Source organism: Athene noctua, chromosome 1 (genome assembly GCF_965140245.1).
Source record: "Athene noctua chromosome 1, bAthNoc1.hap1.1, whole genome shotgun sequence".
NCBI lineage: Eukaryota > Metazoa > Chordata > Aves > Strigiformes > Strigidae > Athene > Athene noctua.
Window position 1 is genome coordinate 217256571 of NC_134037.1, and position 144179 is coordinate 217400749.

General features: G+C 42.0%; 1 protein-coding gene across 1 annotated transcript; it reads right to left on the reverse strand.

The window, feature by feature from the left end:
- Positions 1-27158: 27158 nt before the first annotated feature.
- Positions 27159-74101, reverse strand: NDFIP2 (Nedd4 family interacting protein 2). Its single transcript, XM_074911660.1, has 8 exons — positions 73969-74101; positions 55345-55501; positions 53694-53821; positions 46488-46575; positions 37581-37705; positions 34398-34464; positions 30801-30906; positions 27159-28968 (listed from the first exon to the last, which is right to left on the reverse strand). Exons 1-7 carry the CDS (start codon positions 74002-74004, stop codon positions 30803-30805), a joined length of 705 nt encoding a protein of 234 aa, XP_074767761.1. The 5' UTR covers positions 74005-74101; the 3' UTR covers positions 27159-28968; positions 30801-30802.
- Between the last annotated feature and the right edge of the window lie 70078 nt (positions 74102-144179).

Genomic DNA, 144179 nt, shown 5'->3' on the forward strand with positions numbered 1-144179 from the left:
AAATAATCATACAATGTATTACCAAGGATCAACAGCCAAGTATAACCACTGTCTAATTGGACAGCGCAGGGACAGCACAAGGCAGTCTGTGAATGAAGAAAAGGCAAAGGAGAAGAGCCCAGAAAACATCTGAATACCACCATGCTAAATCTTACACCTTGGTGTACTTTGACAGTATTGACTAATAAGAAATAAGTTGTAAAAAGAGAACCTTGAGATCTTCTGTTAAATTCAAATACACCTGCTAGATTTTATCAGAGATCATATTTTCCACATGGAGAGAATTTGTCAGTGGGTTTGCAGATGACATACTCTCTTCTCCATTAAGAAAACACATTTCTTAGAAGAGATGTTCACACCACACAGTTCAAAAGTAAAGTTGTCTTCACTTTTAAACAGAACAAATGGTTTGCTCCATGTGCTAAGCTGTTGCTTATACCACCGGTTCCCAAGCAGGAAAGCATGCCTCATTGATGTGACTCAAGCATGCGAGGGTTGCAGTTCAGTTAAGCAAATGAACTGAAACTGGGAAAGTTTAATGTGGGGCCAGCTCGAACATTTCTGCATCAAAATCTGTAGCATGGGACAGAGTGGTTCAGAGACGTTCACAAGGGAGTGGGAATGGGCAAAAAGCAGCAGTAAAGACACTGGGAAGGGGGAAAGCAGTTTTAAGAAAAAGAAATCTGGGGGGGGTCAGAATTTGGGTTGGGTGTCACTAGGAGGTGCATCAAGTTAGGCCACTCTCATATAGGCTCTAGAAAGGCTGGGGAAAATCAACAACTGGTCATATTCCTGTTTCATGTCATCTGCGTTGCCTACAAAAGAGGAACTGCCTCTCTCAGGTGCAGCAATTGTGATCCAGCATCTTCTGCTCTCAGACCTTGGTTATCAGATGCATCACAAGACTGATCAGACTGATCAGACATCAGACCACAATCAGACTGATTCAAGACTGAATCTCACCATGGCCACAATCTTGTATCACACATCTAGGGGAGGATATAAGAGATCATGGGAGTGACACTTTGATTGTCAAGGACATGGTTTAATTTTGAGGCTTCTAGGTTATTAAATCCTCTCTTGAACCTTTTCAGTTCTACATACCAGTGGGACCTTACAATCTTAGGCCATGCCCAAACTTCAGTAGTGTGGTACTAATGCAGTTCATCCCTGCAAGAGGAACATTGTACAGAACATATCTCTTTATACAAGTATGGCTACACAGTCATTAGGGCTGAAATTGTCACACAAATTCTATCCTGAACTGCTCGTCATCACTACACCTTTCAGCAGGTGACAAGGAAAACCATGTATTTGCAGAAGATATGTAAGAGGAGGGTTACTCTTCCTAAATACTGGATAAGATGGAAATAAGGAGGGGAAGGATCATACAAGGAAAGGAGTACTTAGTGTGGTGGAGCCAAGTTACTCAACAAGAAAAATGATGGAATTTGGAGGGGAAGGGGTTATTTAAAATAGAAATTGTGGCAAAACTAACAGGTGCTGGGGAGCATTCAGGTCAGATAAAGACATCTACTAGAGATGTCAAAAGCACAAAGGTAACTCTGTGTCTGGGAGTAGAAGTTAGGATAAAAATAACAACTGAACAGGAAATGTGAAAGACTGGGACTGTAGAGGTATATCCAAGCAAAGAAATAGGGTGTCAGTTGATGGAGTAAAATATAAACAGACACAAAAAAACTGTGAATACAGGCACTTGTAAGGAGCCTGGTGGGGGGAGCAAAAAGAAACAGGTGCACTAGAATGGCTGTCACAGAGGGACAATGATAGCATTTCTGAAACGTGACTGAGTGGTAAATACTAAGGCAGAAATGTCCTGCCATTAGGCTTTATAAATGAATGAGATGTCTTTTGAGAGACCCTCTAGCTCCTATACACACTATAGACTTGACTCAAAAGTGCTAGTTGGCTTATGGACTGCATTAAGGAGGAGTGATAGGATGTTCATCATGATCCTCTGACTAAAATATAGAAATGAACCAGTATAAAATACAACAGATGGACAGATCGTATTTCACAGATGAAGCAATTTATATCAGCAGTTCTGTGAGATTTTAAGTCATTGAAACCTGATCTTTTTCCTTTAACAAATGTGTGACTACATTTCGTCAGTTTATGGCAAAGCATATTGCAACATACGCATTCATTCATTTAAAGGAGTGAAAAAGGAGTTAAAAAAATAAACTGCCAGTGCCTTTATGCAATATACTATTGTTTAATACAAAGAACACAGAACCCTTTCAGTTAATTGCATGTTTGATCATCAATATCCTGTCTTTTGCAAGTAAATACTCCCACACAAGAAATTCAAATAAGATACTTCTGAGTATAGAAGCTCTCAACTACTTTCAGTTTATTTATCTAGGTTATTCCACATGTTGGTGTTCATCTTTCTCATAACAGGACTTAAAAACAATTTGCTTGATGAACTTCAATAAAAGGCAATAAACAGAGCTAACAATGTAAATTGAAAGTAAACACATAGGACCAGTAGCATCATATAACACAACAGGATTTATGAAACAACTCTCTCAGCAAAAATACTCAACTATACTTTTGTTCCAAAAACATCTATACCTAAAACACGTGCAAATTCACACTCTGTCTCCAAATTAATTGATTTTATAAAAGGTGAACACTGCGTTGCTCCTAGCTTCTCTACGGAGAAATGTTTGTGAGAAAAGGGTGATTCATTTCGACCAAGTCCATGGCAAAAGTCCTATTTGTGGTAGTAATACAGGACGAGGTCCCCACACAAACTCTACTGATGTATCCCAGACATGTCAGCCCAGATGCAGGGGTACCTCGTTTCTGCAGATGATTCTCATTCTTTCCATTGCCCACACGGGCAAAGCAACTGTGCTCTTAAACCTAAATGCTTCTTGTGATTTCAGGTGCACTTAGCTTCCAACTTTTGAGTCTCTAAGGTTTTGAGGTTTGGGGGCTAAAAACAAGGACTAGAAAAGCTGCAGGGCCTAGCCCCTGTACAATTAGAACTAGCACTACAGGATAGGTAGAAATGTTCATAACTCAGCTAGCAAAACACAATGAAGTGAGTCACTTCCCCCAGGCTGGCATAGGCTCACCTGGTGGGACCTGTTATTTGGGAACTGGAAGTCTTCTAGCCCCCACAGGCTGTAATTCATAGCAGGTAGCACAAGTAAACTCTGTTAAGATTTAAAAGGTGACTCTGGGCTAAGCTCCATGTGGACATACAGAGCAGCAACCAGGACATAGCCCTTGTAGAATTGTCTCACTTCTATGTCTCTAAGGCTAAATTGGGATTTTCAAATTCTCTGTTTAGGTGCCACATCACCTTGGAGCTACCAAACTAATAGTTTCTATAGTAAACTTTTTCTGGTACCTAAATATCTTTCTCCTGAGCACACCCACAATAACCTAAGTTTTGATGCTGTCAAGGAAGCTGGCACTTAATTCACATCTAAGGACAGACAATTCACAGACTACATACTCCTCTGACAACAAAGGCCAGTCTGGGAGCTGGTTTTATGCCATACCTTTCTATATCTCTATAAACAAACTAGGCACTGAAATCTGAACTGCAGGGACCTCTATCCCTCCATGTGGAATTCATGACCAAGAACCCTCTCTTGGACACTAGCTATTAAACCAGACATTTCTCACAAGTGGCAGTCAAAAGAGGAAAGAAAGGCCTTGTATTTCTGACATTGCCAGAGAATACTTTAACTCTGTCTCCATTTTCTGCTGGTCTTTATGAGAACAGATGCACTAAGGTAACCAGTTCCAGGAGCTGTTTCATAGCTGTGACCCCTAATTAGCAGTAGGCATTTCTTTGCAAGGTCAACATAGGTGTTTCAGTAGTGCTTAAACCACACTATCTTATAAATATTTCCTAATAGGCAGCTTAAGTTTTTCCACTCTGTACCAACTTCTGGCACTTTCTCTTCTCGTGGTTTGATTTCACTACTAGCAAAGACACATATTCCTCTATTCTAATGTCAGCAGTCTGAAAGATGAGTGTGTAATCTAAACCAGCCCTCTAGGCTCCCTCTACAGTAAGTGGAGAGGAACTGGTGTTCCCAGACAGTGTCACATCCCTTACCACAACAGCCACATCTAAACTGCCAGGTTGAATCCACTTTTACAATGAACTTCTAAAAGAAACAAGGTGAAATGAAATTGTGAAATATGGTACCAGTTAGAAAAGTTTCCTAGTTTATATTTGACAACACTCAGAGGTTTTTGAAGGCTTTACCTAAATCCTCAACACCAAGTAGGTGTAAATCAGTCAGTCAGTTCCTGTGACTGTAGAAGATGAATACATTATCTTCCAACTCAAGGCTATATAAGGCTTTCCAGTTCCAAACAACGACTGTTAGAAAAGGCAAAAGTCTGTGCAACTTAGAGCCAAGCACTGACAATGTTTGAAGTCAGGCTAAAAATACAGCCCCTGTCCAGATCCCAAACAAGGCAGGCAACAACTGCAGATGGTTAAGGGGATACAGTGGCAGGGAATCACAAACATGTGCACAGTAAGACACAACATTAGACCATCACTGCTTTCTCATGCTGCTTGCTACCTCTGTTCAGTGTGTCTCCTGGAAATTCTTATAAACATTTAGTTATTTTACATTAATTCTGAAAGATGTTTTACCAAGTTGGTAAATTCATGTCGGACAGGACTTGACTGCCTGGTTTCCAGGTTCATGTCATGTAACTCATTAACTCAAATAACTTTTCAGCAGTCCTTGTTGAGTAATGCAGTGCCCGTTCAGACTGCTGTTATAACCCTCGTATTCACACACTCTTAGCATGATATGAAATTTTGTGCCAGATCCAGAGTCATTAGTTCAGCCATTCCCCAATGTTGTGTAAGAGAGACTCCGACTTTGAATTCCTGCTTGATGCAGGAGCAGTAGGAAGGAGACCTCAGTGCCCAGAGGTCAGTGTTGGGAAATCCCCTCTGGAACTTTGCAGCAGGTCCATCTTTCTTCAGCTGATCTTGTTTCTTTATACAAACTAAACCAAAGTTTGTTTAACCTCTTATTGACAAACCTCTAGTGGTAGATTTCCATGGTCTCCTGCTCTAGTTTAGCATTTAGTCACCCTTTATTTCAGACAGGCTTTTTGCCAAAATCTCCTCCACCTCAGTTTAATTAAATAATTTCTTATCCCTATGGAACTGAAAAAGCAGATGATTCTCTTCCTTTTGGAGGTTAAATTTAAATGCTATCATCACTCTCCCCGCTTCCTTTACATCTTCTTATGTTATGTGGGAATCAATAAAAAGCTTTGGTAAGTACAAATTGTCACATGTATTAAAGGTAGAAGCAGTGTGCAGATTTTAAAGTCTCATGTGTGGCTTTATGCTGTGGGATATTTTGAGGAACTGTTACAAGTATCTCTGTATTGTATTAACCTGATTCTTTCTGGGTACCTTGACTTTCAGCTGGGAACTACCTTTGTTTGCTTATGGTAGGATTTAACTTGTCTAAATGTAAGTATCTAACATGTAGTCAGCTAACCTAAGCATACTGATAAGGTTACTCCTGAAAGAAGGGAGAGAATCCTTGGGGAGAGAAGAATCCTTATTTCAGACCATTCCTCTTGAGGGAAATTAATTCATCACCCCTGACCACAGAGGGACTTTAAAGGATGAGTTTAACTTGGAGCTACAGAGACCTTAACCCTAGCAACCAACTCTGGGCTCAAAAACTGCTTTTTTACATGTCTGCTTCACCAAAAAAAAATTGTGGTTTTCAAGTGCAGACTTTTCAGAAGACGATAAAAAGGCTTTTACCACTTTTCAATGTCCTATGTGGTGTTTAGGACAGCAGCAATACAGCCCAATCCTACCCAAAGTGAACCCAACCTTGTTAAGGAATGTTTTTGCACAACTTTGTAAGCAGTACCCAAGTTCTGTAGCACTGGTGGGAATTCATGGGACCTGCATGGAAACAAGGAGTCCGTCGCACAGAGTTACATGAAAAACTTAGACAAAGACTCAGGCTTGAAAAGCCAGAAGACAAACCTATTAATGGGGTGTGGCCTTGTGGAGACCATAAGGTTAAAGAATGTCTGGCATACTGGTGCATGACTTGCTTTTCATAATCTCAAAAAGAAAAAAAAAAAAAAATAGTAACAGAGCTCCTTCAAAGTCCAGGAGGATGGTGGTGAGCAGCATGTTTTTCCTGCTGATGTTCAGATACACTTCCTGGCGCTGCACCCTGCAATTTAATGTACTGTGAAAATGTGCCTTAAAGTGTCAGTCTATCCCTGAATAAAGATTAGGGGATATGGTTTTGTAGAAGCACCAAGTTTCTTTATTTTTTTTTTCTTTCTTTTTTCTCCTTAGTATTGAATGCAGAGGAAAAGGCAGGCAGATGCATGTCATAAATAAACCCAAAGCGAACAAAGAACAGATCTCCTGAGGAACTTGCTGTCTCAGTACTTGGAGCACAAAGAAATGAAGTAAGCACAGCCCTTCATAGAGGAAGTCCTTCACTTCCTCAAGAAGTTCGAACATGCCAAGAAAGCAAAACAATTTCACCAGGCCAAAGTATATGGGTTTCTAATCCCATGAAAGTTACATATGACCTGTTGAAAATTCAGAGTCAACAGAACTTTCCTTTAACACAGGCACAGCACAGTTAAACCAGGGTCTGATACCAATAAGGTTGTTATCACTTAAGAATTCTTTTAGAAAGTGTCAGGTTTTTCTTTGCAGGATTGAAGCAGAGATTAGAAAAAAAAAAAATAAATCTTAGTCTCTCCTTTTCTTCTCCCTTAGCTAATTCAATGGATTATAACATAGATGGATTTTAACATGTTTCAGACCTGTGGGGCAACAACAGCATAAGCACAGGGAAAACTCATAAGTATTTTAAAGCACTGGCCTCCTTTAAAAACTCTGACCCATTCATGTACTCTAAAACCCTGTAAAGCAGCAGGAAAAAATATGCAGAACTCACCATACACTGCAAAGAAAGGTTGGTAGGATCTGCTCTATTTACTCTGCATTAAGCACAATTGTTTTATTCCCCTTTCAGCAAATCCCCTACAAAGAGAGCTGCAGGCGAGCGCAGCATTAGGGCCGTGGAGCGGAGCCAGCCGTCCCCTGCTCCCCAGGCTGCTGCCGCTCCGCACAAGGGCTGCACACCGGCAACGGCGGGCAACAAGGAGCCCACAGCTGGGGCCGGACAGACTTGGAGGGAGGTACCGCTCCAAGCAGCACAGCCCTGGCCACAAATATTTACTGATAAGCGCTGCTGGAGCAATGACAGTCTAGCAGCATAAGCAAGGAAGAATCTGGAAGGAGATGTCACATCTTTTATTAGTCCTAACCAATATCACTGGGGAAAAAATAAAGACAGGATTTCATGACCTAAAGCTGAGCTGCTATATCTGGAAGTTGTCTATTTTTCCAGCGGTATCAGTGTGTCTAATAAAAGACATTGCCTCTCCCCACAGCTCTTGGTTCACATGTATTTCCAGATCAGCATTTTTAGCTATTACATTTCTAATCCAGGCTTTCAGAAACCTGATGGGAAAATAAAAATTAAGAAGGCACTCATCACAAGCCAGAAAGAGATATAAATAAATAAATAAATAGACTAGAAAGCCTTTATAACCCTAAGAATCACATGGTCCTTGCCAGTTGCAGTTTTTGGACTCAGGCTTATACCTGTTTTGACAGCTCTTAGTATTGGCATGTGCTGAGGAAGAGAAAAGGGAGGGAGGCAGTAGATGGAGTTCCCAGCTTACCCATGGCACTGTCACAGCAGTTCGTGACAGACTGAGACCCAGACAGAGCTGGATTCCACTTCCAGCCGTGGTGGAAGATGGCCAGGAAGGACAATAAGGATATAGGATGTTCAGTCCACAGCATAGCCATGACTTCTTGAGGTGTGGGTCTAGCTCCAGAACTGCAGGCAGCATCAACCTTTGGAGGGGCTCTGTTCTTATTTTCACTAGAATCACACTCAGGCTTGTCACCACCTCCCACTTTCAGTCTTTTCCTTCTCTCGCCTTCCCTTTGCATCCCTTTCTGTTCTCCTCTGCACTTCCCTGCCCTGCTGCACTGCCCACAGCCTTTCCCCCTGCTCTGCTCTTGCCCCTTGTCTCCCTCTGTGCACATCCTGCCCAGAGGCTTGTTAGCTCCTGCTCCACATAGCCAAGACAAGAGCTGCTGGACCCATCCAGAGCTTCTTCCCACCAGCATAGCAGCAAACTGTCCCTAAGGCACTGTTGCTGTGGCCAGGGGCTGGGAAAGGATGGCTTCTAATCTGCAGGGCATGGCTTCTCTGAACCCCAGCCCCAGCTCCTGCTCACCCCACAACATCCCTCTGCATAGTGAGTAGTGAGAGGCTGCAACCAGCAAAGGCAGACTTATTGGCTGAAAACAGATTAGACCATGGACACCTACTTCCAACAGGATGTTTCTCCCTGCACAACTCAAATACGCTCACAGACGAAGAGTCTCACCGTGATTGGGGAGCAGTGTGCTGCAGCAGGGAGCAGAAGCAGGGTACCGCAGAGAGCAATTCATCCCTCCGAGCACAAGAGCAACAGAGGAGGCAGAAACATGCCCCAGTTTTGTAATGTGCCCAAGAGAAACTCAGGAATCGTAGCTTTCTGAAAAATAACACCTATAACTACGTGACCTTTTTTTCTTTTATTTGAGCTCCTGTATCATCATTTTCCCCATACACACGTATGTCATCTTATGTATTGTCCCAGCTGAAATGACAGTATTTGCCCTACAAATGCCACAGAGAAAAGCTACAAATACTATTTATTCTTAGAGCATGTTTTTATTTCTTCCAGTAGAATTTTTCTGCAATTAGCTTCCAAAGGGTTAATTTAAGATTATTTGTTAAAAAATAAAATAAAAGCTTACAGCTCCTGAGATAGTATCAGCCCATTAAACATAGGTAAGAATATAAGAGGGAAAGAGAAGGGAACAGATATTATATATGTAAGGAAAATTAAAACTCAGGATGTTGGGCGTGGGGGGAATGTGCTTTGAAGTACAAAAGATCCATTGTTAATGTGGGACAAAACCTCCCCAGTATGGGACAGAGATAAAAAGGAGGGAGTTTCTAACAGATCAAGGTCAACCAAGATATATGAATAACATAAATGCTATTAATCTCTTACAGCATGAATCAGAGAATTGCAGGAGGGTATAGCTGTGTGGCGGAGTTCATGGCATGAGTGTTTTATGCCACTTTGTATTAGATAATGAGCGTATTCATCACAGACTCCTACACATCATCCAAACTGGCAGAGAAGGAGCTTTAAGGAGCTTGAGAGAACAAATCAAAGAGCTGGATCTAAAGCTCAGAAAGGTAATAGGGATGTTCAAATACTGCCCCAAGTTTAGATATTTGCAGGCATCCGTACAATCTGACTCTGCAGGAAATAGCGTGAGAAAGAAGCTCTTAGTTGGACAGCTTGCTGCTTATTATTTACGATGCTGCCTCTGTCATAACAGCCGATTTTACCAATTAGAAAAGATGTAGAGCAATACAGGAAAAGACTACACCAGAAAAAGTCTCTTTCTTGCCCCTTTTTTTTTTTTTTTTTAATTCTCATGGCTGCAGATTCAGAGACACAAAGAGAATCAATTTTCATCTTGGAGGGCTTAATCTAAACATTGTTGGGAAGCAAGAGACTGAGCCATACTGGAGTGAAAAAGTACATAACCAGATGTAATTCTGATTTCACATGTTGCATTTCCACACATTTCAATCTCCTGAAATTCCAGAGACACATGTGTTCCACAGGAGAAGCTTAAGGGATAATTTATCTTGGGAAGGAAGGAAATGAAAATGTATACATGTGTGTATATAATTTTGACAACAATCTGCAACCAGATTGTTTGCAGTGGTTTGCACTTCCATTTATTTATTCCAAACAAAAATTTTAGCTCAATGACATGGATCTATGTAGCGTGGTTTTCCTGATTGTTATGCTTTTCAGATTTTTGAAAGAAAGCTAAAATACAGTTGGGACCAAATTAAAATTCCAAAACCGACTAATTCCTTCCCCCTGAAGTTAGCAGGGTTTTCTCAGCATGAACCTAGACTTGCATTCAATTCTACATTTTGGTGCCATGTAATCAATGGAAAAGGGCAAGCCCCATGATGGGGCCAGCTCTCCACAATGAGCACATCCAAACTTAAAGAAAAAGAGGTTTTGAATGAGGGGCTGGTTGTTTGTAAAGCAGTAGCATCTAGAGGCTACACTGCATCTGGAGCTACTCTGCAGTACTCTTTATATGCATATACATACATATATAAATACATACTCTGTGTGTATGTATACACTACACATGCATGCATATGTCTATTGTACATATATATACATGCAATATATACTATAAACTGCTTCTCTACCTGATTAGGAGATACACTGAGCTTAGTGAAGGGCAGTTGGAGCAGGGGACAGGGGAATAAAAAGAGAAGGAAGGGCTGGAATGGTTCAAGGTAAAGTACCCCTCAGCAAACATCCAAGGACTGTTCAAAGGCAGTGCCAGTACTATGAGCATGAAAAACACTGTTATTCCTCCAGCTAACTTACAAAATGGGCTTGAACAGGATAGGAGGAGCAATGGAAGACTAAAGGAAAAGCAGCAGAATTGTCTAAAAACTATCAGCACAATCATCAGTTTGTGTAGGGAAAATCAGGCAAAAGCACAGAGCAAGATTCAGACTACCAAATTCTCCTTGTGGTTACCTACATCCAAGTAGCCAAAGGTATCTGAAATGCCAGCAGCACCTAAACCTGAGGACCCTACAGTCCCCCAGCACCTCCCTGTTGAGCCTGGGAGTTTACAGAGGCCCTTGTCTTGAGCACACTCCTCTCTGGGAAGAGGCACCAATCTTCCACGCAGGCTCAGCAACCTCCTATTTCACGTCCTGCAGACCTTATCTGTGCTACTGAATATGACAGGCCTGGGATGGCTAAAGACTCTTATTCTTAAAATAGGTGCTTGCTACATTCAAGGTCCCTTCTGGGAATTGTTCTGGTGTCCTATGTAGATGATGCCTCTGGAGAAGGCATTTCAAGCTTCACCTACAAGTCTACCTAGACAGCCCACAGTGCTGAGAAGTAACTCGCCAACAGACTGCCTTGCCACCTCACCTGATAGGGACAGGCCATCGAGAGTGTGAATCAGAGGAGGAGTCACTGAGGGCAGAAGAAATCCAATCCTACAGGCTCACTGCCAGGACATTAAGCTGAGGAGAAACAGAAATATCATACCGAGTTTCCACAATTTTCTAGCTAATGCATGTCTTATCTAAGACACATCCCCAGTCTCCTGCTCACTGAAAATTGCTACATCAAACAGGTACCCTCAAGCAGCCATTGCTCATACAGAGCTGGGCTGTCCTAGTGAGGGGAAACTGAGGCAGCCACTATTTCTGTAGAAGGGGAGAAACCATCATGAGAGGAGGCACAAGAAATGGTACACTCCCATGAAAAACCGAAGGGGGTCAGAGCATCTTCTTTCCAGCTACAGAGAATTAAAATATGAATGCTTCCCTTGTGACAGCAGCTCTACAAAGCTAGGAAGGCAGCAGGAGACACTTCAAGCTTTGGTCCTGCTCCACATACAGATGCCCAGCCAGGGCATAAGAACAAACAAAAAAAAGTGGCAATGTTCATAGTCACATAGTTACAGAATTGTGAATGTAACATTTGGGGTTTTTTTCAATGTAATTACTACATTCCATTTATTTTGATGTACAAGACCAAAAAAACCCACCTCTCTCAGAGGCTTTTACCTCATAGTTAAATATAGCGGTGAAGCAGTTAACATAGTTATGTATCACCGCATTGGCATGGGGTTTTTATCTTTTATTGGCACCATTTTATCCCCGGAGACAATAGGAGATTGTTCTCACTGTGTGTAAAAAGATCTTGTTCTGGCAAGTAGGGTTTTCCCAGTAAACAAGTTTAAAATCCTCTGTAAGGGAGACGTTCGCCGTGTTGGGACCGGCCTTCTAAGCATCTCCTTGCGGCAGCAATCGCTTCACCATTAACTACTCCTAGGGCTGCTGCAGCACAGAGCCCATGCCTGCTGTCAAACGAGGGGGAGGCAGCAAACCCACAACCCTCTCCTATACTGTTACTACAAAGACAGGGGAAAAAAGCTGACTGATTTTCTCTAGACATAACCTATATCATAACTGTTAGAAACTATGTGGTAAGAAGAAAATACATGTGTTTAGAAGCCATTTTATTTGCTAAAAACCACAAAATCCATAGGAAAACAAAGTCTCTCAATCCCTGCTTTGGGTGCCTTTGTGTACCCTAATATAAAAGATGTACAGGACTTCCTTTTTAATTCGTATCTTCCTGGCTGTATAAATAGTGCAATACATAATTACAGCAGTAAGAGGCATTAGGGATAAGAAGGTATTTACATCAGAGATGTACATACAAGATTATGTGTGCATAGCAAATTTTTATCTCCATCTTTAAATAAATATTATGCTTCATCCACACCCAAAGTCTTGAAAGAAAGCTGTTTTAATGTAAACAATTAACTTCCTGGCCAATTGTTGAATTATTTGATGACTTGTTGCTGAGAAATTCAGATTCTATACTGTCGAATACACCTTACAAATTTTGATTAGACAGATAATCCACCTTAGATTCATCCAGAAAGTGTAGTTTACTTGTAGTCATACCATGGGGTTTGACTGGCCTTGTATTTCACTTGTTCTCAGTTGCAGAGGCTATAAAGTGATTTGGTTGCTACCAGGTTTATCAGCAATTAGAAATACAGGCATGAGCAACCGCAGCCTCTGCTGTATATTTCATGAGTGCCCGCAGTTCAACCCTTGTGCAAAACATGCTTCAATCTCAGATTACACTGAAAAACAAAGTCTCTAGCAGTTGGAGCTGCAGTCAGCTTTCAAAAGGTTTACCAAACGTAAGGCAGTGCAACAGTCATTACAAACCCAACCAAACCCCAAAGATCCACAGCAATATGAACTGCCCAGAAGGTTGTAGCTGAACTGCAAATCTATAGCCACGACTATTTTCCAGATGAAATGAAATTCATCATCTTGCAACAGATGGAAAATGAAAAGCTATCTCCTTGCCCTGCGGGGATCAACCTGCAGCTGCATTTCCCTCTGTCTTTTCTCTGCAAGGCTCAGCTAGCTATACATGTGTCAATAAATTCTTTGGTTGTTCTCATTTTACTTAAGCCTTGGAAGTAAACCACTGAAAAAATTAAAAGGCATTTTTTTTCCAAAGCAAAATGGGACTTGAAGAGAGGTGTCCTCACTGACATTAAACCAAACCAAACCAATCTGTTTCAGGGCAAACAAAATGTTCAAACAGCTGCACTTTGGCATATTTGCAAAATGAAGGCAGTAGTGCTTTTATTCAACAGCCCACATGCAGGATTTGGGAGATACTGGTTCAACCCCTGTCTTTCCCTACTGGGATGTGAAATCCTCAGCAGCCATCCCTCAGGAGAGGATCCTATCCACCCCGACAAAGCTGCCCTGCTCTGCCAAGCTCTCCTCCTGGAGCCGTTCCACCCCTTTGTATAAAGTAATTACTTAAATATACATTGAACAAAGACAGAGGGAAAAGACTTTAAGGCCTATCAGTTAGGGCACTCTACTGGGAGGTAAAGCAAACCAGTGTATAATTCATTAATGGACTAGTTATTTCAGTGACCCAATAAATTCTTATTGGGGAAGAAAAAGTTATCATCAGGGATTGTGAAAATAGCCCCCAGATACTATGTTACCTGGGGGCACTGTTTTGGGTAGTCATGGTTCAAATGGGTATGAATTAAAAAATCCCCTGCAGGTGAAATGAGAATTGAAGCCTCTTCTGGCAGGTGCTCTAGTGACAACATTTTTGGACAAAGAGGGATGTTTGTTTGTTTGTAGCCTATAAAAGGCTCACATCTTAAAAGAAAATACTGGCAACTAAGGCTTTTAATGAACTCAAGCCAGCCCACATCTTTAATAAATTAATTAAACATAGGGCCAAACTGTAGAGTTCCTGAGCTAATTGTTTTAAAAGCATCCTTCCTTCTTTATTTGGAGGCTCTGGACACTTGTGGCAGGGTAACTCTGGGTCCTGACAACATCTGGTATGGCTCCTTTGCTTGCTAACACCGCAGCCCAGGAAGACCTGGAGGTGCCATCTGGGCAGATAGACCACCTGAAAACAACTTAGATGCCACAAATATCAATAAAAAACTCCCACATTTCCTGATATATAAGAAAGGAAGAACACCAAGATGCTTAATAGTACTCCATTACAGGTCTCAAGTCCTGCCAAAAAAGGAACCGGAAAATGCAGCTTAATGAACCAAGTGTCATCAGGAGTAGTGACCATGTCTGTCAAGGAACTTTATGCCCATAATATTTTGAGCTTCAAACCATAGTAAAGCAAGGTGAAGGTGGCTGGCTACAAAAGGTAACTTAGTGTGACAAAATGCATGTTGCTGGAGGATTCAGACCTTCCTGCTGTAGAAAGAGGTGACACAGCACCCTGCGGAGAGCTCCTTGTGCCATCTCCTCCTGGTCACGGAGAAGTCTTCCTCTGCTTTCCAGAGCCTGAAAACTTTACCATCTGTTCTCACTTGAGGAAAATTCTCATTTTATCTTTTCCATTTGTTTTAAGATGTTTTTAAACAGAAGAGGCTCAAAATACAGGCTGTGCAATAGCATATGATACAGTTAATTTCTCTCGCCATCTAATGTTAACAACATATGGAGACTGGCCTGAGCTGCCAAGGACATAAATCTATCCTTGCCTCCTGGTTTGTTCATTGAATCTCCATTTTTTATTACTGCACATTCCTCCACAAGACTTCACCAAAACACCTGGTGGGGACCTTCCAGAGGAATGAATCTCGCTGCACAGAAGAGACTCCTCTTCCTCTCACCCCCCAAAAAAACCCATCTCCCATCAATCTCCCCCAAATCAGGATTCTCATTTCCATTGCTAAAGCATATTCCATTAATAAAATTGATTCGTGTTTACAGTGTTATACAAATGTCTACAATGCACCAGGTGTTTTCTTTAACATTGTTTGATTTGTGGGTGACTTCAGAGTTAGAGCCAAACCGACGACAGGCAGGTATTGTGCAAGCTTCCTCACCATTTCGCCAGCTGACCTCACTCATGACCTGCCAGTTCACTGCTATTTGCTTCCCATGCCAAACTATGCAGTGGTTTTGAGATGCACACAAATAAACTATCAGGGTCTTTCCAACACATTGAATTAACCAATGTTTGAATTCAAGTTTCAAGATGAAGATTTTTACACAAACCTTGAACAGCTCTGCAACCAAAATTTGCCATTTCAAGGCCACTTGTTTAAATGGATATCACTCTTGTACATTTTGTTAATTACAGTAGAGAAACAGCACGTGTGATCTTGGGAAGCAAACTGTAATGACAATTTTTTACAGAATTGCAAATGGACCTACAGGGCATCTCACTGGAAAATCACTGGAACAGGGAGCAACACCGCAGACTTGAAATATACTTTTTTTGTTCACTTTGTGAGTACAACTTAAAGACAAATGTGGATGTTTGTGTCATTCCTGCATACAACATTGAACTATGCATTTTTAGGTACTGCAGACATGAAAGATGGACTCTGTTTGCAAAAACACATGCATCTGGTCTCTCATAAAGCCTGTATGTGGACACTAAAGTGGAACAAAGTCTGAGATGTGAAACCCACATCTGTCTCAGGTGACACCATATATTAATTGATGTTTTTTAATTCTCCTCTCTACGTATCCTATCTCTTTACAGAATGTAATTTACACATTCATCTTCACTGTAGCAGTACAAATATCTTTCAAGTCTGTCAGAGATGGAGGACTAAAATGTCATCCATACCCCTATGAACTCCTTTCTGTTAAAGCACAAGTTCAGTAATTAAAGGTTACTGGTGACATTTTATTTAAAAATAAAAAAAAAAATAATCTGTTTTTCACTATTTACTGGAATATCATACGATGAACTGGATTATTCATTGGAAACTTCTTCTGCCATATTGTTTTAAACAGTATGAAGTTGTCTGAGTTTCAAAGGACATGCAATGTTAAATCTTTATCTTTTTCAATCACTTTTGTTAATTATTTTGATCCAGGTTTCTGGTTCCCCCCCCCAGTTCTGGTTCCGAATCCCCTTTTCAGGAATACATTAAGTCTAAGAAATATCAACATGCAATAAATTTTATTTCAAGAAAATATATTTTCTATGTATGGAGAAATTAATCCAGAGTTTCCTATGTTTGGAGAAAAACCCTAACCCTCCAAGTGGCAGGTGGAGGAGGAGAAAGGAGGATTGAATGGTCTTATACCCTGTCCAGATAGATGCTGGATGTATTGCCTTGTAAAGCATGACACACCAGGTCCAAACCCATTGCTTTTTTGGTTTTTGGATACACCACACCTGTCAAAAGCAGTGAAAGAAATGACGTTATATGCTGTAAATGCTATTTTATCGCTATGTCAACAATAGTGTGGGCCTCGACATTTATCAAGAGCTGTTTAGTTTAGGCCTGAGAAATCTCTCAGTTGGGGCGGATGGTACATGCACCAGTTTTACCACAATATACATACTTTTTTTTTGGTGTTGATATAGCAAGGTGCAGAAATGCTGTGTCCGGTTTGTATTTCACAGCTGTTGAGCTCAGGTCAAGCTCTCCCTACCTCGGTTGCGTCCCATCGAGAGAAGACGGGGAGGAGAGTGCAGCCACAGCTCGGAGAGCACGAGGAGCTCCATCCCATCCACATTATTTGCCAATGTGGAAAGAAGTCTCACAAATAGGTCACTCATTAAGTTTATACAGCTGAATTCAGGAAGCCTCCTCTCAGTAGAACAATGGTAAAGGGAAAAAAAAAAAAAAAAAAGTTTTTTATTGAGCCTTCTGGGTGGGCACAACCACCAGGCCTGAACACAAAGCCCAGGTGGAGCATTACCTTCCAGATACCCATCCAGCCTCTCAGAGCAACTGGTTATCATTTACCCTTGTGTCAACATCTCTGCAATCCTTTCTGTACCTCTTTACAGAAACCCAAAGGAAAAAGTTTGACTACAATATTAAATGAGTCACATCTGTTGTGTTTTCTTTTTAACAAAAAAAATTCACTGAGATTTTTTTTAAAAAAAATCAAGACTAAAACCCAGTTCTACAAAGAGGCCTCTCTTTTTAACTCCCCCTCTCTTCAAAAGCAAGGGGACCACTTACAAACACAAAGCGAAGATTATGTGTTAATGTTGGCAGGATTTGAGGCCTTAGAGCTTGCGAAACTATCCGAAACATGGTGTCTCTGGCTGGGCAGGGTGAGTGTATTCAGTAACACACCTTCTTTTCATAGTTGTTCGGACCCAGGGATATTTTCAGAACTTGCTCCAACTCCCTTCCTTTGTATGGAAACCAGCCTGCCAGAAGATGGGATGCAGAGCAGAGTCAGGGTTGGGGAAGCACCCCTACGTCACACAGGATGAAAATTAAATATTAACATGCACCTTCTGCTACCTGCCTGGAAGTCACGCAGTCACAGCTTTTTAGCTTGTATAGTGGTGGCGAGAGCAGGTTTGAGCTTTCAAGTGGTGGCAGACCCTCCTGTTCCCCAGTGGTCACAATTAAATACTCCTTGAGTCATTCATCTCACTGCATTATGTTTTGGATCACTCCTCATTTTATGTAACAGACTAAAGCGTTAAGGCTTAACCAAGTCACAAGACTTGCTTTCTTTGTAGCAACTGAATCTGTTTCCCAGCACTAAGACAGGGAATCTACATGATTTCTTGAACAGTATAGAGGCTTCATCCAGGATTTTATCTGAATGAGCTTGCAGCTAAGTAAATTTCTGTCATCACAAAAATAGGTTTTAAGGTTCATTATGACCATGTTGCTCAATGAAGGAGTCAGGGATTGAACACAAGCACTGGAGCCCTGATCTTCTGCACTGTTTAGCTGTTAGGTCATTCTCTAGCACTGTTTTGGTCTGCTTTAGCTAAGCTCTCTCCACCTAACTGAACTTGGATGCAGTTCTGGCAAGAAATTATTCCAGAGAAGGCCTCTGACAGATAGCATGGCTCAGACTGCACCAGGTTTGACTTTCTCCCCTCTGCTACTGTCTCAGTCCTCCAAACACTATCTCAGCAGCCTTGGAACCATTGAGCACTCCAAAATATTGCACTGTCTGCTTCATGATAGAAAAGCACCAGTCTGAAAAGCTGCAACGTAGGCCATGTTTCAGGTGCTTTGAACTAAAACACAAATGCCAAATAATACTCTGTCTTAGGATCCAACAGCAACCAAGGCCACAGTGTGGATGCAGCGAGCCTGCTGCAGGTCTGCTGGATCACAGTAACATGCATGAAAGCCACTCTGCACCCTTGGCCTGGGAGCTAAGGATCCCTTTCTGAAGCTGAGATATTTAGCTGTGTACTAAGAGTCCAAGGCTGTCTCTGAAAATTGATTCAATTCATGACAGTGCAAGTCCCTAAGCCCTATCTAGAAAGTATTGTCTAGTTGCTGAGCAGCACTCCTGCAGCAGGTTTGTTATTCTTCATGCCAAGCTGCTAAGTAAGACTCAGAACCATCAGAGCTCTTGCTTTCACAGGGGGAAGATTCAAGAATCAAATGGGGCTGTAGTTATTGGAACACTTGGGTGACCTCTCAAAACCACTAAAGTAGCAATTAATCCCAAATACCAGCTACAAATACTGTTCATAAACTAAGTAAACGAGCTGGGAACACGACAAATTTTGACTAGCAGCTCGCTGCATGACACTCCTAACTTGCCAGCTCTATCCTGAAGACATACTGCCCCCACAAGCCATACCAAAAAGAAGCCTTGCCATGGAAATTGGTTTCTCTGGTTTTTGTAATGAACTTAGCCACTCTAATCACAACAAATACCAAAACACTGGGGAAAGGAGTCCCACAGCTCAATGGCACATTTTGTGAAAAAAATTCAACATCTGCATACTTGCTTTGTTATGTTCCCTCAGTTCTTGGATCAGAAGGGAGCAAACAGCTGATCCTTATTTGCTTGTGAAACAAAGTCTGTAGGAAAACAGGATTTCACAAAGCTCAAGCCATTCAGTTTGAAACACTACAGACTGAAGTCTATTGCCAAATACAAGGCAGGATCCTGGGCGAACCCAGGTGACAGGCAACTCTGGAAATTGTGATATCCTCAGCCACAAGACAGATGTCCCTGAAAGGCAGGAACACTGGAAGCTGGGGCAAATTGCTCAAATGAATTTCAAAGAAAAGAAATTTTCCTGTAAATGAGGAACTCTTCAGCAAGCTTCAGTGTGACCAAAAGCTATTGTTTTCTTAAGAACCTGCAGGGCACATTTTTTAAAAGGTAATGAAAGGTGCAGTATGCTGTCCAAATACTTTTCAACACTGAATCAGTTGACTCCATCTTGGACACACAGTTTTGGGTGGAAAAAAGCATCATTTACAGTTGTATCTCTTGATCTGACTACAGAGTAATCCGTGGTAACTAGCTTAGACTAATGACTGCACTTTTATGCAAATACTATTAGACTATGTGAGTCCTGCTGCAAGTGGTCCAGATACTTAAACCTATAGTTAGTCTGAAATAGGAATCACAGAAGAATACCAAGGAACCATGTATGAAGGAAGAGTCCTCATGGAACTGACAATTTTCAGGCCAATTAAGAAAATTCACGGCATCCAGTACTCTAAGTGCTAAGATGTTTAAACAAGCTAGCAGGAAATAGTGGAAGACCCACCATCCTTATTCAGTGTTGGATATGTGGCCAACTTATTAGATATTGGATACTCTTTCTCTCCTTCATCACTTGACAGCTGAGGAGTTTGTAGGGCTGCTCAGAGACCTAGGCTGATCCAGAGACCTGGGTTACATCCCTCCTCATGATGGGATTCACCTGCCAAAAGAGAGCTGGGAGCTCCAGGGTGCTCTGAAAGGACCCACTGAGCATATCCCTCATGGAAACTCAGTCAGCGATGATGATGATGAACGAGGATAATAAAGCACTGGGGCAAGTCACTCAGGAAGCATGGAGAATCACTGTGCTCTGGGGTTTTCAAGACCCAGCTGACAAAGTCTGAAGCAGTATGTTCTGAATTCAGCACTGGCCCTGCTTTGAACAGGAGCTTGCACCAGATTACCTCCTGTGGTCCCCTCTGACCCAAAGGACTGTTTCTGCAGTGAGTTTGGAAACTACTGGTCCAAAGGAAAAAAGGCAAGAGGCTACCCAGCCCTTTAACCCATGACTCACATGGGAGTTGGAATACTCAAGAGATTTTCATTTCTGCTAAACATAGAAATAATTTTGAGAGCAGGAATTCAGCTTCAACCTGTTGTATAGCCAAGCAATACACCTAAAACTGGGTTCCTAAAAGAACTTAAGTGTTGTATACATCAGCCTGATACTCATTTCTCACTGTCATGAAAAAAGATCTAGTTAGTATGGATACTCCAGATGTGCTGAAGAACATGATGCTGTTGCCCAGACTGGTCCAAAAGGCATATGCTTGAGCCTGACCAAATTTGTGTCATGTGAGTTACAACCAGCCATGTCAGACCCAAGGTGACTCCAAATCAAAAAATGTGCATGATATTTCCCAGTAGTGCAGATACTGGAGACACAGCCGAGGAAACCAAGGACACCTCTATGTGCAACCAGCTCAGTTGCAAGAGACTTGCCAGCCCAGGATCGGCATAGGATGGCAGGATCGGGATAGGGTGGCTGTGATAACTTTTTCAAACTCAAGCCTAAATCAAGGCTCATAGCAGTAGAGTTGCCATGACTCAACTGCTGAGCGCAGAGCTGGCAGCCAAGCAAGACCAGTGCCAGGTGTCAGCCCATGGCATTCACTGATTCATCACACAGATAAGCTGCTTCTGGGTAGCTGAGAGTTAACCGTATGGTATTTTTCAGTTTAAGGGCAAAACAATTCTGTACTAATTAGGAGCGCAAATACTACTGGATTGCATTTTATGCATTTCACAAGCCCCAAATCTGGATTAAATCACACACACTAGCTGTTTAATCACTTTTGTAGCACAGATGCTGTATAATTAGAAGCTCTAAAAATGATGGGGAGTGGCACTGTGCTAAACACTGCACAAGCGTTAACAAAGGCCTCAAAAACCAGAACAGAAAAACCCAAAGGAAATAAAGATGCAAAAATCACCGTTGTCACATCAATTTAAAGTTTAGGGCTGAGATGCAGAAGTAATAAATGTTCTGCTGAAACTTCCAAAGCAAACCAAAAGCAAACCTCCCTAGATTTTTATTAAAACAAAACAAAACAAAACCCAAAAACAAACCCACACACCATCTTTTCTCTTGATACCATCACAGAAATGTATACTGCGTGCACATAAAATATGGTTGGTCACTTTACAGGCATGGACCACAGAGATCAAATTCTATATATAGTACTTATATACCCTAAATATCATCATGAGACTTTACAAAAACCACAGGAAAATGAAAATAAACATATTAAAAAATGCTTTGTGATAACATTCACTGGCAGAACGTGTAGGAAGTACTAAATTCTTAAAATTATAGAATGGTTTGGGTTGGAAGGGATGTTTAAAGGTCATCTAGTCCAACACCCTTGCAACGAACAGGGACAGCTTCAAGTAGATCAGGTTGCTCAGTGCCCCATCCAACCTGACCTTGAATGTTTCCAGGGATGGGACATCTACCTCTCTGGGCAAACTGTTCCAGTGTTTTACCACCTTCATCATAAAAAACATTTTCTTTATATCTAGTCTGAATCTACTCTCTTTTAATTTTAAACCATCACTGCTGGTTCTGTTGCAACAAGCTCTACTACCTCCTTCTCTTGATGCAGCCCAGGGTACAGTTGGCTTTCTGGGCAATGAGCACACATTGCTGACTCATGTCCAGCTTGTCATCTACCAGTATCCCCAAGCCCTCCTCCACAGAGCTGCTCTCAAACCCTTCATCGCCCAGCCTGTATTGATATCGGGGCTTGCCCCAACCCAGGTGCAGGACAAATCTTGCACAGTTATTTGATTTTTGAAAACAAAAAAAGATACAGTGTATCTTCCCATATTCTCAAATTATTAATTTATATACTACAGAATCAACAAAGCTGAAGGATCTTCTTGCATTATGCAATTTCAACAGAACTGAGGTAGGCAAGAATTATGCATCCTGCACCGCACATACTTGTCAGAGTTAACATATGAAGCCAGTCTTAAGAACTGTACTCACTTCACAACATCCCACTGAAGTCTGATCATTGAGGTAAATAGAAAACCCAAACACCTTACCAAAGAAGTTTCTCAAAAAATGGCAAGTGCACAAAACTTCATTACTTATTATCATAGGACAGATACCGTTCCTGCCCTACAAAATAATGAACTTTCTTTGGAGGCAATTTTTGTATCATAGATTGTATGTATGCTAACTGTGGGAAGACTCTAAATACAAATTCAATTTTAAGAGCATAACTGGAAGGACAGTTTCTTCTGTTCAGTTTTTCTTAATGCTGATGATTTGCAAGGCAAGACTTTGCAGAACTAAAGTTACTTTTGCACAGCTGGCCATGATGACAGTTGAAAAGCCAAAAGACATAATTTTTTTTTTAGAAGTCAGGGGCATGCTTTTGCTTTGTTTTATTTCTTGAGTATGCCTTCTTGATCAATTTGATTCTTAAATTCTTTATAATTCAATGCTCTTAAAACCTCCTTAAGTAATTTTCACATTCACAGTTCAGAGAAGAACAATCCTCTAAGAACAAACAAGTGACTCAGTCTTTGAGAACTGCAACATTCACCCTTTAGCTGCCTACATATGCCAGGGGAAAAAAAACCCAACACCTCCATACAAATTAAATGTAAAAATTAAAGTTAGAAGTAAAAAACCACTCCAACATGAAAAATTTAATACAGTACTTGAAATTTTTCATTCACCAAAATATATATTATATTAGACACTATTAGTAAGAACTATTAACTGTTCTGGGCTATGTTCCTTCTACAGCTGTTGCTGTTACTGGGTAAATAACATTTCTAATAAGCAGCAGTTTCTCTTAAAAAGTGCAAATTTTATGAGTAAAATGCTAATTCCTAAGAAGCCAGTCACAAATCTTAGTGACCCCTTTGTACTGGGTAGAGAGGTCCACCCAAGATCAGGAGCAAGTGTTCATTAACGCATGGCATCCATCAAAGAGATTTTAAAAAATATGCTTGGAAGGAACATAACCTTTTTCCACCCTAAACTGAATCTCATGTAGCTACCACACTAAGTGAAACGGTAAGAAAGGTGCCCAGCATCACGAGATTTGTGACAAAATATAAAGTTGACAACAGTGATTTCATTACTGTAAACCTCATTGTCACAAGAATTGGGGAGGCTGCATATGCCATACAGATTGTATATTCAAAGACAGGGCTGCAGATCGCATTCCTGCTGACAAGGCAGGGAAACACCCAGAGGCATTTCTCATGGGGCCAGCTAGGCTAACAACTGCTGGCCAAACACCTTTGAGGACAGGTAGCTAGGACCTGCTAAAGTGGAGGAGAGCTTGCTATTCAGTTGTCTCCAGGAAGAAAAACGTATGGGCCCCTTTTCACAGAATATGTATGTACACAAAGTGGCTGGTCAACCAGGGAGGAAGGGGATAAGGACTGCACTCAGATGTGCTCCCATCATCTCACCAGAAACACCTGCTACATCAGCTGCTGAAAACCCAGAGTTAAAGGTCCAAGCACCCCTCATCCCTTCTCTTGCTCCCTTCACAGAAAATCTCTGCTTAATATGCAGCGATCTCAGCTTGAAGCTGTGACATATCCAGATCACGCCATGTAGCAGCAATCACCATCCTTATGAAGGAGGAATCGAGAGGAGACCTGAGCCAAGACATATGTAACCTGCCAAGTCCAACATGTCACATCAGCTTTCAGTCAGAATTCAGCAACATTAAGTTTCCTGAATTCATACACTTAAACTTTTTTAACCACAGGATTACGCTGTCAGTGTTTCTTGAATTTAACACATGTCTATGTTATGATGTACACCAGCAGAACTGGAATAAGTGTTGCGAATTTCCTACAAAATAGCAAAACTTTTTGATTCCTCAGGGAAAAAAACAGCAGCACTTGAGAATCCAAAGTGGAGTAACACTACAACTGACTAGTGATAATTATTTATAATAGAAATTCCTGGGTTTGCTTAACCACAGTGTCAGACTATTCCTAAAGTAAGAGCTTTTAGTGGGATCTGATTCACATTTCAGGTAGTAGTAGTAGTAGTCATCAATTTTGTCTGTAGGAATGGATTTCCACTGTTCTGTGTATACGGAGGAGCGAACTGGTGGGTTCCTTGTTGTGACAGGTACAGAAGTAAACTTGATGCATCAAAAACAACCTGTCATCCTCTAAGACAAAAATCTGTATGAAGACTTTCCATGAAAGTTGCAAGAGACATTGTCAAATTAATTCATTCGTTAGAAGTCAGAGACTGGAGGAAGAGCTAAGCAATGGTCCCACAGGTGCAAATGTTACCAGTTATACAACCATTGGCACTGGCTTTATACCAGTAACAATTCCACCAGTAAGATCTACAGACTTCACTCAAACACCCACCTCTCTACTAATGGAATAATACACCTGAGACTTCAGAGTCCAGGAGAGAGCTCTTACCGACTACATACAGCAACAGTAGCAGTGGACTGACAAGCAATGCTATGGCAATCATATTAAACAACAAGACTCAATTAATGAACACATGCAAGTGAAGCTTGATTTATAGTTATTTTACTAATAAACACAGCATCAGCAGTCTGATGCCCATGTGAAACTGGGCATTTCAAAGTCATGGGACTATAACATCCTAGAAAATTAAGGATGGGCACCTGTGGAGCCATATATAGTGAAGAATCAATGAACAACATCTCATATTACATTAATGACACTCCCACAAACAGTGTTTGACCACAAGAAAAATTAAGAGTGAAGACTACAAGAACAGATGTAAAAACGTGGGGATAACTGTAAGCATCCCTCAGTATGAGAGTCAAAACATTTTAAACTTTTTTGAATATATACCTTTCTGTTTTACACACAACAAAAAGAACAATAGCAGGAGAACTAATGCTGTTTGCAATACCTTTAAGCCTCACTGCATGCAAGTTTCTTCAAGTAGAAAATATACCACAGGCAAAAACCCAGGAAAGCTGACTTCTTTCATTTCGGAAGGGAGGGTTGGTGGGTGGGGGAAAGCAATTATGTATCAGAGAAATCTTTCAAGTTGATCATGCAGACACTTCAGGAGATAAAGGAACATATACCTAAACCAAATTCTGCTACTGTTTCAATACCACTTGCACAAACAATGCTTATAACAGGTGGATGACAGTCACATATTTTAAGCATTTTCAGTTGTTTGAAAGTCACTGATTTTAAGGAATTGGCTTACCTGTAAAATATGGACATATGAAAATACAAGCCACCACTGCAGAAGAAAAAAAAAACAAAACCCAAAAAAATTTCCAGAATTGCTAGGTGCTATTTATTAACTACAACCAACATGCATTAAGGCAGCAAGTGTACAGAGAAAGGAGAAGGAGCATGGAAGTGAAAAGGATATGTTAACTAGAGGAGGCACAGATGGTAAAATTATCCTCAGAATTATAAAGAAAAAAGGTAAAGATCTTAGGATGGTGGAAAAGAACAACATACATAGGACAAACAATACACTGGACTCTACTGTTTCTGCATAGCTATGCACACACGGTAATCACATTTTAGCATGATTAAAATATTTTTTCCCCCTATTGAGAGCTATTTATTTCCATACCAGAAGTTATTCACCTTCTCTTTAAAAGTCCAGGAAGCAACAGCAATTTCACAAGATGAACTTTTTGTTCAAGTGAACAAAAGCAAGCCACCACACAGAAGGGACTAATGAGAGTATTACAAGAAACCATTCTCAAAAGTGGAAAAGAAATTAAAATATTTCTGATGTTATGACAGCACATTAATAAAACCACTTTTCCTCACCTGTTATCATCATTCAAAGGGAGTGAGGCAGACCCAGAAAGAGTAGGGTGTTGAAACCAGGTTAAAAGGTATTGCAGGATAAGGATGGTGTCCACACTCTAGGTGAGTCAGCAAATTGAATGCTTGGAGACAACCTCCATTCCATGAGAGGAATGGAACTCTGAGTGATGGGTCGTTTCTGAAATGCATTATTGTCACAGGCTACCTGAATCACATTCAAGATGTCCATCTTCCTGTGGTGTCCACAGCAGTAAAAGTAGATGACAAAACTAAACAAATTACATTCATGCCAGTTGCTCAAATAAAATGGAATTTTCTCTCCTCACCTTCCCTCCACCAGCTGTTTTTGACCCAAACTTCAAAGCTTTATCTGCATTCATACAAAATCTGTTTACAGTCAACTTCACTGCAATACTGGAGCTTCCCCTCCCCCTTCCCCTCATGACTAAGACACAAAGCAAAGCTGGCCAGGTGTCTCTAAACCACAGAGCCAGCTGCTCCTAACCAAGCTCACAGGAAATAGCAAGGAAAATATGCAGCATTTGACACATCTGGAATAGATTGCAGAGTCTTTGAAAACAGTGTCCCAATTCCCTTCCTCCTGCTGATGAGATTTCAGGCTACCAAACTGCTGCATCAACTATAGAGGATTAGATAACGTGTACGTTTTTAACCCTACATATTTTTTCTGTCCAAATGAGGATTTTTCCAAGCTAATCCAGAATAAAACCACAATAAAATCCACAACAAAACCAACTACCTGGATGAAACTTTCTGTAAAATGCAGTGGAGCAAACAGAAATAATTAAATCAGAAGACTGCTACTTAATTTGAGAAAATTGATTTGGTATAAATAGTACTAGTTGATATTGGTAAACAGAGAAAATGAATCAATATGGTATGCTTTGTACAGTTGTATTAACCCATTAAAAGAAATGTCCTTACAGTTTGTTGCCATAAAACATTGAGATGAAGAGAGGATTGATTTGTACCTATTTTGCCCAGTAATTTGTCTAGAATTCCATGCTGACACAAATATTGCAGTGTGCATTTTTCAAAGTGAAATACAAAAAAAAAAAAGTGCAAGTCTTCATTAGCAAAACAAAGCAATGTTTTATTATCCACTTCTTTTTCATATGGACAATGAATGCAAAAGAACACAAACAAACAAGTAAATTTAGAAGGAAATCCCAATCAGATATTGAACATAACTTTATTCTTACCATAAAAAGCTGGGAAGTGGAGGTGTCCCTAAAGTTTTAGTTACTTTCAGTATCTCTGAAAGATTAAGAAAATGAATAATGTGACCAGTTTACATATGTATATTTTAAACTTTCATTATAGATACAAAACTGAATACAGCACTAGCTTAGAACAACATAAACCTCACTGGTTTTAATGTTAGTAATAAAAAGGCAAAATTCTAATATAAAAACAAAAACTGGAGGAAAGTTTTTTTGTTTTGTTTTGTTTTGTTTTTTCCTCAAAGATGCAACCAACAACCAAAGTATTTTTGCAACTGAGATTCCAGTTGTACAAAGGACTGAGAGATGTATTCTCCTACCGAAGGAGAATCATAAATTTCACAAACTTTAAAGGAAACCACACATGCATGAACAGTAGACAGTACCCCTTAAATAGATGATATTTATAAGAAAGTAATGGTATACCTTACATGAATACTTCAAGAGGTACAACACACATTTTCTACTTTCAGAGCTTTAAAAGTAAGATTTTGTTTTCCTTCATAGATTATTTCCAAAATTACCTTACATTTGAATTAGTTTATTCCTAGGAAATGGCTAAGTATTTATTCTAAACAAGCACTGTAAGATAGCTATATGAAATTTTTTTTAGAAGCCCTCAGGGTGGATGTTGTATTTACACTGAACTCAAGACTTCTTAAACAGAGCCAGTGTTATAAATCCAGGGAATACAGATGCAGTACTCTGTTTCAGGAACAAAGGTGCACCTACGAGGATCCAACTGTATAACCAAGGACTAAAGATGTAAGGCTGTCCATCCCTGCTAACATGAACAAACTCTATCTTTTAAAGGGCTCATGCATATGAATAATGATTTTCAGGCTCAAGCCCAAACCAGTTAATAATAATTCATGTGAGGAAAATTAGAATGAGACAATTCAATGCCTTTACCTCAAAAATTACATCTAGTAGTAACTACACCCTTAATAGCCAATTAACAAAAAATATGTATGTAGCTCTAAGATTAAACAAAATTTAGAGAATATGCTGTTACAAAATATATTTGGACATATTTCCTAAGAAGCAATTCAAACAGTCATTTTTGCAGAATTATTTACAGGGGACTCAAAGTGGAGTATCAATTTAAGGTTTGAATTTGATAAAATATTGGCAAATACAAGTTTGTGACAAGGAACGTTGGAGTTTAGTAAACTTAAAAATGTTCTACACAATCATTAGATGAATCTAAGTTATATAAAAAGCTGTCTGAACTGGTTAATCTGAGTCATTTAATGCATTTCTCTGTACTCAAAGTTCAGATCAACAAGTCAGTGGTACATACATGCTGTGAAACAAGTGTCCATTTAAATCTTTCAGATACAACAAGCACAGATTAACCTAATCTGACTGTGCCTAATCTATACTAACAGATGGTTTGTTCTTACTTCAATACTATCTTTTTAATAAGCACATATACAAATGTGCTAAAACAAAAAGGCAGCAATTATAAATATTTACTAGAATGACCAGAACTGGTATTTGAGCATAAACCATCCTGTCATTTATATCTGAAGTTGTATCTTCACTAATTTGTCTTCTGGTTTTAGTAGTCTTCTATCCTATTAACTTGGAGAGTTACAGATCAGCTGGAAGTTTCACACTGGTATAGGAAAGGAATGTCTGTTCAATGCAGTCTGGAGATTAAAAAAAGAAAAGAGTTGTACCTCAGTTCATTGCAGTGATTCACTAGAAGTATCATTGCTAACTGATGTTAAACCTAGAAGCAATAAAGCAGCAGTACTTCCCCCCCCCTCAGGATGGGGGGAAAAAAGTGAAAAAACTTACTGTAATTTTGTTATCGTTTCCAAAGAACAGCTAAGAATATTTTGCAACTGTAGAGGTAATATTTTTTTTTAATTAAAACTAATAGTCACTGTAGATAAAGTTACCTGTTCATTCAAGAACAAGGACATTTAAGTGTGATAGCAATTAATTTGAACTTCTTGTTTCAATAGTTAAGATGCTTCAGAAAAAATAGTATTTTCCTGCTCTAAGCACTCCACAGACCTTATCAGCCCATACATCTCAGTGATGCTTACAGGTAAAGGAAAAATAGAAAGCCACTAAACTCACACAGGACAGAACTCACTAACTTCAGTTAATGGTGAATTAAAGTCGTGTTTTGTCCCAGAGCAGAATTTTAACTGCAGGAGAGCAAAGAATCACAGACCACAGTATCTTACACTCTCATCCTCTTCAAGCTACAGTTTTATAATACCAATTAGTCCATTAGTCCAATTAGTCCATTAGACCATTTTTTAAGTAGTACTTTTAATCTTTATTGTACAGAAAGTTAATATATTTTCAGTCTCACCTCTATAAATTTTGGTATTCTGAAGAGGTTGCAACATTACTAAGAAAAGTAGCAATATGTAAGTATTGTAAAAATGAAATGCTGTCAGGTAGATGTTAATTTAGGTTGGTTACTAAAAGGCAATATACACTACAGTTATTTAACTTACTGCATGATTTTGACAAAATGGCACATTAAAAAGAAATATTATGTTACAGTTGTGTTAACAGATTTCTTCCATGACCAAGAACTATGTAGTATAGCATAGATATTTATCATTAGTGTTTTTAAATGTGTCTTATATAAACATAACTTTTTTTTTTTTCTAGGCAAATACTGGTTTTTTTCAGGCTTCAGTAATGTGTTGCTGGTTACTTCATATTGATCCTGTCTTAGAGAAAAGTTAAGAAAACCTGCTTTATTACAGCAAACGTAGCTTCTCAGTTAAGCCAAAATACAGTATTTAAGCATTTTAAGTGAACTGCAGAGTAATGAAAATGCTATAGTACTTATTTCTAGGCTTAAATTTATCTCATCATGTGACTGAAGTAAAAGAAGTTGGTTTAAGTTACATAGTGAAGTCCAATAGATACACCTAACAAACAAAAAGTTTAAAAAAAGAAAAAGAGTGGGTATGTGCCAGACTGATTAGTCAGCTACCTGAAGGATATATGAAGCACATTGTGGCATATACAATAATCATACTTGTACAGGATTGGATTAAGACAATCATATAAAGAGAGACAACACTCATCTATTGTTTACATGTTCAGACCCAGGTCAATCAGATTTAATATGCAAGCAGATTAGTGCTTCCTAACTTGCTGACAACAGGTTGACTACTAAAGCCAGTTTTGCAACACAAACAGTGTTCTGACAGGCACCAAACACTGTTTCTTGCTTACGAAAACAACAGGGTCCTCTTCATTTTTGTTACAGAACGTTAGTTCCAGGGAGGACTGGACAAGGATGCATAATTTACTTTCAAATTTCATGTCTTTAAGAGATTTGAGATACTTCCAAGTCCATGTAGAATATATACAACGTTTATGACAGATGTTCAAAACCCATGTGACTGTTTTGTGACAGAAGCTTGATTATTTAATACTGAGAAGTATTTAATTCTTCTCAGTTTTCCTGTGAGAGATAATCATATCACTAAAAATTGCTTACCTTCAGTACAAGAAAAAAAATCTTGTTCTGTGAGCAGCTGCCATGCTTTCAGACATATTTCTGACTTTAAGATAATTAACAAAACCTCGAAAGAAGAGGAGGAGTCCTGAAAGTGAAGAAAATGAACAAAATGAAGTCTATCAACTTAAGTATGTGGTATTCCATATTATACTTACAATTTTAAAAACCTAGATTACACTAAGTAAAGCAAGGTCTTTATACACGATTCACAAATTCAACAAGCAAGTCTTCTGCTTTCATCTTGTGATATGAGGACACAGCCTTATGCATGGCTTTTCAGAAGTGTTACACTCATTCTTGGTTCAATCATCATCTGCTTAAAGGTCTGCATAAAAGAACTTAGAGACAGTACAGATTGCTCTAGCAACAAGCCAATAATAAATTATAGTAGATTATGGCTTGAGATTTCACCATCCAGGAAAATGCACCTGTCCAAGAGGAGAAAGAACAACAGTTGATTCAAAGAAAATTACTCAACATGTGTTATGATTACATTTTCTTTTGTCAAATCCACATTTCAAATTATTTAAAAATATTTAAATTTAGCTGCATCTGAAAGAATAGTTCAGCTCTGATAAGGAGGAACAAGAGATACAGAACAGTCACACGGAAGTTACAGCTGCAACAATGGAAATTACTAACATGATGTTGCCAACATCATTTTTATCAATCCAGAGATTCACTGGACATCTGAACAAACCAACCCAGAAAAACACATTGTTGCATAGTGGACACAGTTCTTTGGTCCATATTCCTCTGCTAAGTAAACTTCAACAGAGTAATACATTTATCAGTTGGATCAGGGAGAATCCAACAGAGATAAAACAATCTGTCCTAAGAGCTGGGAGGGTTGAAATCTGAGTTCCTCATCCAGTGGAGAGAAACATGACCCTAGAGAGCAATTCTTCTCATTTAATGAACACACAGGTACCTTGAAGATACATGCTTATGTGCATGTACACATGTATACATTAAGATTCCAAAGGTTCAAATTAAAATCTAAACTGAAGCTTAACAAGTTCAGTAAAGAATTTATAGTCCTTTTCAACATCTTAAATCTTAATAAATAATCTCTATGGTTACATTGGTATTTTGCTATGTGATGCACTTTTTCTTCCTGCTCTCAGGATTGAGACTGATTTTTTTTTTCCAGTGCTCATTTCTTCTATAAATGCTTTTTATTTGTAAATTTTTATTTTATTTTATTTCTTTTTGCCTTTTTAAAACCACAAAAAAAAAAAACAAATACACAGAATACTCTGCTAACCACTGGAACTTTGACCTAAGCTAGACGCATTTCTGTGATTAAGGTGAACTCTGCACAGAGAAGAAAGCACTAAGATCTGGATCAGAAGTCACCTACAAAAGCTGCCACTCAAACATTACCAGAGATAGTCCCACATTCAACTGAAAGGCAGCTGAAACAGCAAAAGGTGGTCAGGCAGCTCTTAAGGTCCTGGAAAGCATACCTTCTGCATTACACACATTGGAAAACCAGTCCAAGTTCAACCCATATTTTATATTTCTCTGTTTAAGGAAGAAAAATAAACAAAACACCACACAACACTTTCCATTGTGTTCCTCAAAAAGAAACATAGGCTAACATTTAAATTTAAAAATTAGAATTGTCTCTCTCCAATTTGTTCACTGTACATGAAGCTCCTTGGAAGTAGAGCATTTCACTTTTCCGTGAAGCACAAGCATGTTTTTCCAGATGTTGAAAGAAGGGAGCAGAAACAGATAGATGAACACCAGAAGAGAGAAGAAGATGGCAATAGGTGGGCTCAAGTATGTCAAAGGACTATGCAAAAGAAAAAGTTCAACTAGCTCATTCACTTCAGAAGAGATGCAGGACGTGCTACTTCATATGCTCTAATGGGAAAGTTAGCCGACACGATGAAATACAGATCTGGTTGACAGAGCTCCCGTGACTTGATAATATTCCTCCATGTCTGGCTAAGGAGCTCTGCTGGGTTAAATCCTTCTATGGTTCTCTAGCAATCTTAGTATATCCACTTTATCAGTTTAAAAACACTGCTGGTCTATTTCATGCAAAACATTCATAAAACAAGAGAACTTGACCACTGGATGCATACTATATGCCTCCTCGTGTCTTTCATACAAGGCATATTATAAACTTTGTGAGTTAAAGGAAAAAAAATAATCTTCAAACAGTTAAGGCTGAAGATAAGGCTTTCCTAAATCTAAGTGAGCTTATTTCTGAAGAAGTGCTGTAAAACACTAGGAACAAGAGGAACTACAAATGCACAGCTTTTTCCATTAGACATGGCAGGGGAAACTGTTAGGGGAAGAACACAGTATTTTCATCCAGTGTCAAACCCCAATTTCAGGCACCACAAGGGTTTGTTTTAATTAAAGATTTATCTGGAGATGTTTGTACTTGTAAAGAGACATTTCACTTGCTACTTAAATGCAATCACCTCAAACAGAATATGAAAACATTAAAGGGACTGGTGCTGTGATGCATTAAATATATGCAGTTTCTATACAACTCGAGCAACTCAGTGAACAGTAGAGCAACCCAAGACTTAAGAAGTCTGATGAATGCCCTTGAACTTTATTAGAAGACAGAGAAAGTTTTAGGTAACATCGTTTAAGATTACTGGAATTTTTCGTGAGATACATAGCAAATCACAAACAGTCAGGATCTCAATGTTTTTTGGTTTTGTGGGCTTTTTTGGTTTTTATTTTAATTTACTCATCATTTCATTCTGACATTTGCTGTTAGCCATTTGAGTCAATTGATTTAAAGGGAAGAGTGCCACCTACTGAACCAGCAACCTTGCTTGGAAAGCTAGGAAATAAAATGGATAGCAGCATTCACTTTTGTAAAAGAAAAGCATTCCAGATTCCATATTCAAATTACAATAGCCACAGTAGGAAAAAAAGGTACAGTCGTTGGGGTTTGGTATATCCTAATTAAAAACAAACAGAAAAGCAGAATTTGATGTGTATAAGACTTAGAACACAGGCAGACAGCCCTCTTAAGAGAAAGCTGACATCATGGGAGCACTGTGATCAGACAGCATGAAGCCATTCTCTTGTCCGACTGAGAAACTACTGATGCAGTATGCATTTCAAAGGACTAGAAAAGGGCATTTCATGACCTATGTACAACACAGCAGACCCCACCTTCCTAGCATCAGTCATATTTCTTAAAATGTAATACTTGACATACATCTAAGTACTAGATATCACTTCTCAATATGTTCCGTCCATGAAGCTGAAGTTTCATTACACAGTTCTGCACCCCTAAATCTGTAGAAGTAGCATAAAAAGCACAAATTGCAAGTCTAAGATATCTATATAATTACATATGTAGAACAAAATTTTTTGAGCTGAAGGTTATTTGAGCAATCCACAGTTCACACACCACCACCACTATGGTAACCAATAACCTCATGAATACTATGGAAATAAAAACAACACAAAAACCTATCAGCAGCTAAAGAAAAACACATAGCTAAGCGCATTAAAGAACTCTTACTTACAATGACATGATTCATCTTTAAGTACTTCCACATCAAAACAGAAATGTTTTCAATTGCCACTTACCAAGTACAAGAAATATCCACCAAAGCCAGTACTGCCCGTTGAAATATCCAGTAAAGTAATCTGAAAACTGAAATTCATATACAAGGCTCAGCTGCAGTAAGACAGATGACTACAACACACTTAATGCACTATGCAAATACAGAAAGCACAGAGCAAAAAGCAAATTTAGATAAAAGTTAATATATTCAACAGAAATGCAAAACTAGTATTTGTGCAGCAGTTTAACATACAAATAACACTTTCAGTGACAGTTGGTCTGTGGCAAAGTTATTTTAAAACCTCTAAAGAGAAATGTGTGTGTGTAAAAAAAAAAAACCAACCAACAACCACCTTGTATTATTTGCCAGAATCATCTGACATTTTGTATTATAATGAATCACCACTTGCCGATTGTCCTTTTTTCCCCCCCAATGCCTGCCATCCCAAACACATTATAGCAGCCTGCTGCTTTAGATATTAACACCAAAAGCCACATTAGTTTAATCTTATCAGACAGGGATGTTCTGCTGACCCCTCAAAAAGAAGAGCTTTTGACCTTCTGTATACCCCCTACTGTTAATCGCTGCCAAGAATACCAGCCCCATAAAGACCCCCAACTCATTAAAGTCTTTTCATTTTCAAACCAGCATTCAGTTCCCAGCAGTGAGCTGAACGCAACTAAATGAACCTTGAAGTGGCATTTCAACTGTTCCTGTTAGTGACCATGGCAGACAGTTTTGTCCTCTCTGTGATGTGGAAGGCAGCTGGAGGGCAGGGTGTGATGGTATTGGAGACAGGTATCTGTGCCTTTACCAGACTCCAGACTGCATGCTTCACTGATAAAAGGGCTAATCAAATGTCTCCAAAACTCACATAAGAAGCAGGAATGGGGAGATGTGTGAAAACTTACCAGAAGGAGTAAAATAACCTATTTAGTAGCTCTGCACACTTTTCATACACTTCTCATCCTACTATCATTCAGTATGTTTACTGCATCCTGCTACAGTGCTTCCCATTTGCCAGTTCTAGGACATTTCAGTAGTATCAACCAAGAAATCATGTAATTCAATTTACTTGAAAAAAAAAAAAAAAAAGAAAAAAAAGAGAGGATACTAGGCCACATATGCAACCAGATAAAAATCCATGACATTTAAAGAACTTCAGATATAGTTGTTGGGTTTTTTTTCTTTAAGTAACTGTGCACTGAGATCCACGTTTTCTCCAGAATAGAGCTAGATCATGTGAATTCTTTAAAGGTTTAGTCCTGTACTGTATTCATATCTATGGGCAACCCAGGAAAAAAAAATAATCAAGAAACAGAATTGCTAAATTGAACTAAAGGATTGGTACTTACAACATCCCTATATAAATACTAGCATTTCTGCAATTCGGCAGAGTAAGCATTTCATATTTTTTGACGCTTCATTAAAGTATCAAATGAATACTCAACTCCAGGAAGTTGACAACATTATTAATCCCATCTCACTTAGTAGTCAGTATTTTCAATTCTCTAAACATATATAGCACCACACTTTTTTTTAAAGTTACAATTTCATTTAACTGAAAAGAAGAAAAAAAACCAGCAATCAAATAATGGCCTATGTGCATTACACTCACTCTTTAGGCAGAAGCAGCAATGGCTGCAGAGTTTTCCCAACAGCAAAATCACTTTCTTCTTTCACCCACTCCCAGTAAAAACTGACACAGAGAGAGCATAAGTGAACTCAGACTGTTTAGACACTGAAGTTTTGTACTACTGACCCTGAGTGAGAAAGGACAACACAAGCCTTCGGAGGAGCTTGAAACAAAGGAACAGAACAATTCTGTGCACACATGTGTGCTTGTGTGTCACCATCAAAACAGAATTGTTGGCATACACTTTATGAGCTTTCTGCTACTGTCTCTAGAAGGGGAGACAAAACAGCAAGATGATAATTTTCACTATGAAAAAACCCACCCTTGAGGTCCTGGAATTGGTCAGCTCTAGTATTTTAGAATTAGCAACAGATTACATACAAGAATTTAAATATAGTCTAGAACACAGTAATTCAAGCAAGTTTAACATATAATAATTTTTGTGTTTGTTATAAGCACATTTTTAAGCAGACAGGAATAATAAAACTGACATAATGAGCAAGTTCTGCCCTCTATTTAGTATGCCTCAAGGGAAACTAAAAATATCCCCAAATGAATGCATAGTTGAAAAATTCATGTCTTCTTGCTCCCTTAAGATAAATTCCATCCCAAACCCTGAATTCCAAATAAATACACCAGAATCACATCTGGTCCTGTAGCATTCCACTGCCCTGGGGAAAAGAAAACAAAACAAAACACCCCACCAAAATCACCCTCAGCTCTAAGATAGATGCAGGACATGTCCAAGAAGGACTGTGCAATCTCTTTACAATCCATGTACTATCATGCAAAGACTAAATCAAGTTAAGCTACTAGCACACACACAGAAAAAAACAGAAAAAATAAATTCAGAGTTGGCAGGGCATAAAAGACAAGTAAATTATCCAAGACCTTTCTCCATTAGACAGTATGAGATTTTAAAGGTTGTGTCTCACAGACATGCAGAATTCAAGTTCAGAAAGAATCTTCGTTTCCTCTAGCACACAGTCAGCTAAGTAACTTCCATTTGGCTAACATACTTTCTGAAAAGTATCTAGTCTTGAAGTGAAAATATCAGGAATTTGAGCATCTGAGATGGTAAAAACGTGACTAACTACATACTGAATTTTGACTTGACTCAGTATGTATATTACAAGGAATAAAAGAATCTGATACAAGGAATAAATGCTTTCTGATTTCTTCCCTCTCTGCCCCGATAGGCTGAGGCATTTATAAATCTTTCATATAGGACACTGTAATACCAGTGACATTTTAGGTACTTCCTCCACTTCTTCTGAATGCTTTTAAACGTCTGTGCAAAGAATAAATCATTTATTTTAGTGGAAAGATGAATATAAAATGCTATGTCAGATAAAAATAGTTTAAGCTTCATCATTAGTAAGCACATATGAATATATAGCACGTAAATTCTCTAACTAAAGTGGAAATTAGAGAGAGAAGTCTGGGCACTCTGTTAAGCATTGGAATTTAATATACTGATTTTTAATTCAATTATTATATATCCTTGAAAAAATTGTTACGGTTTGGTTCTACAAACAGAGTCTGTACAGTGTGAATCAAGAAACATACCCGTACAATGAGAATCCACTTGATCAGGGACAGACCAAATCCACAGATTGCACCATACCTTCCAGCTATGGTATTTGTTATACAGAAGGATAAACAAAATCCAATCCAGTTGAAAATAAAAGCCACTATAAAATAAAAGAAACAGTAGCGTCTGTTAATCTGTACAGCTAAGCAAACAGATTGAACATTAATTTAACTTTTAAACTAATAAGGGCATGCTTACACAGTCACTAATTCCCTTCCGGTAATTCAGGCTTTCAGAGATTGACTTTGAACCCAGACATTCCCCATGGTATAGTCACTTAATAACAAAGCAAATGGTAAACAGGCTGGAACCTACTACTTTAAACAAGAGAAAATTCCAACATAAAAGAAAGTATTATATTGCTACAGAAATCTAACCAGACGACACTAGACATGAAGAGTAAATGCAAACAAAGGACTATAACATACAAGACTTGGATTAAAACAACAAAAAAAACCCTCCTACATTTTTATATACCTAAAAATATAGTTATATGCACACATACGTGCATGTATCAAGGCTGCATATTCAGCTTTATCCAGTTTGGATCGAACAGAATAAAAGTATCGTCTCTTGTTCTGTAAACATAGTATAGAAACGAAGGTAAGTTGAGAAGCTGATGTTTCATTGGTTACTGTCTTCTCTTTTAGATCTATATTCAAGTATAAGATACAAGAATTTTTACACAGAAGCTTAAGAAATGAAGAAACACAAAGGACAGTGAGCATAACTACCACTGTTACTTCAATTAACACTTCTACCCAACTCCCAGTAGTTTTACAATTTAAAGTTCCATATCTACTTAGGTACTTAACAATCAACATCACCATCTGCACTGACTTCCGTTTGCATGCAAAGTGTCGGAATTCCCAGTTAGGTGATGTCCCAGCTTTGGAGAAAGTTACCACAACTAACAAGAAAACCATCAAACAGAAAAGCTGGGGGAGCTGGCAGAAGACAACCATTTAGGAGTTCTGGAGAGGACAAGACGGTAAAAGTTTGAACACTTAAAACATTAGGAACAGAAAACTGGTCAATAGTTTTCTTAAGTAAAAGTCAATCTGGTAGGATTATCTATAAACAGCCACCATTATTAGAATTTAAAACTTTGTCACAACTCCTCCAAGAATCCACATGAAGATGCAATGATTTGTCCACAAATGCAAAATTAGTCTGTAAAACTGCAGTGGGATTCCATGAACTGTAAAGAAATTGAAGTTCCAAGACAAGTTTTGGAAAACGTCAGCACAGACACTTCGTACAAGTGAGAAAACACCTTGTCCCAGACAGAGTCACAGGTAATAGATGAGAGTAATCTGAAATCTTACTATTTTATGCTAATTAGTAATATGTAAAAAAACACAAACAAAACAACACAAAACCCAAGAAAAAAAACCAACCCAACCAAACCAAACCAAACACCCAAAACACACAACAACTTTGAGTAAATGTTGATCCAAATTTGTATACACAGGAAAGAAAAAAAAAAAGAAAAAAAGAGGGCATTTCTATTACATAAGAACACTGTGACCCTAACATTTACCTGTCTTTCCAAAACACAAGAAAAGCATTTACATTTGACAAAGCCTGAATACATTAAGCAAGCTTTCCAAATCCACCATACTTTTAAGAGTAACAGAATTCAGAGCCTAGTTCTTCAACACGTCTCTGTCCCTGTCTCAGCATAACAGCTTACTGCTGTTTCTCTTCCTCCTCACTACGCATGCAAAGTAGTGAAAAGGGCGACTTCAACTGTGGCTCCAAAGATAGACATGCAAAAAAGGACAGAAGATAGACATGTTTCTAATGAACTATGCAGACTACAGGAATTCCCCAAATACTTACAATTTTAATAGATATACATTTTAAAAAATAAGGATTATTTTAACATCTCAACTAATTTGTGCACGCATTATAAAAATTAGAGACTTCCCAATCATAAATATAGGAGGGGGAAAAAACTAGTTCTTATAATCAAAGCTGAACACAGTGACAGTTTTACCCTTCTTTCAATTTGATCTAAAGGAATATTCAAAATAGAATCCACAGTCACTGGATAGCAGGTAGATATTTAACACTAAGTTGTTTGCCCAGCTCCTGAAAGCAAAGGTATCACCATGTTTGAACGTTGTTCACAGTAGCTCTTTTCCTTTAACCAGTGGGCTGTTCCATCTATTTATTTAAGCAGACAGTGCAAGTGGGAAAGAAAAGGCATAAACCATACAAAAGTTGTAAACTATGCAAGTTCAAATACCCCAGTAAAACTGGATACATACAGAAGAAAAAATCTCACTAACTTTCTATCTGTAACCATCCACTAGAATAAATCTGCAGTGAAGACCTAATCAAAACTCCCTGTCTTCAACAGCAATAGGAATGTGTACTTCCACCTCTGTATTACCTAGGCAACATATCAGGGAGATCTTCCCCACATTGCCTTGGTGTTGCATCACTTTAGCAAACTTAAGATGGGCAAAAATAATGTCTACATGTTTTCAATCTTTCCCATTTCTTCTCTCTCACCTCCTCTGTGTCCTTTGCTACTCCAAAAATCATCTTTACTCTCATTCTGGTTGCAAAAATCCATTTTTTCCTTTCAGAAACACATCTCCAGCTTCTGAGCAAACTGCAACAAGTAAAATTTTTATCTATTTTTCAACTGTTTTTCTTCACATCAAGATTAGCCTCATCCATCTTTCTATATCTTTTTCCACAATGATTTCCATGTATATCCTCTGTCAGTCATGCAAGTTGTCTGAGCTTTGCAGCCTACACTGCATCTGCTTAAGAGTTACGAACATTATTTTCTGTGTAATTCCTGTATCACCTAATTATTGCAATAAAAGTTGTCCATAATTTTCATTCCTATAGTGACATACAAAAGTCATAGCACAAGTCTGTCCACCAAGCTGAGAAAGAAAATACAATAGCGAGGGGACAGACTGATAAAAAGAAGCATCTACTATTCTTTCTAGATGCATCTACTGCCTTCTCTATCTACTAGGTAATGACTAGAGTCATTATGCAAGCTTCTTGATGCAACATATGCAATCCTAGATTTGTCTGCATTCACTTGGCGAAATGTAAATGGCACTGCTCAGCAGGTTAAAGAGACCTTGTCCTTCATACTACTTCAGCTTCCCATGCCATTCTCATCTAATGTTCCTGGTCTGATACTAATAGATGCTACCATAAAGAAAGCCATTCCTAAAACTGAGACAGTCTAACAAGTTGCTAAATCATCCTGGTTTTAACTAAAAGAGCATTCTATCTTCTAGATAACCACCGCAAGACTACCCACTCTGCTGCAATAATTGTTTCCTATTCCAGAGATCACTAGCATCTGGATTCACACTTGAGCCCAACTTTCAACTATTGTCCTCTTTCTTTTAATGAATTTCAGACATTTAGGTGAAACTCACACTGACTGCACTGGCATCATGACTTCAGTCCTTCTTTGCTACTCTAACTCCATATAGACAAGCAGAACTGATAAAAGTAAGATTTTTGAGTTTTGTTTTATACATTCTTGAAGTGCCAACAAGAAGAGAACGTAAGACTATACTAATGTAATTCACATACAAAGAATATAACCATTAGATTTATCTCCTCATGGCAGCAAAACTCATCATAAAAACAGGCAAGAAGTTTCTTTTTGGGTGGAGGAGGAGGGTTGGACTAAAGGTCGTCTTTAATAAAAAGTCTTCGTGATATCCAGTGTAGCACCCACAACAATTATGCTATATGTGTATTTCTCTTCATGTTGTGCAGTAACATAATCTCCATCAAGATACAAAGCACAGGATGTTCTATGTGTTGCAGAAGTTCTTGAATCCGACATGTAAAATAAGGCTATTTCCACACTGAAAGCCTTCTTCTGAGGGGCAGTGGTCAGCATAGTATTTTTCATACCAATAATTAAAGTTAGAAATCAAAATCTTTTATCTATTGGCAATTCCAAAGAAGCTGGAGTAAAATAATTCTACTTGGTTTTGACAAACAAGCTTGTATTCATTGCCATTCTTCATCTCCAATAACTACAGGGGCAAGGCAACGATGATGTGTGAAGCTGTACTGTGTCATTAATAACTTATTAATCCATGTTTATTTTTGTCAGTGCTCATTAAATTGCAAAGCAGTATTGACACATCCTTTCATTGTGTTTCCACAATTTACAGTAAATAAAGAAAACTTAGTTTTCTGAGTTAAACAATCTTGTGTAAAAGATTTTGAGTTGTACATGTTGCAATACATCAGAAGATACAATGATGACAAGCACACTAGAAAAAAAGTCTGCTTTTTCCTGAATTGTTCTTACACGTCACTTGATCTTTTTTACTTAACTTTCCACAGCTACACATTAATCACTTAAGTTTATATTCAGTATCACGAAAAGAAGCCAACAAAACTGGTCTGAATGCCTGTGTTGGTTCCAAATTTTAACCATGGCTCAAGCCTGTGATAAGACTATAAGAGCAACTATATATCTACAAAAAGCAATCATGCTCAGTTACACCCTCAGTTCCCGATGTGTCCTCTGACTTCTTATTTTAATATACAGCAGACAAAGCTTAATGTTTCATACCTAGCCTAGGTTTACTAAGCATCTGCAATAAATATTCTTTCCAGATCTCTATGCAACACTAGAAATTATTCTTCCCATTCCTGCATAGAATTTATTCCATTCTTGAACTGGGACACATTTTTGCTCCTTTCTGAAGGGCACACCTGAAGTCTGAAGATCGCTAGAAGCATCTGCTATCAGCTTCCACAGATAATGTTGGGGTTTTTTTTCTACTCAGTGACGAATGTTCAAAAAACCTCCCTAGGCAATTTATTTCTTTCTACTGCTTCATTACCCTTGTGGAGAAATTTTTCTTAATGCCCAATTAGAAGCGTCCTCGTTCCAAATATTTTGTATTATATCCAAAGCATATGGAGAAACCATTCAAGTCAAATTCTTTCTACATTAAGAAAGAAGTTAGGTGATTGTACATGAATGTGAGCCAGGCTCTCTGGATAACCACAAAGAAATAAGCACTCCCAAACCAGCTCCTTTATTTCCTTCCAACACTTGCAATTTCAGTCAAATGATTTCCCCTAAGCTTCTCTTGTATGACTAAGGGAAACCTGCATAACATTCATAATGTGGACATGCAGGAGTCAGGTTTCCTGAATCCACACAGAAGAATCCTCCCGCTGGAAATTTAGACCATGCTTACCACTCCTCGGGAAGCACCCAACAGGGTGCTGTGCTCACCCTGAGCTTCTGCCACAACGCTGCCTTTGCAGCCTGTGCGCGCTTGAAACCCCCTAGGTAGATATCCTAGCTTGTATGCAGTTTATTCACTGAAGCATCTAATAGCTTTGAAAACTGTATAAACATTAGTTTACACAATTTTGGTATCATTATAGCATCTGAGACAATATGCACATTTACATTTCTCCGTATCATGAGATTTAATTGGTGGAGTTGTACAGACTGTTTAAATTGCCCAGATGCTGTTCAAAGAGAACAAATCAGTTCTCTCTATGTGAACCTAAATTTTGGCTGACTGAACACTTTTCTACATTTCTTCCTCCTTATTAACCCACCCATGAGGTTCAAATTCATACTGATTTTTCCTAGGTTGCAGGAACAACCCAAAACTCCCTTCCATGGTTTCAAAGAATCCAGATGAGCTCCACAATTCCTTCTGGGGCCTGCAGGTGAAAAGGCTGGTTAATATTTCTAAAGTAAATAATCTTTTTATATATAAAGAGAAAACTGTATAAACCTTTTATTACTGCCCAAAACAACCTCTTTCACATAATGAACCAGGATGAGACAATCAGACATAAAGCAAAAGACTTTCACTATGGGCGGATTAAGCATGGAAACCAAACTCTTTGGGTTGTGAGAGTTACTTGCTCTATCACCATTCCAACTGTGTTCAAAATGGCAAGAAACAGCTCAAAAATTCCTCCTTTTCGTGGTGCATATAAAAAAAAAAAAAAATCTATAAAATCACAGGGACACTCACCAATGAACAACTTCCTCTGGAATTCTGAGAAGCTTATACTTAAGTCAGGCACAGCTGACAAAAATACATAATAGAAAAAATACATTAAGTGGTCTGATAGCTAAATTTGCTGTATTTCACATTCATAGCAAAATCAGAAACTGACAAACACCAGACCATTAGAGAGCAGGTTCTTCACTCACCAACACACAGACTTCAGGAGCAACACCCATTTCTTAAAACACATGATTTTACTACATATTAGAAATAAAATAGGCTGTTTCCCAAATTTTTCCTCTAAGTTTCTGAATCAAGCGCTAAAACAAAAAATCCACCTGTTGGCACAAAACACTTCTTTAGCGTATATTGTCCCATTCTATTTAGTGATGCTAAAGAGAACAGTGCTTCACAACTTAGATGGGAAACAGGTTTGTAACTCGTACGGACCAAGCTCCTAAACCAAACAGAAAACCCAAACAAACAGATCTGGCCACTAGATGGACTCGAGACAGAAGCTTTATGCAACCTGGACAGCTACCACTAGATGGCAGCTATATATCACTACTTGATTGCAATACGCACGCAAGCTCAATTAAACTTTTATTTGATTTTACTTCGGTTGAATAAAATGAAATTTAAAAAGCTAACTTCATTGTTTTATATTTAAAATAAATTTAGCTCACCCCTGCCCTCCTCAAGATCTTTCTACCAACACTGTATATAACAGTCATGGGAGGAGGTGGGAGAGCACATCTGGAACAAGCTGTTCTTTCTATGCTCCTCTCACTAGAGCTCAGCTCCTGACACTGTTCTGCATTTTAACTGACAGAACTGATTCTAGGCTCTCTGTGATCTGCCACCTATACTTGCACCGTTGAAACATATTCAATGCTAAAAAAAAAAAAAAAAAAGTCATATTGTAAATTTCATTTTCATTCCCACTCTCTTAAATCTACATACTTCAACTTTATGGAGACTTTTATCTCATTATTAGAAAGGCAGAAATACACCATGGACTATTTACAGTCTAACCTTATCAAGTTAAGCTCATTTTTCATTTAGCTCTCCAATTTCCCTATAGAAAAACTACTGAAAATTAATATTACAGGTCTAAAAAAGCTTTAAGTTTTTGTGAACTCCTCATTCCATGAAAACAATAGGCAAACTTTATCAATTTTCATAGATAACAGCATTCACAACAGCCAATAGAGATTCCAATTAAGCATACACTTGCATAAATATCTTGCATGTGTAAGCACTCATTTTATGCATTTCATTCATAGGTGAGCAAAGTTGGTAGTAACATAGTCTCAGAATAATCAAGAAAAAATATGATCTACAGAGTTTTTTTGTCAAATCTGTAGAAGCAGCTCTCTGTGCAGTCTCAGCTAAACAGTTATTTGAAGAGAAAGTTGCCAGTTTATCCAACTAAACATCTGCATTCTTGAAGGTGTACACAAGGTTCTGGGCATGCAGTTTTGGCCAACTGTATGTGAGTATCACTGGAGCCTTTCTGGAGCCTTTGATTCCAGTTCAGCTTCTACATAGCAGGATTTTTAGTATTACTGTGCTCCTAGCTGCAAGTTAACAAGTCTGTTTCCAGCTGTGATTTTAAGGACTTAAAACATACTAGAGCCAACAATCCACTTGACCTTCAAGTGCAGTGCTAACGAAGGCCTGAACCAGGATTTAAAAGCAAGAACAAGTTCACACAATGCAAAACCTGAACAGGTCAAACACAAAAACTTACAGCACATAGGGAAAAGGAAAAAAAGAGAGAAAGGAAAAAGAAGCCATACTCCTCTTTGCACCCAAGAATATATACCCTTTCTATGGTCCAATTACAGAAAGAGGTCAGACTGTAAAACTCACTTTGTTATCCTACATATGTATTTATATATTTGCTATGTGAGGTAGACACATATATTTTTATCCCAAGATACAAACACCATCATATGCCAATGTGAAAAAAAATTCCGTGATAGTTCTGTAACCTTCATCTGTAACTGTTAAATAAAGAGACTGTGAAAGACATTTAAAAAAAAAAAAAAAAAAGAGCTAAGATGAGCTCTAGGCTGAAAGACATAAAGGAGATTTCAGTGGATAATCAATCAGCCTTCATCCATAAAAACAACAGCTACATCCCCAACACCAGGTTGCCAAACACATTTATTTCAGAAAGTAAAAATTCTCAGAAATTAGAAAGAAATATGCAGCTGGCAAAGCAGAAGCACCTTCTGTCTAGAAGTAATTTATAGTGGCTAAATCTATCTTTGTTTAATGCAGTATATAAATTACAAGGTAAGACATGCACAGTGCACACACACAGTACCTGAAGAAATGCTATAGTAGTGCTAGTTGCAATTGCACGTTACCTAAAGACAGTACATTTTACATGCTCGTGGTTAGTTCAACCTGAAAATAAGCACTGTTGGATTTGTTCCAAAAAACACCCACAGCTATTTAATCCACTATGCTATCCACATCAGCAACTGTTATATGGAATATCAGCCCTCTCAAATTTTTTCTACTTAAAAATCGATTGCCAGAGTTCTGTGATGCAGCCTTTAATTCAAGTTGGTACTCCAACTAGACGATGACAGAATTTCCCAATTCATAGGTAACAGTGCAGCCTTGCCATATCTCAAAGCATTTACAATGATTTTGCTTTGTCCCCTTATCTGTCACAGATGCCACAGAACAGAAGGGCAACATATTTGCTACATCTGAAACAGGAAGTGTTTATATCTGTGTACAGGTAAAAAAAATCCAGTTGTTACAGTACATTAATGCAGTTTATCACAGCTATCTTTTATATTCCATACAAAAAAGGTACAATTAAGATATACCTCAGTAGGTCTGGGATACAAGATAACTTACTGAAAAATGCCAACATGAAGATGCCATCATTGCCCACTCTAAGCTGATCTGCATCACTGAAATCATCCCGTGGTGGATACTCTTCTTCCTGGATTTATAGGTTAGTGATAATTTAGTGAAAAGGCTTACTTTAGAATAATTATTTGTAGGATTAAAGTATTAATTATGTTTCTAAAGCTAGAAGAACACTGACATTTCTGTTACACGTCCACATCAAGGAAGTTTTTTTTTAAAAAAAATCATAGCTATAAAACAAGTGTCATTTGTTGTTTATATTGACAGAGCCCAAATTTAACTGAAAAGCTTCTGTAGAAGATATGTACATACTGCCTATTCACCTTAAATGAAGCTAGAAATTATTTCAGATGAGTACTTTGATAACCAAAACCAGAAGAAATCTCTTTTCTTACTGTAACTATCTTGATATGCAGCCAAGCTATTAAATATTTTTTTGAAAAAACATTACATAGTATGTTCTAAATTTTTCCTGCCAGAAAAGTTTTTAATACTTCCAAAAATATAAAATAAAGTTTAAGAATAAGGTTAGAATCTTAAAATAAATTGCTGGTGCAACAGCACTGCACTAATCAATTTGACTATCCTATAACCTGCAGAAAAACATATGCAAAGTAAAGAAAACCTCTAAGGACACTAGAGGGCGCGAGCACATTAAAAGTCTTCTATACACAAAACGCAAAGTACTTAGATCAAACAAAAGAAAACAGAGATTATCAGTCAAAACAAGCCAAAGATTTCTCCCATCGTCTCAAAATACTAGATCTTAAGATAGTGAAAGTATGAGTTTGTTTTGTTTCTCAGTACTTGATTTCCAACAGAACTTGGCAGATCTTAAGTATACAGTTCCGTGCACAAGTAAAACATTGCTGCAGCTGTAGACTTGGAAACTAGAAGTTTTCATGATGACAAGCACTTATTAAAGAGAGCCTGATGAAAACTGTAAACCCAGTTAAACACACCATTTTTATACTTGACAAAGATGAACATGTCAATCATAAGAAAGAGCTTTAGATCACTGTGATTGTTTAATGCACTTTTAGTTATGAACTTACTTACAAAAGAACAATTGGTACAGCAACTGAAAAGTATGTTAAAATTAGAAGCAGTAAGTAGTAAAATTTCAATAGTTTGCTGTGAGTGAAGCAACTAAATCTCACTTGAACTAATCTCCTTGATGCTACTTTTTTTAAATAGGTCATTTCTTATCTCATTTCTAATACATTCTCATTTCTAATAATTGGAGAAAAGGATAGGAAGAAACGTTAATCATGCCTTTTGTCCAGACCATATTACTGCTGCTACTGGCTGCATTATTTAACTTGTATCATCCTGCATTGTTTTGATGTTATTGATTTGACATGTTCATCTTTGTCAACACAGCAAAATAATTTACCAGGGTATAGTGATTATGGTTAAAAATGTAGTAGAACAAACTACACCAACTCAAGGCAGCCAGCATTACTCTTCGTAACAAGGCCATTAAATTCCAGCTGCACTAGTTCATTTCAGATTAATTAACCAGGCATATTACTTTAAAAACACTGCTATTCACACAGACAATACTAAGGAGAGCTCAAAAAACTAGCTCAGCAACAATCTTAAGGGACAATTACAATTCAACTCCACATAATTTCAGGTGTCCCTAAATGGTCATCTTGAATGACTACGAAAGCATTCATTTATTTAGCTCAACTTCGCTGCAACTACAAGACTGATGTGGGGAAGGGAAGGAAGGGCTGAAAATGCATTTAACAAAGAGCTACATTTGAATGTGCTTATCTCTGAAAAGTATGCCACAAAAGTTCAAGTTCTTAAGTCAGGACAACGAAAAAATATTTTCAATTTTTTTTTTCAGAAGGTCTATAAAAGCCCATATAAAATAATGTTTGGACTTTTTAAACTGTCTGCTAACTACTGTACTTCATACTAGCACTTCCAAGACAATTAGTGAATTACACTCTATGCAAAACATTGCTTCAGAAAAATAAAGTTTTGCTCAACTAAAATAACAAGCTTAGCAGGTTTCTCTATATGCACAGGCTTACACATGTGAGAAACACAGGTCAGTATGTAACCCAGGGACACGAGAGCAGACATTTGTAAGTAGGCACTGTTGCAGTAAGTGTGAACATGTTGTAATTTATCACACTCCATGTCAAAAGGGAATGATGTTAAACGAAGTTCTATTTACAGTCTCCAAAAACTGGCATATGAAAATTATCAGAATGTTTAAGAAATAACAGTTCACTGCACTTATATCATGTTCAGCCTGTAACTACATTATTTAATATTGTTTTATAATCAGTCCTGCAGATGAAAGACACTAACTGGCTACTGCTCAAGCCCCACTAATATTGTCTGTCATTCACAGCACTCTCATTTGATCTAGTTGGTGTCAATTGCCCCAGTCCTTCTTCAAAATGTAATTGTTTGCCACCATTCATTGAGAAATGAAAAAGGACAATGAAGAATGATTGTTCTCTCTGATGTCTAGAACTAAACATAATTTCACAGAAATACTTCTATTAGATACTGACATTTTTATCAATAAGTATAATAACCTTTTATTTACATATATTTTTTTCTTTTTAATGAGAAGAATGTCATATAACACCACACAAATCCATAAAATATATAATACTGTTTCAGTATCTCATACTGATTTTTGACAAATTTAGCCATGTTAAGGATCATGGACAATACTTCTTGTTTGCTAAAAATGCAGAGATCTGTATAAACAGAAAACTACTGTTCCTACGACCAGAGAAATATCTAAACAGCAAAATATATTATCAGCATAAGTGGCATATCACACAGAGTAATTACTTTAAGCAAAAGAACATCAGATGGTACACAGCATCTACTGAAGTTGAATCTATTAAATCCTCTGAAACTACAGTGTTCTGTAGTATTCTGTAAAAAGAGGACTATTTTTTTCCACCCCCAATGCTTTTTAACTTCTTTCAGATTGAAGCCTAGCATTGAGTACAGTGAGACAACCACCTTTAATCAAATAACCAGCTTTCAGGAACCTCCTGGATAACTACACTCATACAACTCTTCACAATGCAGTGAATTTACAGATAAAAACTTCTGAGGAAAGGGTCAAATTACTTAATAAACCCCATAAATAATACCCTCAGCATACAAAACAATATGGAGAAGTTAATGGTGGGGGGGAAAAAGGCACAATGAACCCCAGAAGCTTTTGTTTACCAGCAGGAAAATTCATAGTTGAGGTCTAAACTAGAGAGAACTATACCATGCCTCTGGACAACTGAAGATACTTCACCAAACAGACTCCAAGACTCCCTAAACTGGGCATGCTAAGTATGTAAAAACAGAAAAACCTAAGACAAATGCAACTGAAAAGCATTAAGTAAAAGCCATTCATTGCAACATACAAACAAGACATTTAACTGTTAGCAATATTTTTGCCCATTTAAATTAACCTTTCAAAACTGACCTTCAGAATTTGAAAAGGAAAACATCAAAAGACAGGGTAACTAATGCTATCACTCCTGATGACATAGGGTTGCTACAATTTATTTGAAATATTGAGCTATCTGGGAGCATTTGAAAGAAGTAAACGTTTATGAACAATGTATTCTTGTAAACCAAACTACACAAAGGACCACAACTACTGAAAGTTTCAGTAAATGTTTAGTTTAGATTGTTCCTACAATCTGTGAATGTCAGGTCAATGATGAAGTCTTTAACATGATCACACTAATTTTTTTTTTTGTAAGATCCTTGTATGATTCAGGGGGAAAAAAAAAAAGTGAAAGCTCTTTATTAAGTGTGTTGCCTTTTTATATTATTTTCTTCTCTTTTGCTCAGTCAGTCAGTTTGTAGTCTTCTTTACTGCACACTTTGTACTATATCATGAAATGATTATCTGCTTCATGTGTCACTCAAGATAACAAGGACATTTAACTATTCATGTTATTGTAGTGAAGAGGCAATATAACCTCATTTTACAAGGAAGAAACTAGCGGCACAGATCATAGCAGGCTTCACATTTATAAGAGCATTAATTTCATAAGGCTGAAGATAAAAACTGAAAAAAACAGAAGTTGTATCATTTGTGTATGTTTTGCAAAATGTGTAGTACACAAGTCAGATACTGTCTGCAGCTGTCACTGCCTGTGATCTCCAAAACAGTGAAAGTGAGAAAACAATTAACTACATACCAGTAGTGCTAAGTTTACATGACTTAGCTGTTCTTTCATGTGTATTCAGAGCTAAGGATCAAAATTCTTCCCCTCAAGATGGCAAACCACCACTCTAACCATAACATAACCTTTTTTTCCTTATTCCAGTCATCTGCCAGATTAAGACAGTCTTATTACACAGTCTTAGTCCACCCCCAGTGTAAATCCATCAGAAGTATTAAACAAGACAGAGATTTTGTGACAGTATCACATGGTAAAGTAATTAAAATGGCATTAATTAAAACTGTGCTGGCACATAATTTTAGTAACATTTACAAAACTGGAACTCAACTTCAGCATTTCTAACTTTTTTCCCAGATCTCAACTTTGCAACCTTAGTACTGTTTCTTTAATACAGCCTCTGTGTGTGCATGCATGTGATTTAAAAAAAAACAAAACCCCCAAAAAACTCACCAAAAACACAGAAGCAAACTGAGCAGAAATTCTATCAAACTTGAGATCTTTAGCAGTCAGCAAGACTGTGGCTTCTAAGTACACCGAGTAGACTTCTGATACTAACTTAGTACTGCTGTTAAGTCTACAACATTTTAACCAATTTCTGCTCTGGGGGAATGAGTGTGTGTTCCTACTGATTTTTCATAACTGAAATTCTGTGGTGTCAGCACCTTGTTCTTGAATGTCAAGTTCTACTGTTTGTTTTGGAAAAGCAAACTATGTAAAACTTTATTTCTCACTTTGTCACCATATCCTACTCTCCCACCTCTTAATTCAGATTCCTTCTCCCTCCCTACTTCTCTTCTCACACACCAGATTCAGCTCCTTTCCCAGTACCACATTATGTCCTCATTTGGGTTCCATTCTCCACTAATCCGTTTATCCTTCTCTCTCCTGTTTCTCATCTAAATCTGTATTCCCTCTATACTGCTGCTCTCCATTCACCCCTGCCCTTTCTTATTTTGACTTAGACCCATCCTCTCTGAGCCCTGCCTGTGTTCACCTTGAGCCAGTTATCTCCTTGCCCAACTGAAACCAGACATCTCTTCCCACAACACGTAAACTTCAGAGGCCCAGGGTTGTTGTCCTTCTTCCCTCTGCCTACCATCGAGGCCCCTGAAATTCAATCAAATGGCTTTCCCCTTCTAACCAAAGGCCAAGAATAATAAAACTACTTCAAGGCACACCAGAAATTCCTATTTCTCAGTTTCAGTGTTTTCACAAAAAGCAGTCAAGAGCAGTCATAAACTGTATCTACTTTTAGTCCCATAGTCCTATTCTGATACAGAACATTTGAAAATGTTCTCTGAGGACATTCTGCATCTGCAGTCCCATCCCCTTCAGAGCTATAAGCAGTCTAAATCTATTCATGCAAGACAATCTCCACACACTTACTAAATTTGAAGCTCTACGTATCAACTGTGGAAACTAATTTTTCAAAAACTTGTAATTTGACCAAAAGCAGGCAGATTTTCTGAGGAAGGGCAAAAGATGTTTCTGACACAGTGACCTGAACATGTGAGAGAGTTCTCCAAATAAAAAAAGCTTCAAATGACAAGGTAAACCCCACTGTTTTTTGCCTTTGTTTGGGTTTTTTTTTTGCTTAGTTTTATTCTTGAAATTGCCTAAACCCCAGCCTGAGTTTTCCCCTGTGAAATTCAGGTCAAAGAAGATTGTTTATATGTCTGAATCTTTCACCTCATAGGTTTCTAGACATACAAAGTTAAAAGCAAGAAGAATCTTGCAAGACAGTTGCACATGTCCTGCCTGAAGTATCACAGGATGTATAATGTCCCTAAAAGTTAAGGCTTGGGTTTCTAATGTTCCAAGTAAGTGTAAAGTTTTATATTTTCAGACTGAAGGTTTCATTAGACCAGGATTTCAGCAAAAGTTTTACTTATATGACAACAGTAAAGACAGACTACATAGAATCCATGCTCCCATTAAAGCAGTTTAAAGGTTACAACTGCAGATCATCACTTCATAGCAGAAACTTGGCAAATAACTATTCAAATGTCCCTGGTTCACTACTGCCTTTAGTAAAACAGATTTGTGTAACATCTTCACTGGTGCTGATACACAAATTCACTTTAACTTTAGCTGTGCATACCTTAAAGTGAGTGTTGTACACTGTGATTACTGCACAGCAGCCAAGGAAGGAACAGACTCCCACCGGGTGAGCATTTTTTTTCCAGTCACAAGCACACTGCAGTCAGTAAAATTGTAAATGCATCTCAAATGCAATCACATTTGATCTCAAAGTGGAAATTTTTAGTAAAAGCACTGGAAGTCTAATCTGGGTATAGTATAATATGTCCAATATTACCAAACAGCAGAATTTCCACATTCCAAAACTTTGGAGAAAAAAAAAAAGGAAGAACTTTGCTTACAAAACTAACTTTTAACATTAAGTATAGATATCAATTTTCAATTTTGAAGACTATTCTTTACAATGTTAATTCTTATAAAAAATTCTTGCTGTGGGTATTTTGTCTGTTTTAAGTACTTGGAACATTTCTTTGAACTTTGGTATTAAAATTTTCATAGAACAAAAAACAGGGACCTTTCCTTTTAAGAAAGATGTACATTATTTGGGGTTTTACCCTTTACAGACTGTTAGAATTCTTCTTCCTCTCTAAAGGTCTACTTTGTTCACTATATTTTTTTACCACCTGAAACACTAAGTATCAGTAGTAAGTCCACAAAGTAACATTAGTAGAAGATACCTAATTAAAAGATGACAAAATACTGGATAAAGTATTAAATCAGGGCAAAATCTGGGTTTTAAAGCTGTTTAGACAGCAGCTATGTGTCAGAAAAGAGGTACTACGATATACTTGCCATAGTACTTTACAACTAACTTACACTATATACAAAACCTAAGCATTGAAAACATTTAAAATACCAGCTCACCATTATTTTAATAAACAGGCCATAATATGGGCCCAATCATTATAAATAATTAGATTAGCCTAACAAGTTTCACAAAATTGAAATAAAGCAGAACCGTATCACTTACTCGTTGGGCAACTTCTGCTGCAGCAGCTGCCATTGCTGCAGCTTTGGCCTTCTCTGCTTCATCGTAAGTAGGAAGAGAGGTAGCTACACTGTATGGAGGTGGTACAGGATAAAATTCATTGTGTGTTTCTGTTCAAAATAAAGAGGTTATGCATTTTTAAGCCAGAAATTTGTCAGGAACATTAATTTTTACATGCACGTAACTATCGAGCTTTAAAGCATATTTTTTTTTCCAACAGAGGCTGAAATTGATGATATTTGTATTTTAAGTTCTTACCAGTTTTTTAAAAAAACTTTATTTTTACAAAATAAAATAGTGAACAGCTTGATGGTGCTTTAGTTGCTACTCAAGGCAGAAACCTTAACCTAGATGCTGCAAGGAGCCAACAAATTTATGAACAAAAAATAATCTTCTGACTTACATACCAGGGCATTTCAGCCAAAAACTTTTTATCATGTCATACAAAAGACATGCACAGAAATATCTTTTAAAAAAATTATTTATCAACTCCGATTAGTTACTTAAGTCCAGTAATAATCACGTTTTATTTTCATTAGCATGGCCTTGTTGCTAACTCCAGTTGTTCCGTGAAAATCAGTTTCAATTTCATCACATTCTTATAAAATATTCCTTCTATCAAAATGGACCTGACTCCATTCTTATACATCAGAATAGTAAAACATCATCATATAGAATTATTAACAAAATGAATAAAAAGTATTTAAAATACACCTTGAGCTTCCTCCTACAGCCAGCAGCAGTGTGTAACAAGATTGCTTACATGGTAAAGATTTGTCATCACAGGTCACATGGTAAAAAGTTTGTCAGCATACCAACACAAAGATGTTATATATAGGGATAATTCTGCATAGCTATGTATTATACTTGCAAACACTGTGTCAAAGAACAGGGACAGGAAATTGCTCCTTTAATCAACATCAAAAAAAATTAGGTTGGAGGTTACGTCTAAAATACTTATTTGGCACATGGGAGACTCAAATCCAAGAAACTTTGCTTAAACAAGGACTTTGAAGTTGCCTGCTGTTAAGTCTCCCATACCCCAAGGAAAAGTCACAACCTCATGAGAAAGTGAGTAGTGAAGAAATAGACAAAGAGATCCATGTTACTAATTTTCCACAAGAAGTTTTATCAATAGACTTTAAAGCAAAATGAATCTTTTCATGGCAATATTTTCACCAAACAGTGTCATACACTTAAAAAGCTTGAGTTTTGACAAATCAGTGCTTTGTTTCTTGTGGTGGTTTTGGTTTGGTTTTTTTTTTTGGGGGGGGGGGGGGGGAGGGGGGGGTTAATCAAGAGGCAATGAAAATTGCTAGCGACATCTAATAATGGAGCACTACTCAAAGATGCAGATTAGACATGGAACTAAACTACATGCGGACTTAAATAAAACCTATTAAACTAATTAATGAGCTTTTATTTAGTCTAATAATTTGGAACAATCAGCATAATTTAGAAGCGTGCTTCTTCTGAACAAACCAGACAAAGGGCTGTGGACAAAAGCATAGCTTTTTACTGCAATTGTGCATGTAGAAAAAAAATCAACATACCACATCATCATCACACTTTGAACCAAGTGCTGATTCACACACACACTCCTCCCTGACAAGCTGCTATGTAAGAAAAATACCTGAGGTTGCAGCTGCTTCTACAGCTATGCTACAGTAAGGTGGAGGGGAAGTATCTGCTTCAGATAAAGCAGCTGTCTGAGGAGCCTGCGTAGTCTCTGTAGACGTGGAAGGCTGCTCAGCTGATGAAGGCTCTGGAGGGTCATCCTCATTGTGAAGCTTAGAAGAAAAACACACAAAATTCAGACACATTCAAGGAATACTTTCCATGACAACCTAGCACTTGCAGAACCATCTTCAAAAAGAGAGAATATTACTCTTCAGCAAAACAAAAATTATCTACAAAACAGCATGTGACCAAGTAGTCCAGTTAAATCCGTTTAAACAAACAGTTAAAGACAATCTTAACTGCCTTTTCTTTTTCCCCCAGAAATGGATTTCTTCTCATTAGTTATGTTCACAGACTCTTATAAAATCTGGGGTTTCTAGTGTTTACTACATGGGAAAATGCTGACTACAAAATACTTTCCATTTTAACATTATCACTTTTTTTTCTTAAATATATTCATAAAATCTATTAACACATTTAAAAATATAACAGATGAGCAACACTGTTTTATTGTATTAATCTAAAAGAATTTAAAAAATAAGACATTTCTACTCAGTAACTGTGGTTTTTATATTCTTGCATCTTGTCAGAGAGCTTCTCCATGCAAATTCTACGACTTTTCAAAACATTCTGTTTTTCTTTACAGTCTGGAAAGATTCTTTACCCTATAAAACTTATAGTTGCTAGTTAGCTTGGTTGTTTGTTTTTTTAAAATGCTGTTTTAAAATGACATGTCCAGTTAAGCATATACAGAAATAGAAACTGGATAAGCAAGAATGTCAACTAGAAGTGTGGAATTAGGATCCACCAACTAGGATCTTTTCTTAGAGAGGGTATTTTTGACTATTTTAGCTAAAGAGGGAAAACCAGAGGGAAAACCAGAGGGAAAACCAGAGGGAAAACCAGAGGGAAAACCAGAGGGAAAACCAGAGGGAAAACCACACACCATCCCCCCACAAAAAAAGTATTTCCTGATGTTCAGAGGGAAGCTCCTGTGTTTCAGTTTGTGCCCAGTGCCTCTGGTCCTGTCACTGGGCCCCCCTGGAAAGAGCCTGGTGCCCTCCTCTTTGCACCCTCCCTCCAGGTATTTACAGACACTGCTGAGATTCCCCCTGAGCCTTCTATGCTCCAGGCTGAACAGTCCCAGGTCTCCCAGCCTGTCCTCACAAGAGATGCTTCAGGTCCTTCATCATCTTCGTGGCCTTTCGTTGGAGTCTCTTCAGTATATCCATGTCTCTCCCACACTAAGGAGCCCAGACCTGGGGACAGCACGGAGGCCTCACCAGTGCTGAGCAGAAGGGAAGGGTCACCTCCCTCAACCTAATGGCAATGCCTTGCCTGGTGCAGACAGAGATACCACTAGCCTTCTTTGTGGAAAGGGCACACTGCTGTCTCATGTTCAAGTTCTGCAGGTTAATGAAAAACTAAGGATAACACCAGGAATTACAAGCATGGAAGACATTTCAACAGTAGGCAGGTAAATTGGAAAGACAGTTCAACGGAAAACAGAAAATTCTTCCACAGAAGTTAGCGCAGCAGAACAACTTTGTGCAGTTTTCATATGGCTTCTACCATACTCTTCTCTTTAAAATGTGTCAAATTAGGAAAAGTGATGAAGTTCCTTGATGAAGCATTTTCCAAGAGTCCCTCTCAATACTGTACTCAAAGAACTATAGCTTAAAGGGTTTACCTATACATACAAACTACACATACAGGCACACACATATGTGAGTGTATATATATATATACACACAGAGGCCACAGTACATACACAGGCATCTACTATGAAGAAGTCACCTTCAATGGAACTGATAGAGGCTATTGAGGGTTTTGGGTATTGATCAATCAGGTCATTTAATGGCTAATCAGTGATCCAGAGGAAGTAGTAACCTGAGAAATATGTACAGCTATTTAGAGCAGTTAAACCCAAAGAAAACACCACCACTTCATAATAACCTAATATATTTAGGGATACAGAAAGCAAGTGAGAAGACAAAACATTCTAAAAAGGTTGAGCAGGTCAGAAAAACAGCCCGAGAGCTACACATGTTACAGTTCTAAATTAAGTACAATCATTCACAAGAAAAATCTAGTATTGCAATGGATACAGATAAAATAAAACCATTTTAAAATAAAATTGTCATTTGTTTACCAATGAGACAAGTAATAGAACATTACTGGCATGCTCTTACACTAATGGCTGGTACATCCACCCTCATTTGGGATGTGTGTGTGGTTCTGACTACCCCACCACAACAATGCGGTCTATGAGCAGAAGAAGACGTGATGTCAAGTTAATGAATTTCTGTCTGTTACCTCCATTCCTCCTCTCCTTTCGCCCTCCACTTCAGTCACTGCAACTTTTCTCCCCTACCAAGCCAGAGTATGTGCAGTCACTGTCCTGAAGACACAAAGAGATCCACAGCAGCTCACTGGTTAGAGAGCATGTTACTGCTCAAAACCCACTCTGCAATTACCAAGGAAATGCGTTCTGTGTCTTCTACATGCTTTCTTAAAAGTTACTTTTCTCCAAATTATCTGTAATTTAGTAACAGTTAGAAATGATGGTGGTAACATAAGGATGAGAGAACAGGCACATGAGACTTCTTGCCTTCAAAGCCCAAGTTAAAAGTCATTCAATTGTTATAGCAACTGCAATTAGAAAACAGATTAATTCCATCCTAAGGGCTCCATACAAGACAGTCCTGTTATGCCATTTAGTGCATTCAAAAGGCCTTTATTTTGTAGGGCTCATACTCAGAGACCAAGCACTTCTGTTTATCCTGTCTTCTACTATACAGACCTTTCTGAAATTCTGAAAGGCATCAAGATTATCCTAATGCAGCAACTTAAAGAAAAATCCTAAAAAAGACTCCTTACAGAATACTCCATCATAAAAAACACAAGATGTGGATTAAGCAGCTTGAGTGTTTTTACATCTAGAATAATAAACACAAGTTGTTTCATGAACAGAAATGAGCTTTTGTTCCTATTCAAGTGTTCTGTCTCCCAGCCTCTCCTCAAGGCAGTAACTTCAGCTCCTCTCAGGGGACTCTACTGGTGTAAAAGCCAAAACAAAACAATAAAACCCCACTATTGCAGCAGAACTTGCCCCAGCAAACTGGATATACTGCCTATGCCAGTAGGGCAGACAGCAGTGGGTATATCATTTTGACTTGTAGCAACTCTGCCTTGTTTTCACAGGGCACTGATTCTTCTCTGTGGAGCCACCAGTTTGCTTGAAATCAGCAGGAATCTGTCTACCTTTGAGACTCCCCCTTCCCGTTTAATTTTGGCACATACTAGCTGGTAAATTTAGAAATTATTTTTGGAGACAGAGGAAGAAGAGGCCTGACACTCTGCATAGGTTTGATTGCCATAGAAACCAAGCTAAAAACACTCAGGAGGGAACAGAAAATGTCTGTTTCAAGGCTTTACTTACGCTGTGTACTTAAGTATTACCTGAAACAGAATTTAATATTAAAAGTATAGATATTGTATCTAAGATTTTTTTTTTTCCCAATAGTAAGATAATTTTGCCCACTTCTTAAATTAAAGGATTAAGGACAACCCCCAGTTCACCATCCCAGTCCCCCATCCCAGTCCCCCTTCCCAAGCCCCCAGTGAACTGCTTTTGCCAAGATTATGGTCAAAACAATTGCCAAGACCTATTAAGGTACAGTCAACTGTAAATTAGCACCTTTACCTGCCCCTCACCCTCACATTTTAAAAGCAGGACACAAAAAACTTTTTTTTCCTTCACATCTTAGTCTGTACACAGGGTATCTGGTTGGCTATATGGAGGTTTACAATTAAAAAAAAGGGAATACTTTGTTATTAGACATATTATGCTTAAACTGTTTATACAGATATTTCAATTCCTGCTTTCACAGCCCTCAAACTACAGTACATTACAGGCTCAAAAGTCATGATGCTCATATTCTCAAGATCTGTGTTAGGAAATTTAAAATTCAATGTTCAATCAAGGAACAACAGCTCATCTGACACCAATGACTCAAAATCTCACGCCAGCTACTAAAAAGCATATAGTACAGGAAAAAAAATATTTGTTCCCTTCATATGATTTCTACCCTATACTATCTTCAGTTTCTTTTCCAGAGAAGCTCTCTAAAACAACGATTCACTATTTCATTTCAGAAGTTAAAATCAATGTCAGACCTTTAAGCACCTAAATACTGTGGAAATTGCAGCTACCTTTGTAAGTGCTGCATCTGCTCCTGCAATTTATTTCCTTAAATCTGTTAGCTTGTATGATTATTTTCAAAGTCATCTGATGCAATGCCTGAAATCAGCTGATCCCCTACAAAGAACATGAACGACAACAAAGTGTTTAGCACAGAAGCCTTCACTGAGGGGACTGATGCGCATGTATTTGCTCTTTTGGCTTTTCAAAATAAAAAACTGGGAGGAACATCTCATTCTTTACTTAATACTTTTCATTTACCTGCCAATAGGAATTTTGTCTGACCTACAGAAGTTTGCTTGTCTGGATAAACAGTTTGCTTCATTTGTGATGAACTGACTGATAGTACAAGAGTGGCAATACAGGCAAGTTATTAAAATATTCTCATTTTAAAAAAAAATCACGGGAGAAGTATGTAATAAAATGTCTTACATCACCTGTAGCATACACACACAAGACTAGAACAATATTTTCTGATAAAAGTACATTGAAACAGCCCACACTAGTTCTAGTCATACTCACAGTGTAATACACAGAGCACACTATTTCTGTTACCTGATTTTATGCACATTTCAAAGGCTGCTGTTTTCCTATTTTCCCATCCAAAATATGATTTACAGAAATCAGTGCATTATAAAATTATTGCAATAGAATTAACTCCAACAGAACACTGTGAGCATTTTAAAAAACCTCCTTTATAAACATACACTATTTTCATGCTATTTATATGGTGTTTTTTAGTGCAGCATAAAATTATGCACAGGATACTGCCATGCAGGGAGAAAAAAAATGAAACAAAACAAAACCAAAAAAAACATAAACAACTAGTCAGCTTTCTTTTCCTCTTTCAACTTTATTACCAGCTCATCTTGACAAAGCTTAACTTTTAGGTAAGCTTTTGTGTTTTAGTAGTGACGGTTCTGCCTGGGGCACCATGGAGCTTCATACCATTCTCACTAGCAGTTGTAAATTAGGAGCACTTTCAACATGTCCTCCTTCCTAGCCTTTCCAATGATTTTACATTTCTTGAGAAGCTTGGCTTCTCCAGTTTTGACCTCACACCAACCAGTTCATAGGTTCTTTCAAACTGCATTCAAACAAATACAATACATAGAAAGTCCATAACGCTGGACCTAATATTCTGCTTTAAGTGTGGAGAAAACTAATGAGACCATGCAAGTTCCATCTCTATAAGAAAGCCAGTCAGTTGGTACACTTCCTCCACCCTCCACAAAAAGCAACACTCTTAGCAACAGAGGTTCATCATCTTCACTTTGTTGAAGTTAACACTCGGGTCTTCTACAGTCAGTTTTTCGTCTATGAATAAAGGTCAGCCAAAAATATCCACTTACTGCAGCTTCTAGTGCTGGAGGGAAAGGCATGAAAAACTCATCTCAAGATTGCTAGTGCAGTGCACAAAAAATATTCCAACATTTCTACATTAGATTCATGACATCTTCCATACTGCTACACAGGTATTTATTCCATGGAAATTCTACTGTAGTAAATATGAGAACTGTAACCAAGAGGAGATTAAAAACAAAACTGCTATCATCTTCATTAAGCTTTCAGGAAGTTTCTCAAGCTCCGTGTTACACCTTATATTTTCATTTGCTGAAAAATTAAAAATGCCTTTTACACCTGCCTACTCATAGCAGTTTGTAAATCTGTACTGAACTGTTCCCTACAAATGAGGCTTGAGATTGAGACTTGAAAGTAGAATTTATCTACATAAAAATAATTTCACTTGGACAAATACAGGCTGTATATTAAACAATTGTTTTGTAACCACATTTTCTGGTTTACCAACTTCAGCAGTCTAAAAATAGGTTTATTCGTCTACAAATATCAAAATATTAATCTTGGGATTTTCAAGAGAAAAAACCAAAAGTAAATCTTGTAATAAAATTTAATTCTGAACTTGTTCTAAAAATACTTAAATGTTGGAGACAGCCTTGACCTCTGTTTACCCATCTCTGTTGTTTCTGAAAGACACATAATAGTCTCAACAGCTCACTCTGTCTACTATTACTTTTTTAATTAAAAAAAAAAAAAAAAAAAAACAACAAAACATAAAACCTATACCATTAACCCATAAACACCATTCAAGTGCTAAAAATCAGTCAGGCCTGATTTAGGCCACTGGTAACCACTGAACTATCAAAACTAAAACAAATAATCCATATTACAATTAGATAAGAACTACAAGAGTGGAAGAGATAAATAAATCCTTCTGCAAAATAAATGTTTTAATTTTCTTGTTTATCAGGAAAAATACATATCCACAAAGGCCTACGAAATATTTCACAATTTTGTAAAATACAAGTATTCCTGAGAAAAAAACAAAACAAACCAAAACACCACCACATCATATTTTAACACTAGCTTTCTCCTCAGTATTAGTTTTTATCCTCTACCAATAAGGTAGTTTACAAGATCACTCCTTTTTCTTCAAATTCCTATTGTAACACCAACCTAACACAAACCCGTGCAGACCAGCTAGTAGGCAGGCGCTATTTGCAGTTCAGCACCAAATGCCCCCCTCTCCTGAAACACAGCCACAACACTCCAGAGAAACATTATCCTCTAGACACAGGGGAGCCCTCATATTAACACTCTACTACAGTACTAAGCAAATAAGTTTATAAGGTACTTCAGTACACTCCAGTAAAACACGAAAAGTCCAGCAACTTTCAGATACTTTTTGCTTTTATATACTTAAGTGATCAAATTTGATCGAAATTCCCAACTGCACAGAACAGAACCACACCATTTTTTTCCCCACCATGCCATCACTTGGCAAGCATCAGCTATCACATACCCAGATCTAACAATAGCCCTTCATGACAGTGGTTTGGGTTTTTTCTCTTGATACACCTCTGCAGAAAGTTTTCAACAGTAGCCAGTATGTTAGAAGGTCAAAGGTATAATATCTGCACTAGAAGCAGGAAAGCAGAACATAAATCCATTGCTACCATTCCACAGCTGTGTAGAAATACCAAGAGTGTCTACTAAATAAGGATTAGGTACCATGGAAACCCACCACCTCTGGAGGCAAATTTCTAGGAAAAGAATCCAAAGAGACTTACACTGAATGTTGTCGAAAAGATACATTACAACAGAATGACTTTTCTGCCAAAGTGAGACTCCTCATGTAAAAATAAAGGGATCCACAGCAAGTGAAGTGATGTGAATGTAAACCACTTTAAGTGATAGATCATTTTAGTTGTTTAACTTGGGATCTTTAAGATACTGAATTTCGCAAGTTTTTTAAAAAAATAAGTTAATAAGAATGTCAGAAAAAAAAAAAACCACACACACACAACAATCAAACACCACAACAATGGTGATCAGGATTTTGTGAAGGTAAAAAAAATTTTTATATATATATATATATATATATATGTAATGTGTGTGCATAAATAGATATATATAGATATGTAAGTCTCCATCCCAAAAGCTACTTTACATATAACATTTTATTTGCTCTTTCATTTTTTGTGGATAATCCAGATTTAAGTACTTAATTACACATTTAAGAGCACAACATACACATATACATTCATTCCCTATGGCTTCTAAGAAATCTATTCTTTCCCATCCCCCACATTAACAGCAAAAGTAGAGCTATTAGTAAAGGACAGTAACATACCATGTGTCAATATAAGAACTCTTAGAAGAGTTCTTTTAGAAAAGTAAATATTCTGAAATAATGCTACTAGAAGTGTAGTGCTATCCTTTAAGGTATATCCATTCTCTCCACTTATTTTTTCAGGTTTATTCTCTTATAAAGAATTATTCAGAAATAATTCCAAGTACTGGAATTCTGGTATGATCCAAACAGATATATGCTTCATATTTTTTATAAAATTTTAAATTGGGCATAGTTTCCAAGAGTTTTTCCTATTGCATCATTATAGAAATTAATCATTAAATTTGTCAACAAAAACCTGATGTCTCTAATAAAGACTGTGGCTGGGACCAACATTTTTCAAATGTTCATGCACAAGGATAAAACCAATATTTCTACAAAAAAAAAAGTTGGTAAAAGCTTACTCTAAAGCTTGTACTTAATGAGATATTGCAACTCTGATGTACTCTAGAATTTAGAAGTTACTAAAGATTACCATGTAGCCTTCTCTTTGTCAAATGGTAACTCAGGAACTGCTTGAGGAACCAGTTTAGATTCTGTAAACAAAGTGCAAAATGAGGGTCTCTGCCATGAATGCTTTCTAGTTAAGTGACTCATTAATAAAACAAAAGTATGTACCTGAGACCAGCAAAGGAGGTGCTCTATCTCCGACACAATCATCAGAAGATCCGTGGACAGCACACAAGCCTTAGTCACTTACTTGCCATCCATTTTCCTCAAGACTCCACCAACATTCACATCTGTTGTATTATGGCTGGTAAAGTGCACAATCTCCCTCTATTACATTTGCATCTCTTATGGATCTGGTGTGTGTGAATTTGTGTTCCTATATCTGCTAGTACTATCTGCCTCGATGATCTTGTGTATTAACAAACTACTGATGTTCACTTCCCCTTGTGTAGTTTCTTTTCCATGATTTAAATGAAACTTCAGTGAGGGCTCTCCAGTTTTAACATTGCACAGTTCAGTGAATAACAGCTCCACAACTGCTTTATCCACTGCCTTGGTGACTTTGTAAGCACTGATAGCTTCCAAATCCCACCACCCATTTCAGATGCCACTTAAAAAAAAAAGTCTGCTTCCCTTCACCTTTTGTAGCTCCTCTAGGCTCCTCTTGTGAGAGACCAAAACTGTGTATAGTACCCAAAATGGGAGCAGGCCCCAGGTTTCATACAGTGATGCTTCCTGTTCATTCTCGCTGTTTTCCTGATGATGGACAAAGTTTCAACAGGATTTGTCGGCAGCTGCTACTAACCAACAGCTTCAGCAAACCATCAGTGGCAGCTCCAAGAACTGCAAGTCAAAAGGTCATATCTTCACCTACCAGCAGCTTTACAGAATCAGTACAGAAAAGGAGATCCCGGTCACTCTAAAGTCATACAGAACATACAAAACACATAAACTGTAAAAGTACAGGGAACAGGAGAGCCTGTAAAATTAGGAAATGGACAGGACTGTCACCAAGATCAAACTCAATATTCAACAGTTAGTTCCAGCCTCCATTTTAGTGTGAAAAATTTAGTCTGAAAAATTCCATGTTGACTGAAACAGCTAAATATTTCTCTATCTATGCCTGTTTTGCTTAAAGGCCCAACTACATTAGGAAGACTCACACACAAAGCTTCCTAATGAAGACAATGCAGGAGGATGCCACAAATGGCAAATTCATTTTACAAGAGGAGGTATAAAGAAAAAGGAGTTTCTTCCTGAAGAAGTATCATGGAAACTGAATGTAGAAGCTGCACACAGCTTCACTTTAAGTCCTGAGAAGTACGAAAAAAAGGCCTCAGTTTGTGTCTCCGATATCACATGTAAGTGTACTTGAAAATTCTGCAGGAAAACTCTAGAAAAAACACCTTCAACTTGATTGACAACACAGAGGTTTTATAGCTTGTGTACTTGAATAAAGCTAGTCAAGCACAACAGTTTTGACAGTACAGAATAACAGTTACTTGACAGTATAGAGTAGACCAAAATGAAATCATTAATTAAATGAAATATAAATCAGAGGATATTATTAACCAGTAAGAGCAAACACTCTATTCTTATTAGCAGGTCAATCGTGCCTGACTTTTTCAGCATAACTAATTTTCTTAGTAACTGGAAATTGAGTACTTTGAGTACTCAAGCTCCTCAATTTACAGAGATAATACAGACAGAAATTTCAACAGCTTAAAAAAAAACCCACAATACACACACCACCAGCTGAACACATTTATTTTGCATTGCATGCAGAAGAACAGGCTCTACTGTAAAGATTCTCATTTTGATTTGCGGTCATCTTTCTCTTTCATCCACTATAGGACTCAGATTTAATAAAGTTTAGTAGCAAAGACAAACACAACTCACACCAGCAAAAACATTAAAGGCCCTTTCTTTAAAGAACGCATGTTTATGTCTCAACAGATACTGTCAAGTTTTTCAACCCTACTGTTAAGTTACAGAGTGCTGACCAAGCATTTTAAAGAAAACCTACAAAATATGTAGCCCAAAGGACAATTCTCTGGACCTCTCAGTTGCTAGACAGATGATGCACACATCTGGAAGCAAGCACTTTCCAGTAGGCTGTTTGATTATAAGGCAGCTAAACAAAACCAAAACAATTTTAAAAAGCAGCAGTCCAGGAAGCTCAGCCCTTCACAAGATAGCAGATGATCAAACTAGTACGACATCTAAACCATAGGGAGTATTTAAAAAAAAAAAAAAAAAAAAAAAAAAGAGAAGCAGACATTGACATACAGGAGAAAGGAACACAGGCTGCAGCACTCATCATCAGCTGTGGTCCAGCACTGCAGGGCTTTAGTGGCCTGCTCATTTGTTCAAATTATGCACTCTCATTCTAGAGCTGGGAACAGGTTTTTAAGAGTAAAGAGTTTATCTTTTTCCTAATCATTTATTCTATACATATGATGAAAATCAATTTTGTGACTACAACTCTGTAATTTCAATTTAGTCTCAATGCTTGAGTGCATTCCTTAAAAATACTTTAAGTACTGTTTCACTTAAATTCCAAAATGTGACAATTGATTCAAAGTACCATTATCAAAATGGACAACTGGTCTCAGTATCACCCAGGACTCTGATCTCAATAATCTTATGCTTCACCAAAAGGATCACTCACTCCTCAAAGATGACGCCTGTTAACTACATTAACCATTACCAAAGCAATTCTTAAACATGAACTTATGTTACTTTACAAAAAAAGAGAAATCTTTCAAACCACCTCATTTTCTGCAGAGATAACTAACAAGGTCAGTAACCTCTCCTTAAGGCTGCTCTACATAACCTTTTCAGATTAATCGGAGAAAAGCAAACACATATTCAATAATTCAAACTACATATACATCTTTACCAAGGACATGATTCTGACCTCTCCTACAACGATTTTCAGTCAACATTAATAGGATTACTGAACAATATTTTACTTTTTGCAAAGTTAAAATGGACAAACTATGTTTGCAAATACGTTAAGTTACCATACAATAGTTGGAGACCAAAATTTTTCTTCAGTTTTCACTGGAAAGCCAAGTTTTACAAGGAGGATGACAAATCTCTGCCAAGCACCTTGAAGGGTAACTCAGAAAAAAGAAAAATGGGATTACAAACAGAAATAACGTAACATCCAAGTTATTGACCCAATTTTGTTGTGTCTACACCCCTCAGTTTGGAAGCTTGGTTTTTTTACATCATTCTGTCCATTCCAAACACAGTTGGAAGAGGCAAGGCCAGGAGTGGGATTAGGGGGTGACTCAATATCTAATATTTTGGCTACAGAGTAATTTAAGAGTAAGTTCAACTATATCAGTTTTCGGCTAATATTAGCCTATGATAATGGAAACAATGCTTAAGTGGAATTAACAGTTAAATGTTAACATGGAAATATATTTTCCACTTTCACTGTAAATCTCAAAGCTGTAAGGCATCCACATCCTGACACGTGCTGTGAGCCCTGGCTGTACAAGTCTGAAATGACTTCAGCACAAAACAGAAGTCGTTAGTCATTTTCATTAAAAACACAGCTGGCAAATTGGGTGCCCATTTGACTAAAATCAGCTAGCTGTGACACTACTTGTCCAAGAAGTGGGAGACCTAAGCCTGAGGCAGCTCAACCCCACAGTCTTGGCTGTGCAATAGCTCAGTTTCAGTAGGAAGAGTTGGTAGTGCCTCTCCAACCTAACAAGTTGCCAGTTTTTGCTTTCTTTTTTCTACTCATAATCTCTTAGGATTACTTTTCCTCTCCCTTTGAAAATGGCTTGTCTAATGTGGGTGTACTGGTATACATCCATTTGTTTCTTCCCCTTTCCGAAGTAGCTGACACACATGAAATCTAGAAGGAAGCTTGAAGCTATGAAACTGAACGCAACATTCAAATCTATGACTGTAAACTGAACATTGAGGTCTGACAAAGTTAGGTGTGATGACATTACCAGTTGCCACATCCTCCTTGTTTTGTCAACACTGTCACTAGGAAGAAAGTTTCAAAATAAGCCTAGCATTAGCCATTTGTCAGAAGCACCTAATTTTCCCCATCTAGAAGACTGTTACTAATATTTGTATGAATGTATCGCTTGAATTCTGAGATCATCCTGGTGTGGTTCCTACCAAATTCTTCAGATATGAACAAGCTGAAAGAGTGCTTAGAGTTTCTCTTTTTTAAAGTAGCATGAAAAGAACATCTAACTTGCCCATATCACACCTGACTTCTGCCGAGAACCCTGCTATTTGAATGCATGTTATTCCTCTAACTGAACTTCTGCCTTTTTTAATAGAAGACTTACTAGATGTGGCATGTATGCATGCCACAGCCTGAAGCTGTCCTTTTACATTACATGACTTAGTGTCACTGCAAAGATCAGGTACATCTTTCTTTTGGTTTTGTGCATCTTTCAGAGACCTAAAACTCCCGGGAGTTTCACAAGATAGGCTTAGCCATGCCAACAGCTTGCTGCCACCAGAAAGGACACTCTTGTTCCTACTCTCTCCTCCTGCACTACTCTCATGCAGACTCAACCTTAAATTTTAGTCTACCAAGACCCTTGGAGAAAAACCCGAGTGGAGCAACCCAGGTTGTTTTTACTAGTTTTTAATACTCATTTTATTTTGTTCAGTACAGTACAACTGGTGCCCTATATAACTAAACCAATCTGTGTGCAAACTACCTTATGCCCCTCTGTGCCCATGCCAAGAAGAAAGAAAACTGCCCACATGCCACAACCTGTGCCCACATAAAGAACCAGAAAGCCATTGTAACCACTGTCACTCCTGCTGTACCAGTGAGCCAGCATTTCTTCATGTGAATCAATTGCAGAGCTGGGTGGTGTATTTGTGGCCCTCCAAAAGAGATACAAAAACCAGACAGTGATGGCAATACACAAAGTTAAACCACCTCCCCTTAAATTTACATAAAGGAATAGACAGAAAAGACTGTACCTGTCCAGTAACTCATCACCTTGACTTAGGAGAAACATAAGAGATCTGAAGTTTATTCCCTTGTTCATGTAAAACATGACAGTATTTAGAAACTTAAAAAGTGAAGAAAATGTAAAATATATTACTTTTTAAGCTGCATCAGTATTGCATCTGCAAACATACCTAAACATTTATAATTTTTCTTCTTCATTTGTGGCAAGATTCTTCATAAAAATAGGGCAAAGCATTTATAAAAATATTAAAGCTATTCTTTCAAGAAAAATCCACTATGTTTAATAGACACATTTGTCACAGGTAAAAACGTTACAGAAATAAACCCAAATTTAAAAATTATTAATATTAAATTTAAAAAAAAATTAAGATGCAACGACAGCCCATTGTTTGAAAGTGTCATTTACCTAATTTCAGACAATCCTCATCTGCCCTTCTAAACTATTAACAGTCTATGCTAGGTGTTTGACATGTAAAAAGCCAGTGCACTGAAAAATTCTATCTTTAATGATTAAGAGGTTTGTATCACTGAAAACATCAGCGCAACCGCCACAAGCAAGGAACAGTAATGCTTATCACTTAACACATCTTCATTCAATATTTTTCAGTATTATAAACAGTTCCCTAGATTCAGTATTTTATCTTTCAGTTACGACATCACCACCAGATCGGTGGAAAGCAAGAGAATTTCCCTAACATAAACTAGCTCGGTCTGTTCAGTAACACCAATTACATAAGAGTTCTTCAAAGACAATTAATACTATAGAAAGTATGCTAGATATAAGCTAGGGGTCTTATATCAAAGGTGTAGAATGAACAATATTTGGGTTTTTATTTGTCAACCACTATTAGGCTTAGTCCCACAAAAAGAAAAGAAGGAGGAAGAGATTTTTTCTTTGTGCACATTTCCTGTGTAGGTTGACTTGCACGTGTTGAGACCTACAAAGACAACTTGACTTTGATTAATGTTTTTAACCAGGTAACATTGTGAGAGTAAAGAGTCGATGACAATGGAGTTAAGAGATACAGAAAATTAGCGCTCATGTGGGATAACTAAAAATATTCACAACATGTAGCATTATGCAAGCAAATGGATTGAAGTGCTTAGAATAGCAATTTTCATCTCTTAACGGTGTTTCTAAAAAACACACACAACTTGCATTCATATAAGATTCACATACCTTTTAAAAACCACAATTTCCTTATTCCTGCATAGTTCTGTACAACAGCAGGCTGATGTCTCAGTCTCACATCACACATCACTTACAAATCCCACCAAAGACAGGTGCTACAGTGGCACGGCAAGTTCAGTGACAGCCAAACTGACATCCATGGGGACTGCTGCCTTTGGCTCCATCTGTCCCAGTTTGCTAACTACTCATTTCACCACTTACCTGTCTAGCTCTTGCCACCCCATAAGTCAAAGACCGATGACTACCTGACCCCAGATTGACAACCCAAAGCTTTAATAAGGAAAGACGGGGGGAGCAGCAAATTGATTATCATTCTTAAGCAGTTCAGCATGTAGTCCTGCACCCTTCAATGCGATTTCTGTGCCTAAACCACTCATATGCACGTGAAGTCTTCCCTCATGACTCAAGTATCTGGAAAAATCACAGTGCACAGAAAAAAAAGGCTATCTCTAGCTTTAATACTTAGCTGCTCACCCAGTATCATGCACTGCAGAAAACGGCTGCATTTGTTTTTCTTTGTTTCAGTATGGATTCACAAAGCATGATTCAAATCACTTTTTCCGCAAACAATCTGGACTAGGAACAGACATTTCAGAGAAGACAGCAATGCACAAATTAAGGTCAGATGACAAAGAGCTAGTAGGCAAAAAGAATCAGATGAATGATCACTGAAGAATTTTTATTATAATTTTCGTGAAGTTGATGGCTCAGTCCCCTCATCCAACAACAAGCAGAATAGGGGAAGAAAAAGAAAAAAAAACAACAATGAGGAAACAACACAACTGAACTGACTATATCTGTAATGAATGTAAAATTTAAGACACGTTTACCAACAGGATTGTAACATGCACGTGACTAAGGGAAAAAAAAAAAAGGAAGTAAAGCAAGACAACAAAGGTTGGCTAATTTACTTCTGATGTCATATTCCTGCAGGGAAGCAGGACAAATTCTTACCCATCAATTAGTCATCTTTTTGCCCCATGAAGAAAGGACAAAAAAGGAGGGGCAGAAAGCAACACAAATCACACAAGCCCACGGCAGATAGTTATGTAACGCTGATGTACTGCCTGCTCTTCGCTCACAACAATTACTTTGCTGCAATTTCAAGTACTGGCTTTCTAATTGTTGCCCAGTCTAAACATTTCTAAACTGCTTTTTAAATAAAACACAGACTCACTGAAGAAAGAATAAGATGCAGAACGAAGCTATTTCTGACAGAGATAAACAAGAGAAGCTGAGGGTTAGGTTTATGATCAGACATTTTCTGTTTCATAAGACGTCATAAAACTGGCTCGTGCTAAAGCTCAAAACTAAATTGCCTGACATTCTTAAAGTCTTTTTGTTTAACGTATTTGAAGAAACCACAAATAAAAAGAGGCAGCAGTGAAACAGCTCCTTCAACTTCGCTGAAGTGCTACTGTCACTGCCAGGAACGTAAATGCAAGTCAGTAATTCTTTCTATAATAATGTACGCCTGCAATTCTTTCTATTTAGAAGAGAACTTGCCCTGAATAGAGCAAAACAGATCAGTTAGAAGTAAAGGCAGAATGGGTTCAACTGAAAAAAAAAAATCTGGGTTTTCATAAAAAAAAAAAAAAAAGACAGCAAGCATAGCAGAACTGGTCAGATTTCATAAGCTTAGTGCTAAGGAGTGGGACGTTCAAAAAACTAATGTGGTATTAGCCATGTTAAAACGTGTTTTCCTTCTATATTTTGTCTGTAAAAATTAAGACACAACCATAAAATCTGCAATGATCTATTGCTTATTACCTATCACAGCCATTATGTAAGCAAATACATCATAACACGTAAGATCACATGCTTGAATAATCAGGTGCTAGTTAAGTAGATCTGCAATTGCCTTGTTCCTTTCATTCTCTAACCCAACACAGTAAGTAAATAACATTACAAAAATCTCAATGCCTAGCAGTCAGATACAACAGAGAGAAGATAAACCAACATGCTCTCTGCCATGGAGCAGTGATCAGTAAGGTCATATTTTAAATTCCAGAGTACATCAGAGGTTAAGATAGAACTTTGATAGTGACTTACAACAAATTCAATGGAACTTAACATGCTGTAATTGTGAAGGCTTCACAAAACACTTCTGTAACAAAATTCAGTGGCACAAATTGATCACAAAGATTAATATCCACAGGGAACTGAGTATGCCAACTCCTGCTGTTGAATATTAAGATTAGACCTTTTGGAAAGCCGCACGAGAGAGCGTTTACCCAAAGTTGGCACCAGCACCATCGCTGGAAGTTCCTAATTGAATGTAACAAAAATAATAGAGAGGCAAATTTATTTCTTTGTGCCATCTTACCATTTTTTTTTTCTGTTCCTTTAAGTAATGGAATTAAAATTTCTCTTATATTTGTCTGAGGTTTAACAGCATACACTTATAAGGCCTTTTAAAACATACCCAGGTTACTTCAGGCCTCAGGGAAAAGAAGTGTTTGTAGGTTCTTAAGAAAACAGTTTGCCGGCATTTTCGTTCTCCATTGCAAAGAAGGAGGAATGACTTTAGGACTTCTGCTGATTCCAAGTTATGGTAGTGAGGAGCAGGAGAAGTGGCATGCTAGAAAGCACTGACCCATAAAGCACTTGGTGATCAACCAGCATCCAAAAGGCACACGTCACTCTGGAGAAATCGCAGGATGCCGGGTGTGTTCATCAGCTATATGACAGTCCCAGTATACAACTGTCCAAAAGCATACAGAAGTTTCCCACACTGTAAGACTACCAAACCTATTGCAAGGGTTTTCCTATTAGTTCTTTTTAGATCATAACCTAGGAACAATCTGAATATAAGTATCAGCATTTAGTTCTACATAGGCACAGAAATGTGATTACTTCTGTGGACATTGTTTTCATTGCTCAAGATGTAAAACACAAACATTAAGATAAATAATCCAGTATCTACCTAGAAGATTGTAGTAGAAATTTGAATTACAGACAGTAGTAAAGATTTCAGACTTCTATAGTATACCCTCACATACATAGCAAAGCCATGAAGTACAAAGAAGCGAAGAATAAAATTAAAACTTTTGACGAGACTGACCGCACCTCAGGAATTTCTGTAACCGATAATCAGAAAAGCTTATATATTTTGTATAATCGACATTAAGCTAATGACTACAAGATTAATATAACTGACATTAATGACTGTGAGAAACAAGCAGTACAGGCAATTCGGGCAGGAGGAAAATTTCTGCAGCCTAAACGATTATTTCTGTAATGGAAGTTCAGGAAGGAAAGAACGGACATTTAAACTGGACTGGATGAGCCGCAAAGCACTGCGGACTGTTCTTTAGTAAGCCAGCGTGCCCGCGTGTGATATGCGCGTGTACACACACACACAGCGGCTTACTCTGAAGGTCAGTCTCCCGCATTTTACAGTCCCCTGCATCTAATCTTCATTAAGCCCACGTACACGTGTGTGTGTGTATACACACATTGGCTTAAAGATGACAACACACATACGCGCATTACACTTTATCCCCGTGCCAGACAGCCACGAGCTGTTAAAAATAACAAGGTTTTCGAGCAGGAACGCCGCTTCGCTCCCAGCCACGTCCTCAACCAGAAGTAACTAACCCTACCCCGTCACCCCTCACCGCGGCAGGCGGCAACCGCCGTCCTCCTCCGACTGCGCTCCGCGGCCCGGCCCGCCGCCCCCTCACCGGCGGGGGACGCACTCGGGAAAACCCGCCGCCCCCAGACCGGGACCAGCCGCCGAGGGGGGGGCGGAGGGAGGGGAAGGGGGGCGGGCAGAGGCGGCTTCCCGTACAGGCCGGCAGCGCGGCCGAAGCCGGTCGGCCGCCCCTCAGAGGCCGAGCTGGCGGGGAAGGGTGGGGCGGGAGGGGGCCGCTCCCCCGGCCAGGGCCACGCCGCCCGGGCAAGGTCCGGCTGTCAGAGCCCCGCCGCCGCCAGGGCGAGGGAGGGGACGGGGCCGCACTCGGGCCCGTACCGGCTCTGCAGAAACCCCCGGGGGTCCCTGCCAGACCCCCACTCGGGGGAGTCGAGAACTGGGGCGGGGAGGAAGGCGCCCTGGCCGCCCCCTCCCCCGAGGCGGCGGGGCCTCACCGGTGACGCTCCACTCACCACTTGGTAGCGGCTTGCAGGCTGGTGGTGATCCATCCTGGCCGCCCGCGGACACGCACAGACGCGGCCGCCGCTCCTCCGACCTGCGCCGCGTCCCTCGGCCCTTCCCCCGCCCGCCCGCTCGACCGGAGCCGCCGCCGCGCCGCCCCGCCCCGCCCCGTCCCGGCCCGTCCTGTCCCGGCCCGTCCTGTCCCGGCCCTCCCCACTGCGGCCGCCCCCCGCGCCCCCCGGCGGCGGAGCCAGCCCGGGCACCGCCCCCCCGCGCCCCGCCCCTGCCGGAGGCGCCGGCAGAGCTGCGCCGTGCGCGGGGCGGGGCGGGGCGGGGCGTGGGGGGGATCCGCCCCTTCGCCGTGACGCACCACCCTACGCGCGCTCCGCCTCGCGTGCTCCCGCGGCCCAACCCCTCCGTCCGTGCCGGGCGCGCATGCGCGCAGCAGCTGCGGCGGCCATGTTCTCACGGAACCCGGGCTGGGCACTGCCGTGCCGCTTTCCTCCATCGCCTCACGCCCCGGCGTTCTGCCTGTCCCCGGTTTCTTTCGAGGCTTCTGAGCCCGCGGGCTTCCCGCCTGTGGGCATCGCCATCTTCTTTGCTGCCGCAGGCTCTGAGGGATGCTGTCTCCTGTTGATCGGTGTAGAGCTGTTAAAGGCCCCGGGCCTGCTGCAGGCCTGCACGCCGAGCCGAGCGCGCTGGCCATGCTGGCAGCTGTCCTCAGCCTCGACCCAGGTGGCATACACGGTGCCCAGCCTGTGATAAGGTGTCTGCGCCTCAGCCTTTTCCCTGCTCTGTTCTCTGGAGTACTGTTCTGTTATGCTCTTCAGTCCCAAACTCATGCCTTGCTTAGATTCTTATCTCCATGAGGTGAGAAGAAGTTGGATGTGGTCCAGAAGACATCTTAAGGACCTGGAGGATGATTTTGAATAGGTATCTGCCTAATTATGAGTCATGAGCCCATTTGCCAACTGTGACTTTGAAGGCAGAACATCATTGTATGACAAGAAAATGTGACTTTCTTCTGCCTTCCTCTTAAAACTAAATGTTTGTGTTTATGACCTTCTGTGGTAAAAACAGTGAAAAACACCTTCACCTATAGTGGCATATCAGGTGAGGATGACTCCTAGATTCCCAGTCTTTTGAGTGTAGCTGTGGTATGAAACAATTTTGAAATAGCTGTAGATTCAGCGGGGAGGAGTGTTTGTACATGTACTGAAATATAACGCTTTCACGAAAGCAGTTTCTTGCTGTCACTAATGGCTTGCACACAGAACTTTATCCTGCAACCCAGATCATTACCTTTAACCAGACTGATTGCTAGTATGGAGCCTGACCTGTACAGCAGGGTGTTTTTGTGCAGGCAATCATTACTGATAAACTGGGTGAGGACTTAAGGGAGTGGAGTTAAGCCCCAGTATGTATGCGTAGGAGGACAGAGAAGTGGAGTTTTGTTTCTAGATGGGGGTGGTAATGAAGATACACAGGATTATGAAGGAGGAGGAGGTGGAAGCGTGAGGCTTTCTGCGTGTGCCTGGGACCTTGCCTGCAGCCCCGTATCTGCCTAATGCAGCAATTACTAGAGCTACCCAAACAAGTTTGGAAAGTTTGGGCCTACTCTATTGTTCATTGAATTTGTTATGTTCCTCATACAAGAAATCTGTTACACATCAAAAGTCCTACCAGTTAGGAAACAAAGTTGGCAGAGATATATAGGTTATAAATGGATTATTATTATTTTCCTGACAGGATTTCCTCTTTTTTTCCTCTTTATACATAATGAAAGTTTCTATGTTTAATTATTCTGTCTTAAAAGGAACAGTTATTAGTAAAGGTCATACTGAGTTTAAGAATAGTTACGAAATAGAAGGAAAATCTCTTAATTATATTACCAGATTGCATGGGAAATGGAATTTGGACCATTCATGTAAAAGGTTTAATTGTTAGAAACAAATTTCCTCAAAGTAAACTGTTTCTAAAGTGTTGCATGTGACATCTCGGCCCAGGAAGACACTTCCTAAAAAGTGGTGTACAAATCAAAAATGAAGTTTTGATCTAAAATTTTGAAAACGTCACCTGACCTCCATGGGTTTTGTAAGTGTTTTTTTTGTATCTCTGTGGAATACACTGTCCTAGAAGCTCCAGCTTGCATGCTAGTTAATAGCTGCCAAAAAGCATTTCGGTGTGCAAATGTTGGAATATAATTGAGTAAGAATTTATTAAGGTGTAACTTTCAGTTTTGAACTTGTACAAATCACTTCTTTTAAGGGAAGAAAGGCAAGAACCAGAATGTCTTTAATAGGGAGATTAGAAAATATCCCATAGAGCTTGGAAAAAGTGTCAGTAGAGGCAGGGGTAGATTCAGTTGAGGTAGTAAAAGTGTGGGGACAGAGTTTCATACTTAGGCACAGATTTTGGATGGATGATACAACTTATGAGATATACAGAGACTCAACTTGTTTTTCTTCAGGAATATTTCCAGGGTACTTACAGGACTTATTTAAAGCCTAAATCAGTCACATTGTCTATTTTGAGGGTATGTCCATCTTTTAAGTTCTTACTCTTTCTGAAACAGTAACTTTTTTTAAAAGTTATGTAACTAGATTAGGGCCTATGTCATTGTACTCGTAGAGGCTAAAAAAGGAAGGTCATGCTTTTCTTTCAGATTTTTGTATTTTCAAAATAGTGTTATCTGTATATTTTAATTTAACTGTCTGGTTCAAGAGGTTTTGACTATGGCATAATATTAATCTATAATGCAAAGTAATCTGCATGCACTAAGGCATATTTAAATCACAGAACCACAGAATCACAGAATAGTTGAGGTTGGAAGGGACTTCTGGAGGCCATCTGGTCCAGCCCCCCTGCTCAAGCAGGGCCACATAGAGCTGGTTGCTCAGGGCCATTTGAATTTGAATTTGAATGACCATGGCTTTTGAATATTTCCAGGGATGGAGACTCCACAAGCTCTCTGGGCAGCCTTTGCCAGAGCTCAGCCACCCTCATCATAAAAAAATAAGTATTTCCTGATGTTCAGAGGGAAGCTCCTGTGTTTCAGTTTGTGCCCAGTGCCTCTGGTCCTGTCACTGGGCCCCCCTGGAAAGAGCCTGGTGCCCTCCTCTTTGCACCCTCCCTCCAGGTATTTACAGACACTGCTGAGATTCCCCCCTGAGCCTTCTATGCTCCAGGCTGAACAGTCCCAGGTCTCAGAGACTTCCCTCGCAGGAGAGATGGATGCTCCAGTCCCTTCATCATCTTGGTGGCCCTTTGTTGGACTGTCTCCAGTTTTTCCATGTCTCTCCTGTACAAAACATGTATTGAATGTGAGAAATGCATATTTCAGAACTGTCAGGACTTTATTACTTACATGAACAAGTCATGTGGACTAAAACATTTTAATGCTAGTTTTAAGATTTACTTTTTCAGTTTGACCTTCTTAAACTTTAAAGCCCTACAGTGGCAGTAATGGTTATCATTGTCTCCTGGATCCTGCAGTAAATTGTTTATTGTGCAACATCTAAGTAAGGAAACATAGTGTTCTAAATAGCATGTAAACAAAATAGTGTCAAAATGACATTTAAAATATTGCTTCAGATTTTTTTTAGGAAAGAAGGAACTTAATTGCTGTTAGTCAGCAAGTTTACAACAGTTTAAACTTTGCTCCACCATGAAAATGAGCCAAGAAAAGAATTTTCTTGGTAGAAGTCGCTGCTGCAAGCTCAGTTCTGCAAAAAGTTGACCTGAAGGATGTGATCTGAATTCAGACAAGTCTGAATGTGATTGCACAAAGGCAAGCAGTACAAGACTGTTAGCAATTTAAAACCTGTTTTTCATTTGTTATTCAATCAATGGCCAGCAAATAAGAAAACGTTATATTTAACTTTATGCTTCTTTCCTGTGTAAGGCTATTCAAATTTTTAAGGTTTCTGATGGAACTTACATAATAGGCAGATTTCTAAACTAGGTTAATTTTATTTTAATAAGCGTGCATAAAACCAATACTGCATATTTATTCTACAGTTTTGTACTATTTCAAGTAAGTATTATACTTACTTATATATCCTGTTTTGCTTGTTGTACCATATAAAGAATTTAGAATAAAAGGTGTACATTTCTGTCCAAAAACTGAACAAAAAAAATTTCAGTTTTTGTAGCTTCATTTTGCATCTTGAGCATTGGTTTTCAAACCTCTGATACAGATAATGTCAGTGGGAAATAAATAGATTTTTCCAAATGTAAGTCTAATGAAATGAATGTACCTAATTTATTCATGGACTGACCTGAAACCAGGCTGTGAATTTACTGACTGTATTTGTTTTCCGCACTGTTTTCAAATTCTGTTTATAAACTATTTAGTTTTAATTCCATGTTCTTTTTTATGTAAACTGCACAAAATTTCTGATCTCCATATGGGTTTAGATATCTACTTTAAGCAGGAAGTTGACTTAAAGAAACCCCTGGGACTGAATTTATTAGGAAGAAATGGTTTTCTTCATCTTTTCTTCTCCGTTTTTAGACATCATAGGCAATGACAGAACCATCATTAACAGAACACTGGGCTACTTTTAAGATTGCATAGCTGAATACGGATTTTCAATTACACCGTCGTCATCTTTGTTCACTGTGACTACACATGTGTATAGTCTTGCAAATTTGGTCCTTGGATATGTCCAAATACCATGTGGATATATCTGAACCAGCTTTGAGTGTCATTACTGCATTACAGAGCTCAGGGTGGGAAACATCCCAAGTATTTGCCTTGGTCTAGGATGGATTTTGCAGGCAGCATGGATCTCTATACTTCCACAGCTCTTTCCCATTAGTCACAGAGACAATTTTACACTAGTTCAGGTGTATTCTGACAAACTCATGCATACTCGTGCATACTTTGTCTAAACCAGTGGCATGGTCAGATCCCTATGTCTCTGTTGCATCCCTTACAATTTAGACTAATTACTTTTGCTGGCCACAAGCACGGTTAAAGCAGGAGACGGCAGAAGTGGAGGAACATGATCCTCAATGCAGACATAGCTGTGCTTGCAACAATTTCAGGGAGCCAGTGCTCACATTAGCAGCAATACAGCTTCTTCAGTATAGTTTGATGTTTTTGCAGGAAAAAAAAAACAAAACAAACAACAAACCAACAGAACAAGTTGTCACTGAGAGATGATTGCTTAGCCAGTTTTGTGGAGTAAACTATGAATCCAGGGGAAATGGTACAGAGTCCATAAATAAAGGCTGAGGCAGTGTGTGCTTGTCTTAGAAGGGATTCAACTTAAGAAGTCCTATTTCCACAAAACATGACACAAACTGGATGTTGCTCTGAAGAATGAATGCAAAGGCTGACAGCATTTCACACAGGTGACAGAGACAGGTCTAACAGTGAGTAATAATGATCTAGTAAGTCCCACCTCTTTGGAGAGGCATGTGTACTCTGAGAGAAGTCAGAACAAAATAGAAGAATCACAGGAGTAAACACGTGTGTCCCAGTTTGGAGTTGTTGTCCTTAAAACTATTTTGTCTTTAAAATCTATGAGTTTACGAATATTTTTTTTTAATCTTGTAATAAAATATAATCATTTAAATATTTGTGTGTAGCAAACACCAGTGGTGGACACTACCTAAAAAAAACTCACAAACAACAAAACCAAGCGGTAATTACAATTTTTTAAAATTTCTTTGCAATAGTTTTCCAGGGTTTTTTTCAGATACAGATCTAATGTTAGAAACCTAGTCTTGACAGTAGCAAACGTGCTGTTATGGAAATAAATAATATTTAACAAACAAAAAAATCCCCACATGGCTTTGAAGTTGCCATTTAACAAATGGGATTGAATGGAATGTGCAGAAGTCAGGCAGAGTCAGTAAAATTAATGACAGTAAAGTAGAAATACATAACAAAGAAAGTAACTATACAGTAAACTGTGAAGGAATGTGGGAAATATGTGAGAAATACCTCCAGTTAGAAAACAACACACACAAAAAAAAAAAATCCCCAAATGCTTGAGATCTTTTGGAAAAAAATACTAAAAAAATACAGATGCCAATATGCAACATTTCCACTCTGATCTTGGTAATGCTTGTCTTTTTTGTACTATCAATAAGGTGTGATTAAGTAGAAAACAGTTTTTGTGTGTATCCCTTAGCAAAAGATTATTCAAATATTTGTTCAGCCATTAATCTGAAAGCTACTTTGTTTTTAAGTTGGTTGTTTGCAGAAAATCTAAACAATTAAGGCCTGCATGTTATCTGAAAATCATTTTGTTATACAACTAGAAGAGGAAAGACCAAGTAATAGATAAACAAGTAATTCCATGATCTTGTAGTGCGAATATTGCTTTAATACATTAACTGTAATACATTGTCTTTGTCCTACAGGAACAGACGGAAGCTGAGTATATATTCACGGTAAGTGAATTCTAAGTCTAATGTATTGGCATTTCTCCTAACACTGATAACACAATATAAAAATCTATTGAAAAAAAAACTATAACATGAAAATTATTTTTTCAGTATCAGAATGATGCTGATCATTCAAATTAGATGTCCTGTGACACACTGTCCTTGACAGTACTGATAATGGTCTTGTTCTAAATAACCTTCAGTCTGTTCATCATTATATATGTTTCCCATATATACAGCTCTTGAACAGTCTTTATGCCCAAATTGATTTTCTTCTATACAAAATAAAGCTCTGCATAAATTATAAACCTCTTGGATTAGGAACCACCCTTTTGTTCTGTGTTTATAATACAACTGCATTAAAAATCACACAGTGCTGCACTGTTAGACTGACTCCTTGTAATGCTAGGTTAGTTTCCTTTGAACCTAAGTCAGAATATAAATAAAAATAGAGCATTACCATGCCATTAATCACCATATCATCAACCAAATCTAGCCAGTTGTATCACTAAGCCTAAATTCTGACGGAGGCCTCTTGCTTTGAATCTTCTCTTGAGTAAGCGTTCTGTATCTTGCAAAGCACTTCAAATTACTTTTAAGGGAATTCTGGCATACATAGTTTTTACCTGTTAGCTAGACACACAAGCTTAGGTGGTGGTTAAAACTGTCCACTATGACTGCTTACCTCAACAGGTAACTTGTTAAACATGGAGAAAAAAGTTATTTTTCATTGGACAGTCAAACAACATGTGTTCCACTGTCAGAATACACTGCACTATTTCAGCTAGAGGCAGTCGCCCAAATTTTATCCAGATATACCTCAGGAACTAGTAATACACAAACACATAGTCACAACTGTGATTAAAATTGCTCAAGTCTTTTCCATACTCTTGTTTTCCAAAGAATTTAGCTTTCTGGAAAAAAATGCCTGGTTTGCTGAATCTGAGTGGAAGTATCTGTCAACATCTGAGCTGACCTAGGACTGCAGCGGCAGAAAGTAAAAATTAATTTTGAGAAATCTTCAATGACAATTTCCACTGAAAACAGCTTTTGTTCAGTTGTGTGGTGCGTGTATATAACTTTGGGCATGATATTTCAGCATTCATATCAGTTTTGAGGCAAAAAAGACAGTGCTATGCTTCAGTGTCTTAAATGCTGCTGGGAATGTACAGAACCACTCTGAACTCAACACTTCAGTAATGGTTTGATCCTGCACATCATTATGTGAGTTCAGCTAAATGAAAGGAGGAACACTTATCTTGAAAAGTTTGTCAGCTTTATTCCACTACAGAGCAGTTACCTCACTTAAATTTAGTTGTTTCTGTTACAGACATCTGCATAGGATCTAGGTATCTGCATGGTTTTTGTAGTGACTGGAGAAAAACAGTCATTTTCATCATGAAGTTAATCTCATTCTAAGATAAATGCCTCTGGTCCGGTCACTGGGCACCACTGAAAAGTATCTGGCAGCCTCTTCTTCATTCCCTCCCTTCAGGTATTTATATACGTGGATGGTATTCTCCTGAGCCTTCTCTTGCCCATGCTGAACAATGCCAGCTCTCATCCTGGAGAAGCCAACAAGGAAGGGTCTCCTGGACCCGATACTTAAAAACAAGGAAGAACTGGTCAGGGATATGAAAGTTGGAGGCAGTCTTGGCTGCAGTGACTATGTGACCACTGGAGCCACAGGATCCAGAAGAAGGATCCCAAGAGGAGGAAGCAGGGCAAAAAGCAGGACTACAGCCCTGCATTTCAGGAGAGCAGACTTCAACCTTTTCAGAGATCTGCTTGGAAGGATCCTGTAGGTTATGACCCTGGAAAGAAGAGGGGTCCAGGAGAGCTGGTTGATTCAAAGCTCACTCCTCCAAGCTCAAGAAGGGTCCATCCTGACAAGTAGGAGATCAAACAAAGGCAGCAAGAGGCCTGCATGAATGAGCAAAGAGCTCCTAAATTAATTGAGACGTAAACAGGAAGTGTACAATATGTGGAAGCAGGGACAGGTGACCCATGGGGTGTGCAGTGTCTATCTTTGATAAAGGTATGTTTTTCAGAAAAACAGCAGAAGGTACTTCATCTCAGGGTTGAAGCTCTTTTTTTTTTTTTTTTTTTTTTTTTTTTTTTTTTTGTAGGATATCTCAACTGATTAGCTCTTTCTGTCTGGAAAGTTGAAGAAAAGGCTCCTTAAGGGCTAATTTTGCTCATCACAGAATTAGGGGGATAAGACGAAAAGGGAAAAGATACTCAAGTGGTTTCTTCTACACATAAGAGATTAGTCTCCTGTATTTTTGGAACCATGTTCACATGCCAGCCATATTCTTTTGGAGGTGAAAACCTTGTGAGCATCAACAACCATGCTAGTTCTGCAATGTGACCATAATAGAAAAATACCCAGACAGGTGCCCATCTCAGAAAGAAGAAGGAGTGACTGGGGATCAGGACCACAGCATGTCCAGCCATAAATCTATATCTTAACAAGTACATTGAGTAAGAATTAAGTGATCTTAATACCTTGTCATTTGGAATACTGCACAGTGAGAGCTTCCAGAAGTGCCGAATCATGTCCTGACAATACTGATATTAAGTTGTTTACACTGGCAAATATAATAATAAGCAAGATGGTTGGAATTGAAAATGGGAACCTCTGTAAAATCTGCAGGCAATGTTAAGTCTCAGAAAGGAGAGGAGATGCCAGCCAGGAGGAGAATCAGGTGAAAAATTACTTGCAGGAACCTCTGTAAACTTAGAAACCAACAGATGTGAGAAACAATATTGCCTAAAATGCTGACTGATACTTTGAGAGAGTTTGGCTGGAACTAAGAAATAGTCCTTTGCTCCCTATACTTACAGATCTAAGATGGCTTTCCTAGATCCTGTTTCCTTTGACCACATCCCAGTTGCATTTGAACTCAGGCATGCATCATACTGGACTCAGACATGCATCACACCAAATTTCCTAGCCTTTGATATACACTGTACCAAGTTTAAACAGAAATGAAGCCCAGAACTGCAAGGTGAATGGGGCCTATAGTGTTTTCCAGCATTTTTTTCTGATATTTACAACTGGAGATGAAGATCTGGGTCTTGTGCAAGAATCACAGCAAAAATGATTCTACATGTAGCAAGTATAGTGACAAGTCAGCAAGTACTACATGAATATGGCTGTAACTCTGGTGTCAACAAGCAAAACAAAATGTTGCTTAACTCAGCACACAAATGTCCACTTGGAAGGATGTGCTGATCTTGACTGTTTCAACTCTGAGACAAATGTCCCAGTCATGAAGGAAGCATGGTATCTGCTGGGCTCATTCGGTCAACATCAGAGTTACAAGGGGTAGAAGAGCTGGTTCCAAATCCGTAATGTGCCAGTTGTTCTGACGTATGAGCTCTCCCAGAGGTAAAGCATGTGTAGATAAGACCATGGTATGTGCATTTCAAAACAGTTTTGCCAAGCATGTGCTTTTCAGGATGACTTTTAGAAATGCTATCTGATCTTAGCACTCTCAGAACTAGATAAAGAAAGTGTTAATAATTCACTCTCCTTGAAAATCAAGGGATGCATTGCCAGGATTCCAAGCACATTCAGGACAATATAGGTGGGACTGGGCTTTTCAAATGGCAGCATCTGTTTGCAGGGTGAGCTGAATAGCTCCTGACTCTTCAGCCTCACAGCCCAGCACATACAGTGCTACTGTTACGATTATCAGGCTTCAGGCTCTGTGTTAAGCTGACAACATAGGCCTTAGGACATGTCAGAATTCACCTGGACTTGTCTTGACCTACCTGGAGGTTGGTGTTAGTTTGTTTAGCTGTAATGGCAGTTGTCTGATAACCAGGTGACTTACCCGATTTGTTTCAGCCTTTGCTTAGCTATATACACTTGAATGGTGTAACGCTTATTGTAATACACATTTTTATAAGCAGTAAATATAACATGTAGTTTTTCTTTCTATAGTGACCTATGTAGGATGCTAGAGTAGAAATGCAGTGTGGAGAAGCACAAGCATAAGATGACAACTGAAGCCTTGAAAGTGCGGACACAGGATGATAACAGAGGCCCCTGGGTCATAAACAATTCAGTAGTAGTCAGTTACTGGCTGTCAGAGGAATGCAATCTTGGGAGCTAGGTAAAACAATTTAGGTGTAACAAACAGAGCAAAGAACAGGAATCTGATATATGTAAAACATACCATACAGAGTAGATTTGGATGTAACATGGAAATGTGAACCAATGAATAAGGAGCAAGTGGACTGTGTTAGCAAGTTCATAATAATGACACTAAGCAGTCCCAAGAGTAAGAACCGAAAAGTAAGAAACCATCAACACCAACATCATATTTCCAGAAAAGAGGAGGAGGAACCCCCCAACATCATAACTCTTCCATGGATGATTTGTCATGACACCCTCCTCCCAAGATAGAAGCCATCAATCTTAGGACGTGATTTCTGTGTCACCAGAATGACAGTGGAAGGGTGAGCATAATGCTAGACAAAGGGAAAATAACTACAAAGTGTGGGTATTTCAGTTTTCACTATATCATTATTAAGTAAAGTTTGGATAATTCGAACTATAATTGTTAGTGTCATTGTACCCAGACTAATAATAATTGTCTGATTAGACTGTCAAGACTTTAATTAGACTAGCAGTAAATTCTCAGTTCTGTGTAAAACATGTGACCCACATGAACTGCACAAGTTGTAGTGTACCACATTGGCAGGGCAACCTAAGCTGTAATTTAAATGCAGCAAATTAAGAACAAGTTTGTAGAGACTGTGAGCAACCTAGACTCATAAAATTTAGTGCAACTATTGACTGTATTGACTGATTTCCACTGACTGTAATGGGAGCTTGGGCATCTAGCTCATAGATAGGCATCTAGCTGTACCCTGTGTGCCTTCAGAAAGCTACAGAATGTGTGTTTTGACACTTTATTGCATAACTGAAAAGATCCAAGACAAGTTTTTCTGATACCAGGGGATTAACAATGGGTGGATAGATGCTAAATAGAAAAGATAGAGTCACAGAATCATGTAGGCTGGAAGGGAGATGCAGAGGTCAGCTAGTCCAATTCTCTGCTCAGAGCAGGCCCAATTAGATCAGGTTACTCAGGCCCTGCCCAGTCAAATTTTGGATATCTCCAAGGATGGAGAATTTGTTTCAATTAGAATTCATATTTACTGCATTCTCTCATTGTCAGAGGGAGGATGTTGGTCTAAATGTCTGTGGTGTTTTTTTCCTGACTTAGTATAGCTACACTGCTTTTGTACAATGTCAATTTTCTTCCTCCTTCAGCAGGTTTTGAAGATACAGTCATAACTCTGAGCAAGCACTCAGATGGAAGAAAGCTCCTCTCATATAAGCTCCTCAAGTATTTTGTAGAAAAAGAAGGCAATGGACACAAAAAATTTGGAATCCTACCAAGGCATGAATATTTATAGCACCAGATGTTTGAATGAACTGGAAGACCCTTAACTCCATCTGAACCAGATGCCCATATGAACAGAGCTGAGAGGAAAAAAAGATAGCTTTTCAGGCTCTTTTCTGAATCAGAGAAATAAGAGTACCATTTAAGTAGGAGAGAGATGTTTTTGTAATGGGGGTCTAGGGATATGTCACAGAATTAGCCTCTACTAATTCTGAGGCTATTTATCACCAGGGTGATAAATTCAGATTTAGCAAAGGAAAAAGCAGTATGGATCTTTGCTGTAACTTGTTGCTCCGCTGTTTCTAAACATTATACCTGACATTCATTACTGAAAAATATAGTGATTCATATGTCAGAGGGAATAATAATGAATCAGTCCGTATTCAGGAAATCGGTGTGGGTATCCTCTACCTTTTAGGATAAAGAGGCTGATACCACACTCTCTTATACTACTTTTGTCCAAATCTACCAGGAAAATTAATAAATCAAATAGATCAAGCTGCTAATTCATTTAATTATTAGTACTGTTGCCCCTGAAGGTAATTTTAGTGTCTGTGTTTGTAAACTCCATTAGAATTGGTTTACATGATCATAACATCAGTCATGCTATAAGAGCTCTTAAGTCTGAAAGCCTTAGATTAAATACCTATACAAGTATTTCTATGCAAAACCAAATGATTAGGGCAAAAATATCAATGAGTCAGAGCCTATCGATGGCCTGAGTACTGGCTTACTTCCCGACAGCATGAATAGGAAAAGTAAACCCACTAAGCAGTGACTAGGCTTCTTTCATTTTTGTGTCTTTAGTACAGATGTCTGGCAATATTCAGGACACAAGCATAATCCCAACCGTCATTGCTAACTAGAATATGTATGAAATATGTGCACTATGTACACCACAGCTGGAATATTCATAGGCAAGTGCTCAAACTTGGTTCTTCAGAAAAATAAACCACTATATGTTGATTTTGTATTCAATTTCATGTGGAGTTCAAGATTTGAAATACTTGCCTCCAAAAACATGATTGATTTATGTCCACGATAACCAAGAAAAGATGGAGAGCCACAACTGCTCTCTGCTGTTTCAAAAAACCAAGCAAGCAAAAGTGAGTGTAATGATTGCTTGTGATTTTTGAATAATCACTCCATGACTAAGTGTCTCTCGTAAACTGTAAAATCTGTCAGGACTTTCCCTTCTTTTTGCTTCAAAGTGCAAGGTGTAATCTGATTTTCTCTCGTTGTAACACCTAGACAATAATACAAACTGTCCAGTTTCCCTTTCTGAGAGCAAAACAGTAGAGGCATCTTATGTACAGCACCTCAGCACCAGATAGACAATGGATGCAAAATGAGATGAACAGAAATTCTTTTGTGTTTTATGAAAGCACATGAAGTTAGTTTTCTAAGGCCATAGGAGGATCTTAAATGTCTGTCTTGATTTTAAGACAGCTAAACACACATGTAGTTGATGGCAATGAGCGTTTAATGTTATTCTGAATTGCTGGTAAATGTAGTGGAATTGCTGTTGCTGTGAACCATGCTGTAGAAAATTCATAAAGGCACAGGAATGAACTCTTCCTGAAGGACCATTTCCTTCCCGTAAATTTCTATGGAACAAAAGCAAATTTCCTGCAAAAGATCTCATTCACCTCGGTGAGAGTAGAATTGAGTACCTGAAAAGAGGATAAAAACAAGGTTACTTAGCAGCTAACTGCAGGGGGTAGTATGTTTTCCCTGTCTACTGCAGAAGAGCTACTACATTGTCTGGCCTTCCCCTGAAGCAGTGTCCTTGTCTGCAGAGAGGCTGGATGAAAGCTCTTGCATCACCTTTTATTAGAGGGAGGCACAAGTGCTAAAGATGTGCCAAAGTACACATTAGTATTTGATTTTTTAAAAATACCTTTGTGTCCAAAGCTGGAGAACAAATAGAATTTTATATTTTCCTGTATTTTGGTGCAATAATATGTTGTCACTTCAGCCAAGTATGAATAATTAATTCAGTGAATCTCTATCATTTCTTTCTAAATGAGCCTACAATAAGATAATAGTGCCTTTTGCAACAACAGTTAGTACCACAGTAGTAGAACTTCCTAAGGTTAAAATAAGCAAGGCTAAAATAAACATCTTTGAATTGTAAGGGCTAGATATTTTATATGTCCCTAACTGTTTTGATATGCCCAAAACTATGAAGCAGCTCTAAAAACAGGATTTGTAAATCCCTCTGAAATAAATTCTCGGGTGTCATCAAGCTTCTGTATTGCTTCAAAGCTTTTTTCCTCACTTTTTTTTTTTTAAAGATTTTTTTTTTTAATATAGTAGATAGATATTCCACGAATCAGAACACAGATCACTGGAATTTAAAGAAAACATAGACGTAAGACACTATTAACTTATGACAGTTATTAAGACATGTCCCAGTTTATGGGAAAGTAATGATGGATTACTGCATTTATTTCCTTTCGTTGTCTCCATATTATAGTTGTACTACACAGCCAAATCAACTGGAAATGCTAGATTAAACAAACAAACAAACAAAACCCCCCATGCTTTTTCCATCATTTGAGACTCTATGTGAGGGTCACCTGAAATGCCTTAGGATACTTAAGACATCCTAACAGAGCTGGCAGAACTTTGGGGATACCTCAGCTTTTTCATGTGTCAGATGGCATCTATCTGAGAAACCTGAAGACCTTTGAAATGGCAACTGAAAGTTGAGGCAATTGTAGCAAATTTTTGTATCTTTCCTCATTCTCTTCCTTTTTCCCACCCAGTTTAGGAAGCCCACACAGCAGCCTCTTAAGAAATGAAGAAGGAGCTCACAGTAGCAGTTGATTTTATAATTGACAAAATTCTTTTTCTGAGATAGCTTTTTTAATAAAAAGTTCTCAAAGATCAAAAATTGACAGACTGGCTTAAATTGTCACAAAAACAAATGCTTAGTAAATGAGACAGCAACAGGCTAACAACAAAGGCCCAGAAGGGGAAAATATTGTATAGATCCATAACTATTTCTACTAACAATCTATTACAAAAAATGCCAAGACAAATAATGGGTCATTTTAAATTATGCGGCTGTTACATAAAGGAGGAAAGGTGTGTAGGGAGAGATAATATCCTGAAAAAAGGCTTTTATGCTTGCCTTTTTCCTGGTTCTAGCAGTTATCTGGAAAATTAAAATCTCCCTCCCACAGACCTTGCCTCATTTCTATTCTTGGTCTATCATGAAAATCACAACGCTACTTCCACACATATTTTATAAATCAAATAAATGGTAAACTTTAGAAGAAATAGACCAAGAGATAAGAATGCTGAGAACGGCCAGGACTTGAGCTGTCAGATTCTCTTTCCTAGTCATTGTCTGGCTGTGTTGGAAAATACCTTTTTTTTCTGGGATTTGTTGGTTAATAAAAGTTGGTCCTTTAATATTCCTTCCTGGAATATGCCTTGGTTCCAATTAAGTATTAATGAAAAGTAAAAACTAGTCTAATAGCTTCTACCTCGCAAGCATTTCATAATTAAAGAATATCTTTAGCTTGCATTACTCATATTGACTTCTTTTCTATATTAGATATGTCGAATTTTTAGATATGCTTTACATATGCAAAATGATAAATTCAGAAGCTGCTTTGAAAGATTATGATGCCAGCTGGTGGCCACTTAACTTTTGTCTGTCAGAATACTAATAAGGGAAGTTGACTGTGAAGCTGTAAAGCACTGAAAGGCAGTGAAAAAAAGAACAGAACCCTGGCACAATAAGGAATGGAAAAAAATCGCGGAGTTGCTCATAAAATACAGTGTTTTGGAGGAATCCAAATAAAGATAGGGATATCAGATTATATTAATAAAACAGGCTTTTGGATGTTAAAGCCATGTGAATGTTATGGATGATCTTGATGCAAAGAGGCCATTGGATATGGCAACAGGAATGATATGGACAGGGTTCTGATAAAAGGCTGGAAAAGAACAACTGAGAACTGAGGTGCTTCAGAGGTCATATGTCTTTGGAAACAGAATCTCTGAAAAATGTGGTAAGGCAGAAGAGAGGCCAAGGACAGCCATGGCCTCTAGGTCATACAAAATGTCCTACTCCCTTAGGATCTTGCTCCCAAAACCTGCCAATAGCAGATGTAGAGAGAAGAGGGTAAGAACAAGACAGGCATCTAGTGACACATCCCCAGAATATTTGCTCAGCTCCCAGCAACCTGTGGCTTACAAACTGTATGTACCTTCTTTCTAATAGTCCCCCATAGGATTTTCTTCAATAAATTTCTTAATTGCTTTTTGAACTCTTGTGACATTTTAATATTCTACTGCCACATGGCCAAGACTTCTAGACGGTATGAAGAAGTATTTCCTCTTCTGTTTTTTCTATCCATCACCCATCACATTTATTTGATACTCCTTATGTATTTTTCTCAAAGAGATAATGAGCAGTTGCTCTTTATTCACACTTCCCGCCCTACTTATGTAGACTGCTGTCATCTTTCTCTTGGTCTTCTCTTTTTCAGACCTCTTAGATCTGAAAGAGCCAGTGAAGACCTGGTGGTAAAAGCACTGCATATGAAGCTCCCTCAAGGAGATGGAATAGGACAAAAGGAATATGGGAAGATATCACTGAACTGGAGAAGAAGAGCTGGTGAAGAATGAAAATGAGCATCTGAAATGCTGGGGTTTCAACCCCAAGCCCCAAATTAAGGTTGACATATGGGCAATTCCCACAGCCCTTCCCAAAGGGGGGGTGAGTTTGCCTTTAGGCTTCCCTCCAGGGTGGTGCCGGCCTGGCAGACAGAGCCATTGGGTAAATGAGCCCCAGGTGTCTGCATTGAGTAACCCAAGGTCAGGTGTCCCACTGAGGGATAAAAGCTGGGACCACTTGCAGGAAGGGGCAGTGTCTGTCTGTGAGGTGGATGAGCTTTGCAGATTTTTCTGTTGGGGAAGGACCTCCTGCCTCCCTGAAACTGGGCTCCAGTCAGGTCTGGCTTTTGTAAATGTGGGCTGTGTAGAGATTCAGTGTGTGGCTTCTTTGGTCTTATGTGTTTGGCTTGTTGACTCGGTTGTCTCCTGTCCCTTCTATGGGAGACTGCGTTTCACCATTTATTCCACCCACTGTTGGTCATGTGGTGGTGTTGTTGGGGTCAGTAGGATTGATGTCAATTATGTATAATCTGACTGACTTGTTTGTACCCCCAGCACTCATCCATGTACTGACCCTTCTGTATCAAATACAGTTTGGTTATTGGTTCATCTTTGTGCTGGCTGTGTCCTTTATGCTAGACCTAATTATTGGTAAAACAGCATCTTTAAATTTCAAATACTACAGTTATAGACCAATTGAGGGAAGATTTGAGTAAACTTCTTAATTATCTTAAAAGAAAACACCTTTTTCTGGAAGTGAATATGGAAGAAATATTTTTAACAACATACTGAAGAAATTAGATTGCTTGGGAACAGCAAGATAAGACACGGGTAAATCTTTTCATTAACTATAAAATGCATAAGATAACAAAAAGACAAGCTAGGTTTAGCCGTCTGAACTATCTCAGTGGAACAGATGAATACTAATACCAATTCATGAGAAAGGATGATGAAATTAAATTGAAAGATTATCATGGTATCTCTACCACTACTGCCATATTAATTACATTATCCCAAAATCAAAGGAAATGAGAAGGGAACATCAATATGGGATTTAGAATAAACATACCTCTGGGGAATCAAATATTTTACATTTGCCAGCTAATCAAGAAAAAGATGGAAAATATTAAATATATTGATTTTATCAAATCTGAAAATATGCACATTATGACATTCTGTAAAATAGCCTTGGGTTTTGGTAAAAAATTTTGAATCCTAAAACATTTTGATGATAAAATTAGATGCTTGGAGCTGAAAAATGTACTATGTAGATAGAGGGAGAAATCTTTCTTCAGTGTTGTATCAGAGTACTCTGGGATATACTCTATTCTCTTTGAAGTAACTATTAAAAAATGGTTTAATCAAAAGTAAAATTTTCAGAATATCACAACTGCAGAAGAGTTCTACCATCTTTTTAGAGATGATAATTTTTTGGTTATCATAGGAGAAACATTATAACAGAAAAATAATTATTGGATTAAGCTGACAAATTTTATTAGCCGCAAGGCTGTAAACATAAATATCAGCAAAGTAAAGCAATTTTAAAACCTACAAGCATTAACTGGGAATCATTTGGGGACAGAGTAAATTAAGGCCTGGGTGCACAGACAGAATGCTTATAATTCTTCAGATAATTTTACCTCCAAAATTAATTACAGAAGACTGTCATATAAAAGATTCTTAGAAGTTATGTTTTCTATGGTTGGAACATTTGAGTAAGAAAGACAATTCAATATATTATAAAGTACCATTTTATGTTTGGGTTAGTGAATACTTTTTTCATTAAATTTATAGGAACATAATTGTCATTTGAATTTTCCATCCCTTCTTCCAGAATACCTTGAAACAGTAAATAGTAAAGGAAGGACTCATTCATATGTCATTTTCTTAGGAAACACGCTGGTTCTTTCACTTTCCCTGCACATGTTTCCATTGCGGGTTTTTAAAGGATCATCACCTTTCAAAGACTGCTGAAGAATCTGTGTTCTTTAACAGAACTAAAAATCTGAGACAGTCACACGAAAAAACTCGTGTAGAAGTGTCTGATACAATGCTGTACAATACTAACTGTTTTTCTTACTAAAGCAACCTGAGGATTAATGAACATCAAAATACTTAGGTGCAAGTTATCCCCTTGATATTTTCATGGTTCAGTAAAGCTAGAAGCAGCTGTGCACTTCAAGTAGTGAAATCTGGGCAGTGGGATTTTTTTTTTCCCACTCTTTGAGCATCTAACATGAGGATTTATTTTAAATATTTGCAGCTTGGAAGTTACTAGTTCATCTGCTAGTTCTTAGACATAACCTGCTTGAAAATGCTGTATTGTAACTGTATAAGCAAGTATGTAAGTATAAATAAGACAAGTATAAGCAAACCAAGTCAAGTCATTTGTGTTGCTTTTTTTGTCACAACAGTTTGCTGATAACCTGAGTCTTTCTATGTGCATAAATTATGCACAAATGGTCAATGGAAGGAGCATTTCTGGGCACTGACTAAGCAGCCAGAGGAGAGAAGAGCCAATACAGTGCTTGGGGGGAGTGATCCAGCTGGTAGTTGGCATGGTTCCTAGCCATCAAGTTTCCTCCTGCATTAAGGAAGAACTCTTTGCCCTGCACTTGTTCAGTTATTCAGGCCAACATCTTTTTGAAAAAGAGGTCTATAATTAGGCACTAAATCCATATGTTTAACTTAAGCAATCAGACTTTCTGAATTATCGGGCATCTGGAAATTTCCACATCAGCTGGCTGGTCTATATTAAGAAATCAAATGTACCAAGGACTGTTCGTTGGCATTAAAGGCAATTGGCATGGGGCAGCCCTCACCCCCACACCTATGTGGCTAGGCTCTCCAGAACAGGGTGGTCTGGCCTAAATTGCCTGTTGGGAACAGTGTCTTACCCATGCTATTACCAAAACCATGCCTGGGAACTGTTAGAAAGCTGGGCAAAGCCCAGACTTCTCTAAGGGACTGTACTTGCAGTTTATTGATACAAGCTGTTAAATTACAGTGCCTAAGGATATTCCCCAGGCTTTTTAAATTGCTAGCACAGGCATGGCTAGTAAGCACTCCTAGGTGCTCAGGATTGCTAAAAGGCCCTTTCTGGTTTTGTTTTTTTGTTTTCCTTACTCTTTTACTGTTCCTGTTTGGAAAAGATTAGTCTAAGCCACTTTGTTTCTTTACTAATATCAGTGAGTAAAGACCTTCCATTATATCTTTCCCACTAGGCTAGGATGTTCCAGCTTGTTACCACCTCACTTTCTTATATATGGGGTTACACATTAACCTGTGAAAGTTAAACATGGCCTGTTGCAGTACTTTGGAGATTCAGTTCCTTGTACTGCACTTTTTAGGCAGCCAGGCTGTGATCCTCTTGCTTGTATGAAACAATACCTTACTCTGAATAGTCCACTGATGTCAGGGTGATTGCTTCTGGTGGAAATAAATAACAATGTTGAACAACACTGCTATATGTAGTTCCTGGGAGTCACTCCCCACGTTATTTTCCATGGGTTTATGTTTGGCTTGGGTCTCTGTCACAAAGTAGTTGAAATTTGAAGCCTTTCACAATGTAGTAAATCAATAAAGGAAGGGAAAAATAGATCGCAATGCTGGTTTAAAAGTTAAAAATTAAAGATGTCCACGGCAAGACTGTAGCTATATAAAAAAGAAGAAAGATCAGTCAGCCAAGTATTTGCATCTCTTCATGCCCATTTAAGCTTTCTAGCAAAAAAAACCATACAGCTACATGGTTTGAAACACAAAATGTCATAAACTTCCCAAAGACAACTCTTACAAAGTTACCTTTGTGGATTGCTCAGTTTCACTTGTGAGAAGAAATGTAACCTCAGTTCCTCAAATGTCTTCAGGCAATGGCCAGCACAAGTGGGTGGCACGAAATCTGTCACAGGACAGAAAGACTAATCAAAAGAGCACTGCCATCAGGGTTATATGTAAGGAAACCAGGAAAATTCCTTAATTGGTATTTAAAGAGTTGGGTCAGAATCTCATCACATGTTTCAAGAACACAATGCTCTTTCAGACCTCAGGTTGTTTCGAAATTTCTTCTTTTTAGTATTTAGAAAGTCTGAGAGAACTTTCAGTATTGTTTTCTACCTGTATTGAAGTCTACAGTCGTAAAATATGCTATAGGAAGTGGCAATGAGGACATCCAGTTCTTCTATAACTGATAATTATAATCTGAAAGTTGACTCAAACTGAGTTCAATCATTTTAATTTAAAATTTAATTTATAAATTCTCTTATTTTCCATTTGGATGAAGACTACAAAATTCATAAGAGACTCCTATTCTTCCTGATTTACTATTAAAAAAAATTGTCAAAGCTGTCTACTTTTTCTGGTACCAATCTGAGAGAATTATCTACACATGAGATCTTGCAACTGTGTTTTTCAGTTCTATAATACTGTAAAAGAGAGCAGCCAAATGGCAAAAGAAAGCTTAGATTAAGGCATCAGTTTCCTCTGTAAGTAAGTAAAAATACACTGCTCCCTATTGAGAGTGTAGCAAGCCTTAGGATCCCTCAGACAAAGGAAAAAAAAATCTTTACAGAACTTTCAGGAGAAAGTTTTAAGCATCTGGTACAGTTATTAAAGTGGTTGTGTATTGTGCTTACATCTCCAGCTGAGTTGCTCCAGTACATCAGCTGTGCAAACACTGATAGAAAAAGGAGCTGGAAAATATTTAGTATATTTTTCTCTGTTCTTCAGAGATGCTTTTGGTCTTTTTTTTTTGTCCTCTTGAGGTGACATGCAGGGTAAAATGCATCCTTTTGTTAGGCCAGTGAAGTAAGGAGAACTGAACCAGATATTATTTTTCCCAAAGCATATAGATGTTTAATGTTTATACAGAAAACTTCCTTATAGACTGTACTGTAGTCAAAGTCATGAAGATATTCCATGCATAAGAAATACTGAAATCTTGATTCTCATGTTTTTATCTAGAAGTCTTCTTATTCAGACTGTGTGAAGGGCCACACATTGATTTTTGAGACTCCAAACTCCATTTGAAACTGTAATGTTCAAAATGCTTGTGTGACATCAGTGACATAATTAGAAAAGGAATAACATCTAGCAAAGTAGAAAGGCATTACAAATAGGTGCATAGAATAGTTACATGTTCTTATATAGCCACAATACTAAATTTCTTAATTTTTTTAATTTGAGCAACATAAAAAAATTGAATACATTATTAGAGCATTATGATGGAAATTATAAGTAGCAATCACAGTCATTATCAAAATAGTTTTTTCTAAAAATTTAAATAAGAATCTAGTATGTTTTTTTATTTTTCATAGCCATAAAAAAATAATCTGGCTAGGCACTCCAGTTTACTGTCTAATGGACTTTTCCATAGAAATCAGGACTGAAATCTATGTTTCTAAACATCTCTCAAATTATATAGGACTTGAAGTGATAGTATCCTGATCAACAGTCATTTTCTATTTTATTGTAGCATATATTTTGCAGGGCAGGGAGAAGCACCTGAGTGGGAGTAATTGCTTCCATATTTGAGCAATGTCTGCTTTAATAACTAAGGACACGCTTTCCAACCAGGCTTTTAATGGAAAATATAGAAGTCTTGTATGAGAGCACATTTAATACTATTCATTTTCATTTTTGCTGTTCAAGTAGGTGATTGTTCTGCATATATCCACAAAAGTACAGACTGGTGCAATTTAGTGGAAAGAAAAGCTGGAGGGTTCCATATCTAGAGATAGTTCAGATTAATCATTGGACTGAATTCAGTAAAAATCATAAATAAAGACAACAGAAGATGGAGCATATATTTTTTGCTGTAAATCCTGACAGTTTTTCTGTGAATGTCTACTGGAAATAGAATGTTATTTAACCTACTTCAATTGTAAGGAAAATGAAAGGAAGAGAAGTGTTTGAATCCTAAATGGATAATTATAACAATACTAGCATGAAAAAAAGTAAACCTAGACCAGCAGGGTGTGTCCTAGGCCACACATGGTCAAGAGTCAATATTTAAAAGAAAAATTCTGAAGTCATAAGAGTAATTAATTTTGCTGAGTGATAAATATGTTTCCCACAAAGAAAATGTGACTCTTCGGCAGTGGTCTTCAGGTAAATAACTAAAGCATGTTAGTACAGAAGGATTCTTGTGTATGGCAGATGTTCCAATGAAGACCTTGCAACAATGAAAGCATTAATGTTGCCAAGTAACAATAATAAAGATAATTTTGGACAGTGTTTGCTTTCTATGACACATCTATAATATAATATAAAAGATATCTTCTGACATATAAAGCATGAGTATTTAGTGAAGCAGGTAGGAGGAAAATTTGTAAAATATAGCTCAAATATTCTTTCAGATAGTTCTTTATCAAGACTTACCCTGCACACATTTTCCCAAGTGTAAAATTTGCACGTATATAAGTGTTTTCAAGACTGAAGACCAAAAAATAGGATGATTCAACTTCTGAAGGAGAGCATTTTCACAAAGTGAAAAAGGAAAACATTGTTTGGACAGATATCTGTGAAGTAATATTAACTAATCAGTTGTTAAAGTCTTGGTGGGGAAGTATGTTTACACTCATGTTTTAAAACAATTCTTTCCTACCTTTATCCTTCTGTTCCTTTGTTAATCATAAAAAGAATGGGTCCAAACAAACAACTCCTATCCCTTGCAATCTAATACAGAATAAAATACATTCTCATTCTAGAGACGTACACGTGAGTCCAAGTAGCATCCTAACCCTAAGGGAAGCTGAACATGGCTTGAAAGGTGCTGAGGGTTCCCAGTTTCCATTGGCAGTAGGACGATGTATGCAACTAGTGTTTAAAGCAATGCAAGTACTCAGACTAGCTAAGTCTGAGACACATAGTAGGACAACTTGTATTCTTGAAGATAAGCACCCACATAATTTCGAAGTCACAAAGTCACATCTTTTCATCCAGTATTTTTAATTTAATCTGTATTGTATAAACCAACAAACATGTTACTTCAGTGGGTATGACTTTTTACCAACTTTGTTATTTAGGAGGTATTTTCCTTATAATAGGTTAGCAAAATAGATGCAAGTCAGTCTCTAAGAGTTTTCTGTAACAGTCTAGTACAAAAGTAATCTATCAACATGTACAAAGTTCATAGTTTACAATAATTATCAAAACAAAATGTACACATCTACAGATTAAATGCCAAAAATACAAGAATGGTAATTGGTCCTTCTTTCTGTCCTCAGAAATCTTTGTGCCCTGTTGTGAATTACCAATACAAACAAACTTCAAAAGGAAATACACATTCCCAAGGCTCAGTCACATACGTGCCTTGGGGTGCTAATGTTTGAAGACAAAATACACCATGTAGAAGTAAGAGTTGTCAGAAACACCTATGCTTTCAAACGCAGTATCATGTTCTTGCTTTGAATTAGTATGAGCAAGGATGTTGCTTGAATGACCAAGGAAAAGGTACTAATGTGCAAAGTCATAGAAGAAAAGCTAAACGTAGTCCTAAAGCACAGAACTAACAAGGCATGAAAATCCATGTTTATAATTAAGCTAAAGACATAGTTTTGAAAAGTCTAGAAATCAGAGTGGTATTGACACACCATGGGATTCATGAGCTTTGTAATAAAAATGGCCAAGAACAGCAATGGTGCTTCTGTTAATCTTAATTGATAAAGCAACCAAATGAGGGTTGTGAAAGAATGCCAGGAACTGGTAAAGACGACAGAGGTTCCTGAAGATGCAGCACTGATTAAAACAAAGAAATACCAAGATAGGCGCAAGGGATGACACCTTAAAACCGTCAAGCAGGGAAATACCAAGATAAATGCACAGGAACAAAAGCTGCTGATAAAACCAAGGAGAGAACTACTGAACTATGAGTGAGCTTGCCTCATTAACACAGCAAAAACCCTTGCTCGAGTAGAAAAACGCCACCCACCAAGAAAAGCCCCTTCCTTACTGCACATATGCACTTAAAAAAGAGGTTACTGTGCTTTTAAATAAAGATAAGACCTCGCAAGCACCTGTAAGAACAGGGGTGGCCAAACTTGCCAGTAAAAAGTACTGGGAACTGTTACTTGAAATCTATAAACGCTGACTGTGTGTTAACCAAGGGGTGCCATAGCTTTGTGGAATCACCACCTAGCACCCATCTCTGCACAGATACGGATTAAACAAATATCTCAATTCTGTGTTTTTCAGCTCATTGCACACTGTGTAAAAGAACCCAGATTTTGGGACAATACTTCTAGCAAGCTTAACTTTGGAATATTTTTCTCCTGTATAGGAGATCCACACTTTGAAATGGATTGAGAACCACTGTATTTTTTCACACATATAACCCGAATATAACACATATAACCTGAGGGATAGACAGGGAAGGAGAGGTGGTGGAGTGGCCCTGTATGTAAGAGAGCGCTATGACAGCCCAGAAATCAAGGGTAGTGATAATGGGGTTGAGAGTGTGTGGATTAGGTTAAGGCCAACAAAGCAGATCTTGCTGTGGGAGCCTGCTATAGACCCCCCAAACAAAGCGGTGAGGTGGATGAAGCTTTCTATAATCAGTTGGCAGAAATCTCTCAGTCACTTGCTGTTGTTCTTGTGGGGCACTTTAACCTCTCGCATATCTTCTGGGAGCACAACACAGCAGAGAAGGAACAATCCAGGAGGTCCCTGGACTGTGTGGAGGATAACTTCCTCACACAGCTGGTGAGTGAGCCGACCAGGGAAGGTGCCCTCCTGGACCTGCTGCTTGTGAACAGGGAAGAGCTTGTGGGGGAGGTAAAGGTTGGAGGCCGTCTAGGGTGCAGTGATCATGAGATGATCGAATTTTCAATCCTTCAAGAAACAAAGAGAGGGGTTAGTAAAACTGCCACCTTAGACTTCCGCAGGGCTAACTTCGACCTGTTCAAAAGACTGATTAATAAAATCCCTTGGGAGGCTGCCTTGAAGGAAATGTGAGTCCAGGAAGGCTGGACATACTTCAAGAGAGAAGTCTTAAAGGCACAGGATCAGGCTGTTCCCATGTGCCGAAAAACAAGCAGGCGGGGAAGGAGACTGGCCTGGCTAAACAGGGACCTTTGGCTGGATCTCAAGAGCAAAAGGAGAATCTATTGCCTTTGGAAGAGGGGACAGGTGTCTTATGAAGACTATAAAGATGTAGTGAAGTTATGCTGGGAGAACATTAGGAGAGCCAAAGCACAGCTAGAGTTCAACCTGGCTGCAGCTGTTAAGGATAAAAAATGTTTCTATAAATTCATTAACAGCAAAAGGAGGATTAGAGAAAATCTCCCTCCTTTATTGGATGCAGAGGGAAACATGGTAACTAAGGATGAGGAAAAGGCTGAGGTGCTCAACACCTACTTTGCCTCAGTCTTTAGCAGTGGAACTGGCTGATCCCTGGACACCCAGCCTCATGAGCTGGGAGATGGGGAGGGGAAGCAGATTGAGGTCAGCACAGTTGAAGAGGAGGTGGTCAGAGACCTGCCGCACCACTTGGATGCACACAAGTCTGTGGGACCGGATGGGTTACACCCAAGGGTGCTGAAAGATTTGGCAGGTGTGCTCGCCAAGACACGGTCCATGATTTACCTGAAATCATGGCTAACTGGGGAGGTCCTATTGGACTGGAGGGTGGCACATGTGACACCCATCTACAAGAGAGTCAGAAAGGAGGATCCAGGAAACTATAGACCTGTCAGTCTGACCTTGGTGCCAGGGAAGGTCATGGAGCAGGTCATCTTGAGTGTCATTAAAAGTCATATGATGGACAACCAGGGGATCAGGCCCAGTCAGCACGGGTTCATGAAAGTCAGGTCCTGCCTGACAAACCTGATCTACAACAGGGCGACCTGCTTATTGGATGAAGAAAAGGCTGTGCATGTTGTTTACCTTGACTTTAGTAAGGCCTTTGACGCTGTTTCCTACAGCATTCTCCTGATGAAACTGGCTGCTTGAGGCTTGGATGGGCACACGCTTCGCTGAGTAAAAAAACTGGCTGGATGTCCGGGCCCAAAGAGTTGTGGTGAACGGAGTTAAATCCAGTTGGTGGCCGGTCACAAGTGGTGTCCCCCAGGGCTCGGTTTTGGGGCCACTCCTGTTTAACATCTTTATTGATGATCTAGACGAGGGGATCGAGTGCACTCTCAGTCAGTTTGCAGATGACACCAAGTTGGGTGGGAGTGTTGATGTGCTCGAGGGTAGGGAGGCTCTGCAGAGAGACCTGGACAGGCTGGAGCCATGGGCTGAGGCCAACTGGAGGAGTTTCCATAAGGCCAAATGCCGGGGGCTGCCCTTGGGCCACAACAACCCCCAGCAGCGCTACAGGCTTGGGGAGGAGTGGCTGGAGAGCTGCCAGTCAGAGAGGGACCTGGGGGTGCTGACTGACAGCCGGCTGAACAGGAGCCAGCAGTGTGCCCAGGTGGCCAAGAAGGCCAGTGGCATCCTGGCTTGTGTCAGCAATAGCGTGGCCAGCAGGGACAGGGAAGGGATCTGACCCCTGTCCTCGGCACTGGTGAGGCCGCCCCTCGATTCCTGTGTTCAGTTCTGGGCCCCTCCCTACAAAAAGGACATTGAATGACTCGAGCGTGTCCAGAGAAGGGCAACGAAGCTGGTGCAGGGTCTGGAGCACAGGTCCTACGAGGAGCGGCTGAGGGAACTGGGGGTGTTTAGTCTGGAGAAGAGGAGGCTGAGGGGAGACCTCATCGCCCTCTACAGCTGCCTGAAAGGAGGGTGCAGAGAGCTGGGGATGAGCCTCTTTAATCAAATAGTAAGTGATAAGACAAGAGGGAATGGACTCAAGTTGCACCAGGGAAGGTTTAGACTGGATATTAGGAAGCATTTATTTACAGAACGGGTTGTTAGGTGTTGGAATGGGCTGCCCAGGGAGGTGGTGGAGTCCCCATCCCTGGAGGTGTTTAAGAGTTGGGTTGACATAGTGCTGAGGGATATGGTGTAGTTGGGAACTGTCAGTGTTAGGTCAGTGGTTGGACTGGATGATCTTCAAGGTCTTTTCCAACCTAGACACTTCTGTGATTCTGTGAATAGATATTCAAGGGAAAAGTCAACAGGATTATCCCTATGATAATTTATTGATGTACTTAATTGTATTGTTTGTTGAAACACATCATTAGTAATATAAACAAACATGGTAATGCTTTTTATGTCTATACAGCTACAAAATGCATCTTATAAACAGCTTATGTCAGAGTTACTGTTACACTGATAAAAGGGGCAAGATGCTGTGGTAGCATCAATGTTATTTCTGTAGCCTATTTACAAATCACATAAAGAAATTGAATTGTTTTTAAACAATTCAATTTAAAAATCAGAATGTGTCCCTTTGCCATAAATCAACGTCCCAGCAGAAACACCTAAATAATCTATTCATAGTTTTGCCAGTGTCAAGATAAACTAGTATTAGGCTTAGTAGCAGCTGGAACATTTCCTGAGGAATTGGGAGAGCTGGCCCTGCAGTTTCTTCAGGAAGAAGCCATGGCTCCATGGAAGAGGGGGCAGAGGGCACAGCCCCATGGAAGGCATGAGGGGTCAGAGAGAGAGTCAGGCAAGAAAACAGATGGAATGAAGAGAGAGATGGAGGAATACATACTCTACATATTTATTAGTTTGGTATCAGTGAGGTTTTGGATAAAAACAATAAGAATTTAGGGAATATAGTCCTGATTTCAGATATCTTTCTTCTGGGGCAAGTGCTGTAACTGCTATGACTCTGTACAGTAATTACTTCTTCCTTTCCCTCCCTGGTATCCAACTGGGACCTTCAGGGAGCACAAACAGCCAGGATGGGATCCACCTGACCTCCTTTTGGACACTTAATACATTGATAATTAGATCTGAGTTAGCTGTCTGGAGTATCTTCATAGTGAAGAAACGGGCAGTTGTATAGCAAGAAATAATAAATAGATCAAATGAATCACTGTCTAGAAATATTGTTAATCATAAATGGTGACTAACCATGGTGACTAACAGAGACATAAATGCACAGGATAATTCAGGCTGGGAGGGACCTCAGTAAGTCTCTAGTCCAAGCTCCTGCTCACTGAGGTCAGACCAGGTTGCTCAATGTTGTGTCCAGTCAGGTCTCAACCACCTCCAAGGATAGAGATGGCACAACCTCCCTGTGCAGCCTGCTTCCCTGCCCAGCTGTCCTCAGGTGGAAAAATTTCTTTCTTCTATACAGTCCATTTCAGTCTGCACCCATTGCCTCTCCTCATCCCATCATGCACAGCTGTGAAGAACAAGGCTCCATCTCCTTGCTCACCTCCCTACAGGCACTGGGGTCTGCTCTTAGGTGTTCCTGAAGCCATTACTTCTCCAGGCTGAACAAGCTATGGTCCTCAGCATCTTCTCACAGGCTGAGGGCTTCAGCCCCAACTCTAGTGGCCCTCCACTGAACTCACCCCAGTTTCCTGTACTGGGGAGTTCAAAACTGGTTGCAGTATACCTAGAATCATAGAATGGTTTGGGTTGGAAGGGACCTTTAAAAATCATCTGGACCCACCCCCCTGCTGTGAGCAGGGACACCTTCCACTAGATCAGGTTACTCAAAGCTCTATCCAACCTGGCCTTGAACACTTCGAATGAGAGGGCACCCCCAGCTTCTTTGGGCAACCCGTTCCATGTCTCACCACCCGCACTGTAAAAAATTTCTTCCTTATGTCTAATGTAAATCTATCCTCTTTCAGCTTAAAACTGTTGCCCCATGTCCTGTCACTATAGACCTTGGTAAAATGTCTCTCTCCAACTTTCTTATAAGCCCCCTTTAAGTATTGAATGCCCATAATAAGGTCTTCCCAGAGACTCTCTTCTCCAGGCTGAACTATCCCAACTCTCTGCCTTTCTTCACCGGAGGGGCATTTCAGCCCTCTGATCATTTTCATGTCCCTCCTCTGGACCTTCTGTAAAGGTCCCTGTCTTTCTTGTGCTTGGGAGCCCAGAGCTGGACACAGCACTCCAGGTGGGGTCTCAAGAGAGTGCAGTAGAGGGGCAGAATCACCTCCCTCAACCTGCTGGCCACATTTCTTTTGATGCAGCTCAAAAAGTCAGTTGTATCCTGGGCCACAAGTGCATGTTGCTGGCTCATGTTCAATTTTTCATCTACTGATATCCCCAAGTCCTTTTCTGCAGGGCTGCTCCCAATCCATTCATCACCCAGTCTGTACTGATACTGGAGGTTGCTCCAGCCCATGTGCAAGACCTTAAACTTGGCCATGTTGAACTTCAAGAGGTTCACATTGGCCCATTCCTCAAGCCCATTAAGGTCCCTCTGGATGACATCCATTTCCCCAAGTGAATCAACTGCACCACTCAGCTTCGTGTCATCTGTAAAATTGCTGAGAGTGCACTCAGTCCCACTGTCTATGTCATTAATAAAGACACTGAACAGTGTCTTCATTAAGTGGTGTCCCTCAGGGGTCTGTATCTGTACCGATACAGACCCCTGAGGGACACCACTCGTTACTGATCTCCACTTGGACATTGAGCCATTGACTGCAACTCTTTGGACATACCGATCCAACCAATTCTTTATCCATCAAACCCATATCTCACCAACTTAGTGTCAGGGATGTTGTGTGGGACCATATCAAAGTCCAGGTGGATGACATGAGTTGCTCTTCCCTTACCCACTAACACTCCATCAAAGAAGACTACCACATTAGGCAGCCATGATTTCCCCTTTGTGAAGCCATGTTGGCTGTCCTTAATCACCTTCTTGTCATCCTGTCATTTAGATGTGGTCTTCGTGCTAAACGAAGCAGGGAATAATCACTGCCCTTGACCTACTGGGCTCCCATTAACATTACTCTGGATGCTGCTGGTTGTCTTTGGTGCCAGGGTGCACTGCTAGCTTACATTGTTTGCCATACCCCAAGGACTTCTTCCCACAGCTGCTGCTCCCCACGCCTTGTAGAGCATCCCACGGTTGCTGCCTCCTGGCAGAGCCTAACTGTAAAGCAGTCAGCAAACACAGCTGTATATTGAGCACTAGGAGATGCATATGGGTACTTTTATTATAGGTGGTGCTGCATATTCTTTTGGAACTGCTTGTAACTTCCTCCAAACCAAATAATCCTCCCTCCTCATTCAGCTGTCTTCTTAAAAGACATTTATATAGATACATATATTTTCCCCCAATGTGACCTTGTACTTTACTGCTTCGGGTATGCCTCAAAGTATTATAAGTAGCTAGTGTTTTGGATAACATTTGAGCAGGAACATGGCTACATTCTATGTATCTGTACAAAACCAAACACACATTTGAGGATTAATAAATAACAGAAGTATGACCTCTACCAACTAGAAAATGCCAAAATTACAATGAAAAAAGGCCAGGTGTCGACAATATATCTGGACAACAACTTTTTTATTGTTTAGCTATATGAAAGTCCTTTATCTTCAGTTCCTGCTTATTAACCTTTAGAATAATAATTATCCAATTTATTGGATTGTTTTGGCTACATATATATTGGGCTATATAATCTTGGGCTATACCCTTGAGAAAATCTATAGAAAATGTCTGCAGGTTTTTGTTTAATGCTAAAATGCCACTACTATAATTTCATTTATTAAAATGGTTAGTGTGTGTGGACATTAACTGTACACAAGTTACAGTTTAGTTACCTTTATAACTTTTGCCAAAGAAAAATTAGATTATCTCTTCCAAAGTTATTTTTTTGACCTTAGCTAAGACTGCCCACTGACTTCAAATGCAAACTGACTTTAATGGGCCCATACATGAACTAATTTAACCCACTGAAGCTGGCGGTGCTTCAAAGCCAGCTAGTGTTTTCCTTTCATGGCTCAGCTGAGAACTCCTCAATGAAACCAGGTTTTCTTCTTGCTCCCTCATAATCTGACATGACATCTATCCGCGGGTTTTCTGCACCCCCCACCCTCTTTGAATAAATAGTGGGGAGCACAGTTTTTTGAAAAAATGAGATTATAATAAATGTTAGGACTCAAATTCTGGAGCTGAAAGAGCTCCCTTTCTGTGTCTTATGTCTGTGCTTTCATGGCAAATAAACTTAAAGGACTTATTTCTGTAGAAGTCCTGATGTAATCTGTGACTGTAAACTGCATTATTATCAGGATTTTTATCCATAGCATTATCCTCATCAATATTTTAAAAACTTCCAGTATTACTTTTATGCATGTTTTGCCCAAATTCTCGGAATATCAAGCTAATTCTAGCCACTTTCTGATTACAGATAAATGTGGAAACATTAAAAGGGCTATAGCAAACAAATAAATTGTTCCTTATAAAGTGTTCTCATGTCTCTAACTCCATGACCTTAATTTTAAATTGTCACCAGTTATTTTGAATGAGTTTTGGGGAGCCTCACCTGAGTTATAAATATGCATGGTTTTGAGAAAATTCTGCAATCAGAAAATGCTAAGCAATCACCCTCTGAAAATCTGACCCTTTTCAGGTATCTCAGACAGAAAACTGAAATTTAGATACTTGAAACTATAGGCTGATATTTTAAAATATTAGAGAAGTGTAAAAGAAATCCTGTTCCTGTTGAAATTCTTCCTAAAACTGATTTACTTCTTTAGGGATGGTATTTTACAGGTTCTTAATGTAATAGCTGTTCAACAAACAAGAAACTTTGTTGTTGCTGTTTTTTTAAACAAGACATAATATTAAGGATTTTAACTAGCAGAGAAATTTCCCTTGAACATTTCCTATGCATCCTACTTCCTCCATTCAAAGCTCTGTCCTTTGGTTTGTTTACATCTTCTTCATTAAACTAATCCACATGTATCTTAGTATATTTATATGAAGTATCATTCCCTCATGGATACCCTTTGCTGATGACAGTAATTTCTATTTTTAGTTGAACAACATATGTGCTGAGCACTGGTGCAAGTGTTTAGTTTCCGATTTGTAAGAGACTCAAGGTTTCTTGAGTGAACAGCTTTATGGACATATTACTGTGGGTGATAATGAAGATGTCAAATACTTGTGTACAAATTGTGTTTATTCTTGCAAGATTGATATATCTAAAATTCTGCCAGCTTCATTCCTCAGAATGTGCATAGGTTATTTTTAGTTAATCCCCCCAGCAAATATATGCCTATATTAAAGAAATAAGCAAATACCAAGATCCAGTTTGTTTTGCAAAACCTGAGAGAGATTTCATTTCATTGCTGGCTCTCCATTACCATGCCCCAAACATTACTATAAATGCCTATGTAGAGTAGAAAAATCTGTCAGTGGAACTGTGTCTCATGAGTATTTTAGGTGAGCCCTCTAGTGGGAAGAGTGGAGAGTTTTTGGAACAGGTTTTTTCTGTCACACAACATGACTGAAATACACGATGGGCTTACACTGCAATATGGGGAGATGCAAGAAAAAAAGGGCATTTTACTAGAATAATCAGAAGCTAGATGCAAAAGATTCATTGGAATCAGGCCACGTCGCAGTGCTTTATGGAACTGTGTAAAATGTGATTGTCATCTTCTGTGTATCTTCATTCCTCGTTTCCTAGAGGAACAAAACATAGGTTTCTTACATTAGATGGGCTTCATCTTTTATATTTTCTAGCAAAATCCTGCACATCTTTACATATAAACAGTAGGTCGAAAATCCTTGTATAGCTACTGATTCTCCTAGGAAGTAACTCATCTTCAGATTAGCCTCTGAGAAAGTTCTGTGTGTTTGCTGTGTCAGCATTTAACATGAGCCTTACTAAAATCCAGAAAAACAGCATCAGCCGCCTTCCCTTCATCCACTGTGACTCAACCATTCGGGTAAGGTTCACCGTCCTCAGTGGCTGCAGAACAAAGTGTAAACATACTCCATCAAAGGTGTTAAAATGGGAAACCTTCCTTGACTTCCTATTACTATACCAGCCATTCACTACAACCTTTTTATCCCTGCCCTTCAGCCACTTCTTCACCCCGCAGCACACCATGTACCAGCTCATCTCGGAGCTGGACAACTTATCCAGAAGGTTGCTGTGAGGGACAGTATCAAAAACCTTACTAAAATCGAGAACAACCCCATCTCCTGCCTTGCCTTCACCCACTAGACAGGTGGAAGGGTCTTGTAGGAGGATATCGAATCAGTCGAACAGGACTTGCCCTTTGTGAACCCGTGCTGACTGTGCTTGATGATTGCACTATTCTTTAAATGTCCATCAGCAGCACCCAGTACGATCTTCTTTATAATTGTTCCAGGAACTGAGGATAACAGCTCTGTAGCTCCCCGGGTCTTCCCTCACACCCTTCTTGTAGACTGGAATAACACTGGCCAGCTTCCAGTCAGCACAGAGCTCCCCAGACTCCCCAGACCTTTGGTAGATGATCGAGAGAGGTCCTACCGTAACATCCGCTACCTCCGTCCGCACTCTGGGATGAATCCCATCAGGCCTCATGGACTTGGGCACATTCATCTGGTAGAGCTGGGCCCTTACAATTTCAGTGTCCACCAATGGAAAGTCACTGATCCCACACTGGTGCTCCTCTGACTCAGGGGACGGGGCAGCCTGTCTCTCAGTTTTACTAAAGATCGAGGCAAAAAAAGCAGTGAATGCCTCTGCTTTTATTTTATTGCTGTTATGGTTTGAACTCAGCTGGCAGACAATTGCTATGTTGCCAGTTGTTTACTTCCCGCCCCCCACCTCCCCAGTGAAATAGGGGAGGGACAAAAGAATAAATTAATAGGTTGAATAAAAAAAAATTACTAATAGTAACAAAATCAACAGTAAGAATAGTAAGTCCAAAATGGGTAAAAAGTAGCAGTGGCTTACCAATCGCGGTGAGAGGTATGCAGCCCGTCCCTCCCCCCGTCCCAGCAGCAATCTAACTGCACCGGAAACTCCTGCCCTGGTGACGTGGAAACCAAAAATGGTGCACAAGAGAGCCTGTGTCTGCCTATCTACTGAGCGTGATGTCACATGATATGGAATACTCCAATGATCGATCTGGACCCGGCCCTCTAGCTGCGCTCCCTCTCAGCCCAAGGAAAGTTATTTCTGTCCTGGGCAAAAGCAGGACAATTGCTAATAGTCCGATGGTCATCTTCAACAGGTATCAGTCCAATGTTTCCTTTAGATATCCCCTTGCTATTAACATACTTTAAAAACCCCCTTCTTGTTATTTAACACAATGCTGGCAAGCTGCAAGTTTAATTGAGCTTTGGTCTTTCATGTCTTCTACTTGCATACACCAACCACAGCTCTGTGATCTTCCGGCAAAGTCTGAACACGCTTCTAGAGATCGTACAGTATCTTTTTCCTCTTAAGTTCCTCTTCAGCCAAGCTGGTCTTCTGCCCTGCTTGCTTGACTTCGGACACAATGGGGTTAACCCGCTCTTGTGCTCCTGAAAGGAGGTTCTTAAAACATGACTGGCGCTCATGGACTCTAAGCTCTCTAAAGCAGAGTCCCAGGGTACTCTGCTAGATAGGTCACTGAATAACTTAACATTTGCTCTCTTCAAGTCCAGGGTAGCAACCCTGCTGCCCCATTTTCTCATTACTCTCAAAGTTTTAAACTCAATCATTTTATAACCTCTGTGGTCAAGACAGCCACCTACCAGCACAACCCCCACGAGTCCTTCTCTGTTGGCAAAGAGCAAGTCTAGGAGGGCTTCCTTCTTCGTTGTGACAACTACTTGTGATAAGAAGTTACCTCCTACAAAGAATTTCCAAGACCTGCTTGTCACAGCTGTATGGTGTCTGGGAAGTTGAAATCTCCCATAAGGACAAGGAAGATACTGAAAAATCTCAAGTGAGAATTGCAGAACTTTGCAAAGCTACATACTCAACTTCCTCGTTCTTCTATAATTCTGTTACCATTGATCCTGGTTTTGGGCACTACTGACTTGCTTAAAATGGGCACCTAATGCCATCTGAGAACCCTTAGGTATATAAGATGTTCACACAGGGCTCACAGGTATGAGAGAATACTGAGAGGAGGCTCCTATCTTTCTGACCAGCAACTAGAAGTCCAGAAGGCTATCGCGTAGTGCATAAACTTACTCCAGATAGTTCCGCTCAGGCAGCTTACTCCTTCTTCCACACCTTGTATCTTATTTTAGATGTAAGTTTCTTAGAGGTTTTGGCTAGTTCTTTCAGCTGTTACCATGAGTCAACACATTGTGAAAGCCTGAGCTAAGGGGTAGAGTTGCACAGCTTCCTGCTCAGATCAAGCCTGCTTTTGTCCATATGAGTTTGAAAAATCTCTAAGGCAAGACAATGTCTTTCTGTAAAACACGCTGAAGCCTGTTGTTGCTGTCAGAACAAACATCTCTAGCACAACGGTGGGAGATGAGACCTTAGATCTGGTGTTTGACTGAAAGATACAATCAACATGATTTAGCGTGTGAATACAAACTGCAAGATCCATTTGGAACAGCAGCAGCTTACATTGCAGGGAGAAGGTTCTCCTTGTGATGCAACATATGCTGAGACCATAAGGAAGTAAATCTTATCGTTACAAAAGAAAAGAAATGCACTCCAAATAAACACTATACAAGTCTGGGAGATGCACTCTTGCAATCTTGGGATCTTGCATTGGCTCTCAAGTTCTTAAGGCTCTCAAGAGCAGGATATCTTTCATCACATGCAACAGAGGAAAAGACAAACGTAAGTGAAAGTTGATTGCCTCTTTCACTAAACACTTAGGGGCTTTACTCCTTCCTTATGTATTTTCTTTCAATAACCTTTGGACAAAACGCAGGGAAACTGCAGGGAGAAGAAACCTGGCATTCCTTACAGAGCTACACCACTTGTCTTTCCCCTCTTTCCCTTCCTTCTTCTGTCTTTTTCCCCCTTTAAGTCAGCCAGCTATCAGGTTTGTGCAAAAATTCATTAACAGTCTATGAGTATGTTTATGACTGCTGTATATCACACCAAACTCGGTGTTAGTGTGTGTCTACATGCTCTTTACATGTCTGTTCTATCTAGTTCCTTAGGTGGTGAGGAGCACAAAATCTTGAACAGATCTTGTGGTGGGTTGACCTTAGCTGGCTGCAGACACCCACCCAGCTGCTCTCTCACTCACCTTCCTCAACAGGACAAGAGGGAGAAAATAAGACGAAATAGATTTAGGGTTGAGATAAAGCCAGGGAGATTGCTTACTCGTTACCATTAGGGATAAACCACGCTTGGCTTGGGGAGAGCAGTGACGAGTGGCATTCCTCGGGGGTCGCTGTTGGGACCAGTGCTGTTGAATGTCATTGTGGGCAGAGAGATCGAGCGCACCCTCAGCCAGTCTGCTGATGACACCAAGCTGTGTGGGAATGTGATGGCACGCTGGAGGGAAGGGATGTGCCATCCAGAGGGACCTGGACGGGCTGGAGAGGTGAGCCTGTGCAAACGTGATGAAGTTCAACAAGGCCAAGTGCAAGGTCCTGCACATGGGTCGAGGCAACCCCATGCACAAACACAGGCCGGGCGATGAGTGGATTGAGAGCAGCCCTGTGGAGAAGGACTTGGGGTATTGGCAGATGGAAAACTGACTGTGAGCCCGCAATGTGTGCTCCCAGCCCATCAAGCCAACTGTATCCTGGGCTGCACCAAGAGAAGTGTGGCCAGCAGGTCAAGGGAGGCGATTCTCTCCCTCTACTCCACTCTCGTGAGACCCCACCTGGAGTGCTGCGTCCGCTCTGGGGCCCATCAGTCAATGCTTTGTGTGCCCAGCAGCTGCTGGGCATGAAGTGTTGGGAGACGGCCAGGCGAAGAAGACAAAGCGGTGTGTGACGGTTCCCCTGGGTTGCAAAGGCCTCATTACAGTGTGTTCACCAGACATGTGGGGCATCACATACAGCTCATTTTCCAGTCCTGTACAGGACAATTTTTTGAAGTTGTTGAGATTCCCAAAACTTAAAGTGTGATGACTTACCTATTGCTACCTATGATCAGTACATTTCTGCTTGGATTGTTAATTTCAGACGAGGGGGTAATGATCCCAATTCCCATCAGAGGGAAAGGAATGGGAGGGAAGGAGAGGCGAGGCGAGGCAAGGCAAGGCAAGGGGACTCCTCCGAATACTGAGACTGACACTGGGACTGACATAGACTTTTGACACTTTAGTTCTACAAACAGTAAGACATTTTAGAAAGAAGGACATATGAAGAAACGATAAGGGCTGCAGACAGGCCGCACAATGTATTCCAGCAAAGGCAAGGGCAATAGGCCCATACCGGTCATTCAGTGCAATTACAAACAAATCACTCTCTCAGTACTCAGTTTTGAGGCAGATTTGAGGCATCTTTGTTTGCAGACGGTTGGGATGCCTGCAGTCGTCTCCAAACGGCATTTAAATAATCCTCTATTTATTAAGTGCTTTGGTTGCACCATACCTTGGGACGTTTGCGCTACAGAAAAGCGAATGGGGCACGACGCTGTATTGCCATGTGGTAGCAGAGGCTCTGAGTCTGTATCAAGCACTAGCAAACAGACGGCTGCTTGTACAATAGCACCATCGACTCCGGTTAGTAGTTAGACATGCGCCGCCACGCGTAAAATGCTCCCTGTAATCTGAAGTTCCCATGCCAGCTCCCCTCCAGCCAGCAAGGCCCCCTGCGAGGGCCGCGATGGCTCTGAGGGCGGTGCGGGGCCGCTGCGGCTCAGCGGTGCGTGACTGCAATCTGCTGGCCAGAGCAGAAGGGCACGGCGCCTCTCTCCTCGCCTCTGCTGAGGTGGTGCTGGGCCCGTGTCGTGCCCCTGGAAGCCGTGGCATCAGAACTCATCGGGGAATCCAAGCAGCAAAAATAGATGGGCACCTACAAGGGCAGAGTCAGAAAGCGCTGGTGAAACCATGAGGGCAGGAACAGGTGTGACTTTGTTGCCTGTTCTTTGGGGATTCTGAGGAAAAAAGGGTCGTTCCTGGCTCCAGAGAGAGAACCCTTACTGGCAGTGACTCCAGCGTTGCTTCGGCCCCTTCTCAATGCCTGCAATGCCCTCAGGGTACGGCAGGTTGGCAGAGATGTACAGTGCCCCCATGCCAGGCAGTAGGGCTCAGCAGGGAGCCCCTGGGGAGCTGGGATGGGGTCCTTTCCCAAAACCTGAGCAGCAGCAGCAGCCCTCACCGTCCCATGCTAAAATGGCAGGTTGGCAGGCAAACCATGCTCTGTTTTGATTTTTTATTGTTTGGGTTCTTTTTTTCTTCCCCCAGTTTCCTCAGGTGAGACACGAGTTTTTCAGAAGTGCCAATATCTCTCTGTCTATAGCTCTTTGGAACAACCCCTTACTGTGTCTTTAGGATTCAGGCAGCACCAGCCAGTGTTAGGATTGCCAGCTGGCATGAACAGAGAAGAGGGACTTTTCTGTAGGGAGCGGGTCAAAGAGCTCAAAATGGTGAGTCTTGTGACCTTGCCGGGGTGTCTGCTCAGCCTTGCACAAACAAGCTTCAGCAAGTGCAAAAGGAACACTGCCAACGCTGGAGCGGAATGTTTCTCCAGACCTACACGTTCTCCCAAGGGCACGTGCGTGCTTCCTGTCTGGGGCCATCTCTGTGCACCTCGGGAAGTCCTCCTGTATTCAGAGCAGTGTTCAGAGCCTTTGGAAGATGGACGAGAGGGTCTGCTACACCCCTGGGCTCCTCGTTCATCTTACCTGCTCAGATTCCCTCAGTTGCCCATCCCTGAGAGCTCCGGCTCCAGCTTCCTTATCTTCCTGACTGGTTGCCCATCGCTCCCCTCTTCACAGCTCGCTTTTCTCTTTCTATTCCCTTGAGAAGAGCCTGGCAACCTTTCCATGCAAGAGGATGGTTAGACAGGTAAAGCCATGATAAACACGAAACAATTCTACTCTTCACCAAGGCTAGCTCATGTTACCTGCTCTGCCCAGACGAGCTCTTCAGGTGTTGGCTTTCTGGGGCGACTGGAGGCACCTGCAGTGGAAAGGAGGAAGGTCACAGGTGGCAAGGACCTACCTGCTCAGTTGCTACCTGAGCTCTGAAAGGCAGATCCCTCGGATGGGTTTGCGCAGCCCAGCTGAGCCAGTTCTGGTGGCATCGCCGCCGAAGTGCAAGGGCCAACCTGCGTCAGCCTTACTCCGCCCTCTTGCAGAGCTGCAGGTTGGTGGATGATCTTGCTTGTCCCCGTGGCGGCAGCGGTCCCCCTTCTGAGGGGGGAGGCTTTGGTCGTCACGCTGTTTGTGGCCGTGACATACCTCTGCTGCTGCTGCTCCCAGCTCCGGTGCCGGTGACTCCTCGTCCGATGTGCCGGCAAGCCCAGCCACCTCCTCCCCGAAGAGTTCCTCGCGGTGCTCGATGAGGAACTCCACCAGCTGCGTCACCTGCACACAGCAAAACACTGGTGTCCACCTAGGTGCGACGGCCTTTCCCACTGCTGAGCCTGGCTTCTGCGCAGCTGTGGGGCTGCTCTTGCCGGCAGCTCCCCCACAAGTGTTTGCTGAAGAGAGGAGGCAGCCAGGTACCTCTGAACAGCAAAGCTCGGGCGGGCCCAGAGGGCTGTAGTCGGCTGGTAAACAGAGCGTACCTGCCCCGTCGCCTGCGCCAGGACATCCAGGGGAAGGGTGTGCTCCTCAGCTGGGCTCAGGAGGTTTGGCCCCACGCAGATGGCCAGGTTGCGGGCAGTCATCTTGCTGGTGGCTGCGTTGCTGCTGATGTTTTGCAGCAGGGACAGCAACCGTTTGAGCAGGACCAGGTTGGCCTTGGGCAACTTGCTGGCCACCCTGAGGGAACAGGACCACAACGTTAGCACGGTCAGTGCTGTCAGCACAGGCCTCCCGGCCTGATCTCACCCAAGCCCGCCCGAGGGAAGGCGCCCTGGCCACGCCTGCTGTCCGGCAGAGGGGCTGCCTTTGCTGAGAGACGGCCGGCCACCTCCCTCCTCCCTGCCTCCCCTTCTGGCAAGACACCCTTCGTGGAGCAACCCGCAATGCCTGCCGGCAGTGCTCCAAGGAGAGACGTGCTCTGCTGTGCCACTTGCCCCCAAAACCCCACCCCGCGGCAGCAAGAGGTGGCTGGCAGAAAAAAAGGGCGTTTCCAAGGAGGCCGTCACACTGCAGACAAGTGTTGGCCTCTGCCAGTCCCTGCGGAGCAGGCAGGCTGCTCGCCACGCTTACTCTTTCAGTCCTGCCAGCTTCTCCTGCCTGCTGGTCTTCTGCAGGGCGCTCATCCACTCCTCGTAGAGCTCTACCTCGAGGAGCTTGGAGGGGATCTTGCGGAGGAAGTTCTGCAATGCCAGGGGATGCGGGTGAGGACCTGCCCACCACTGCCAGGAGCACAGGCAGCATCCCTGGCGCTCTGGCTGTGGAGCAGGCGGCCGGGTTTTGGCTCCTGTTCTCGCAGGTGCCCGCCAGCACCGATGAAGCTGGGAGCTGCCGGGCTCCAGGTCAGCAGGGTTTACCTTCAAGATGACGGCCAGCAGGCACGCAGGCTGGCTTTCAAGGGGGACCTGCGCTCCGCTGTCGAGGGCCTTACAGAGCTCCTGCATGGCGCGCTCGTTGGCTGCCAGCCGGAAGATCCCCTCCGTGGCTGGCCCGTGCTGGTGCAGGAGAGCCAGCAGGTCCTGCGGGGGACAGAGGAGGAGAGTTGCTTGGCTGGAGAGAGGCCCTGGGGCAGGTGACCCTTCCTCAGGGCCAGGAGCGAGTGTGGATGGCTCCGCCTCTCTCCCTGGGGCGGGGCGGGATGGGGGGGTGGCTGCAGGTTGGGGACGTGGGGAGGAGCCGGCTTTGTCCCAGCGTCCCAGACAGGGTCCCTCTGCTTGGGATGCTGCCTCTCCAAAGGAGCCAACAGGGTGGGGAACCCCTGGCCAGGCTCGCTTACCTGGATGGGCTGGGGCAGCGTGCCGTCCTGGCTGCAGAGAGCTGCCAGGGGCCGGCCAAAGAGAGCCCCGCTGCCGGCAGAGCCCGACAGCGCGGGCGCCTCTGCAGCGGCCAAGGTCCCTCGCCGGGAGAAGGGCCAGGACGGCCCCCTCCTCCTGCCGCCGGTCCCACCTGCTGTCAAGGGAAAGGGAGGCAAAATCCCTGCATGAGAACCACCAGGCCAGCGCCCCTGGACCCTCTCAGCGCTGTCCCCCCCGCACCGAGTGCAAGGCAGAGGCATTGTTTGGCAATGAGGGGTCCTGGGGGCTCAGCTATCTCCTGCACGGAGCGATGGGGACGGAGGTGCCCCGAGGGGAGGGCAGCAGCCCCACTGCAGCACGAGTGCCCGCCTGCCAGAGGAGGAGAGAAAGGCCATCCTGCCCCCTTCTTCTCCAAACTCACCAGCCGAGGGGCCGTGTCCACCTTTGCTGCCAGCAACGACAGGTGGTGGCCGCTGCTCTGCACCCGCCTGCAAGAAAAGCACCGTGCTCAGTGAGCAGCCTCGCAGCAGCAAGGGCCCCTGGTGAGCTGCAGCGGCCCCTGGCCACATGTGAGAGAGAGGTGGGGATGGCCAAGATCGCCCCCTGAATGAAGCTGACCTTTGCCTGGCCCTCGACCAGCCTCTCCAGGCTGCTGGCACGTAGTGGTGTCACCTGGGCAAGGGGAAAAGACCAGAAGGTGAGAAGGGATGCACCCGATGCTGGGCTGGAGCAGCATCTGGGGGCAGAGCACGGACAGGAGGGACACTCACTGCCTTGCGGCGGCTGAGCTCCTTCATCGGGGCCTTGATGGAGGGCAGCTGGGTGACCCGGGCTCCCTCCACTCCTTCTGGTGGCCTGTGTATGGGGAAGGGGCAGAGAAAGAGCTGTGTGAGACCCAAGCTGCCTTTTCCCTCTCCTTCCAGCCCAGGGAGCACTTCCGAGCTGCCTCAAAGCAGCCGGGTACCGCCTGGTAGTGGAGTGGAGAGCAGCGGCAGCCCCAGGTGGGGCTGGGGCTGGGCAGGTGTTGCCTGGACACAGCTGGGCAAAGCAGCTCTGCCAGCTCTGCCTGCTCAAGAGCTGCCTGCAGCTGTGGGGGCACCTGTCCCCAGCCTGGAGCATCCCCCGTGAGGTGAGCACGGGCCTCCAGGCTGAACCGCCAGGCTGGGCTTACCCTTGGAGTGCGCTGACCCAGAGCTCCTTCTCCGCCCGGGAGCTGCAGAAAGAGAGGAAAAGCAGCCTGAGTGCCCGCTGCTCCCCAGCCTGGGGGCAGAGGTGGGCGCTGGCACAGCCCTGCCCCGTGGGGACGGCCACAGAGGCAGGACGAAGCCCCGTGGGGCAGGACAGAGGCGCTGCCCAGTCCTGCTGTGGGATGTGGCACCGAGACTCACTGGAAGGTCACGACGCACGAGCCGAAGGGCCAGACGAGGACAAGGGAGTTGGTGGTCTTGTCTTCCTGCTCCTTGGGGCCATCACCGGCCTCCCCTATCCTGCTGCTCAGCACCTGCAGCTGGCCCAGGGCCAGGCAGTGCTGCGGGCGCGGGGCGCTGCCACGTCTGCGGAGAGGGGTGGCAGGGAGTGACCTGGAGCTGGCCGAGCCCAGTGGCTCCCCTCTACCGTCCACCTGCCACGGGCAGGGCCATGGGTGCCTCCAGCACCAGGGTGCCGGGGGCCTGGGGCTGCTCCTTGGCTGTCCCTGCCCTGGTGCCGGGGCCGGGGCTTGGGAGGAAAGGCAGCGGGGCTCTGCGAGTCTTACTCGGACTTGGCGATGACCAGGGTGTCCCTGGAGAGGAGGAGGTCCCTCTTCTTCTTCGTGCGGCCCTGGGTCACCCGCACGCGCTGGCGGAGCAGCAGCTCGGGTGACCCCGGGACAGGCTCGCAGTGCTGCTCGGGGTAAGGGTAGACCCTGCAGGGCAGACGGCATCGGGCGTGAGCAAGGTGGCTGCTGCGGGGCCCGGCTGTGCCGGCGTGTCCCCAGATCGCGGGGGGAGCTCACCTGGAGCCACGGCAGCAGTTCAGCTGGCCCATCCCGCCGAGGACACGAGAGGCCTCGCTTTGCACACTCCGGTGGGGCTCAGGGCCGTGCTCTGACGGCCCGAGAGAGTCTTCCGAGGGGTCCTGATGCTCTGCAGTGCTGCTGGGCGAGACCCCACTGCGACTCTGTGCTGGCACAGCACCGTCCCGGCAGGTACTGGGGCCGTTGCCAGGCCAGCACCGGGTCAACGCAGAGCGGGGCATTGTGACCTCATCGGTCGTGCTGGGGGTGCTGGGGGTGTGGGGCACTGAGGGGCTTTCCCCAGGGTGCCCGTGTCTCTCTCGTCCAGGGAGGCCAGGCCTGGGCACAGCACTGCAGGCATGGCCTCACCAGCGCTGAGCAGAGGGGAGGGAAGGGAGCACACACATGCTTTATCTCGGCATCTGCTACAGGCATTCTACAGGGGTTTCTGGGCACCATTTAACCTGGCTTTTTTGTCTCCTCCTCCCTCCCCTCAGTCCCTTGGCATGGACGGTGCTTCAAAGCAAAGCATCAGCGCTTGGTGCTGCAAGAGCAAGTCTATAGAGAGCAATGAGTTTGCCCCTCAGCCTCCTTTTCTCCAACCTAGTCAAACTCAGAGTCCTTAGCAGCTCCTCACAAGGCATGCTTTCCAGTCCCTTCACCAGCTTTCATGCCCTCTTCTGGACTCATTTAAGCACCTCAACGTCCTTTTTAAATTGTGGGGCCCACAGCTGCACAGAGTACTCAAGGTGAGGCCGCACCAACGCTGAATACAGCGGGGTAATCGCCTCTTCCAACTGCCTGGTTATGCTGTGTTTGATGCACCCCAGGATGATGTTTTCCCTCTTGGCTGCCAGGGCACGCTGTTGACTCATATTGAGCCTGCTGTCGGCCAGCACCTCCCGATCCCTTTCTGCAGGGCTGCTCTCCAGCCACATCTATCCCAGATTATACTTATGTCCAGCATTACTCCATCCCAGGTGCAGAATTCGGCATTTGTTCTTCTTAAATTTCATCCCACTGATGATTGCCAAATGCTCCAATCTATCTAGATTCTCTGAAAGGCTTCTTGTTCCTTGAAAGTCAACATCCCCTCCCAGTTTCATATCACCAGTAAATTTACTAGGGATGCTTTCAACTCCTGCATCCAAACCATCAATAAAATTATTAAACATAACTGGCCCTAGAACTGAGCCCTGAGGAGCACTGCTGGTGAGTGGCTGCCAGCAAGATACAGTTGCATTCACTGCAGTCCTTTCTATGTAAGAAGCTGGACTGTTAGTCATGGCCATCCCTATGAGACTCTGTGCTGCCTGGAGGTGGGCCACTGACCATCTGTAGAGAAACATGGCCTGTAGAATAGGATCTTTGTCTACAAGTAACCACAGACTGCTGGATTTGATGTCCTTAGTCTATGCCACTGGCTGATGCTGTACAAAGAGGGAAGAACCAGGGCTTGGTCTGTTGCAAACCACTGTTCTTCCGGGATGTTGTCTTTGATGACAGTGACTTCTGTGCTGACTGCCACAATATGCACTGCCATGTTCTGTTACATTTTGAGTTTGGTAGGGTTTGTGGCTTTCTCTCTGGTATGTCTTCTCTCCATTGACAAATTACAGGAGAATTACTTTCTGGGAGTTCCGCAGAGTATCCAGTACCTCTCAAATGGGGATTGCTACTGGTGGGGGTCTTCTACCGAAGAACTGTATTGTGAGCACAGGAGTCTCAAAATGCCCACAAGAAAACCCTCCATCTTACAGAGATTTAATAAGTTATTCTTCATCTACATAGTAGCAAACACAAACTTTGGTTATAAAGCATACCTTCACTCTTACAATTCTTACTAAGCATTTACAAATCCTTTCTCGTACTGTGGAGTTCTATGGGCTTTGTTTTAGTTTAGTTTTCTTTTTTTTTTTTTTTTTCCCCCCGTTTCTTCTTTTTTGGTAGTTGTTTAATTGTAAAATTTGGGAATTTTCAACCAAGTTCCACCACTATGGCAGTAGGACTATCCTAGGGATGAATACAGTAAAGACTCTTGTAGGCTGCAGTTCCATTGGCTGCAACAGAACTATGCTAAGGTATAAACTTGTGGAGATTATTATCAGTAGAAAGTGCAACAAGGCACTTCCGTTGACTTTTTCTACAAAGTCAGTAAAATCTAAGTGGTATGAGCAATTTTAACAGCTGAGAAATACAAGAAATTAAAGCGAGATATAAGAAGCTCTAATGATTACTGTTAAAAAGCTGGGAGAGAATTTATGTATCCTTTGTGTCCTTAAAATAACGTTTTTAATACAAATACATCTGAAAACTACTGAGTAGATACATGATCTGAAGTTAGAATACAAATACGCTTAAAGACACTTTCTAATATTAGGCTGAAGTGAATCAAGCTTTACTATTCTATTTGGATTCTGATAAGCCTCACCCTCCTCAGTAGCTGCAGAATAAAATGTAAAAATACTCTGTAAAAGGTGTTAAATATGTTAAAATACTATACCACACATTTACAAAGTTATGAACGGATTTTTTGCTTGATAAGGACTGATGTAAATATCCTTTCTTAATTTTCCCTTAATTAAATCTTATTAAAAAAAAATCTTTTAAAAAAAGAAGCAAAAAAGTATTCTACAACACTTTCTCTAAAAATAGATTTAGAGATTTTCATTTGCGAAATAATCAAAGTTGTCTCTACAGCATTACCAAGAAGAAACAATGTCTGTGCTCCCTCTTCTGGCTTTGTATCGGCATTGACCTAAGCAAATTCTAACCTTGCTGACATCAGGGCTGAGGCCTGTGCACAACAGAAAGAACAAAAACGTAAAGCGCTGTACTGTTTCAGCTTCCTTAAAGAGAAAAATTAAAAGTTGTTCCAAATGGAAAATAAAATGGTTAAAAAATTATTCCCTTTCCAAACTTCCTGAAAGTTTTTTCCAAGATCTGACAGCTGAAAAATATAAAAATGCCTTGCACAATGGACAACAGCACTTTTCCAGTATTTGTTATACTGCAGTAATTTTAAATAATCCAATGAGTTATAAGAATCCGGTGGTCAATCTGAAAACTTTAAAATAATAGTTTATGTAATAAATTGTTCACAAAGAAGATTTAAATAACCTTTTTAATGCTAAAATTAAATCCTTTTAAATCGACTAATTGTGAAGCAAATAACACTCCCAAAGCAAACAGTAATAGAAATAAAAAATAGATAGCCTTTCCTCTCAGGAGCAATTTATTTGCGTATTTCTGTAGGAAGAACTCATACAACCAAGACTGAACAGCTTCACCATACATGATTGTGTATACAGGAGTCTATTGGGAAGAATAGATAGCGTAAACAGTACAACTTTCACCTCAAATATGAGAGAAGGTATCCTTTAAAATTCTTTGACAGTGTTTCTAATATATTCAACATGGAGGTCTTACATCTCTAGTACGAAGCCATCCTTGCTGAGTTAGTCACGTGGCTGGCCAGAGCAGTTTTTAATGACAGCTGGCATTCAGTTTTAACTGAGAAGACTTTTTATAATTAAAACTATTAAAACTAGTAGTTTCAAGATAAATGGATAAAGTACATTCTGCCAGTTGTGATTATTCTTTTAATTTATTACACGTTTGATTATGATCTTAGCTGAGCCATCTCAGAGGCAAAGGAGGTTCATACTGTGGCTCAGGAATGTCTAGCATGGTCTACCCTGAACAAAGGCTGGCTCAGAAAAAGAATTTTTCTCTACACTTGTTCAATTTAATGGGAAGGTGGGCATAAGGGGTCGCACAAGGGGCAAAATCAAGATCCTGCTTGCATCCTTCTATGGTTTCTGTATGACTAACATCTCAAATAGAAAGGATACAGTGTCCTCTATTTTTGCACAGGATTTGCATAGCAAAATACACCAGAGAGTGCCCACCCAAAATCTGCCACTTCAGGAGTCAATAGTCCACATGCTGTGCAATGGGGCCCAAAACTGTAGGCTTGTGGCGAAAAATGGGTCAGAGCGTTAGCTGCTGTCTAAGACGCACAGTAGACCAGATCATGGAAATAACATTTGGGATGGACCTACTTAACTACTAGGAAGCCAGCCTCTCTTCCCTAGAAGTAAGTCCCCCACACAAAGCATGTTCTTCACGGCACAAAAGATGAGATTGCAGCACCATCATCAGTGTCACAGCTGCCTCCAGCCTGGCCCAGGCTCATGGAGCCACTGTGTTCCGGCAAGGAACTAGGGCCTTGTGGCCGTCTCCGCCACAGCAGTTTGCCCGAGGGAATTGGGGAACGTGGGCAGCTGCTTACAAGATTTCTAGAAGATGAAGCTCTGCTGGTTGGTGTCATGGAGGCAGAATTATGAGCTACGCCTTTCCTGCTCCACTGCATTTTGGGAAGAAGAGGAGGTGTTAATTACACCCTGAGCCCTTTCCCTGTCATCCTTCCCACAGGCACAAGCAGAGGCCCAGTTTAATTTTGCTGCCATTGGCAAAGTGGAGCAATCCTGTCCCTGCATTAGTACAAGCTAATGAGCAAGTACACAACAAGTTGTCGCTGCGTTAGTACGAGCTAATGAGAAAGGACACGAGTTGTCCCTGCGTTAGTACGAGCTAATGAGGTTCCACAACGTGAGCATCTTGTATTACAAAACTGACCTATCTTATTTTTTACAACACAAGACCATCTAGAGATACACAACATTGTAGCAGGAAACCCTTTTTGCAGGACGAGGTTGTGAGACAAGACACACACCAATATGGTTAACAGTCAAGCTCCAGAGTTTATTAGAAACAAAAGTCCTTATATATTCTTGTACATTCTAAAAATTACAGCAAATCCGTGCGTTGCTCTTGCGCATGCTCATTTCAAAAACTAGTTCCTCTCAGCACTTTCGGTAAGGACTACTAACCACACGCAGCCGGTAGATAAGTTTCTGCTTTGTTATTTTTAAAGAATCCCTTCTCATCTGTTTCTTCTCTAACAAGCACACATTCTTTTGCTTTTAGCCGTCGTTAACCTAGACACCGTTAGTCTTCTAACACAAGTGCGTCATTAATTTAGACGTCCTTAATCTTCTAACCCAAATGCTGATGATACTTTTACATTGTCAGTGACGCAGAAGGTTCGAGACCCGGCATACGCATCCACACAAAATAGACTTAGCATAATGTGACTTCAAAAGTGTGATGTATCTTGTTAAATATCCACTACTGGTAATGTCTCTATTTAAACAATAATAAAAACCATGGAGTCTGTATATCTGACTTTCGACTAACAACTGGTTCTGAACTTGGCTTTCAAGAAAACCCGTTAAACAACTGTTACGTCAGTTCAGAAATGCAACGCTCAATTCTGTAACTTGCAATCTCAGGCTAAATGCTACATGCCCCATCTAGAAATACTTCAAACACCTGTGGCTTTGGGACACTGTCAAAAGCTTTTCATAGAACTATGGGATGGTTGAGGTTGGAAGGGACCTGTGGAGGTCATCTGGTCCAACCCCCCTGCTCAGGCAGGACCATGTAGAGCCCTTTTCTCCAGCTGCATCACCTATCTTCTTCCAGCAGCAACAGAAAGCAGGAGAGACACACAATCCCACAGCTTAAGGTCTGTTGTACAGAAAGACCATGGTCACGGAAAGTCATCTAGTGTCCACATTATATTTCATGATTGATGTTTTGTGGTTTCAAGATTAGAGGCAGACATTCAGATCTTAAAGACCATCTGCTCTAAGAGCTTTTACAGGCCCCAGTTTTTAAGTAGCAACGGCTCAGTTTGATTCAATTCAGTCGGAGATGAATGTTTAAATCCAATTGCAAATGCAACTGTGATTTCCTAAACAAAAAGACTGAAGAATTTCATAATGCCATAGACCAGTCTGGCAGCTTCAAAAAGATTAAACGCACTTAAAACAAAAAGAAAAAAGAAACAGATAAAAGAGAAGAATAAATAACCTTTTTTCTGTATGACATAAACGCTGACTGATGAAGGTAGGATAGGTTTGGCAAAAAGATGGACGTACCCAAAAGTTTTTCTCTCCTACAACTACATTTTGTATTAAAAATTTAAAGGGACAAATCTGAGTTAAAAAGAGATCTGTTTTATAACCTCTCTGGTCAAGACAGCCACCTACCAGCACAACCCCCACGAGTCCTTCTCTGTTGGCAAAGAGCAAGTCTAGGAGGGCTTCCTTCTTCGTTGTGACAACTACTTGTGATAAGAAGTTACCTCCTACAAAGAATTTCCAAGACCTGCTTGTCACAGCTGTATGGTGTCTGGGAAGTTGAAATCTCCCATAAGGACAAGGAAGATACTGAAAAATCTCAAGTGAGAATTGCAGAACTTTGCAAAGCTACATACTCAACTTCCTCGTTCTTCTATAATTCTGTTACCATTGATCCTGGTTTTGGGCACTACTGACTTGCTTAAAATGGGCACCTAATGCCATCTGAGAACCCTTAGGTATATAAGATGTTCACACAGGGCTCACAGGTATGAGAGAATACTGAGAGGAGGCTCCTATCTTTCTGACCAGCAACTAGAAGTCCAGAAGGCTATCGCGTAGTGCATAAACTTACTCCAGATAGTTCCGCTCAGGCAGCTTACTCCTTCTTCCACACCTTGTATCTTATTTTAGATGTAAGTTTCTTAGAGGTTTTGGCTAGTTCTTTCAGCTGTTACCATGAGTCAACACATTGTGAAAGCCTGAGCTAAGGGGTAGAGTTGCACAGCTTCCTGCTCAGATCAAGCCTGCTTTTGTCCATATGAGTTTGAAAAATCTCTAAGGCAAGACAATGTCTTTCTGTAAAACACGCTGAAGCCTGTTGTTGCTGTCAGAACAAACATCTCTAGCACAACGGTGGGAGATGAGACCTTAGATCTGGTGTTTGACTGAAAGATACAATCAACATGATTTAGCGTGTGAATACAAACTGCAAGATCCATTTGGAACAGCAGCAGCTTACATTGCAGGGAGAAGGTTCTCCTTGTGATGCAACATATGCTGAGACCATAAGGAAGTAAATCTTATCGTTACAAAAGAAAAGAAATGCACTCCAAATAAACACTATACAAGTCTGGGAGATGCACTCTTGCAATCTTGGGATCTTGCATTGGCTCTCAAGTTCTTAAGGCTCTCAAGAGCAGGATATCTTTCATCACATGCAACAGAGGAAAAGACAAACGTAAGTGAAAGTTGATTGCCTCTTTCACTAAACACTTAGGGGCTTTACTCCTTCCTTATGTATTTTCTTTCAATAACCTTTGGACAAAACGCAGGGAAACTGCAGGGAGAAGAAACCTGGCATTCCTTACAGAGCTACACCACTTGTCTTTCCCCTCTTTCCCTTCCTTCTTCTGTCTTTTTCCCCCTTTAAGTCAGCCAGCTATCAGGTTTGTGCAAAAATTCATTAACAGTCTATGAGTATGTTTATGACTGCTGTATATCACACCAAACTCGGTGTTAGTGTGTGTCTACATGCTCTTTACATGTCTGTTCTATCTAGTTCCTTAGGTGGTGAGGAGCACAAAATCTTGAACAGATCTTGTGGTGGGTTGACCTTAGCTGGCTGCAGACACCCACCCAGCTGCTCTCTCACTCACCTTCCTCAACAGGACAAGAGGGAGAAAATAAGACGAAATAGATTTAGGGTTGAGATAAAGCCAGGGAGATTGCTTACTCGTTACCATTAGGGATAAACCACGCTTGGCTTGGGGAGAGCAGTGACGAGTGGCATTCCTCGGGGGTCGCTGTTGGGACCAGTGCTGTTGAATGTCATTGTGGGCAGAGAGATCGAGCGCACCCTCAGCCAGTCTGCTGATGACACCAAGCTGTGTGGGAATGTGATGGCACGCTGGAGGGAAGGGATGTGCCATCCAGAGGGACCTGGACGGGCTGGAGAGGTGAGCCTGTGCAAACGTGATGAAGTTCAACAAGGCCAAGTGCAAGGTCCTGCACATGGGTCGAGGCAACCCCATGCACAAACACAGGCCGGGCGATGAGTGGATTGAGAGCAGCCCTGTGGAGAAGGACTTGGGGTATTGGCAGATGGAAAACTGACTGTGAGCCCGCAATGTGTGCTCCCAGCCCATCAAGCCAACTGTATCCTGGGCTGCACCAAGAGAAGTGTGGCCAGCAGGTCAAGGGAGGCGATTCTCTCCCTCTACTCCACTCTCGTGAGACCCCACCTGGAGTGCTGTGTCCGCTCTGGGGCCCATCAGTCAATGCTTTGTGTGCCCAGCAGCTGCTGGGCATGAAGTGTTGGGAGACGGCCAGGCGAAGAAGACAAAGCGGTGTGTGACGGTTCCCCTGGGTTGCAAAGGCCTCATTACAGTGTGTTCACCAGACATGTGGGGCATCACATACAGCTCATTTTCCAGTCCTGTACAGGACAATTTTTTGAAGTTGTTGAGATTCCCAAAACTTAAAGTGTGATGACTTACCTATTGCTACCTATGATCAGTACATTTCTGCTTGGATTGTTAATTTCAGACGAGGGGGTAATGATCCCAATTCCCATCAGAGGGAAAGGAATGGGAGGGAAGGAGAGGCGAGGCGAGGCAAGGCAAGGCAAGGGGACTCCTCCGAATACTGAGACTGACACTGGGACTGACATAGACTTTTGACACTTTAGTTCTACAAACAGTAAGACATTTTAGAAAGAAGGACATATGAAGAAACGATAAGGGCTGCAGACAGGCCGCACAATGTATTCCAGCAAAGGCAAGGGCAATAGGCCCATACCGGTCATTCAGTGCAATTACAAACAAATCACTCTCTCAGTACTCAGTTTTGAGGCAGATTTGAGGCATCTTTGTTTGCAGACGGTTGGGATGCCTGCAGTCGTCTCCAAACGGCATTTAAATAATCCTCTATTTATTAAGTGCTTTGGTTGCACCATACCTCGGGACGTTTGCGCTACAGAAAAGCGAATGGGGCACGACGCTGTATTGCCATGTGGTAGCAGAGGCTCTGAGTCTGTATCAAGCACTAGCAAACAGACGGCTGCTTGTACAATAGCACCATCGACTCCGGTTAGTAGTTAGACATGCGCCGCCACGCGTAAAATGCTCCCTGTAATCTGAAGTTCCCATGCCAGCTCCCCTCCAGCCAGCAAGGCCCCCTGCGAGGGCCGCGATGGCTCTGAGGGCGGTGCGGGGCCGCTGCGGCTCAGCGGTGCGTGACTGCAATCTGCTGGCCAGAGCAGAAGGGCACGGCGCCTCTCTCCTCGCCTCTGCTGAGGTGGTGCTGGGCCCGTGTCGTGCCCCTGGAAGCCGTGGCATCAGAACTCATCGGGGAATCCAAGCAGCAAAAATAGATGGGCACCTACAAGGGCAGAGTCAGAAAGCGCTGGTGAAACCATGAGGGCAGGAACAGGTGTGACTTTGTTGCCTGTTCTTTGGGGATTCTGAGGAAAAAAGGGTCGTTCCTGGCTCCAGAGAGAGAACCCTTACTGGCAGTGACTCCAGCGTTGCTTCGGCCCCTTCTCAATGCCTGCAATGCCCTCAGGGTACGGCAGGTTGGCAGAGATGTACAGTGCCCCCATGCCAGGCAGTAGGGCTCAGCAGGGAGCCCCTGGGGAGCTGGGATGGGGTCCTTTCCCAAAACCTGAGCAGCAGCAGCAGCCCTCACCGTCCCATGCTAAAATGGCAGGTTGGCAGGCAAACCATGCTCTGTTTTGATTTTTTATTGTTTGGGTTCTTTTTTTCTTCCCCCAGTTTCCTCAGGTGAGACACGAGTTTTTCAGAAGTGCCAATATCTCTCTGTCTATAGCTCTTTGGAACAACCCCTTACTGTGTCTTTAGGATTCAGGCAGCACCAGCCAGTGTTAGGATTGCCAGCTGGCATGAACAGAGAAGAGGGACTTTTCTGTAGGGAGCGGGTCAAAGAGCTCAAAATGGTGAGTCTTGTGACCTTGCCGGGGTGTCTGCTCAGCCTTGCACAAACAAGCTTCAGCAAGTGCAAAAGGAACACTGCCAACGCTGGAGCGGAATGTTTCTCCAGACCTACACGTTCTCCCAAGGGCACGTGCGTGCTTCCTGTCTGGGGCCATCTCTGTGCACCTCGGGAAGTCCTCCTGTATTCAGAGCAGTGTTCAGAGCCTTTGGAAGATGGACGAGAGGGTCTGCTACACCCCTGGGCTCCTCGTTCATCTTACCTGCTCAGATTCCCTCAGTTGCCCATCCCTGAGAGCTCCGGCTCCAGCTTCCTCATCTTCCTGACTGGTTGCCCATCGCTCCCCTCTTCACAGCTCGCTTTTCTCTTTCTATTCCCTTGAGAAGAGCCTGGCAACCTTTCCATGCAATAGGATGGTTAGACAGGTAAAGCCATGATAAACACGAAACAATTCTACTCTTCACCAAGGCTAGCTCATGTTACCTGCTCTGCCCAGACGAGCTCTTCAGGTGTTGGCTTTCTGGGGCGACTGGAGGCACCTGCAGTGGAAAGGAGGAAGGTCACAGGTGGCAAGGACCTACCTGCTCAGTTGCTACCTGAGCTCTGAAAGGCAAATCCCTCGGATGGGTTTGCGCAGCCCAGCTGAGCCAGTTCTGGTGGCATCGCCGCCGAAGTGCAAGGGCCAACCTGCGTCAGCCTTACTCTGCCCTCTTGCAGAGCTGCAGGTTGGTGGATGATCTTGCTTGTCCCCGTGGCGGCAGCGGTCCCCCTTCTGAGGGGGGAGGCTTTGGTCGTCACGCTGTTTGTGGCCGTGACATACCTCTGCTGCTGCTGCTCCCAGCTCCGGTGCCGGTGACTCCTCGTCCGATGTGCCGGCAAGCCCAGCCACCTCCTCCCCGAAGAGTTCCTCGCGGTGCTCGATGAGGAACTCCACCAGCTGCGTCACCTGCACACAGCAAAACACTGGTGTCCACCTAGGTGCGACGGCCTTTCCCACTGCTGAGCCTGGCTTCTGCGCAGCTGTGGGGCTGCTCTTGCCGGCAGCTCCCCCACAAGTGTTTGCTGAAGAGAGGAGGCAGCCAGGTACCTCTGAACAGCAAAGCTCGGGCGGGCCCAGAGGGCTGTAGTCGGCTGGTAAACAGAGCGTACCTGCCCCGTCGCCTGCGCCAGGACATCCAGGGGAAGGGTGTGCTCCTCAGCTGGGCTCAGGAGGTTTGGCCCCACGCAGATGGCCAGGTTGCGGGCAGTCATCTTGCTGGTGGCTGCGTTGCTGCTGATGTTTTGCAGCAGGGACAGCAACCGTTTGAGCAGGACCAGGTTGGCCTTGGGCAACTTGCTGGCCACCCTGAGGGAACAGGACCACAACGTTAGCACGGTCAGTGCTGTCAGCACAGGCCTCCCGGCCTGATCTCACCCAAGCCCGCCCGAGGGAAGGCGCCCTGGCCACGCCTGCTGTCCGGCAGAGGGGCTGCCTTTGCTGAGAGACGGCCGGCCACCTCCCTCCTCCCTGCCTCCCCTTCTGGCAAGACACCCTTCGTGGAGCAACCCGCAATGCCTGCCGGCAGTGCTCCAAGGAGAGACGTGCTCTGCTGTGCCACTTGCCCCCAAAACCCCACCCCGCGGCAGCAAGAGGTGGCTGGCAGAAAAAAAGGGCGTTTCCAAGGAGGCCGTCACACTGCAGACAAGTGTTGGCCTCTGCCAGTCCCTGCGGAGCAGGCAGGCTGCTCGCCACGCTTACTCTTTCAGTCCTGCCAGCTTCTCCTGCCTGCTGGTCTTCTGCAGGGCGCTCATCCACTCCTCGTAGAGCTCTACCTCGAGGAGCTTGGAGGGGATCTTGCGGAGGAAGTTCTGCAATGCCAGGGGATGCGGGTGAGGACCTGCCCACCACTGCCAGGAGCACAGGCAGCATCCCTGGCGCTCTGGCTGTGGAGCAGGCGGCCGGGTTTTGGCTCCTGTTCTCGCAGGTGCCCGCCAGCACCGATGAAGCTGGGAGCTGCCGGGCTCCAGGTCAGCAGGGTTTACCTTCAAGATGACGGCCAGCAGGCACGCAGGCTGGCTTTCAAGGGGGACCTGCGCTCCGCTGTCGAGGGCCTTACAGAGCTCCTGCATGGCGCGCTCGTTGGCTGCCAGCCGGAAGATCCCCTCCGTGGCTGGCCCGTGCTGGTGCAGGAGAGCCAGCAGGTCCTGCGGGGGACAGAGGAGGAGAGTTGCTTGGCTGGAGAGAGGCCCTGGGGCAGGTGACCCTTCCTCAGGGCCAGGAGCGAGTGTGGATGGCTCCGCCTCTCTCCCTGGGGCGGGGCGGGATGGGGGGGTGGCTGCAGGTTGGGGACGTGGGGAGGAGCCGGCTTTGTCCCAGCGTCCCAGACAGGGTCCCTCTGCTTGGGATGCTGCCTCTCCAAAGGAGCCAACAGGGTGGGGAACCCCTGGCCAGGCTCGCTTACCTGGATGGGCTGGGGCAGCGTGCCGTCCTGGCTGCAGAGAGCTGCCAGGGGCCGGCCAAAGAGAGCCCCGCTGCCGGCAGAGCCCGACAGCGCGGGCGCCTCTGCAGCGGCCAAGGTCCCTCGCCGGGAGAAGGGCCAGGACGGCCCCCTCCTCCTGCCGCCGGTCCCACCTGCTGTCAAGGGAAAGGGAGGCAAAATCCCTGCATGAGAACCACCAGGCCAGCGCCCCTGGACCCTCTCAGCGCTGTCCCCCCCGCACCGAGTGCAAGGCAGAGGCATTGTTTGGCAATGAGGGGTCCTGGGGGCTCAGCTATCTCCTGCACGGAGCGATGGGGACGGAGGTGCCCCGAGGGGAGGGCAGCAGCCCCACTGCAGCACGAGTGCCCGCCTGCCAGAGGAGGAGAGAAAGGCCATCCTGCCCCCTTCTTCTCCAAACTCACCAGCCGAGGGGCCGTGTCCACCTTTGCTGCCAGCAACGACAGGTGGTGGCCGCTGCTCTGCACCCGCCTGCAAGAAAAGCACCGTGCTCAGTGAGCAGCCTCGCAGCAGCAAGGGCCCCTGGTGAGCTGCAGCGGCCCCTGGCCACATGTGAGAGAGAGGTGGGGATGGCCAAGATCGCCCCCTGAATGAAGCTGACCTTTGCCTGGCCCTCGACCAGCCTCTCCAGGCTGCTGGCACGTAGTGGTGTCACCTGGGCAAGGGGAAAAGACCAGAAGGTGAGAAGGGATGCACCCGATGCTGGGCTGGAGCAGCATCTGGGGGCAGAGCACGGACAGGAGGGACACTCACTGCCTTGCGGCGGCTGAGCTCCTTCATCGGGGCCTTGATGGAGGGCAGCTGGGTGACCCGGGCTCCCTCCACTCCTTCTGGTGGCCTGTGTATGGGGAAGGGGCAGAGAAAGAGCTGTGTGAGACCCAAGCTGCCTTTTCCCTCTCCTTCCAGCCCAGGGAGCACTTCCGAGCTGCCTCAAAGCAGCCGGGTACCGCCTGGTAGTGGAGTGGAGAGCAGCGGCAGCCCCAGGTGGGGCTGGGGCTGGGCAGGTGTTGCCTGGACACAGCTGGGCAAAGCAGCTCTGCCAGCTCTGCCTGCTCAAGAGCTGCCTGCAGCTGTGGGGGCACCTGTCCCCAGCCTGGAGCATCCCCCGTGAGGTGAGCATGGGCCTCCAGGCTGAACCGCCAGGCTGGGCTTACCCTTGGAGTGCGCTGACCCAGAGCTCCTTCTCCGCCCGGGAGCTGCAGAAAGAGAGGAAAAGCAGCCTGAGTGCCCGCTGCTCCCCAGCCTGGGGGCAGAGGTGGGCGCTGGCACAGCCCTGCCCCGTGGGGACGGCCACAGAGGCAGGACGAAGCCCCGTGGGGCAGGACAGAGGCGCTGCCCAGTCCTGCTGTGGGATGTGGCACCGAGACTCACTGGAAGGTCACGACGCACGAGCCGAAGGGCCAGACGAGGACAAGGGAGTTGGTGGTCTTGTCTTCCTGCTCCTTGGGGCCATCACCGGCCTCCCCTATCCTGCTGCTCAGCACCTGCAGCTGGCCCAGGGCCAGGCAGTGCTGCGGGCGCGGGGCGCTGCCACGTCTGCGGAGAGGGGTGGCAGGGAGTGACCTGGAGCTGGCCGAGCCCAGTGGCTCCCCTCTACCGTCCACCTGCCACGGGCAGGGCCATGGGTGCCTCCAGCACCAGGGTGCCGGGGGCCTGGGGCTGCTCCTTGGCTGTCCCTGCCCTGGTGCCGGGGCCGGGGCTTGGGAGGAAAGGCAGCGGGGCTCTGCGAGTCTTACTCGGACTTGGCGATGACCAGGGTGTCCCTGGAGAGGAGGAGGTCCCTCTTCTTCTTCGTGCGGCCCTGGGTCACCCGCACGCGCTGGCGGAGCAGCAGCTCGGGTGACCCCGGGACAGGCTCGCAGTGCTGCTCGGGGTAAGGGTAGACCCTGCAGGGCAGACGGCATCGGGCGTGAGCAAGGTGGCTGCTGCGGGGCCCGGCTGTGCCGGCGTGTCCCCAGATCGCGGGGGGAGCTCACCTGGAGCCACGGCAGCAGTTCAGCTGGCCCATCCCGCCGAGGACACGAGAGGCCTCGCTTTGCACACTCCGGTGGGGCTCAGGGCCGTGCTCTGACGGCCCGAGAGAGTCTTCCGAGGGGTCCTGATGCTCTGCAGTGCTGCTGGGCGAGACCCCACTGCGACTCTGTGCTGGCACAGCACCGTCCCGGCAGGTACTGGGGCCGTTGCCAGGCCAGCACCGGGTCAACGCAGAGCGGGGCATTGTGACCTCATCGGTCGTGCTGGGGGTGCTGGGGGTGTGGGGCACTGAGGGGCTTTCCCCAGGGTGCCCGTGTCTCTCTCGTCCAGGGAGGCCAGGCCTGGGCACAGCACTGCAGGCATGGCCTCACCAGCGCTGAGCAGAGGGGAGGGAAGGGAGCACACACATGCTTTATCTCGGCATCTGCTACAGGCATTCTACAGGGGTTTCTGGGCACCATTTAACCTGGCTTTTTTGTCTCCTCCTCCCTCCCCTCAGTCCCTTGGCATGGACGGTGCTTCAAAGCAAAGCATCAGCGCTTGGTGCTGCAAGAGCAAGTCTATAGAGAGCAATGAGTTTGCCCCTCAGCCTCCTTTTCTCCAACCTAGTCAAACTCAGAGTCCTTAGCAGCTCCTCACAAGGCATGCTTTCCAGTCCCTTCACCAGCTTTCATGCCCTCTTCTGGACTCATTTAAGCACCTCAACGTCCTTTTTAAATTGTGGGGCCCACAGCTGCACAGAGTACTCAAGGTGAGGCCGCACCAACGCTGAATACAGCGGGGTAATCGCCTCTTCCAACTGCCTGGTTATGCTGTGTTTGATGCACCCCAGGATGATGTTTTCCCTCTTGGCTGCCAGGGCACGCTGTTGACTCATATTGAGCCTGCTGTCGGCCAGCACCTCCCGATCCCTTTCTGCAGGGCTGCTCTCCAGCCACATCTATCCCAGATTATACTTATGTCCAGCATTACTCCATCCCAGGTGCAGAATTCGGCATTTGTTCTTCTTAAATTTCATCCCACTGATGATTGCCAAATGCTCCAATCTATCTAGATTCTCTGAAAGGCTTCTTGTTCCTTGAAAGTCAACATCCCCTCCCAGTTTCATATCACCAGTAAATTTACTAGGGATGCTTTCAACTCCTGCATCCAAACCATCAATAAAATTATTAAACATAACTGGCCCTAGAACTGAGCCCTGAGGAGCACTGCTGGTGAGTGGCTGCCAGCAAGATACAGTTGCATTCACTGCAGTCCTTTCTATGTAAGAAGCTGGACTGTTAGTCATGGCCATCCCTATGAGACTCTGTGCTGCCTGGAGGTGGGCCACTGACCATCTGTAGAGAAACATGGCCTGTAGAATAGGATCTTTGTCTACAAGTAACCACAGACTGCTGGATTTGATGTCCTTAGTCTATGCCACTGGCTGATGCTGTACAAAGAGGGAAGAACCAGGGCTTGGTCTGTTGCAAACCACTGTTCTTCCGGGATGTTGTCTTTGATGACAGTGACTTCTGTGCTGACTGCCACAATATGCACTGCCATGTTCTGTTACATTTTGAGTTTGGTAGGGTTTGTGGCTTTCTCTCTGGTATGTCTTCTCTCCATTGACAAATTACAGGAGAATTACTTTCTGGGAGTTCCGCAGAGTATCCAGTACCTCTCAAATGGGGATTGCTACTGGTGGGGGTCTTCTACCGAAGAACTGTATTGTGAGCACAGGAGTCTCAAAATGCCCACAAGAAACCCCTCCATCTTACAGAGATTTAATAAGTTATTCTTCATCTACATAGTAGCAAACACAAACTTTGGTTATAAAGCATACCTTCACTCTTACAATTCTTACTAAGCATTTACAAATCCTTTCTCGTACTGTGGAGTTCTATGGGCTTTGTTTTTGTTTAGTTTTCTTTTTTTTTTTTTTTTTTTTCCCCTGTTTCTTTTTTTTTGGTAGTTGTTTAACTGTAAAATTTGGGAATTTTCAACCAAGTTCCACCACTATGGCAGTAGGACTATCCTAGGGATGAATACAGTAAATTTAAAGACTCTTGTAGGCTGCAGTTCCATTGGCTGCAACAGAACTATGCTAAGGTATAAACTTGTGGAGATTATTATCAGTAGAAAGTGCAACAAGGCACTTCCGTTGACTTTTTCTACAAAGTCAGTAAAATCTAAGTGGTATGAGCAATTTTAACAGCTGAGAAATACAAGAAATTAAAGCGAGACATAAGAAGCTCTAATGATTACTGTTAAAAAGCTGGGAGAGAATTTATGTACCCTTTGTGTCCTTAAAATAACGTTTTTAATACAAATACATCTGAAAACTACTGAGTAGATACATGATCTGAAGTTAGAATACAAATACGCTTAAAGACACTTTCTAATATTAGGCTGAAGTGAATCAAGCTTTACTATTCTATTTGGATTCTGATAAGCCTCACCCTCCTCAGTAGCTGCAGAATAAAATGTAAAAATACTCTGTAAAAGGTGTTAAATATGTTAAAATACTATACCACACATTTACAAAGTTATGAACGGATTTTTTGCTTGATAAGGATTGATGTAAATATCCATTCTTAATTTTCCCTTAATTAAATCTTATGAAAAAAAAATCTTTTAAAAAAAGAAGCAAAAAAGTATTCTACAACACTTTCTCTAAAAATAGATTTAGAGATTTTCATTTGCGAAATAATCAAAGTTGTCTCTACAGCATTACCAAGAAGAAACAATGTCTGTGCTCCCTCTTCTGGCTTTGTATCCGCATTGACCTAAGCAAATTCTAACCTTGCTGACATCAGGGCTGAGGCCTGTGCACAACAGAAAGAACAAAAACGTAAAGCGCTGTACTGTTTCAGCTTCCTTAAAGAGAAAAATTAAAAGTTGTTCCAAATGGAAATTAAAATGGTTAAAAAATTATTCCCTTTCCAAACTTCCTGAAAATTTTTTCCAAGATCTGACAGCTGAAAAATATAAAAATGCCTTGCACAATGGACAACAGCACTTTTCCAGTATTTGTTATACTGCAGTAATTTTTAATAATCCAATGAGTTATAAGAATCCGGTGGCCAATCTGAAAACTTTAAAATAATAGTTTATGTAATAAATTGTTCACAAAGAAGATTTAAATAACCTTTTTAATGCTAAAATTAAATCCTTTTAAATCGACTAATTGTGAAGCAAATAACACTCCCAAAACAAACAGTAATAGAAATAAAAAATAGATAGCCTTTCCTCTCAGGAGCAATTTATTTGCGTATTTCTGTAGGAAGAACTCATACAACCAAGACTGAACAGCTTCACCATACATGATTGTGTATACAGGAGTCTATTGGGAAGAATAGATAGCGTAAACAGTACAACTTTCACCTCAAATATGAGAGAAGGTATCCTTTAAAATTCTTTGACAGTGTTTCTAATATATTCAACATGGAGGTCTTACATCTCTAGTACGAAGCCATCCTTGCTGAGTTAGTCACGTGGCTGGCCAGAGCAGTTTTTAATGACAGCTGGCATTCAGTTTTAACTGAGAAGGCTTTTTATAATTAAAACTATTAAAACTAGTAGTTTCAAGATAAATGGATAAAGTACATTCTGCCAGTTGTGATTATTCTTTTAATTTATTACACGTTTGATTATGATCTTAGCTGAGCCATCTCAGAGGCAAAGGAGGTTCATACTGTGGCTCAGGAATGTCTAGCATGGTCTACCCTGAACAAAGGCTGGCTCAGAAAAAGAATTTTTCTCTACACTTGTTCAATTTAATGGGAAGGTGGGCATAAGGGGTCGCACAAGGGGCAAAATCAAGATCCTGCTTGCATCCTTCTATGGTTTCTGTATGACTAACATCTCAAATAGAAAGGATACAGTGTCCTCTATTTTTGCACAGGATTTGCATAGCAAAATACACCAGAGAGTGCCCACCCAAAATCTGCCACTTCAGGAGTCAATAGTCCACATGCTGTGCAATGGGGCCCAAAACTGTAGGCTTGTGGCGAAAAATGGGTCAGAGCGTTAGCTGCTGTCTAAGACGCACAGTAGACCAGATCATGGAAATAACATTTGGGATGGACCTACTTAACTACTAGGAAGCCAGCCTCTCTTCCCTAGAAGTAAGTCCCCCACACAAAGCATGTTCTTCACGGCACAAAAGATGAGATTGCAGCACCATCATCAGTGTCACAGCTGCCTCCAGCCTGGCCCAGGCTCATGGAGCCACTGTGTTCCGGCAAGGAACTAGGGCCTTGTGGCCGTCTCCGCCACAGCAGTTTGCCCGAGGGAATTGGGGAACGTGGGCAGCTGCTTACAAGATTTCTAGAAGATGAAGCTCTGCTGGTTGGTGTCATGGAGGCAGAATTATGAGCTACGCCTTTCCTGCTCCACTGCATTTTGGGAAGAAGAGGAGGTGTTAATTACACCCTGAGCCCTTTCCCTGTCATCCTTCCCACAGGCACAAGCAGAGGCCCAGTTTAATTTTGCTGCCATTGGCAAAGTGGAGCAATCCTGTCCCTGCATTAGTACAAGCTAATGAGCAAGTACACAACAAGTTGTCGCTGCGTTAGTACGAGCTAATGAGCAAGGACACGAGTTGTCCCTGCGTTAGTACGAGCTAATGAGGTTCCACAACGTGAGCGTCTTGTATTACAAAACTGACCTATCTTATTTTTTACAACACAAGACCATCTAGAGATACACAACATTGTAGCAGGAAACCCTTTTTGCAGGACGAGATTGTGAGACAAGACACACACCAATATGGTTAACAGTCAAGCTCCAGAGTTTATTAGAAACAAAAGTCCTTATATATTCTTGTACATTCTAAAAATTACAGCAAATCCGTGCGTTGCTCTTGCGCATGCTCATTTCAAAAACTAGTTCCTCTCAGCACTTTCGGTAAGGACTACTAACCACACGCAGCCGGTAGATAAGTTTCTGCTTTGTTATTTTTAAAGAATCCCTTCTCATCTGTTTCTTCTCTAACAAGCACACATTCTTTTGCTTTTAGCCGTCGTTAACCTAGACACCGTTAGTCTTCTAACACAAGTGCGTCATTAATTTAGACGTCCTTAACCTTCTAACCCAAATGCTGATGATACTTCTACATTGTCAGTGACGCAGAAGGTTCGAGACCCGGCATACGCATCCACACAAAATAGACTTAGCATAATGTGACTTCAAAAGTGTGATGTATCTTGTTAAATATCCACTACTGGTAATGTCTCTATTTAAACAATAATAAAAACCATGGAGTCTGTATATCTGACTTTCGACTAACAACTGGTTCTGAACTTGGCTTTCAAGAAAACCCGTTAAACAACTGTTACGTCAGTTCAGAAATGCAACGCTCAATTCTGTAACTTGCAATCTCAGGCTAAATGCTACATGCCCCATCTAGAAATACTTCAAACACCTGTGGCTTTGGGACACTGTCAAAAGCTTTTCATAGAACTATGGGATGGTTGAGGTTGGAAGGGACCTGTGGAGGTCATCTGGTCCAACCCCCCTGCTCAGGCAGGACCATGTAGAGCCCTTTTCTCCAGCTGCATCACCTATCTTCTTCCAGCAGCAACAGAAAGCAGGAGAGACACACAATCCCACAGCTTAAGGTCTGTTGTACAGAAAGACCATGGTCACGGAAAGTCATCTAGTGTCCACATTATATTTCATGATTGATGTTTTGTGGTTTCAAGATTAGAGGCAGACATTCAGATCTTAAAGACCATCTGCTCTAAGAGCTTTTACAGGCCCCAGTTTTTAAGTAGCAACGGCTCAGTTTGATTCAATTCAGTCGGAGATGAATGTTTAAATCCAATTGCAAATGCAACTGTGATTTCCTAAACAAAAAGACTGAAGAATTTCATAATGCCATAGACCAGTCTGGCAGCTTCAAAAAGATTAAACGCACTTAAAACAAAAAGAAAAAAGAAACAGATAAAAGAGAAGAATAAATAACCTTTTTTCTGTATGACATAAACGCTGACTGATGAAGGTAGGATAGGTTTGGCAAAAAGATGGACGTACCCAAAAGTTTTTCTCTCCTACAACTACATTTTGTATTAAAAATTTAAAGGGACAAATCTGAGTTAAAAAGAGATCTGTTTTATAACCTCTCTGGTCAAGACAGCCACCTACCAGCACAACCCCCACGAGTCCTTCTCTGTTGGCAAAGAGCAAGTCTAGGAGGGCTTCCTTCTTCGTTGTGACAACTACTTGTGATAAGAAGTTACCTCCTACAAAGAATTTCCAAGACCTGCTTGTCACAGCTGTATGGTGTCTGGGAAGTTGAAATCTCCCATAAGGACAAGGAAGATACTGAAAAATCTCAAGTGAGAATTGCAGAACTTTGCAAAGCTACATACTCAACTTCCTCGTTCTTCTATAATTCTGTTACCATTGATCCTGGTTTTGGGCACTACTGACTTGCTTAAAATGGGCACCTAATGCCATCTGAGAACCCTTAGGTATATAAGATGTTCACACAGGGCTCACAGGTATGAGAGAATACTGAGAGGAGGCTCCTATCTTTCTGACCAGCAACTAGAAGTCCAGAAGGCTATCGCGTAGTGCATAAACTTACTCCAGATAGTTCCGCTCAGGCAGCTTACTCCTTCTTCCACACCTTGTATCTTATTTTAGATGTAAGTTTCTTAGAGGTTTTGGCTAGTTCTTTCAGCTGTTACCATGAGTCAACACATTGTGAAAGCCTGAGCTAAGGGGTAGAGTTGCACAGCTTCCTGCTCAGATCAAGCCTGCTTTTGTCCATATGAGTTTGAAAAATCTCTAAGGCAAGACAATGTCTTTCTGTAAAACACGCTGAAGCCTGTTGTTGCTGTCAGAACAAACATCTCTAGCACAATGGTGGGAGATGAGACCTTAGATCTGGTGTTTGACTGAAAGATACAATCAACATGATTTAGCGTGTGAATACAAACTGCAAGATCCATTTGGAACAGCAGCAGCTTACATTGCAGGGAGAAGGTTCTCCTTGTGATGCAACATATGCTGAGACCATAAGGAAGTAAATCTTATCGTTACAAAAGAAAAGAAATGCACTCCAAATAAACACTATACAAGTCTGGGAGATGCACTCTTGCAATCTTGGGATCTTGCATTGGCTCTCAAGTTCTTAAGGCTCTCAAGAGCAGGATATCTTTCATCACATGCAACAGAGGAAAAGACAAACGTAAGTGAAAGTTGATTGCCTCTTTCACTAAACACTTAGGGGCTTTACTCCTTCCTTATGTATTTTCTTTCAATAACCTTTGGACAAAACGCAGGGAAACTGCAGGGAGAAGAAACCTGGCATTCCTTACAGAGCTACACCACTTGTCTTTCCCCTCTTTCCCTTCCTTCTTCTGTCTTTTTCCCCCTTTAAGTCAGCCAGCTATCAGGTTTGTGCAAAAATTCATTAACAGTCTATGAGTATGTTTATGACTGCTGTATATCACACCAAACTCGGTGTTAGTGTGTGTCTACATGCTCTTTACATGTCTGTTCTATCTAGTTCCTTAGGTGGTGAGGAGCACAAAATCTTGAACAGATCTTGTGGTGGGTTGACCTTAGCTGGCTGCAGACACCCACCCAGCTGCTCTCTCACTCACCTTCCTCAACAGGACAAGAGGGAGAAAATAAGACGAAATAGATTTAGGGTTGAGATAAAGCCAGGGAGATTGCTTACTCGTTACCATTAGGGATAAACCACGCTTGGCTTGGGGAGAGCAGTGACGAGTGGCATTCCTCGGGGGTCGCTGTTGGGACCAGTGCTGTTGAATGTCATTGTGGGCAGAGAGATCGAGCGCACCCTCAGCCAGTCTGCTGATGACACCAAGCTGTGTGGGAATGTGATGGCACGCTGGAGGGAAGGGATGTGCCATCCAGAGGGACCTGGACGGGCTGGAGAGGTGAGCCTGTGCAAACGTGATGAAGTTCAACAAGGCCAAGTGCAAGGTCCTGCACATGGGTCGAGGCAACCCCATGCACAAACACAGGCCGGGCGATGAGTGGATTGAGAGCAGCCCTGTGGAGAAGGACTTGGGGTATTGGCAGATGGAAAACTGACTGTGAGCCCGCAATGTGTGCTCCCAGCCCATCAAGCCAACTGTATCCTGGGCTGCACCAAGAGAAGTGTGGCCAGCAGGTCAAGGGAGGCGATTCTCTCCCTCTACTCCACTCTCGTGAGACCCCACCTGGAGTGCTGTGTCCGCTCTGGGGCCCATCAGTCAATGCTTTGTGTGCCCAGCAGCTGCTGGGCATGAAGTGTTGGGAGACGGCCAGGCGAAGAAGACAAAGCGGTGTGTGACGGTTCCCCTGGGTTGCAAAGGCCTCATTACAGTGTGTTCACCAGACATGTGGGGCATCACATACAGCTCATTTTCCAGTCCTGTACAGGACAATTTTTTGAAGTTGTTGAGATTCCCAAAACTTAAAGTGTGATGACTTACCTATTGCTACCTATGATCAGTACATTTCTGCTTGGATTGTTAATTTCAGACGAGGGGGTAATGATCCCAATTCCCATCAGAGGGAAAGGAATGGGAGGGAAGGAGAGGCGAGGCGAGGCAAGGCAAGGCAAGGGGACTCCTCCGAATACTGAGACTGACACTGGGACTGACATAGACTTTTGACACTTTAGTTCTACAAACAGTAAGACATTTTAGAAAGAAGGACATATGAAGAAACGATAAGGGCTGCAGACAGGCCGCACAATGTATTCCAGCAAAGGCAAGGGCAATAGGCCCATACCGGTCATTCAGTGCAATTACAAACAAATCACTCTCTCAGTACTCAGTTTTGAGGCAGATTTGAGGCATCTTTGTTTGCAGACGGTTGGGATGCCTGCAGTCGTCTCCAAACGGCATTTAAATAATCCTCTATTTATTAAGTGCTTTGGTTGCACCATACCTCGGGACGTTTGCGCTACAGAAAAGCGAATGGGGCACGACGCTGTATTGCCATGTGGTAGCAGAGGCTCTGAGTCTGTATCAAGCACTAGCAAACAGACGGCTGCTTGTACAATAGCACCATCGACTCCGGTTAGTAGTTAGACATGCGCCGCCACGCGTAAAATGCTCCCTGTAATCTGAAGTTCCCATGCCAGCTCCCCTCCAGCCAGCAAGGCCCCCTGCGAGGGCCGCGATGGCTCTGAGGGCGGTGCGGGGCCGCTGCGGCTCAGCGGTGCGTGACTGCAATCTGCTGGCCAGAGCAGAAGGGCACGGCGCCTCTCTCCTCGCCTCTGCTGAGGTGGTGCTGGGCCCGTGTCGTGCCCCTGGAAGCCGTGGCATCAGAACTCATCGGGGAATCCAAGCAGCAAAAATAGATGGGCACCTACAAGGGCAGAGTCAGAAAGCGCTGGTGAAACCATGAGGGCAGGAACAGGTGTGACTTTGTTGCCTGTTCTTTGGGGATTCTGAGGAAAAAAGGGTCGTTCCTGGCTCCAGAGAGAGAACCCTTACTGGCAGTGACTCCAGCGTTGCTTCGGCCCCTTCTCAATGCCTGCAATGCCCTCAGGGTACGGCAGGTTGGCAGAGATGTACAGTGCCCCCATGCCAGGCAGTAGGGCTCAGCAGGGAGCCCCTGGGGAGCTGGGATGGGGTCCTTTCCCAAAACCTGAGCAGCAGCAGCAGCCCTCACCGTCCCATGCTAAAATGGCAGGTTGGCAGGCAAACCATGCTCTGTTTTGATTTTTTATTGTTTGGGTTCTTTTTTTCTTCCCCCAGTTTCCTCAGGTGAGACACGAGTTTTTCAGAAGTGCCAATATCTCTCTGTCTATAGCTCTTTGGAACAACCCCTTACTGTGTCTTTAGGATTCAGGCAGCACCAGCCAGTGTTAGGATTGCCAGCTGGCATGAACAGAGAAGAGGGACTTTTCTGTAGGGAGCGGGTCAAAGAGCTCAAAATGGTGAGTCTTGTGACCTTGCCGGGGTGTCTGCTCAGCCTTGCACAAACAAGCTTCAGCAAGTGCAAAAGGAACACTGCCAACGCTGGAGCGGAATGTTTCTCCAGACCTACACGTTCTCCCAAGGGCACGTGCGTGCTTCCTGTCTGGGGCCATCTCTGTGCACCTCGGGAAGTCCTCCTGTATTCAGAGCAGTGTTCAGAGCCTTTGGAAGATGGACGAGAGGGTCTGCTACACCCCTGGGCTCCTCGTTCATCTTACCTGCTCAGATTCCCTCAGTTGCCCATCCCTGAGAGCTCCGGCTCCAGCTTCCTTATCTTCCTGACTGGTTGCCCATCGCTCCCCTCTTCACAGCTCGCTTTTCTCTTTCTATTCCCTTGAGAAGAGCCTGGCAACCTTTCCATGCAAGAGGATGGTTAGACAGGTAAAGCCATGATAAACACGAAACAATTCTACTCTTCACCAAGGCTAGCTCATGTTACCTGCTCTGCCCAGACGAGCTCTTCAGGTGTTGGCTTTCTGGGGCGACTGGAGGCACCTGCAGTGGAAAGGAGGAAGGTCACAGGTGGCAAGGACCTACCTGCTCAGTTGCTACCTGAGCTCTGAAAGGCAGATCCCTCGGATGGGTTTGCGCAGCCCAGCTGAGCCAGTTCTGGTGGCATCGCCGCCGAAGTGCAAGGGCCAACCTGCGTCAGCCTTACTCCGCCCTCTTGCAGAGCTGCAGGTTGGTGGATGATCTTGCTTGTCCCCGTGGCGGCAGCGGTCCCCCTTCTGAGGGGGGAGGCTTTGGTCGTCACGCTGTTTGTGGCCGTGACATACCTCTGCTGCTGCTGCTCCCAGCTCCGGTGCCGGTGACTCCTCGTCCGATGTGCCGGCAAGCCCAGCCACCTCCTCCCCGAAGAGTTCCTCGCGGTGCTCGATGAGGAACTCCACCAGCTGCGTCACCTGCACACAGCAAAACACTGGTGTCCACCTAGGTGCGACGGCCTTTCCCACTGCTGAGCCTGGCTTCTGCGCAGCTGTGGGGCTGCTCTTGCCGGCAGCTCCCCCACAAGTGTTTGCTGAAGAGAGGAGGCAGCCAGGTACCTCTGAACAGCAAAGCTCGGGCGGGCCCAGAGGGCTGTAGTCGGCTGGTAAACAGAGCGTACCTGCCCCGTCGCCTGCGCCAGGACATCCAGGGGAAGGGTGTGCTCCTCAGCTGGGCTCAGGAGGTTTGGCCCCACGCAGATGGCCAGGTTGCGGGCAGTCATCTTGCTGGTGGCTGCGTTGCTGCTGATGTTTTGCAGCAGGGACAGCAACCGTTTGAGCAGGACCAGGTTGGCCTTGGGCAACTTGCTGGCCACCCTGAGGGAACAGGACCACAACGTTAGCACGGTCAGTGCTGTCAGCACAGGCCTCCCGGCCTGATCTCACCCAAGCCCGCCCGAGGGAAGGCGCCCTGGCCACGCCTGCTGTCCGGCAGAGGGGCTGCCTTTGCTGAGAGACGGCCGGCCACCTCCCTCCTCCCTGCCTCCCCTTCTGGCAAGACACCCTTCGTGGAGCAACCCGCAATGCCTGCCGGCAGCGCTCCAAGGAGAGACGTGCTCTGCTGTGCCACTTGCCCCCAAAACCCCACCCCGCGGCAGCAAGAGGTGGCTGGCAGAAAAAAAGGGCGTTTCCAAGGAGGCCGTCACACTGCAGACAAGTGTTGGCCTCTGCCAGTCCCTGCGGAGCAGGCAGGCTGCTCGCCACGCTTACTCTTTCAGTCCTGCCAGCTTCTCCTGCCTGCTGGTCTTCTGCAGGGCGCTCATCCACTCCTCGTAGAGCTCTACCTCGAGGAGCTTGGAGGGGATCTTGCGGAGGAAGTTCTGCAATGCCAGGGGATGCGGGTGAGGACCTGCCCACCACTGCCAGGAGCACAGGCAGCATCCCTGGCGCTCTGGCTGTGGAGCAGGCGGCCGGGTTTTGGCTCCTGTTCTCGCAGGTGCCCGCCAGCACCGATGAAGCTGGGAGCTGCCGGGCTCCAGGTCAGCAGGGTTTACCTTCAAGATGACGGCCAGCAGGCACGCAGGCTGGCTTTCAAGGGGGACCTGCGCTCCGCTGTCGAGGGCCTTACAGAGCTCCTGCATGGCGCGCTCGTTGGCTGCCAGCCGGAAGATCCCCTCCGTGGCTGGCCCGTGCTGGTGCAGGAGAGCCAGCAGGTCCTGCGGGGGACAGAGGAGGAGAGTTGCTTGGCTGGAGAGAGGCCCTGGGGCAGGTGACCCTTCCTCAGGGCCAGGAGCGAGTGTGGATGGCTCCGCCTCTCTCCCTGGGGCGGGGCGGGATGGGGGGGTGGCTGCAGGTTGGGGACGTGGGGAGGAGCCGGCTTTGTCCCAGCGTCCCAGACAGGGTCCCTCTGCTTGGGATGCTGCCTCTCCAAAGGAGCCAACAGGGTGGGGAACCCCTGGCCAGGCTCGCTTACCTGGATGGGCTGGGGCAGCGTGCCGTCCTGGCTGCAGAGAGCTGCCAGGGGCCGGCCAAAGAGAGCCCCGCTGCCGGCAGAGCCCGACAGCGCGGGCGCCTCTGCAGCGGCCAAGGTCCCTCGCCGGGAGAAGGGCCAGGACGGCCCCCTCCTCCTGCCGCCGGTCCCACCTGCTGTCAAGGGAAAGGGAGGCAAAATCCCTGCATGAGAACCACCAGGCCAGCGCCCCTGGACCCTCTCAGCGCTGTCCCCCCCGCACCGAGTGCAAGGCAGAGGCATTGTTTGGCAATGAGGGGTCCTGGGGGCTCAGCTATCTCCTGCACGGAGCGATGGGGA

Excerpts from the sequence above, each read along its gene's own strand:
- NDFIP2 (XM_074911660.1), bottom strand. The coding sequence starts at position 74,004 with ATGGATCACCACCAGCCTGCAAGCCGCTACCAAGTG. Across the intron at positions 53,822-55,344 it reads AGAAGCAGCTGCAACCTCAG|AAACACACAATGAATTTTAT; the intron begins GTATTTTTCTTA and ends TATTTTGAACAG. Across the intron at positions 37,706-46,487 it reads CTTCATGTTGGCATTTTTCA|TGGCTTTTATTTTCAACTGG; the intron begins GTAAGTTATCTT and ends TTTATTTTATAG.